Source organism: Oxyura jamaicensis (assembly GCF_011077185.1).
Source record: "Oxyura jamaicensis isolate SHBP4307 breed ruddy duck chromosome 1 unlocalized genomic scaffold, BPBGC_Ojam_1.0 oxy1_random_OJ106547, whole genome shotgun sequence".
Classification (NCBI taxonomy): domain Eukaryota; kingdom Metazoa; phylum Chordata; class Aves; order Anseriformes; family Anatidae; genus Oxyura; species Oxyura jamaicensis.
In genome coordinates this window covers 1-136,432 of record NW_023303230.1, presented here as the reverse complement: position 1 = coordinate 136,432, position 136,432 = coordinate 1, and the positions used below count along the sequence as shown (strand labels likewise).

Below are 136,432 nucleotides of genomic sequence, written 5' to 3'. Positions count from 1 at the left end.
CAATTACCACAGGAATGCAGATTAAAAGGAAGCTTATTTCTTATGAGTGAGACTACCGAACCTAGGGCAATGAGGCTGAAGTGCAGAAGGAAACGTGGTGCCCTTCTCACAAACAGAAACAGTTTGGAGAAGAAGCAAACCCCATCTGGTCTTCCCCAGAGTGTGTGATGTGTTGCCAAATGGGAAATGATTAATTAAGCTGGGGGAGGTGGGAATTTCTGCTGGGGCTGTGACAGCTAGGGGAGTTGAAAGGGCAAGTGCCAGGCTGCAAGGCAGTAACTCCTGGAATTTCTTGAGGACTGCCTCAGAAGACATCTTATTTCCATTAATAGCCTAGCCACAAAAACGATGTGTGGGATAACTAAACGCACTAGCAACACAAAGCCAGGAGGAGCTGTCAGTACAGAGGAAGATGTATGTACGTTTGCGGCATAAAGAGCAGCATTTAGGGAATAACACCAAGAATTTCTGCTCTGACTTCTGAGCTTATGCACAAGCAAAGACTGAAGGAGGGGAAGGACCCCATGTGCCAGCCAGTCACAAGATGACCACGAGTCACCAGTGTGATGTGGTTGTTTAGAGAGGATGTGGTCCAGTTCCGATCTCGGAAGAGACAGGGAAGCATCGGGTACCACCTGCACCAGTGCTAGAAAATCAAATCAAACCAGAGCAGGCACAGAAAACAGCAACTAGGAGCAGACTGCTGAGGAATGGGAAGCTCAGTCAAAGTTTATCTCATTTAGCTGACCAGAAGAAGGCCAACTGAGGATAAGATTGTTCTCTACAAATGCCTGAGTGGTGCACGGGGCCACTAGGCAGAAGTGCTTGAGCCAGCGTTGGCACAAGAACACGGATATAGTCTTGGATATAACTTGGCCATGAACAAACACAGGCTTGAAATTAGATGGTTTTTAACTCTCTGAGGTGGGAGGGATGGGACAGGCCTTCCTACAGGGGCTGGCATGGCAGAGCACTGGACTGATTTTCAAGTAGAGTCTGGTCAGTGGATGAGAGGGCTCACAGGCTGTTTTTCTGGGACAGAGGCTGGCCATCAGCCACACAGCAGGCCAATTTGTCCTTAACAGAGGCCAAACGGAGTACTCACTAAGAGGAAGAGAGATGCAGCCCTTCCTCACTCAGCCTTCGTAGCACCCTGTGACAATGACAGGGACAAACGAGGACAGGTGAACGACCATCCCCTATGTCCATTGCATCTTTCATGTGAGGACCATGAAGCACTTAAAACCTCCCAATGACACTTGTTTTACACTCGTTAAATCTGACCAGCCCTCATCCCCCCTTCCCCTCCCACAATAAAATGTTTCCTACCCTGATTTTGTCGTTCTCTGTTTTATCCTCCAAGTCCTCATCAAATTCTTTCTGGGGGTAAAACTCGATTCCGTTTACTTCGAGCTCTTTGCGCACCTGGGCAGAGACATTTTGGAGCACAAGCAACACAAGCCTGAAGGGAAGGCAGGCAGGATGGCTGGGCAAACACATCTGGGAGATCCTTCCAGCGGGGAAGGGCTGGAGGGACTGTCCCCAGGGAAGTGTGCAGCAAAGCGAGGACACATGGCAGCAGTGACAAGTCATCTTTCTCCAACCCTGGTTACTTGTCTGGTTCTGCAGTTCCCATGGCAGAGCTTATGATGGGATGTCACAGGGATACACACCTTTCTGCCCCCCTCTAGCAGGTGCCCTCAGAGCTATGGGCAGCTGTATCTTCAGGACAGTGGCATGGCTTACCCACCAACCCCGTGCTGGACTCTGTGGGACTGCATCCCTGGGGACTGTGCTGCAGTCCAGCAGGAAGGATACAGCCATTTCTCCCATCTCCCAGCCGGGGCAGGGAGGGATCCCATGCAGGAGCAGAGATACTCACTCTCTGTTTGAATTCGATCTTCTCCTCCAAGGTCATGGTGTCAGCCTTGGCGATTACCGGGATGATGTTCACTACCTTGCTGAGATGTTTCATGAACTCCAGGTCCAAAGGCCGCAGGCTGCAGCCCAGGAAGGAACAACACGGAAGGCGTCACTTTTACCCTCCTCGCCCTTCATCCTAGTGACTCTCCCAGCATCGGGGCATCAGCAAAACCTCCCTTGTACATAACCCACTCGCTGCCACTGTGATTGCGGCTCCTCCTTCCCATCCATCCTGCCCACTCCCATAAAACGATGTTTCTCCTGCCTTTGTTATCCCAGACTCTGCAGCACCCTACGTTAAGCCCCATGGGCAGGACCCCTGGCTGTGTGGCTGAGACAGAGCAGTGCAGGGCGCATGCCTGCCACAGAGGCACAGAGGGGGTGAGGAAGGACAGAGGACTTTGTACGTACGAGTGGCCTGTGGGGGAGATGAAGTAGAGGCAGCAGTGCACTCGTGTGTCTGGAATTCGCTTCTTCCTTGCGATATTCACTTCCTCTTTCAGAAATTTTTCGTATTGCTCGTTGATGTATTTCTCGATAGGCTCCCAGCTGTTAAGGTGGGAGAGAGAGATGAAAAGACAGGTACAAATCTCCTCATGTTCCTGCCTACAGTGTTCCCAGCTCTGACAGCAGCAAAGCAAGCTCTGGCATAAAAAATATCCACCACGAGCACCTCACCATCAGCATGTTTAAGACTTTCTCGGGGGGGGGGAGGCTTTTGCAAACCACAATGGAAATCAGCAGTTAAATCAGTGGAAGGAGGACGGAAAAACATGTTGGTGCTATGGCAGGGGGCTGCTGAAGGTTGCTCTTTGGGAGAAATCTGGGGAAAAAAAAATGGATTGGCTGAGTCGGGGCAGAACATTTCAATTTTCAGCTATATGTAGAATTTGGGGGGATTACATTTTTTTTGCCTGGTTTCTTGTCAGTGATTTGGATCATGCACACAAACCCATGGTGCTCACAATTTCACATCCCCACTACTGACCCCCTGAGCACAACAGAATCCCAGATACATTCCAGTCCAAGCAGATGAGCATCACTCCAGGTATCAATTGACTGCAGCCCTTTTTTGGGGTTGCGAGGTCTTGCAACTGGGTAAAACTCACCAGTTCTCGTTGTTGATCTGGTCTCCGAATCCTGGGGTGTCGATCACTGTCAGCTTCATTTTGACACCACCTTCTTCAATAACTGGGGAAGAAATTGCAAACAATTATATGCCTCCCTGGGGACCTGTTCCAGCATGAAACATGTCTCTGTGCCCTACAGTGGAACAAGAGCTCTCTGCCCTCATCTTTGCCCACCACGTAAGACCAGGCCAGCTTGGGTCATGCCTCAGCAGCTGTGACCCCACCTGAGCTCCTGACTCCAAATTTTGGCAACCCCTGCACAAAAGCTACCTTATACAGCTCTGCTGCAGGAAAACGGATTTGTGCTCAATCTGTGTCCCACAGGTAGTGCCTACCTTATACAACTTGTCCTCCCCTCCACATATCATCCTGAGTCTGAGCTGACATTATTTTGCATTGTTTTAGCAGCTGTGCTGATGTCTTTCCACGACGATACGTGCTCTACTAGGTTTGGGATGGGGCCCATCAGTGCAGTTGGCATAGGGCAGTAAGTGTCTGCAGGTGGGAATGGCTTATTGCAAGGTTAATCCACACATGCAGAGTCATGTCTTGGCAGGGGAAATACCTGTAGCACTTTTTCTATCTCTTGCTTTTGGCTATGGCATCAGTGGCATGCATCCCTGGTTAAGAAAAGCCTTGGCTGGGTCTGAGGTCACCTAAAACTGGCATTTCTCCTTCAGCTTCCCATGGAGAAAGGGCTGCCTTACAGCAACGTGCTGCTCGCATAGGACACTGGGGTCTTCTGCTGGACTGCACCCCAGCAGACTGGCTCTTACCGTGCCCGATGGCTTTGATCTCCACTGTCTTGGGGATCTTCTCCTCCCGGTTCCAGCCCGAAGATTTACGGCTCACCTGGGATTTGAAGAGGGTGTTCACCAGCGTCGACTTTCCCAGTCCGCTCTGACCTGAGGATTGCAAAGAAAAAGCTCGTGGCTTATGCATTGACAGCAGGCCCAGGGGATGCAGCCAGGCAGGCAGGAGGAAAGGCTGTAGGTATCTCCTTGTCTTGTGAGAGCTTGTCCTTTCCCCTAGAGCAAGCACCGTCCGCTCCCTCCTGCCCTCCCTTCCTGGCCTCACGGGAGAGCACCCAGCCATGGCTCCCGGCACCTCCACTGGTATCTGCCTACCTACAACCATGATGTTGAAGTCGAAACCTGTCTTCATGGTCTTCTTGCGCATCTGCTCAATGATGGTGTCGATACCGATGTAGCCCAGCAAGTTGGCATTAATGCCCATGGGTTTCATCGGCACTACTGGTTTTTGTCGCGGCTCTGGGACTAGCTCAGACATGGCTGCTTCGTTTTTGCTCTCCACTGGTCCTGCACAGGGAGAGAGATTGAAAAAATATTACTCAGGTGTAATAGGGACCTCCCTGCTGCCCTGTCTCAGGGGTGATGGTCAACTTTGCGTGTCCTTTTTTAGGGCTGCTGTGCATGATTGAACGGCAAGATTTTAGCAGTAAGGCTCTTCTTGGAGGAACATCCACCTGAGTTTCCAGCATACTCTTGTACCTATCATCCTCGGTTTGATTTGATTTTCCTCCCAGTTCTCATCAGGATCACTAGAGGCTTGGTCCTCCAACTTCAGCATGAAATTTGTAATGGAACAGACTTTCAAAAATTATCATATGTCAAGTTCTGGCATCAAAACGGAGTTGGGGATTTAATGTGAGGACTTGCAAGCTTGGCCGCTGCCAGGAGAGGCTGCACGACCCTCTGTGCTGAGCTCCACAGAATAAGGCAATGGTGGAGATGGAAAGCATGGCAGCAACCTCCATGCTTGCCTCCTTCCCACAGACCGGTGCGTTGTGTCATGCCCACCAAGAAGCTAATCAGCGGCACCTTTCTCTCCTCCCTCCTGTCCTTGCTCCTTCCATGCAAAACAAACTGACAGAGAGAAAGGCCCTTCAGGCTTTCCAGCCGTTCCAACTCTTTTTTGGATGACAGCACACGCAGCTTGGGGCGGGCTTCAGCCATTCATCTCCATCTCTTGCCTCGTTAGTGAGCAGCTCCCACCCACCGCAGGAGGAACCCAAGGGTGGGAGAGGACGGGGCATGGAGGAGAAGCTGTAATTGGTGGGGACGGGAAGTGTGAGGGCTGGCTCTGGGAAGGAAGATGAAGGGGCCGGGAACCAAATACCCTTCACATACAACCCAGCTGCAAGCTGGAGCCTCTCCCACTCTAATTACTCAGCTCCCCCATTCTTTGTCTCATTAGATGGTTATTTTTCCAGGACAGAGACAGCACGCGTTTTTGCTTGCTAAGCACTCCTCTTGCTCTGTATGCCGCTCCCATTCAAGTACCTCACACTAAATTACCCATTTCCATTATTTTGGTGGTGGTTTTTTGCTCCTCTCAGCAGATCCCTCAGGCGACTGCCCTTTGACGAGGGACAGACGCCTCCTGGGGAGGAAGACAACTCAGGGGTCAGGGGGCTGGGGACGCTGACAGCACCAGCCTGGGGTCCCGGATAGCTCGGCCAGGTCAGGCCAGGGGCTGGGGAGAGGGCAGGGAGCTTGTGTTCCTGGACAGGGTTAGGCTGCAACCTGCTGCGGGGGTGGCTGGCGACCCTGCTGCTGTATCAAAGCGTCTGTGCAGACACAAAGGGCTGCTCTACACAGGGAAAAAAAAAAAACACTTTTTATATAAGCTTTACGCTGCTTGGAAGGTGAACAGCCTGTGAACAGCCCTGAGGTAATGTCCTTAGGGTCGGGGCTTCGTGCCACCTCCGCCTCACCCTGCCTGCAGGGAGAGGCCTGCAGGAGGATGCCTTCCTGCCCTTCCCCACGGAGCAGGGGCTCTCCGAGCCATCACCACCCTCTTCTGCAGCAGCGAGCAGCACCCCCAGGGACCGGGGCAGAAGACGAAGCGTTGGCCAAGCCGGGCTGGCAGCTGGGAGCTCCTGATGCTGCCGGCGGAGGCAGCCTGCCTAGCCGAGTGCTTCTCAGCTGCAATCCATTCCTACAGCCGTCACAGCCGGTCTGCTCCCCTCCTGCTGACACAGCCTCCCCCGAGGCTCCCCGTGTCCTTTTCCAGCTTTCTCAAAGCTGCTGCCAGCCAGGAAAGCCCATCGCTCTGGCGCAGCACGGAGGGCCCTGCCCTTCGCTCGTCCTCTCCTGGGCCGCCCCGCGCCACCTGTACCAGGGACGGAAGGAAGGAGCAGGCAGTCAGCCTCTAGGCTCACCAAAAGGTTGATAACTCATCTCCCGATCTCTCTGTGCTGAGGAACAATCTGCCCAGAGCTGCCAGGTGTTGCTAACCCTGCTGTGGACATGGCAACACTTGGCCATTTCTTGGCAGGCTTCACTGTTGGAGCCAGGAGCTTGTTGTGGCTGAAGAAAATATTTTGGAGTCAGGTTCCTAAAAGCCCCAAGATCAGGAAAAAAGACCTCCAGAGGTCTCCTTAAATACTCCCTGAATTGTTTATCAGTGATGCAGCTCTGGGAGTTTTGATTTTGGACATTCAAGGTCTCAGGGTAGATGACACCCTCCAAACCACAAAGAGTCCTCTCCACGTGGGGTGCCTTCCCATTCAGCTGATGAAAAGGAGCGCCCATTTTGCGAGGAGGCACCTGAGGGCTCAGCTTCGTGCAGGCGATTTTCCACCCCTTGGCTGCCACGGAGGAATCCAAGGAGCCAGCTGAGGGCCGGCCAGCCGGTGGGTCAGGGCGTGCAGGGCCAGAGCCAGAGCTGTGAGAGGCACTCCAAGACGTGAAACGTGCCTGCCTGCTCTCCTGGGAACGGCTCTGCTGTAGGGGACGTAATGCTAGCACTGCTCTGAAGCCTCATTAAAGCTCTGACCGAATGGTCAAGAGGCAGCATTACACATCCTAGGCACACCCCGTAGCCCCCCTGGCTGCTCCCCGTAATGAATCCATGACAGACCGCTACGGTCAGTGCTGCTGATAATGAAAAGGGGGTTAACCAAGGTTAACCACTCGCATCCGCTCTTGGCGTTCCCACCCGTTTCCCTGCTGCTTTGTTCTGCCTGCTGAGAGGAGCTGATTTAAGAGGGCGGCTGCTGGTGATCCCTCTGCTCCCGGGCGCTGCAGGGAGAGCCGCAGTGCCTGGGGCTGGGAGCAGCAGCGGGTGCCCGGCGGGGTCCGGCTCTGGCCTCCAGCACCCAGCAATCCACCCCAAAACCTCTCCAGAAAGGCCGATGCTACTGCACCGCATCCATCCGCCCCTGGCGTCCGCAGCAGCTTGCTGGCGATGGAGGCAGCCCTGCGGGTCGGCCGCGGGCTCAGACTTCCACCCCCTGTGTCCTGGGGCAGGCCAGACCCGATAACCTAGATACGGTCTTATCCCCTCCCCCTGCCTTCCGTCCTTTGTCTGAGTGGCAAGAGGGAGGGAGGGCTGGAAGCGGCCGGTCAGCACCACGAATCCATCTCCCAGAGCACGGAGAGGCTGCTCAGCCCCCCGTAACACATCCACGGCCTCGCTGCAGCTCTCCTCCCGTGCGGCACAAGGCCCTCTGGGGACACCGGCCCACCCGTGCATCTTAATCAAGCCCCCGCCACCCGTGTGGCCCCAGCCCCATGTCCCACTCCACAGCCTGAGCATCACCGGGCATTTTGAGTAGGGCAGGGAAACTTATCCCAGCCTTCTGGGCTGCCGCAGCCGTGCTGGCAGCACCCTTCCTCCACGTGCCCTCAGCGCTCTGCAGAGGGCTCGGGCTCTGCCGGGGCTGCAGCAATTCCACCCAGGGCAGCGTGTGCCGAAGCCTCTGGAGATGCAGGAGCTGGAGGTGAAGGGGCCGTACCCTCGGCACCTGGCCCAGCCTGGGCTGCACCCCGAGGCGAGAGGATGCTGAGCACCCCAGGACCAGGGCGTCCATCCCTCCGGAGCTGCCTGTCCCCTGCCTGCCTGCTGGCTCCTGCGCAGATGCCCAGGGAGCAGCGCAGGGCGTCCCCACTGCCCCGGCAGCGGCTGCCTGTCAGTGGCAAGGGACAAGCCAGTGGCAGAGCAGCTCGTGGGCTTTCCCCAGCCCTGGACCAGCTGGGATTATATCTTTCTTTCAGAGCAGCCCCTGGCGACAGCTACTCTGCATCAGCACCACAACCGCCACCCCTGCTCCTTCTCCTTCAATGCCAGCCCGCTACCACGGAGAGATGAGAAGAAAGCCCACAAAGCCAGCACCCATTTCCCCCGCTGCCCTTCAGAGGCATTCAGCCCCGAGCAGCCGGGGCTCGGCGGCGTGCGGAGGCTGCGTGCACAAAAAGCCCGAGCGTCCCTCCGGCATCGCCCAGCCCTGCCGAGCCCGGAGCATCCTACCTTTGAACATGAAGCTCCCTTTGTCTCCCAGCGCTCTCCCAAAGGGGTGGCTCTCCCCCCACTTTCCTAGCCTGACGCTGGCGCAGCGCGGTGGGCTACGAAGCTCCGCTTTTACCTCTCTCTTTCTTTCTTCCCTGTCCTCTTCTCCCCCCTCTCCTTTTCCCCTCCTTCTCCAGCGGCTATTTCAGCTGAGCGGGGATGCTGGTGCTGCTCCTGCTGCCATCGTCATGTGACCTGAATATTAAACATCGCTGCAAAATCTCCCCCCGCGCACCCTCCCCGGATCCAGCCCCAGCTTTGGGAGCCAGGGGCCACCACGGGTGGGCTCCACGCGCCCCGGAGGGGCCCCCTCGGGTGCACAAGGCGCAGCCTCCCCCCTCCCCACACCGCACTGGCTCTTCTTGCCCTCTGCCTCCCTGCTCCCCCGCGGCCGCAGAGCATCCCTGGATGCTGCTGTTGTTTACGGGGAGATATTTAACCCTTCATGGCTGAGAAACCACTCAGCCCCACGGGTATTTTGGGGGTTGGGGGATGGCAAGGTCTCCCGGAGGGAGGGAATTTGGGAACGGTTTGTTGAGACCGGTTTGCCCTTCAGCTCTGCTTGCGGAGGCGTGAGAAACCTCTCCTCCCCTGGCACCGCAATTGCTGGCGGCCGGCCCCGGGTGCAGAGGCCCGGCCACCCCCTGTGTGTGCACAGGCGTGTGCGGGGAGCGGGGCGAGGTGCTGCCAGTGGTGTCTGGGGAGCCATGCAGGTCACCTGGCTGCCCTCCTGCCTGGGTTGGCTGCTTCGGAGGGAGATGTCCCTTCCCTTCTCCGACAATCCCCACCAGGTGCCATGGCCACACCGTGCTGGGGCACCAAACTTCCGCTGCTCCTGGTACATTGCCAGCTCTGAGACCTTGCTGGACAGACAGACACATTTCCCCTCCAGATGCCACTCTCCCCCAGCTCCTCCACTGTCCCTCAGCACCATTGGGGAAGAGGGGACTCCCCAGTGCCCCCCATCCTGCCCCACACTGAGCCCCCGGGTGCCCCTGTCCCGACCCGCAGCGCAGACCCACCGGTGCGTGGGTCCCCGGTGCCCGGCATCTTCTCCGCTGGGGCGGCCTCGGCCCCGCCAGGCCCCGGAGCATGCCGGGGGCGCGGGGGGGACGGGGGTGATGGGGGCCGGGTCCCGCAGCCGCTGCCAGGGGTCCCCCCCCGTGCCGCAGGGTGACCCAGAGGCAGCTCCGCTGGGTGGGGGTCCCGGAGGGGCCGTACCGCCGCGGCGGGGGGCCCGGGATGCGGCTGGGGCCGGCTGGGCGAGGGCCCGGGGCGACGTCCTCCTCCATGGCGGGCTGCAAGCAGAGGCGCGAGGGCAGGGATCAGGCTGGGCTGAGCAGGGCCAACATGGCTGCAGGGGCCAGGCCTTGCCCGCCACCGGGCTGGGGGCTGCCGGGGTGCCCCAGGAGCCGCTGCCCTCTGTGCCGAGTGGCTGCCGTCCTCCCGGGCGGCCCGAGCCGTGCCCGCCTCCGGCCGCCACAATGGGCCGCTTGTGGCCGGCCCGAGGTGCCCCCACGCTGGCTCCCTGGCCGCTCTCACCCCCGCCCCGGCGCATTCTTGGCCCCATGCCCCCCGCCAGGCCTGCCCCATGGCCGGGAGAGGGGAGGCTGTGCTGTGGGGCAGCCCCACGCCGCGGCCCCGTGTCCTGCTTGCGGTGCGTCAGTGCTTGCGGGCTTGCTGGTGGGAGCCTGGCTCTCAAAAAATGAGTGCAATTAAAAAAAAAAAATGAATTTTTGAAACATTTTCCCTTTCTCTTTCTCTTTTTCTTTCTTTCTTTTTTTTTTTTTTTTTTTTTTAGTGGCAGATTCCAGTTCAACAATTTCTGGGGCCACCGCTGTGTCACAAATTGCATGGGCAAGGGGCCCAGGTGGTACAATTTCTATGCACCATGCAGAAAAAGAGAAAAAGGAGGAAAAGACCATCCTGATGTTTCCAGCACTAAGTATCTTCTCTAGTGCTTCACGCAGTTTAATTCAGTATCTGAGACTGTTTCCCTCGAGGTCCCTACAGCTGCACAGGTCTCACAGAGGAGACACGGTCTCAGTTTTCAGCCAGAGTTTGCCTTCGGCGTAATTGTTCCCAGACACCCCGTCAGCATGCCCAGCACAGGAGGCTTGCCGACGGAGAGCTGCCCTGAGAAACAAAACCACAGCGTGCTCCTTGCTGGCTGCCCCGGGCTGGAGGCAGGCAGCTCGCAGGCGAACAGAATGGAAACCAAGCAGCGGACACGCGGTTGCACACACCTTTATCCACTGTGGAGGGCTGGGACACTACTGACAGTGAAAAACCTGGTAACTGTGGCAAATACCTGACTCAACACTGATTGCATCGGGGCCAAACAGCGTGAAACGTAAGCCAGGAGTGGTAAATAAATACTTGGTAGTGCAGCCTCTTCCTGTTTGGCTGCTGCTTTTTGCTTGGTTTCTACGGTGAGTCCTGGGCAGAGCAGAGATGAAATCGGGCAGCACACACAGGGGATGCCACGGAGGAGGGAAGAGGTGCTGAGGGGCCGAGCCCCGTCACCGCGTGGGCTGCTGGCTCCTGCCTGCCACCCAGAGCCACAGCTCCTCTCGTATTTACCAGAATGGTAGCTTTCGCTCTTCTCTTCTGAATCAGCAGTGAAAGTGGGTTTGGGGGTTGCCAAGGGAAGGGTTAGTCCATCCCCGACCTCTCCAAGCCCCTTTCCCTAGTGCAGAGGTTTTTATTGCTGCCCCGTTACTTCGTCTGGGGTCCGGTTACATTGCAGCCCTGGCTGCGAGCTCTGGCACGGTCAGGGCAAGGTGCTGGAGGCTGTGGCTGTGGCATGTGGGAGGGCAGGGGTGTGAGCAATGCAGCCGAGGGTGGCACCTGGAACCAAGCAGTGCAGTCCTTTTCACAGCCCCGAGTCACCAAGGCACAAAAATACGTGGGATTCACCTGTCTGAGGCTGCACCTGCACTTCAAGCCTTTGCTCGACAGGGCAAGTGCAACTTTTGGTGCAGGAGAAATCCCACTCGCTCCACTTTGCTGCTGAGTGAGACTCCCAAGTTAGGGTACTCACATCACGATCCCTGGGTTTCATCTGAACAGAAGGACTCTCGACTTCTCTGGCTTGAAACAGAGACAGAAAATTCCCATCAGCGTGCCTGGGTTTGGTGCGGAAAATAACGGTGGTGCTACTGCATTCTGCGGGGATGAGGTGTCCCAGAAAGACCCTGGGTATTTACAGGATGTCCTGACTCATGCTCTTCCGAGCCAAAGCCCTTAGAGCTAAACATTACCTCTCATCCCCGGAGTATTACCAAACAGCACATCCCTGATCAGCCCAGTGCCTTCTCCTCATCCCTTGGGGCCACAGGAGAAGGCAGGCATGAGGGAAAGGCAGGAGCATGACATGCGGGAGGGATGCGAATGCCCCACGAAGACCCAGCATCACACCTCTGTGCAGGGTTTGGTGGAAGTTCAGTCCCGGGGAAGCACGGAAAGTGCAAACAACACAAACGTGGGGCTTTGTGCAAGACCCACATCGTAGGGGTTGGGTCCAGGACGAGGGGCAGCACCGCTGGCCCACGTCACTGAACGGTGCAGTGTCCCTTGCCAGCCACGAGCAGGTGGAGAATGGTTCACAGCTGGCGGGGGGTGACAGCTAGGGGACAGTGGCAGCAGGCCTGGTGCCCATCCGCACCTCAGGGCTCTGGGTGCAGGGGACTGAAGAAGGCAGCTTGCAGAAAGGTGTCCTGCCGGGCAGATCAGAAGTTCTCATGACAAATCTGGCCTTGCCCCTTCGTGGAGAACCGCAGAACGGCCCCGTGTGATGCAGGGCTTGGATGAACCTCTTGAGCAAAGGTTCAGTGCGAACGCAGAGCACCTGGAAATGTCAGCCTGCGAGCGCTAAGCTCTGAAGTCTTCGTCTCCAACACCCACGCAGAGAAGCGGCGTGCCTGCCGCAGGGATAAAAGCTTTCGGTCTCGGGGGCTTGCTGGGCCCATGGTCAGCAGAGCTTCAGCCAGCTCACCAGCACGGAGATCGCTGTGATGAGCTCAGCAGAAGCAACGGACTGGCCTGAAAGCTGCCAAATTAATTTCCCCCCAGAATGCCCCTTGGACTTCAGCAGGTCGGGGTAGGTTTAACCAGCAACCAGGAGAGAAAGGCTCCCATAGCCCTGCAGAGACCACTTGCGGTCGTGTCAAGAAGCCGGCAGCCCCAGCTCAGGTGACGAACGTGGGACCCTTCATGTGAGGGGTCATCAGTCTCCTGGAGGAGACACCATCCATGGCGGGGAGTAGAAGTCCTTGGCTGGAGGACGGGCTACAAGCATGTGGAAAGCCCTGAGCCTGCAGCCTACACAAGGCTGGGGGACAGGGGACAGGCTGTCATCCCACCACCTCCAGCCTTCTGCCCGCCTGGAGGGGCTCTCCTGGTGGTGCCAAGAGCATGCCCCTCATGGGGGCATCAGACCTCGGGCACCCCAAAGGCCAGGTTGTCCCGAATCATCAGCGTCTTCCGAAGGTCTCGCTCCATGATTGGCCTCTGCGTCCGCCACTTGTGGGCTTCCTGGAGTCCGGGCTCGAAGTAGTAAATGCAGGCCCCAAAGCCCACCAGGATGAGGATGGAGATCATCAGGTACACGGGCACAAACCAGTCCAGGAAGTGGGGCATGGCTGCTGCAGAAAAGAGGAGAAAGCTCTCGTAGCACCCAAAAAGCAGCTCCGCCAGGCTCTGCCACCAACAGCACCCAGCCTCCCCGCACCCCTCCTCACCTCCTGATTCGTGTCCCATGCCAATCTGACACACCTGGACCCTGCTTCGGCTCCCCTGGGACCTTCACTGTGCCCCCCATGTCCCAACCCCACCTTGCACAGGCCATTTGACCATCGCCAGCACGTTCCCCGCTGCTCTTTCCCACAGCCGGAGCCCTCTGCCAGCAAACGCCTCAAACACAGGGGGCTGCTTTGCCCCACGGCCCCCGCTCGGGAAGGCAAATTCCCTGCCGCATCCCTGCTGGCACAGGGGAGGAAGAAGCAGGGCACTGCTTGCCAACTTACTCCTCACTGTGATTTCTGCGTCGGCGTGGGTACTGGTTAATTCGGTGCCACAGTAACTAATTTCATTCAGAGCTTGCTGGGCTTTTTTTTTTTTCTTTTTTTTTTTTCTTTTTTTGTTTACACCACAGCAATCAATCGATTCAAACGTGCCCAGAAGCGTTTGCCTGCTGAATGCCTCCTGCAGCACAGCCTCCATCCCTGCCTGCACAAAAGACCGCCAGCAGGAAGCGCGAGGACGAACATGACTTTTATTTCTGTCCTCTGAATAACGTTTATATTTTGGGGGGTTAGATGTGAAATGAGCTGCACTTCTTGCTAACATAAGCAAGAAACTGCCAGCATCAGAGGGAAAAAAAAAAAAATAGGTTTCCTCCCACTTACTGGCACAGATGCTGGATGTATATCTGTCCCGCCTGACAGGGGAGACCTCAGTGGGTTTTGGCTCTGTAAGGCAGCAGCCTGGGGAGGAAACCCCGGCTTGGACCCCCCGAGATGCAAGGGGTGACAGGACAAAAGCCAGCAAGCTCATTTCCTTCCCCAGTCGCCCGCTTTTCAAACAGCTGTCATCCCAAAAGCGCCGCAGTGAAAAGCAGCCCCACGGAGCCCCCGCTCCATCCTGCCTCCATCCTCCCCAGCTCCACTGCCTCGCGCCCCCGTAAGGGCCAAGCAGGACGAGGTGTGGGGGTACGGGGGGGTGGGGATGAGCAGATTTTGACCTCAAATGCCGAAAAGAGGGAGCTCCGTTCGGGAAGATGTCACCTTCCCGGAGCAGATATCTCTGCAGATACCAAAGGCGTGTTAACCCTTGCTGTGCTGGTCAATCTCAGCCCATCTTTACACCCCCCCCAAGGTTCAGAAGAGGCCCCAGCACCACGCACCTGCCCTGACGAGGGCAATTTGGGGACAAACAGCCCCCGGCCCGCAGCCCCCCGCCCCGGCCACCCCCCTACCTCCTTCCTCGGGCCCGGGCCGCGGGATGCGGCCGCTCCCCCCGGCATCCGCCGCCGCTGCCGGTGCCGATCGTCGCCGCTCCGGGAGAGCGGGGCGGCGGCGGCGAGCGGCGGCGGGAGGCGGGGATAACGGGCGGCCGCTTCCCCCCCCAGGGCTCGGGGGCTGCCCCCAGCGCAGGCCCGGGACCCCCCCCCAAAAAAAATCCTCCCGTCGCAGGGGGAGGGACTGCTCCGCCGCCAATGGCATCCCCGCGGCGGCCGGGCTGGGGAGGCAGCAGCCGTCGTTAGGGCAACGGGAACCGGGTACCGGGTACCGGGGGGATGCTCCCATGGCAGCGGGTACCGGGTACCGGGAGGGATGCTCCAGCTGCCCCAGTGGGCCCCAGCTGCTTGGTAGCATGGGAATGGGAGCAACCCAGCTGCTTTATTTATTCATTTATTATTTATTTATTCTTTTATCCATTCATTTATCTATTTATTTATTGCGTACACAAGGAAATCTTCACCGCGATCCAGAAACCTCACCCCAGAATTGACCGGACGCCCAGCCGTGGCCCGGCCTGCCCCCCTGCCCGGCCCCCTGCGGGGGGTTACGAGGGGCTGCGGGGCCGGCGGAGCCCCCCCCCTGCGCCACCCCAGGGCCGTGCGGGGAGGGGGGCACAGCCCGCACGGCCCCGCGCCCGCCGCACGTGCGTGACCGCCCACGCCACGCCCCCGAACGAAGCCACGCCCCCGGAGAGACCACGCCCCCACACGTGACGTCACCGGGGGGCGGGCCGCGCGGCCTCTTTCGAACGGCGGCGCGGGATGGCGGCGGTGCGGCCCTTCGACAAGCTGCCGGCGCTCAACTCCGCCACCTTGCTGGTAGGGCTGCCCCGGCCCCGCCTCCCCCCAGCCCCCCGCCCCCCCCCCCCACAGCGCCAACGGTCGCGCTGGCCCCGCCCCTATCCCCGATGGCCACGCCCACCACCCTCTGGCCACACCCCCCGAGCCGCGATAGGCCGCGCCGCGGCAGTATGCAAATGAGGCCACGCCCCCCTTGGCGGGACGGTGGGCGGGGCCGCCCCTGAGCGCGCCGCCTGCCGCCCGCAGCTGGTGGGCGCGGACGGGAGCGCGCAGCAGCGGCTGGCGGAGGCCATCCTGCGGGAGCAGAAGGAGTTCAAGATCAGCATGTGAGTGCTCGTAGCCTTAATTAACTAACCACACGCTTCTGTCCGCTTGTCCCCCAGCCTCTGCTGAGCCACGGAGTGCCCTAACTGGCTGGCTGCCCCTGGGAGCTTCAGGGGCACAGGAGCCGGTACATACAAGCTGGTGTAACGCAGCAGGAGATGCGGCCCTGCCCGGTTTTTGGGGTGCTTTGGGGTTATGCACATCACAAAGGAACGTGTCTCGTCTGGCAGGCCTGCCTGGGAGAAGAATCGCAGGTTTATATGTCTCTTCCTGCTGGGGAAGCAAAAAAAAAAAGCCTTCACATGTCTGGAGACGTCACCTAGTGATGTTGGTTTAAATACAGAAATCCAAACCGTGCAGCTTTTTTTGTTTTTCAGACAATGAAACCTGGTACTTTCGCCTTGCCACAGCTTCTCCTTAAATTTCTAAGCATGTTGGTGTTAGAGCATATCTTGCTCGTGGCTTCCATTAGTTTCAGAAGGTTTCTGTCCGCTGGTACCTTCCTCACTCCCCCGAAACAAAGCACCTTTATTCGTAAACTGGCAGACCAAACTACAAGCCACACAGAAAGAAGCGTTCACTTCTGATTCATATTTTGGGTGGTCTTCCAAAAACATGATATTGACAGCATTCTTCCCCATGGAAAGCCCAGACACGTGCTACAGATGCCTTTCGCCCTCCCAGTGGAAGAGACACCAAACCCCATAGTTCTTGCCACAGCTGCATGGTGGTGGCATTGCTGTGTAGGAGGGCACCTAAGCTGGCTGTGCACGTGCAAGCGTTGACACACTTTAACTGAAACTGTCTAGCAAAATACACAGGTAAAGCACTGGGGCTCACTTTGTTTGAAAGGTCTGTTAACAACAAAATGTGCTGACTGTCACGTGCCTCTGTGGGGAGACTTTTTTTGAGTTTTGTTACGCTCTATTAAGCCTCCCATTATAAATATCTGAGATTAGCAAGTCCACGGCTGCCAGAAGCTATGAATAGGGTTAAGAGGTGAGAATCTAACTTGAAGAATCTCTGTGTCTCCTTGGTGCCTAGGAACTTCACGTCAGCAGGAAGCCAGCTAGTTATGCTATATGGTGAACAGCAGCGGCAACGTGGTTGTGGTTATGTGGATGCTCCCTTGCCAAGCTATTTGGTTGACCTGGCAAATTTTGTTATCTTTCAGCCACCTTGCAACATCCCTCCCCTTACCTGCAGAGAGGGATCACCTTCGGCCCAGGATAGATCTGATTGTATTTATTATCGACATCCAGAGTAAATACAGGTAAAAGGAGGGCAAAGAATTGAGAGGGGAAGCTGATAGTCCTTCTTGGATTGATGCCTAAACCTACTTTTTTTTGTGTGTGTGTCAGAATCATGGGATTTTAAACCCAAGACTTGTTGTGGTAGAAGAGCTTGGTGATGCATGTAGTGTTTTGTTTTTTTTCCTCTAGCAGTGGACTAGGATTGAACTGCTCTGCCCAGTGATGTGCATCTTGTGCTGTAGCAGAGCAGCCAGAATTCCTTCCAGGACAGGGGGCGATCTGAACTGAGCTTTGGAAAGATGCTGTCTCTACATCCCTGCCATCATTTCTAATTTTAAAGTTCTGTAGTATGCTGGCAGCTAAAACATACTGGGCAGTGCCACCTAATAACCAGCCCATGCTGTGCCTGTGTTCCCACTGCACTGGCCAAGTGGCAGCAGCACTGCACAAGTCCCCAGGCAGAAGAGAAAGGTCTGCATGGATTGATCTCTCTCTCATCTCATGCTCATCTTTGTAGAAATGATTTTGTGTTCCCAGGCCGTAAGTAAAGACTTGCTTGGGCACAGAAGTCAGCATTTTCTTACTTACTTAACTTTTGACTGATGATCCTGGACTCTCATTTACCAAAATGACAGGCCCAGCTGCATCCTTACAGCACAGATGGTGCTGCAGAAATGTGTGGGTTGCCTTTGCTGAAAGAGCCTAAGTAGTACTGAAGTCTCGTTGGATGCTAATGAGTTTGGATGCTTAGTGCCCACAAACCTTGGAGGGCACTGTTCGAACCAAAGTCTTACTGTTGAGTCTCGGGTAGAAAAGATATTTTATGGATTATTTAACAGCTGCGGGTATTTCAGAGGTCTCTGATGCCATGCTTTTAACATAAAGCGTGGTTCTGCCGGCTCTCAGATGGGCAGGTGTTAACATCGTTGGTTTTCCAGCTGCGCTTCTGAACGTTATTCCCTTTGTCCTTGTGCTGTGCTGGTTTTACCTCCCTGTCCAACTGGATTGTCTGTGCTTTTCTGACAGCTTGAAGAACGTTGAAGCTTCGCTAGCTTATGTAGATGCCAGCTTCTTCCTGGGCAAAGTATGCTTCCTTGTCACCGGGGGTACGTATGGCATCTGCCCTCTCCCTTCTCTGAGCAGCACAGCTCACTATTGCTTTCCTTAAAATAAGGCAGTGGCTAAATATGAAACAAAACAACGGTGGCCAGTGGCTTTATCAAAGCTTTGTTTAAATCAAATCTGAGCTCATCTACCTGTTCTTGTTTTCTTAGCTAAAATATGGCTCTATCCTCTCGTGCTCACTTGACCTCCACATTTTGATTTTCCAATCAGAACTCTCTTGTCTGTCCCTCACTCCCGAATATGAATCCTGTTATTATTTTTTTCTGTGCCACTGCAGAAGTCTGTTCTGCCTGCTCTTGCAGATCAGTCTTAATGGTAGTCTCAAAGTAGCAGTGAGGAGCATATGATCCTGTGGCAATAAAATGATTCTAAATGGATGAGCTACTAAACTATTAAGTATAGTTTTAATACAAGACTGGTATCCCTGCTGTGTGCTGTCTGGCCCCATTGTGTCTCTAATATTTCTCTCTGTCTCCTGAGGGAAGAGGATGCTTTCCTGCATCACTTCCCTGCTTCAGCGTGGGGGAGCTGGAGGGGCCATCCCATCCTGCTCGGTGTCGGAACAGAGGTGCTGTGTCCCTGGAATTTGGGGGTCAGGAGGCCTAAATTGGGGGTGGGGAAGAACCTCGGTGTTGTCTTGTGCTATGGCTCTCCTGACAGAGGGAAGTCCTTGGAGAAATGAACACCCTGCGATACCCCAGGAGGGCTTCTGATTAACGAGTGGAAGGTTCTGCTCCTGCTGATCGTGTGCTGATGGGTCCCTTATCCCAAATGCTAACAGTACAGCACCCAGTAATGTGGCGATACTATTCCTGCTGTCGGTGTTATGAAAGACTTCTGTGCTAATTCCACCGCACATCTTGTACCATTCTGTTTGTACTGCTCACTGGTGCCTTACCTTCTACGATGCTCTCAAAATGAGCTGGGGATCATTTTGCAGATGCAGAATATCTTGGTACTTCTCTTCACTGAATGATGATTATGTGGCTAGTAATGCAGAAAAACTTTTTCCGTAGTTGGCAGGGTGAATAACTGCAGCATAGAGATGAATGCCATCTGGAAACTGAGAGACATCTACTGCAGTCCTGTGCTGTTATGCGAGCTGGAGGTGAGATGCCTGTTTGGTGTCGGAAGGGATTTGGGAATTCCACTGCTCTCTGCTCTTTAGTAACACCGTTACATCGGCAATAAATACATCTAGGTATGCTGTTGTCACACGGAGGTAGCATCAGAGACCAGACTCTTTTTACAAGAACAGGTTCAAAAGGTACAGGAGGCCGACTGTCCTTGATGTGGGTCTTCTAGATTTTCTGCACCTTCCCATGCCACTTCAAAGCCTCAGAAAACCAGGTCTAAGTTTATGAGAAACTTATCTGATACGCAAAGCCTTGGTACACTTGTTCCTTGAAGCGTTTTCTCTTCCTGGGAGCCCCTGAGCTGTTTGCTCTGTGATTTTTATTTTATTTTTTTACTTTCCTGCACAATGCTTCTGTTAGCGGGGCTTTGTTGCTTCCAGGCTGTTTTGCAGTCTGATATGCTACTCTTCAGACCAAGCAGGTAACCAGAAAAAGCTGGCAGGAGAGTTTGGCATTGAGCAGAGGCACATCTTACTTTTCCATTTAAGCATCATTCCATCCTCAGGGACCGCTTCCCTATCAGCAGATAATATTTGTGCCTTTGGCAGTTTCTCTGCTTGCCCCCCCCCCCCCTTTCTCAGCCAATCAGAACTAGTGAGTTTGGGCACTTGAAACTTTCTTAGGGTTTTCAGCTGGCAGAACACTGCACCTCTTCTAACGTTTGGGGAGTAAATTGATCTCATGGGTGTCCTCTTTATACAGAGCTCTGAACCAGACTTAGCTCTGGTTACAGTTCTTTATCACAGCTAAGCAGTGCTTTTCTTTTTCTGACATTGATTAAATAATTTCTCCATTTTGTTTCCAGTTGGAAACGATACGAGCTACCACTGCTCAACGGCTTCTCCGGATGTTACAGATCTGTGCTGGTCACGTACCAGGAGTTTCTGCCCTGACTTTTGGCTCGCTGATGAGGAGCTCTGCTGATGACTAGTGTCTTGTTGTGAGAATTTGTACAGGTTCATCACTTTTCTTTACTTCCAGGCATTCAAGCTGCTGCTGTTGTTGGAATCACATTAGGAAGCTTTCTTGCCTGACTTATTACACCCTTGCAGAGCTGTTTGTAGTTGCTAGCCTGTCAAAAAAGTTTGATTCCTGTTGAGTGGATAAGGTATAGGTGGGGAGGGAAGATAGTTTGAATTGGGGATCTCTAACTGTTACTACATCTGAGTCCCATTTCACGTTGAAGTTTAAATTTCACCCATTAGCCAGTGGCCAGGAGCTACACGTTTTAGTGAGAGAATATCAAAAATAACAGCCCACTATCCCAAATGCTCTGTGTCATGGCTGAATATCTTAGTTCCAGTAGACCAGAAGTACTAGAGGTGAGGCAGCAGGCTTCTGCTTCCTTGCAATTGGAATACAGTACTTGGGAGTGATGCAAAACCTCAGTGCCAGATTTTGTTTCCCCACCAAGAGAATAAAAGGGTGAGGAAGGCTGTCCTGCAGCTTCTAGATACTGCAGTTGGCAGTTAATGATCCAGCTGTGTGAGCATCTGCCCAGTGAAGGGCTCAGCATTTCCGTGCCTGGTACATAATTGGGGAGGAAGGGACTAAAGAAGATAATCTAGCACTTTAGCTTTCTTTTATATCTTTAGAGAAAAAAGGCTCTGTCTCTTAAGCCCAGGATAACGTGATTTGGACAGCTGTGGACTGTTCTGCTGCAAGTCAGTCCCTGCAAACCGAGGAGCAGTTCTCCAGAGAGGTCTAACCTCCGAGTCAACAAATGAGGAGGGTTGTAACTCAGAGTATAGCAGTACTTTGTGTTACAGCCCTGACAGGCGTGCCACTGAAGGAGAAACGTACAGCTTCCAGTGGAAATCAGATCTTTCTCCCGAGGTAAAGAGCTCCAGAGAGCTGCAGGACTGCACTTGTCCCTCCAGCATCCCTAGGGCTGAGGCTCTGCACTCTGGGGCTGGCCAGAGATGAAACACAGCAAACTGGACTATAGCAACATCCTGAAAACATACGGTGTTGGCTTGGAAACTGGGCTTATACCGTGTATAGTCCCTTAACGAATAGGTTCCCATCAGCAGTGACTCATGCCTTATTCTTACTGTCAGTCCATAGTGATTGTTTAAGTTCTAAGTTAATAAAATGTGTAATATTTAAAAGCTCTTAGTATGTTTTTTGTTTAGGTGTGTGGTATGTGCTCTAAAACCTACGAACGTGTTCTCCCAGCCTGCCCTGGCAGTGAAACTGGCCCCTGCTGGCATTTTGCATGTTGTTTAGTTGTTACTTGCTGGGCTGCAGTCACCGTTCTGGCCACGTGGTGGTGGCAAAAGCTTTCCAAATTTGATCCTTCCCGTGAACTGAATTGAACTACCTGCCAGAATACCGTGTTTCTTGAAATACTGGGATGTTGTTTACCCAAAATTGCATGCCAGGTAGAAATGAAGTCTTGAGAGAATCTGCTAAGCTCCCCTTTGGTATCATTTATTGAATCCCTGCTAGTCTGCTTTAATGTCCCTAGGTGCAGAGCTCTGACTGCGTGTGCTGTTCTGCTGAGCCTGTTTCTGACATCTGCCCGTGAGCAGAAAGCAGCACTGCGGGCTTTGTCAGCTGTGAGTGTTGGCAGTCCTTGCGAAGACAGCCCAGCAAGGCACAGAGCCTGTCTCCTTGCTCAGAGGACACGCAACGTTGGTTGTCGGCTGGAACAAAGGAGCCGAACCAGTCAGCTGTGTTACAGAGTCCAAAAGGGACGGACTCTGGCTGAAACCCAGCGGAGAAAGATGTGCAAACACTCATGGCCACGTAGGAAGGACGGGGCCTAGCACTGCGCTGCTGCTCGCCAGGACCTCGCCCCCGGAGGGGCAATGGCGCCGGCAGACCGGTTTCTCCGTTGGCTGTGCCGGCTCGGCCTCGCTCTCACTTTGGGTCCCTGAAAATAAAATGAGACCGTGGTTCAGAATAGACTGGTTTCGATTCGCTCTCGACGTGCAGGTGCAGCCTGGGGGAGGGGAGGGAGGCCTGCGGCACAGAACGAAAAGTGAACGAGTCCTTGGTGTCCTCTGCAACCGCTGTAGGGCAGGGAGACTTCCGCCACCTAGGCCGCGCTCCGGTTGCCTCTGATAACTGCTGGGCTCAGCCTCAGGAGTAATTTCTCTGGCTGTGCTTTCTGAACTGGTGAAAATGAAACTTTCTTTGGTTCGCCCAGAACACAACCCCCGTGCGCTACTGTCCAGCACCTTCAAACGTAGTGGGTTGTTTTCCATCGCTGTGTTAGATACAGAATTTTTCTCCTTCTACCTCTTCTAAAGGAGAAAGATGCTGTTTGTGCTGCCCACAGGTGGCTGAATCCTAGCTGGTACAAAATAAAAGCTAGTTCCTTAAGAGCAACATCTCGCTTCACCTTGGGGCAAATATTTTTCCTACTCTTAGGAGAAAGTCTTTAATAGAACTGGCAGGGGAAGCGGAGCGTATCTAAGAATATGACACTGTGTCTCAGGTCCATCATGTTTTACAACCGAAAGTAGTTGGGACACATCTAAAGCTACAGCTACAACTGTGTAAATACCTCTAGGAACTGTCAGCTATTAGTTTAGACAGGACATAACAAAGCAGAGCAGATGAGGCAGCTGAGGATACCTTTGATCTAGATGGGGTAGCCAGCATTAATGTTTGATAAAGGTCTTGTGAAAGTGTGTTTGGACCGTGATCAGGCACATAGAGGGCCTGAAGTTGAATTAAGGCTAGTCACTTGGGTTCTGTTGTGTTTGAACAGCACGAAAGACCTTGTCCAGCTGGCTAAAATCTAAACTAACAGAAATATTTTGGAGTTTTTTTCTCTTCATCTCTCTGTGCCTCAGTTCCCAATCTGTTTGGAGATGTACTAAAAGAAATCCCCCTCTCTCTGTGGCAAAAGTACTCAGCTTTGCTGGTTTGACTACTTCAATTTGTGGATGTTTTTGTTTGTCAGCTGTGCATCAGCAAAATTAGTGTGAAAGCGGTTTAATTAGTACAGTAGGACTTATACCAGTAGCACTGAAGGAAGCTTTGGTGAGGCAGTGCTTCTGAGCTGGTGGAGCTGAGTGAAACTAACGGGGGCTCTCCTGATACAGCAGCACGACCCACAGGAGGAAGATTTTGTGTCCCTACCATGCTAGCCAAGCTGCTTATGGAGGTGCTAAGAGATTTCAGCACAACTCAGCATGGTTAGCATTATCTGTCTGGATTATAGCTCTCTGTTAGCCCAGGTTTTCCAAGAGAAGCTTTTCTTGCCAGCTTTGCAGTTAAATCAGCAGTTAAATCAGACCAACTTGTAGGTGCAGCAGGACACGTGCTGTGCCCGGTCTGTACTACTGGGGAGAGCCCATGTGCTGATACGGGGCCTGGAGTAAATTATCTCTGTCCTGCAACAGCGATCAGAGATAAACCCAGCCCTGGTGATTTGCCCGCCCTCCAAACCTTGGAACTGGTGGTAGAGATCTAGACTCAAGGCCACCCCTAATATTTGCTCTGGCTGAACCTGAGTGTCCCCGCTCTTCTGTCTCCCTGGGCAGGCCCATGCCCCCGGCCATGTCCCCTGCAGGGCGGGTGGTCTCCGTTTCCTCCCTGTTTGGTGACCAGCTGTCCTTCACTGCTGGGGAGTGATTTGTACGCAACAGAAAGCAAGGGCTGGCACAGCCCAGAGCCGGAGCAGAAACGCCGGGCTCGCTTTGTCTCCGTGGTTGTGATTTCTTGCATGGCTCTGGGCACGTGTGTTAAAAATCACTGTGCCTTGCTGGCGCTGCCCGTAAAGCAGGAGCTGTGCCCTCCACGATGGCAGAGAGTTGACATTGGCACCGTGTTTTGGTGTCCTTGGGGTTACAAATCCAGATCAGGGCTCTCCTGATAAGCTGAGGTTGGTGTTTGCCGCAGCTCTGGGGGAAGGCAGAGGGGGGCTTGGTGGGACCCTGCTGAGCTCGGCTGTGTCTGTGCCGCTTGCCACCTGCCTCTGCAGCAGAGAGGCTGACACCGGGCTCCCTTTCTTCTCGCAGGGCCTTGCAACAGGGTTGAGTTTTGTTGCGAACTGGGGCAAACCCACCTTCTGAAGCACTGAAATTCCCCGCGCAGCCGAGTTGTCCTTGAGCTGGCTGGGGGAGAAATCAAAGTCTCTGGCTCTCTCTCACCGTTAAATATTAATACGGCGCGGAGATGCTAAGCAGGACGGATCCCCTCGGGCCAGCTTGGATGTGATGAGCCGGAGCGATGGGATGCAGGGATTTAGGGGGCTCGTGGCACGCGGGCTGCAGGAGGAGCTGCCACATGCCACGGTGCTGTGGTCCCCCTCAGGCTCACTGCATCACGAGGGGCTTGTGTGACACGTCTAGCCCTGCAAGCAGCCCTGGAAGGAGCTGTGGATGTCCCCCTGCCTCGCCGTGTCCTTGGCAGGGGGAAGTCAGCGGTGTGTGAAAGAGCCCATGCTTTACATACGTGCGCCTCCCCACCGCCGGCCCAGGTGCAGCTGCGAGCTGGGCACAAGAGCCCCGGGGGCTCTGCACGTCACAGGAAGGAGCACTGAGGTGGGGTGAGGACGAAAACAAAGCGAGAAGCCACCTCCCCTTGGGAAACGGGGCCCCTGCTCTGGTGCGGGGGCTGCTGTGTCCTCTGTCCTCCGCATCCTCCCACTGTCACCTCTGTGCCGCAGCGAGCTGTGCCTGGGGAGCTGAAGCACCGCGTTGTGCGCAGGAGCCAGGCAGAAGCGTTGTGGTGAGCACTGGCAGTGCCTAAAAAGCCCAGATTGCTGAACGCACCGCAGAGGTTCCCCCCGATTTCTGGCAGTTTGGTGTATTTTCCTTTCCCTTCCATGCCCTCAGGTGCTGACCGAGGCTGGGGGACCTGTGAGATGCCATCATTACTGGCAGCGGCCGGCTCACAGCTCTCTCCACCCTTTGTGCTGGCCGCTTGCCCCGATGTCACAGCAGTGTTGGCATCGCCCCAGCACGAACACACACGGTTGTTTTCCCCTGCCTTGTTCCCATTTCTAACTCGCGCAGAGCTGACAGATGTGGAGCCTGCGCTGCGTTCAGCTGGGCTCCGACTGTAACTACCTGTGGCTCTTGCCGCAGCCGAGGACCTCTCTTTGCAGCCGTGTGCCAGCGTTGCCTAACTGATCCTCGCCCGTCCCACGACTCGGGGCCTCTTGCTGCTGCACTGAACAGCGGATCAAAGGCTTCAGAGCTGGGGAAGCTCTGGGAACAGCGTGGTGTTCCCCTGGATGAGCGTACTGGCAGCCTTCGCCTCGCTTTGCAGGGAGCATTTTTACTACCTGGTGCTCTGTCTTAATCTTTTCCATCCCCTGGCTCCCGTGTTGTAACCTGACGTGCCCACCCTGAGCAGTTCTCCCTCCTGTTTCCTGCTCCCGGGGAAACGGAGCGGAGCTGCTTGTGTGCAGCTGTTGCGTAATGCTGACCTACTTTGGAGACGGGTTGGTGGGCTGCGCAGCGTTACTCCTGGTCGGGGTGACCCCTCCGGGGCGTCACGGCCCCTGCTCTGGGCTGCGCGTGAGGCTCGCGCTTCCCCCGGCCCCGCTGCACGTGGGCTCTCACCTGCGCCAGGCTGCTCCCCGTGCGGGTTGGCTTAGCTCAGCCTCTGCATGGGGCTAATGCATAGTGATGGTGTCCTATAAATTATGGAGTCGGTGCGTTCGCCATCTGCTCTGCGCTGAAAGCTGAGCGTGATTGAGACCTTCCCCCCTTCCCAAAGCTCGGCTCGATTGCCGGGCTGAGCGCGCGGCTCTCCTCTGAGTGCTCCTGATCTAATCAGGTACGGAGGGAGGTTCGTAAGCGGGCTGCGATGTTCCTGCGCCCAAAGTGGGAGCCGAGGCACTGGCCAGCATCGTAGCGCCAGGAGGATGTGAGTAAAAAGTGAATCTGATTTCATGCTAATTAGGTTCCAAACAGAGTGAATGCTGATTGCGGTGGTCATATCAAAGAATCAAAACAGTAATGCAAAGAGCAAAGGAAACCCCAGCGTGATTCATATGAGAAGGGGAAATGAAGAGAGCCATGGGGGAAGAAGGAGTTTGAGGGGGACTAAATTGCTCTGCTTACCCAAAAGCAGAGGGGATTTGAATCAGATTATCCTCATTAGATGTCTCTTTAAAGCATCATCAAGCGAAATGAATGGTCCGGGGGAGAGCTTGCAGGCATGGTGTCTGCGATTATCACCGGGGATTTACAGTCCTGGTTATCTAGCTCAGAGACAAGATGATTAGAGGGCTAAAAAGCTGTATCTGTCCTCATCCTCTGCATTTTAGGGAGGGATGCTGTATGGCTGCATGGTTCCTATAAGCCTGCACCCTGTGGCAATAGATCCCTCTCTTGCTGGGGGTACTGGCTCGGCTGGGGAGCACAAGATACGAGCGCAGAACCATGAAAGGCAGCCGGGTGCTTGTGCTGCTATCTGGAGAGGGAGGACAGGGGATGCTGTCAGCCACAGCCTCACGGCCGGTCGTGCAGCGGCGACGAGCTCGCTGCTGCGGGGCCCGTTTTGGTGTGGCAGCCACTCGCTTCCCTGCCTCTCATCCCGGGCTCATGCCCCAACACGTGCGGCTCGCTCCTCTCACAGCGCAGCAGCCCGTGGCAGTGCTGTGGGGCTGAAACCAGCTTGAGTTTGGCATGCGACCGTCCCGCAGCCCGCAGCCAACGCCGCCGTGCTGCACCGGCTCGGCAGCTCACGGGTTATGGGGCAGCAGCCAAAAGCAAAGATGCTGGCAGGGGTCTGGGAGGCCATCCTGGCAGGTACCCAAAGGTAAGTGTCCGTGTGTGGCAGGACCCTGATGCGCCCTGCCAGCAAATCAGTTCCCTGGGCAAACATCATTTCTTCTGGTTTGGAATCATTTGTGAGAGCACGCTTCTTTTCCCAGGGTGATCTGCTAGTCAAATGCATTCACCGAACTCTTCCCGTGCGTGAGCTTGCAGCTCCCGCAAGTAGCTGGCCACAAGTAAGTGCTATGCAAAATTCAATCTGGGCTGCTCAGCTCAGCTTTGGCTTCCAGACCAGCTCCGTGCCCCTTGCTGCTGGGCCAAGGATGCAGGGCAGACGTGACCCTCAGTGGGTCTGGCTCTTGGGCCCCCTCCCCTGCTGTTCAGAGCTGCTGCGGGGTCAGCTCCAGCCCAAACCTCCCCGCAGCACAGTTTTCATTGCCAAGGGTTGCCTGGTGCATCGTGCTAGAGGCTCATCCCGAAGTGGGCAGGTCTGCCAGATAAACACCTTGCAACCTCTGCGATCAACACGTCTCTGGGTTTCCGGCACACAGAAGCACAAGGTGAACTTTCGGTGGATATTTTCTGATGCAGCCAGCGCTGCTCGCACGTGTGAGTCACTTCACCCACCGTGAGGCTGGAGGAACCGCTCACGTGGGACCTGTTCCCCCCGTGTGGGACAAGGGCCTGCCTTTGCTTCCCGGGCTGTGCGTGCTGCCCGTGCTGCCCGTGCTGCCCGTGGGCTCTCCGTGGGGCTGGCGGGACGATCCCAGCCATGGGCAGCCCCCCTCCTGCGTGTCTGGGGCAGGTGGTGGCAAGGACTGAGCATTCTCTGGCTCCGGTATTGAGGCATAACTCTTAAATCGCTCTTTTGATGTTTTTTGCTGTTTTATTTGTTTAATAAAACCACTTGGTTAGCTAGGCTCCCAAGCTCCTGGGGCTTTCGTTTGCAGAGAAGATAAGAAAAGCGCATTTCCTTATCCAGTGAGTCATTTTTCCTGCTCTTTAATTATGCATTTGTGCTATTATCAAGCGTATTCAGCCTTTAGATGTGAGCACTCCATAACACTAACCAGCCGCTGAGCCTCAACTCTTCCTGCTCCAAAAGCGATGCTGCTACGGGGGGCAGAGAGGCGGAGGCGCGGGAGGCAGCGGGGGCCGGTGCGGGGAGCCCTGGGCGCGCTGGTCACACGTGAGCGCTGCCGGGAAAGTCAGCGGTGATTTTCTCCATGAGTAAGCCCTGCTATGTGTGAGCTCAAACATCATTTCCCTGGCCCGGGTGGGAGCAGACGGGGCGGGAAGGGAGCAGGAAGGAGCTGCGAAGAGCTCCCCACGCCACCAAGCCGCCTCTCGGGTGCCGGCCCTAAATGCCCACAGGTCTGCCAGACACCAGTGGGGAATCAGCCGTGTGCTCTGAACACCCTCAGCCCCCTGGAAACCAGAAGGGCACAGCCAATTTTACCACTTCACGGGAAAAATACCCCACAGGAGGCACAGGCCCTGGCGGTTCATGCGGCGAGGCAGCGAAGCAGCACCTGTGGGTGCCTGCAGCAGCGGCGAGGCAGAGGGTGCCGAGTTCACCGCTGTGCCTGCCACTTGCGGCCTCGAAGCAAGAGAGAAGGAAGTGCTCGGCATGCTCGGGGAGTTTTCATTTGAGTAAGGCTGGGGTGGAAGAACTGAGTCACCGCGGCTGGGGCCATGCTCCTCGGAGGAGAACGGAGCAGCAAGGAGCGGAGCAGCACGGCCGTGCACGCACACGTGCGCGCGTGGAAGGGCGAGCGAGGCAGTGGCCGGGCCCGGCAGTGCCGTAAGGGGAAGTGAAATCGCTGTGCTGGTGGGCAGCGACCGGTTTTGGTCACGACTTTCACTCGCCCCGATGAGATGCCCTGAGTGCCATGGCCACGCTGGGAGGAGCCCGCAGGCTGCAGCGAGGCGAGGGGCTTGCCAGGGCAGGCGGCTGCGGCGCTTCCTTCAGTGGGAGCGGGCCTGCAGAGGGGCCACAGGGGTCCCTTTCCTTCCCGTGGGGTGAAGGAAAAGGGGACGTGGTGCTTGTTTAGTAAGGGTGGAACAGAGCCACCTGCAGTGCTGAAATCCATCGCTTATCTGCTTCAGATCTCAGCCGCCAGGATTTGACATACAAGTGGTGGCAGGAAACCTCTCCTGCCCAGGATTAGGAACACCCAAGGCCCTTCACAGCACGTTTAGTGCCCTCCGCGGGTATGGGACATGGCCTGCCTGGTGGGACTGGCTTTGTCCATGCCCTGGGCAGTCACTCAGAGCAGGACCAGCTCTGAACCCCTGAGGAACGTGGTGCCAAGGGGCTTGGAGGCTCCATGCCAAGGGCCTGGCATGGGACGCACAGAGCAAGTTCAGCCTTTTTGTGTCAGTCAGAGCCGCACCACCTGAGCCCATGACTTCTGCCCACAGCCACGTGGACACAGGGCCCACCACGGATATAACCACTGCAGGCTTCACTGGGGCAGACCAGCAAATACCCCGAAGCCGGAGGCCGGGGTAGATTTCGGAGAGGCGCAGCCCACCCCGTGAGGGGCTCTTCTCTGGCAGGCGAGGGAGGTGCGGGCTGGGGGCTGCAGGGCTGCACGGGGAGGTGCACCGGAGGCCGTGGGGATTTTGGCAGCGTGTTTTGGAGGAGAGGGCTTCTTGGACAGCGCGTTGCACGGGCAGCCAGGGGTAGGGCTTCGGTGTGCACCCTCCTCCTCCCCAGCGAAGATCCGCCCCGGGGGAAGCGCAGCGACCGGAGCCCCAAGGGAGCCGAGGCGGCTCGACAGACTGCATCTCCCTCTGCCACCCGCCCCGGGGCTCGGCGATTTCACACTCGGGCGGCCGCTCTGCGCTGCGCCATGCGGGAGCACTTGGCCATGTCCTCCTCGGGAAAAGCAGACGCCGTCGCCTCCTGCCTCCCCTCGCATTGCTTTGACCCCCTGACCAGGTTCTGCGTGAGGTGCTCCGACCTCTTCAAGGACAACGCAAGTAAGGGCGGCGGGGGCCAGGCGGTGGCGGGCGAAGGGGCTAGAGGGCACCCCCGGGGTTGGGCTGGAGGGAACCTTCTCCTGTGGGTGGTGGTGGTGATGGGGCTAGGAGGTGGACAGCGATGAAGGTCCCTCTCCTTCTCTCTCCACCGCCAAATCCGGAGGCCGGGAGGCCTGTTGGGTAACACCACCGCCCTCTGCCCCTTGCCCCAGCTCTTCCCCTCCTGACCCCGCCGGCGTTTCGCACCACAGCAGAGCCCATCCACGTGGCGTCCACCACGGCCCCCCCCCCCCCCCAGCCCACCAGGGACCAGCCCCGCAACCACCCTTTGGTCGGGGTCTCTGTCTTGCTGGTGCTCCTCCTGTTTCTGGCCGCCCTCTGCGGCCTCTTGGCCTTCAAGGCAAGGAAGCAGAGGAGGAAGAGGAGGAAGACAGAGCAGGAGGCCAAAGGTAGGAAACCTCGTGCTCACCCTGTCCCAGTTCCCAGCTCCCCAAGGCAGGTCGCTGCTGGCTCTGTGTCACCTCAGATGACACTGTCCCACTCATGTCCCACCTCGTCAGTGGGGTGCACCACCATCTGGTCCCCTGCCCTCGGCCAGAGGGCAATGGGCAAAGGACTCCGCACATGGCAGGAGCCACACGGATGGGGTCCCACGCTGAGCACCCCGCTCGGAGTTCCCAGCACCCTCCTACACGTGCGTGGCGCCGCCGTCCCAAAGGGGTCACGGAGTTGGAGCCAGCCCCCATCAGTGGGACCCCAGGGTGCTGAGTATCTCGCAGGGGCGTCCCCAGAGGCACCGGAGATGGGGCGAAGGACCGGGTCGTGCCTCTCCCCACAGGGCATTTCCAGGGGGCGAGGCCATGGTGCCCCACGGGGGACGCCTGGGAACGATGTCAAAAATGAAAGGGGAGGGAGAAATCCAGCGTGGGGCAGCGCAGGGCCGCGTGCTGCTGTAAACAAGTCTATTTTTAAGAGGGAAGCGGCCGGGCTGGCTGCTCACCGCCAGCACAGGCTCACGGGAGACTCAAGGTGCAAGTGCGCAGCTGCGCTTCCCCAGTTACGCTCTGGGGGGAAAAAGCACTACGAAGCGGCGTTCAAGGAGAAATGGGGAGGAGATCTCTGTCCTGGGACCTGCTTCGCAGCCCCTAACCCCTTCTCTTGTCCTTCTCTCAGAAAGCCTGGGTGAAACCGGCCCCCTGCCCAGCCCCGGTTACCCAGACCCCGCTGCTCCGGAGGGGGAGGCCGACCCGGCGCGGGGCCCCTGCCCGCACCTCAATGGAGGCCTGAAGGCGCCAGGACCGCCCGGGAGGGACAGCGTGAAGCGGCGGCCGTGCTGCCAGGGCGATGTCGAGCGCGACGTGGTGCTGCTGGCCGCCACCTGGCCCCACCACGAGGAGCACGGCCACGGCTTCCCGCTGCCGGCCACCGAGCTGGGCGCCACCGCCTTGGTCACCACCAAAACCACCCAGGACTGCGTGGGCGAGGAGAGACCGTGACGGATGGGGAACGGGGCTGGGGCTCTCCGGCTGTCCCCTGCAGCCAGCCAGAGCCCTTCCCCAGGCATGCAAGGCCTCGTGTGGACCTGAGCTGCAACAGAACTGGGCTTTGCCACTTGTCACTTTTGCCACTTGGCCATTTTTGTGGATTGTGTTCCTGTAATCGCCAGAGGAAGCCTAAGGATTCACATCTGGAAGAGGCAGGAATGGGGCCGGTGAGAAGGGAGCATCACGGGGACTGCTCTGCCTTCTGCCAGGCTGCCATAGTGCAGGCGTGGGTGAACTCGGGAGCCCGGATGGGTCTGCTCCTGGAGGGGGGACTTGTAGGGACATGGGGCTGGACGGCCAGAAAGGGGGGAAGCAGGGGGTACGTTAAGATGAAACCCATCGCCATTATCTCAAATTTTTGCTCCTGACTTCAATAAAATGAGTCTTGGGGCCAAAGGGAGCAAAGCTCATCCAGCATCTTCTCCATGCACAGTCCTGCCTCCCCATCTCCTTCTCGCTGTGACACCCAGGTCCCCATTCCCTCGGGGTGCTCTCGTGCGGCGGCAGGCACCCGCGGGCAGTGGTGGGACCCCCCCCTCTGCACACGGGTGCCCTGGGGATGGGAAGCGAGTTCGCCTTTCCAAGCAGGCAGCGAGGGAAGGAGGATGGGGAAATTTGTCTTTGCTCCAAGCTACGGTGACTGAAGTCAGCGAGGACCAGGGGCAGGCAGTGGAGACTGCTGGTCGAGAGGAGCGCTGGCCGCAGGAGCTTGTCATGATGGCCCCAGACAACCATCGCTTCAGCTCACAGTGGCTGCAAAAATACCGTGTGTCACTCGTGGTGACAGGACTCACAGTGATGGATGTTTCCGTGCTGCACAGAAGCAGGCAGGGAGTGATGTGAGCGTAGGAGGGATGACTTAATTTATGTGCGTGTCTCCAGGGGGTTGCTGCGTGTGAGAATTGACCAGCAGCGCCGGTCCAAGGCAGCTCCCTGTCGATGGCCTTGTTCACACACATGCAGGTGGCTCGCCTGTACAAGAAGATTTGGAAATGAAGTCGTTAGTGCGGGAGGAGCCTCATTGAACGTTTCCAGCTTTGTTCCCAATCCACCACCAGTTCTGGTACCCGATGTCACCATCGATGGATGGCCGGTCATCAGGGCTGGAGTCAGCATCACGCCCCACATAGAGTGCTCTCCTCACTTCCGTGGTCTTCAGATGTTGGAGGACATTGCCATGCTCACCCAATGGACCACGCAGGTCTGCAGATCGTGGTGGGATTGACCAGTGGCTGCCGGGTGATGTTGTCTCTTCTGGGGCTGCAGGACCACGTACTGTTAGAGGGCGATGCCCCCTTCTCTCCCGGCCGTGGATGCTTCAGCTGGTTTCACTGCCTTCACCCCACCAGGGGAATGACATGAGCTGCCACAGGGCACGAGGGAGCAAATTTTTCACCATCAGTCCTCTTCCAAACCTAAAAGCACTGGCTGGGCTGAGCCTTGATCCAGCTAATGCCCAACGCATTTCAAGGCACGATGCGTCCCCGTCACTGGGGGATGCAACCTTTGCACGCCTGGTCTGGGGAATAAACACACCCAAGCGCTTTGGGAACCAGCCCGTGCCTGGCTGGGGACATTTTGGCACTGGCAGAGGGCGTGCTCGTGGGAGGCAGAGCTACCTGCGTCATGGAGGACGGGATGGGAGGCGGCAGGAGTGGGACCATCGCGCTGCCCGTTCTAATTTCCACAGCTGAGCCCTGCACATGCAGCACTCACCGCACACCGGTGTGGTAGGTGGGAAAAGGAAATCATGTAAAAATCCTGCAGAAAAAGACCCTCTTCCTGCTCAGGTGGGGGCTCCTGCTCTTTCTTCTTCAGGTGTCTCACCACACGTCTTCTTCACGGGACAGCCCAGGGAAAGGAGAGAAACAACGAGAAACAACAGTGTAAAGCGGAGCTCCCCTCCTGGGAGCCCTCCCGCAGCCCCCGGTGCCTTCCCATGGCAGTTTCTTGCTTCCCCCATGGGGCAGGGGCTGGGTTTCCTCCCTGGCCTCCCGGCCTCCAGCCTTGGTTCCTTGAAAGGCTGCCAAGACCGGGTCTCACCTGCCGGGGGGGGGGACCCAGGATTTCAGGGCGAGAGGTGTGGGGGGAAAGTCTGGGGAAAGCCCCAGCAGGTTTCGTCTCCCGCTCGTTCACCCGTGGGTGCAGCTGCGGCAGCCCGACGTACCCCTGCCCTCAGCTCCCCGAAATTCCCGTGGGCTGGGTGCTCGGTGGTTGCGCTCCCACCAGCAGCGGGGCGGCATGGGGAGCCCCAGAGGACACACATGGGTGCCCGAAAGGCCAGCGGTGTCACCTCGGGGTGACAGCCACCTGGTGGCACTGTCACCCCACGGGGGAGTTCTGCGGTCTCCCACCCGCCTCAGAGGTGGTTGCTGGCTGCCCTCCTGCCCCCTGGCCTCCCCCTGCCCCCGCTGGACAACAAAAGGCCCCTTCCAACCAAACGCGAAGGTCCCCAGCTGGAAAAGGCCCCCGTCTGCTTTCCGCTCTTCCCCGAAGTGGCTGAGGAGGAGAGGCTGCCCGGCTCCGTGGGCCGAGTCTGTCGGGGGACGCGGCCTTCCTGACGCCGCTCGTCAGCATCCGTCCCTAATCACTACCCCACTGCGTAATGACAGTAATTAGGGAGAGCGAAGCCGCCTCGGGACTGGAAGCGCTGACGGAGTTCGGGGAGCCAGATGGTGTTCGCACTTAAGGAAAGAAAAAAAAAAAAAAAAAAAAAAAACAGCCAACACACAAAAAACCACTCAACTTAAATCAGCCTCCATTTCCCTTACGCGGTGTCGGGATCGCTTTGGTCCCACGTGGCTTCCAGAAGGGCACCCGGGGAGATGCTGAAACGGGGTACCCACTGCGCAGGGTGGGTCACCCCCTGCATCCAGCCCCTCCAAACCCTTCACCCCAGCTCCTCCCTCACTGGTTCTGGGGCTCCCCTGGGCAAAGCCGCCCACCCCCAGTGCCACAGGGTGCAGCCATGGGAAACACACGGGGGGGTGTGCAAGAATCGCATCTCATCTCCGAAGGCTTGTGTCTTCCAGGGCTGTGCCAGTGGGCACAGGGCATGGGTCAGGTCCTCAGATGCTGCTCCAGAGAAGCTCTGGTTCTCCGCATGCACCCCCAAGGCTGCGCCCAGGGAAAGAAAAAAAATGAAAGGAAAAAGCCCCCAGCTACCTCTTTTCAGTCCACCCCCCAGCACGCTGTTCCCAGCAGGAGAAAACTGTGCAGAAGTGCCCCCAGCAGCGTGGGGAGTTCTTCCCTGCAGGAAAAGCAGCCCAGAGAAAAGCCACCTCAGGCTGGGAGAGAGGGGTGTGCACGGGGGGGCAGATCCTGGCTCCTTGGTGCACAGCGGCGGGGCTGGGTGGGACAGGGGGAGACAAAGTGATGCTGCAGGCCCAGCACGTCTGGGGGGGTCTCAGGGGATAGTGGGAGTGGATGGAAATGGAATGGGAATGGGAATGGAAGTGAAAATAGAAGTGGAAATGGAAATACAAGTGGAGTGGAAATGGAAATGAGACTGGAAATGGAGTAGGAGTAGAAGTGGAGTGGCAGTGGGAACAGAAATCGAAATGGAAGCAGGGCAGAAGTGGCGCGGAGCAGACGAGGATGTGCCTCCAGCAGCTGCCCAAAGTGCTTCAGCCCTGCCGGTGGGGCGGCCGGTGCCAGCAGCACCTCGCACAGCCCCTCCCTTACATCCTCCCCCTTCCACCCGCGTTACCCTATTTCCCTTCTCCCTCACCTCCAGCACGCCCAGCGCCGCCGCCAGCCACGGGGGGCTGCGGGGCGAGGAGGGGGACATCGGCCGTGCCCTTCCCGTGGTGGCTGCGGCGTCGGCCGGCTGCTGGCGGGAGCTATTCTGGGCCCGGATCGATGGCAGGCGGCGGCACCGGCGCAGGAGGGAGCGGGGACAGAGCACAGCTGGGCTGCGGGGCCGGGAACCCCGGGGAAAAACCCCACGGGCCACCGGGAGCCAAGGCATGATGCTCTCAGCCCGTACCCCATGCACTGTGCAAGCAGGGGATGGGGAAGAAGAGCGCGTGGGATTTTTTGTGAGGTTCCCCCATCCTTTCCTGACCCCCTCCCCGCTCCCCCGGCGGGTGAAGCTCCAGGATGAAGGCACCTGCAAGCAAAAGCTGCGGCCGAGACCGAGCCGGGTTTAGCAATTCAAATAGGAGCTCACAGCGGCGGCGGCGACACGTAGAGGGACGCCTCCCTCCTCCGCCAGAAATTTGTAATTCTTATTCTTTGACAATAACGGTACCGGCGGAGGGCATTAGCAGGCTGTGCACTGCTCCGTGAAGTCAGGGAAATTTTATAGCAGGTGCTTTAAATGCGGCTCTGCTGATAAACTCGGGTAACTTTCCATTTTTTTAGCGCTGTTTTCCCTAGCTGGGAGGCTCGGCTTCTGCGGCCGGTGAGCTGCGAGGAGCATCCCCGGGGGTGTCCGCAGGGGGGTCGTTGTCACCAGTCCCCTGTCACCACCACCGGTCGCCCGGGACCATCAGTGGTGGTGGCAATGGAGGAGACGCTGCGGGTGCTTCCCTCCCAAGTGTGCTGGGATGGGGGAAGGTGAGGCACGCTGCTCGCCTGGGGACGTCCTCCGTGGGCTTGTTGTTCGCTCTCCAGCTTATTTATCTCTGCCAAGAAGCAGGGAAACAAACTCAGTGAAGCAAACTTCGTGCCCTGTAGTGACACCGCCAGTTATTAAAAAAAAAATAATAATTAAAAATTCCCCAATGAGTCATTTAAGATGTATTAAATCAGCTCTAACCACAGCCACGATATTCACGAGTAGCTGCGCGCTGCCGGGGAGGACAGGGCTGGGTCCGGATCCCCCCACTGCATTTCCCAATATGAATAAGTGGGGGGGCTCCTGCCGGGGGAGGGCAGACCCTGAATGTCCTCCTTTACAGCTTAGGGTGGCTGCAAGGGTAACAGCAAGCTCCCCGTAACACCACACGCACACCTTGGGGGTCGGGAATCACCCCCAGCCCAGACAGAGTGAGGGCAGCCCCCCGGATGTGGGACACGTACCAAGGGTCCCCACGGAGGTGCAGGGCATGGGGGCAGCCAGTACCCACCGGGCACCTCCCTGTCCTGCTCCAGGCGGCGTTGGCAATGCGGGAGGGGACTGCAGGTGCTGCAGGGTCTGTGTGCAAGCAGCGGTGGGCTCCAGGAGAGCCCACCCGGCCAGGGCTCAGCCCCGCTCTGCTGCCCGCGCAGCGGCGAGCCGCGCTCCTCGCATGCCGCCGGCACGCCGGGCCCCGCTTCGTCTCCAGCACCGGGAAAGCAAAGGGCATAATTTTAGGAGAAGCGTGTGAAATCCGTTCTGGCAGATCATCCACGGAGCTCTCCAGCGAAAGGAAAGCATTAACATTTGCAAAAGGTCCTTGCAACACAGCGAGCGGCTCCCAGCAGGCAAAGCCGGCGGTGACCAGGAGGGCTGCTCGCGTGTTGTGGGCTGGGAGCAGTCGGGGTGCAGAGGTACCAGAACCCCAGGGTGCAAACAGCCACGGGGCAGGGGCACGGCAGCGGCACTGCGGGGATGCTCCCGGAGTCCCTTGGGATTGAAATGTTGCTGTGGCACGCCAAAATACTGGTGGAAATGGGAGCGTGAGGGGACTCGGCTCCTGGACGCGATGGACACGCCTGGGGGAGGTTGGAGCTGGCCTGGGACAGTGTCCCCTCCGTGTCCCCTCCGTGTCCCCTCTGTGTCCCAGCCCCTGCCCCCACCAGCCCCGCTCCCCCCCCCAGGACGGATTCGCAGCAAAGGGGGGGCAAAACCTGCAGCCCGCAGCCTGTGATTCATCCCCACTGTATTCGCACTTATTATTAGAAAGACGAAAATACAGCCGGCGCTGGAATTGCAGATTTAGTAGGCAGGACTGCCAGTTTCGGCGCACGCTGCTCTCCCCACAACGCTGCCCCCGGCAGCTGAGTTACAGCCCGGCAGGCATCCAGGCATTACCCCGCGGAGTCCAGGTGGATATTTGGGTCCCCCGGGGACAGCAGTGTTGGGGTGCCCGGGGGTGAGCTCCCCACACACCCTGCAAGCAGCAGGCACCCGACGTGCTCCCAAAAACCTCCGCCTCTAAATGCAGCCTCCTACCGGCACCTGCCCAGCTTTCACCCCTTTCTTCTCCAAAGCGAGTGAAAACTGAGAGATTTGGGTCTGTGGGCAGGAGAGGCTCCCTTCCTCACTGCTTTGTAAACCTCCTCCAGCCCTGGAAATGGGGCTTGGCTGGGCGGGATGGGGCCGGAGACCCCAGCCCCATGGGTTTGTTGCTGCGGGGAGCCAGGAGCAGTTGCAGGATGCCAGCACAGTGCTTGCAAAGTGTCGGTGACCTGAGCCCGCCAGCACGGGCTCGATCTTTGGGACTGCAAAACAATGACCCCAGGCAGTCCCCGGAGAGGTGACGGCACCCCTATTTCCATCTCCGGCCTCACAGGGAGCATGTGGGAGGTATTTTTATCCTCCCGCCAGCTCCCTTAGTCACCAATGCTTGCTTAAAATGGGTCAAGAGGGAATAAAGGCGCTGCAGCCCCTGTCTCGGAGCACATTTACCCGCAGCTCTCACTGTCCCTCCCCTCACACCTCATGGTCCCGCAGACCCAGGAGAGCCGTGCCGGTCAGGCAGCCTCAGCTCCAATTAACTTCACATTAAAAGCCCGGCGGTGCTACGGAGGTGCCGCACATCAGGACTGCACGGCGGGGAGGGACAGGGGAGAGGGGCAGGAGGACGACCACGTCTATCCGAGTGCCCTCAGCGGGGCGTTTTGCGGAAGGGACGAGGTTTGCATCTGCTGCCAGCACGGCCACGGAGCAGGCGTAACACAGCACGACAGCCACCCCAAAACTGAGGCACCCAAGCCTGCAGCCCACCCTGCTTTGGAGGGCACCCTGCATGAGGGGGGGACGAGCCCACCCCCGTCCCCTCGTGCCCGGGGACGAGGAGGGGCACGGCTGTGCGCGGGGGCATCCCGCCGCGCTGGCTGCCGGCCGGGGCCGCTTGGCACGGCCGCCCTTGCCGAGGAGCTGGATGCTCTGCCGGGCTGCCGCGGGGACGGCACGCCGCTGTTCCCGGCCATATGGCCTCCTCCTGCTGGCCGAGCCTCGAAACCAGTCCCCCAGAAAATGTGAGCTCTGCTGCTGCCGGCCCCAAAATGCGGGGAAGTTGCGTTACGGGGGAAAGCGGAGGGGTTCCCGCTGGGACAGATGTGGGGACTGGTGCTGGCAGGGAGGGCCGGGGCTGCTTCCAGCCCATTCACCGAGGTAGGCACCACCAGCAAGGCATCCGGGGTTAGTCCTGCAGGCAGAGTCCCTCTGCAGCGAGCACCACATCAGTTTAACAACAACAACAGGGCTCTCATTTGAACACATTTTCTCTGGATGTCGTTTGGGTTCGACTGCAGCCGCCTTTGGGAAGCTGGGAGCTTGCAAATCTCAACTTTTGAATGTTTGCAATTATAATCTTAATGGTAAGCGCACATATGCTTCTGTGTTTTATATAGGCCGTTACGGTGCACGGCTCCTCTGGCAGGCCATTTTCCAGCCACAGCACTGAGCACAGGCAGGGGAATAAAACCTCTGTGCGTGCCGGGCTGGGAATGGGTCGGCCGGGGGCTCTGCCACCACGCCCCTGTGTCCCCCGGCGCATCTGACATCCCCTGATGTGTCCCCAGCTCTGTCCCCAGATGGGGGCCGCTTGACAGCACGTGCCGTGGGATCTTTCCGACAGCTTCCCAGCCCCAGAGGGCAGCGGGCTTCAGCCACCGAGCTCCAGGTGCCAAAAGCCACCGGTGGTGCGTGGCACCGCGTCCCACTGAGGGCAGTCCCCAGGCTGTGGACAAGGGTGCTTCCTTGGCTTTGACAGGGCTGGTGAAAACAGCACACTCCCTCCTTCTCCTCCTCCTCTTCCTCTTCTTCCTCCTCGGCCTAGGTTCTGCCTCGGCGGCACCCCTGTGGCCGGCCGGGATTTGGGGCCATGATGGAGAGGCAATGTCTCCCCCGGATCGCCGTGCCCTGCCAGAAACAATCTGCTTATCGTGCCGGCGCTCGGCGCACCCCTCCCCACTCGGTGTTTATCCGCCGTATCGCATCTCTGCAGGCGAGCAGACGCTGCTCTGTGGTCCGGGTGGCGTTGTCACCGGGGGCACCGTTTCCACCACAGCCTCCGAGGCTCGTGGCCAGAGCCTGCAGGAGCTCCTCTCCCAGACCCGCATCCCCACAAGTGCCGGCGGACACCGCGAGCACATCCTTTGGGTTTTCCCTCGAGGTCCCGCCGACCTGAATTTCCTGCGGCTCCTGCCCGCACGCTGCCCTCCCGCTCCAAGCCTGGCTGCACAGGCACCAAGCTACCCTTCAAGCACCAGTTCCACACTCTCTGAGCATTCCTCCTCCCCTCCCAAGAAATACTCCCTTTCTCCCAGGTCATTCCAGGCAACCATTTCCCTACAAAATCCCCAATTTTGGCCAGTTTCTCGCTCAGCCTGCTACCAGCCTGATAAGCCTGCCGGCCCCTGGGGGGGGCTCTGCTCGCATGCACGTCGCGAGCAATCGCCCAGAAGCGATTTCTGCCATTACCTGGGCAGCCAGCAGACGTTGCTTGCACAGCTTCTGGCCAGGCAGGCACGGCCGTTCGCGCTAACAGCCCCCAGGCCTGCAACTTCCCACCGCTGGTGCCTCCAACCGGAGACCCCCCGAGGGTTGGTGGGCTCGGCGATGCGCGGCTTTCTGCCGCCTCGCTGGCTTTGTATCTCTTCGGGAAGCTCTGGAGGCTCAGAGCTACCTTGCACAATGGGTCCCTCTCGTTCGCTCGCGGCACTCGGGACCCATCAGAGGCAGCCCAAGCTCTGGCTGCATCTTTCCAGCGATGTTTCCAAACCTCCTCCCAGCTCTGGGCCATGCGGGCGGTTTGCCCGAGGAGACAGCGGCAATGCTGGGGGGGCACGGGGAGCCCCAGGGCAGGATGCTGGAGGGGATGAGGGGCCTGTGCATGCCCCTCACCCTGGCCACCCTCCCTCCCGTGGGGGTCTCAGCTCCCTAAGGGCGACGCTCACCAGGACTGGGGACCCCCTCTCCCCTTTCCCCACACCTCTCCCCCGGGACCCCCGTCTGCGGGGCTCGCCCCTTCCCCCCGACGCCCCCTTTCCCGCACCCAGCCCGACAGCCGCGGCCCCGCAGCTCCCTCCCGGGGGGCTGTGTTTTATTTTGGGGGGACGCCCCCCGGCAATGCCCGGGGCGGGAGGAGCGCGGGGGCCGGCGGGCGGCGTGGGGCGGCTGCCACGCGTGGTCCCCGCCCGACGGGGCGGGCCGCTCGGTGCCTGCCGCCCGGTGGCGGCGGGCCAGGGCCCGGGGCGGGCGGCAGAGGACTGGTGAAGGAGCTTCTCCGGTTTCCTCGGCGAGCCGCCACCCAGCCCCGAGCCCTGCCCGCTCCGCCGCCCCCCTTCCCTCCTCCTCCCCCCCTCCTTTCCTTCTCCTCCTCCTCCCCTCCTTTCCCGGTGCCGCGGCTTTTTGCTGCTTTTCCGATTTTTTTTTTATTTTTATTTTTTTTGCCTGTCTTCGCCCTCCCCTCTCTCCTCGCCGGAGCTCGGTGCCGGCAGCAAGGGGCAGAGGCGGGGATGGGGTCGCCCGGAGCCCCCAGCCCGCCCGGCCGCCTCGCTCCGCATCCCCGCCCCGGCCGGGGGCACCCGGGGGCTCTGCCCCGCCGCCAGCCTCGGCTCCTGCCCTGAACCCCCTTGGCCCGTTTTTTCGGGGGACGAGAAGCGGGGTCCGTCCCCTCGCACTTTGCTTCCCCTCCCCTTTTTCCTTTTTTTTTTTTTTCCCCCCTTTTTTTCCTTCCCCCTCCCCAGCCCTCTCGTCTTCTCCTCGGGGGCATCTCCGCAGCCATGGGGCTGCTCCGGGGGGGGCCCTCGCGGGGCGGGCGAGCGGCTGTAACCCCCGGGGGGGGGGACACACGGAGAAGGGCTCGGGCAGGGGGTGGGAGATGGCCCCCCGGAGCCGCGGGCGGCTGGAGCGGAGCTACGTGGTGGGCATCTGCTGCCTGGTGCTGCTGGAGCCCGGCCGGGCGTGGGGCGCTGAGCCCAGCCCGGGGGGGGCCCGGGGAAAGAGGCAGCAACGGGAGCCAGGCACCGGCGGTGGAGGACGTGGCCCCCGCGCCCACCGAGCCCAGCCCGGGAGGGGACCGCTGCCGGGGCTACTACGACGTGATGGGGCAGTGGGACCCGCCGTTCAACTGCAACGCCGGCATCTACCAGTACTGCTGCGGGACCTGCGGGTACCGCTTCTGCTGCCAGTTCAAGCCCGGGCGGCTGGACCAGAGCGGCTGCTCCAACTACGACACCCCCAACTGGGTGAACACGGGCCAGCCCCCCGCACGGGTGGACGAGCCCCCCCGAGGACCCCGCGCGGGACAGGACCAACATGATCGTCTACATCATCTGCGGCGTGGTGGCCGTCATGGTGCTGGTGGGCATCTTCACCAAGCTGGGCCTGGAGAAGGCGCAGGGCCCCCAGACGGAGATGACCGTCTCCAGGTAACGGGGCACGGCCCCCCCCGCTCGGTGTCACCCCCAAAATCTCCCCTAATCACCGTGGCTCCTGGCATGTCCCTGCACCCCCTCGGGGTGCGTGTGTGCATGGGTGTGTGTGTGCGTGGCACCGCGGTGGGACGTCACCCCCACCATGGGGACACGGGCTGCTCACCCAGGGGACACCAATGGGACGTTGGGCAGCAGCCCCTCGCCCCCTGGCTCCAGCCCCTCGCTTTTCATCTCCTTTCGGGCTCCCCTGAGAGCTGTGGCTCCAGGCAAATGCTGCTGGTCCCGTTTCTGCCCCAAATCCTGGTGTGTGGGGCAGCGTGGCTGGCTTGGTGGGGAGGGACAGGGACAGTGGCTGCGGCTCCTCTGCCCTGCTTCCCCCTCGGTGTTACGTTCCCGCAGCTCCTCTTAGGAAGCTGTTTCTCTCCCTCCTTTTCTTTTATTTTTTTCCCTTTCACTTCTTTTCCCCCTAACGATCACACTAAATGAGTTTAACACTTCTCAGCGGCTGACGGCAGCTCCAGCCTCCCGGGCGCAGCCCTGCCCCTGCGGCTCTGACTCAGAGCTGTCCCTCCTCGTCCTCCCCCCAGCACACGCGATGCACACGCGTTTGGGGACACGGACACACGGACACGGACACACGGACACGGACACACGGACACACAGAGGGGCTGGGCTCTGTGCTGGCAGGGGCAGGGCAAGGGGCCGGGGCGTCGAGCCGCAGCCCCGCGCCTTGCTGATCGGCAAGGTCTTCCCAGCGAGGACATCGAGCCTGGCAATAAACCCGTTTCTGTGCCATTTTCTTCAGGGATCTCAGCTTAAAATTAATAATAATAGGAGCAGGCAGGGCCCGGGGAAATAATTTTACCAGGACGATGTGGGAGCTGCTCTGGCTGCATCCCCCCTCTCCGGGACCTTCCCATGGGGTGCCCATGTGGGGCTGGGTGCCGCATCCCCTGCTGCGCCCCGTCCCCAGGCTGTGCTGAGCAGTGTCTGCACCCCGTGCTTGGAGGAGGCTGGCCATGGGACAGAATGGGAATGGGGCTCCCTGGGCCTTCCTGCAGTTTTTTGGGGGGATGCATGCAGTGCCCCCCCACGCACTTGGCAGGGAGCCCAGCCCAGCGTCTCTGTGTGCCCATGTCCCCCTCCCGCGTCATCTGAGGAAGCGCTGGCACCCTGACAGGATCGATACGGCCTCCGCCAGCCTCCCTGCTCCTCCCCTCCCTGGGAAGGGGGTGCTGTGCTTGGGGACGGGCAGCCCCAGGGTGCCCAGACCTGACCCCAGCTCTGTCTCCTGCCCCTCTCACCCCACCGGCCGCCGAGGGGATTTGTTTTCTGCTGGTGGCCTCGGCACCATGCTACCAAGGCCGCACATCTCCGTGTTCCCCTCCTCTTTCTCTCCTGCACGGCTGAGCCTTCCCAAGGAGCAGGGCAGCGATTCACCCCGCTCCCCATGAGCACACTTCGCCTTCACGTGGGCCCGCGCTTCCAAATGCGCAGCTCATTGCCCAGCACATCCCTTTTTCCCTGAAGCTGCTTTTTGGGACACTACCATATGGAGCAGGAGAAGGCAAGCTTCCCTCAGGTGCCTTTTTGGGACAAAACCAGGAGCCTGCCACTGCCAGAAGCCCCCAGCTGGGTGGCCCAGGGCAGGGCAGTGCCGTGGGGGCACCGACCCCTCTGTCGCGGTGTGCGCAGCCGGGCCGTGCACCACGCCGTGTCCCAGCCCCAGCTATTTCCATCCGCCTCACCCCGGCGCATGGGCAGTGCGACCTCGCGTCCTGCCCGGTGCCGCAGGTTGGAGCTTCTCATTTGCTCCTCGGGAGCTGCAGCGTGGCCTCGGGCCAGCTCCCTGTTGCACAGCCGCTCTGGTTTCCGTTCCCATCCGTCCTGCCATCCCGCCCATGGTTTACCGCTCCCAGAGGGCACTCCCCGGTGCCCCAGGATGGCTCTGGCTCAACACGGTCTGCCTTGAGCACGGCGTCTCCTCCTGCTTTCATGGCCGGTCCAGCAAGAGGTTCAGGCACCCAAAACGCTGCGGCCACCTCATCCCCCCGTCCCCGCGCCTCCCGCAGGTCCGTATGGCGGCTCCCACCAGGCGTGCTCCTTCCTGCTCGGCTCTCGCTTGGCAGCCGTCCCCATGCTCGCGCAGCGTGCCCAGGCCCTGTCTGAGTCAGGAACACCTGCCCGTGTTTTTCTTCAGGCCCCCGATCTCCAAGGATGTGGGGTCCTTTCAGGGCAGGGGGATCTGTTTGTATCCACCACAGGAGGACATCCCCCCTACATCTACGGGCGAGAGGTCTGGGGACCCTGCAGGGGAAGGAGAGGAAGCAGCTGGGTGTCCCCTTCCTTTCAGGGTCCCAAATTCCAGTCCTTGTTCTGCACCTGACCCCGATGGGTGTTCCTCTCTGGGTGATGCCCACGGCAGCAGGCACAGCGAAGACCCAGAAAAGGTGTTTGCAGGCAGCCGGTGAGCTGCCACCTGCCGCCCCAGCGCTGCGGGGGACGAGAGCAAAGCGACCCCGTCCCCACCCCCACCCACGTGTGACCTGCCCATGCACGGCACACGTGCGGCCAGGGCCACGTCCAGATGGGGGCAATGCCACTGCACTGTCACTCTGTCACCACTCCACCGCTGGCTGTGCTGCTGCTTCCTCTGGCATCTCATGGTCCCCCTGCCCAGGGCTTGCAGCCACAGCCCCATTGCGCTTTCCAGGTGTGGGGCTTGGACCCCTGGCTCCTGTTTGCGGGGGTCCAAGAGCTGCTCATCCCCCGTGCTGAGGGTTGGGGACCACCTCTGTTTCCTGCTCTGGTGGCTTCCCGCGGTGCTCGGGGGCACTGAGCGCAGTCTGCTGGCTCCTGCCGGGGAGCTGTTGCTGCCTCCTCATCTTCCCCACGGCTCCAGGACTTTCCTCATTGCTTGCTCCTGGGGCTCACACCGGGCTGGTTTTGGGATGTTGGTGGTGCCCGTTGGCCAGGTCCTCTCGGAGAGGCTGGGTTCCTGCAAGCCGGGCTGCCTGGGGCTGTCCAAAACCAACCCACCCGTGTGGCCTCGTGTGCCCAGCATCCATGGCCACGGTGGGGGATGGAGACCTCACCGGTCTGGGCGAGGGGCACGGCTCCTTGACGTTTTATTGCAGATATACAGCGCAGGTTTAAAGCTGATCCGCTGATGTCCCCCACGTTCCCCACCTTGCTCCGCACCCCGGAGCCATCTCACAGCCACAGACCTTTGGATAAGCTAAGTTAATGCAACCTGACCTTCCCCAGCCCTCCCCAAGAGCTTGCACCCCCCCAAAAAACACATCTGGTGAGCCAGAGGCACCTTGGCACCCATCCTCCCCCAGGGGCACCTCGCGTGCATGGCTTGGGGACAGGGACAGAGCCGCTCTCGCCGTTATTGTCCGGGTGACTGCGGCCGGGGGCAGGCGTGTGGAAAAGAGCACTGATGGATTTATCTGGAGAGGAAAAGTCGCAGCTAAAGCACTGCTCGAGCTTGGTAAATAGACCCGAGGAAAAAAAAAAAAAAAAAAGAAAAAAAGAAATAGGTCAAATCGCATCGGACCTCCTGGTGAAACAAGCCCGGCGAGCGGCGGCCTCCGGGGACACGTGGGGGAAGGGGGCGGTGAGCGGGCACCAGGGAGGCAGCGGCTGACAGCGCGGCAGCTCCCGCCCGTGACAGCCTTTGCCCCCGGCCCCACGGGAGCTGCTGGCCCCGTGCCCTGCCCAGCACGAGCCCCGGGCTCCCAGAGCTGCTCCGGGATGGCCCCGTGGGCAGGGGAGCAGGGCTGGGGCAGGGCTGGGGGCCAGGAGCTCCAGCAGGTCTCTGGAAGATGTGTGGGGCCATGGTGGTTTGGCTCAGTTAAAGCACTGCTTGTGATGTGGGGGCATGTGGAGAGCGGGGTGGATTGCAGTTGGGGCTTTAGGAAGAGGTGAGTTATGGGGTAGAGACGTCTCTGTGCAAAGACCAGCACTGACATAGGCTCAGGTCCCAGCTGAGGTGGGCAGGCATTGCTGGAGGCCCCCTGCTCCAGCAGGGCCACCCGGAGCAGGCTGCCCAGGACCATGTCCCGGTGGCTTTTGGAGATCCCCAAGCAGGGAGAGTCCCCAGCCTCTCTGGGTTGGCCACCCACACAGTGAAGAAGTGCTTCCAGATGTTCAGAGGGAACCTCCTGTGTTCCAGCTTGTGCCCAGTGCCTCTTGTCCTGCCGCTGACAAGAGCCCAGCTCTGTCCTCTTTGCACCCTCCCTTCAGGTACCTGTAGACATGGATAAATCCCCCCTGAGCCTCCTCTTCCTCAGGCTGAACAGTCCCAGCTCTCAGCCACTCCTCACAGGAGAGGTGCCCCAGTCCCTTCCTCAGCCTGGTGGCCCTCTGTTGGGCTCTTCCCAGCACGTATGCATCTCTGTACTGGGAGCCCAGAGCTGGGCCCAGTGCTCCCCTGGGGCTTGGGCCACCGGGGGCAGGAGGAGGCACGGGGCGGCAGCCTGGGACAGGCGTGGACGGGGTTTTGCTCAAGGTTGGGCCCGGGGACCCCCCCCCACCGATGCAGCACCAGGCGGGGGGGTTCTCCCGCACACACAGGAGCGTGGTTTCCTACCCTACGCTGCGTGTGCCCTGTTCTGGGACGGCCGGCGTGCCACGGCGTCACTGCAGCGTCCCTGGGCGCGAATGCTGAACAGGAGAGCGCTGCACCTTATGCAATGGCGTTCAATGTTTAATGCTATCGCGTACCAGGAGGGCGTTGCGAATGGCAGCACGTGCGCCGAAGCCACCTGTCCAGCCTCCTCCCCACAGCAGCACGAGCATCCCTCCCACCCCTTCCTCGGGGTCTTCCCCGCTTTGAAATGACCCCGGTGCAGGGCCCGCCACCTGTCCCTGCTGCACGCGGTGTGGGACAGGCAGAGGGGACACCGGGACGGGAGGGAGGACACAGACAGCAGGGCATCGCCTGACGTCCCTCTGCCCCTTCCCAGGACGCTCACCGACCTGCTGAAGCAGCCGGGCCACGGCCCCTCCGAGTACATCGACGGCCTCATGGGCAGCGTGCAGGTGCAGCTGGGCGAGGGGCTCACCCGGGGGTCCCCCAGGAGCAGCGCAGGTAAGGCCCCGCCACCCCCGGCCCCTTCCCCGAACATCCCCCCGGTGCTGAGGTGCCGCTGGGCGGGTGGGTGCCTGCTCCCCACTGGGGAAACGGGCACTGGGGGGGGCAGCATGAGGGGCTCTGAGTGCCCCTGAGCCCCCCACCTTGGCTCTGCCCCCAGACAAGCTGCCCCTGAACAACGCGGTGGCCAGTGCCAGCGTCCCCCCGCTGGGGCGGCCCCACAGCCACGGCAAGCACCTGCCGCTGGCGGGCAGCCTGCCCCCCACGGCTCCCGGCTACAGCGCCTACGCCACGCTCACGGCTGGAGGTGAGTGGGGACGGGGGTGTGGGGGCATGGACAGAAGGGGACAGCACCCAGGAAAACCCCCCCCCATGCCACAGGAGGGGGTGTCACCTACGTCCCTGTCCCCACAGAGAGCATCCCCGAGGATTTCTACAGGCATTTCGGGGGGCCGGAGGTGCCTCCCCCCCAGCACCCTGCCCTTCCCACACGCCGAGGGGCCGGTGCTGCCCGAGGGCTGCCCCCCGCTGGGGGCCACGAAGACCAAGGGCCCCCCTAAGCCATCGGGGGGGCTGGGAGGGGGGCCCTCAGCGTGGCCCCCGCCGGCCGGGCCCCGCCACCCCGCTGTATGGGCAGACCTCACGGCACCTCGCCACCAACAGCAAGACCGAGGTCACCGTCTGACAGCAGCCCGCGAGGAGGTGATGAGTTGCAGCCGGTCTCAGCCCACCACGAGGACGGGCAATGGACTTCACGCAGCGGCACGGTGCTGCCCACGGACACCGAGCAGCCTCGCGTCCTCCCCTTCCCCACGGCCCCAGCCTCCCCCTTGGTAATAAACACGTTGAGGTGTACGGCTTCTGCGTGGCTCAGCGGCGGCGGACAGGAGCGGGGCACAGGGGACCAGGTGGTGACACTTGACTTTATTCAGGGGGCCCAGAGCTGGGAGCCCGCCCGCCGCACCTCTCGCCGCTCTGGGCTCCAGGTGGAGGAACAGGCTTCCTTTGCATCCCTCCCGCCTGCAAACACCGAGCTACAGTATATACACACACATATAAAAAACCGTAGGGACAGACGGGCAGCGAGTTTGGAAAGAGTAGAAAAACAGGGCAAAAAGGCCCCCGGAGCGGGGGGAAAGTGCTGGGCAGCCCCCTGGCCCCACTCATGCGTAAGGGACAAGAGGAAGGCCGAGGACATCTCTTTTCCTCAGCTTCTCTGTGCCGGTTACCGAAGTACAAAACCACCCCAGGTGAAGGGAGACCCGGGGCACGAGGAAATAAGGGGGGGAGGTCGCTACAGGTGAAGAGCTGCTGTGTTTTAGTTAAAATAATAATAATAATAAAAAAAGACCAGGAAGATGAAGAGGAGCAGGAGGACACAATCCTCCCCTCAGCAGGAGCACGGAGAGGGAAACCACAGGCTGGGTTTCACAGGGACAAAGCGGGGTGCCCTAGGTGAATGGGGAGGGAGGGCAGCGCTGCACGCTCCCCCCACTTGGGGGGCACACTGCAGCATGCCCTGGGGGGAAATATTCCTCGAGCAGGGACGCGCAGGGGGAAAGGGTGCTGCACGCCTGCCGAAGGCAGATTTCCTATTCGCAGGTGGGAAAATGGCTTCAGCCACCCAGCCCCAGCCGTGGGTCCCAGGCTGCTGGGTAGGGGGCGGGGGGAAGGAGCCACAGGGGATGGGGAATTGAATAAAATAAACCATTTCTAAAAGTTCAATCCGCATCAACAAAAAGGCACGCAGACACCTCGGGGGGTGAGCAGAGCTCATTTCATCGGCCCCCATCCAGCTCCAGGCCCCAGGGGGCCCTAAGCAGCGCACTGCTTGTCACAGCTGGCCGCAGACCCAGCCCCTGCCAAAAATGGGGACTGCTGCTGCATCGTTCCCTACATTTGGTAAAATCACAAACACTCCTATAAAAAAAAGAAAAAAGCGATATAAAAACAGTACAGAAATCCGCCAGGCAGCGCTGGCCCCAGGCGATGCTCCTGGAGCACACCAGCGGGGTTGGGGCCAGGGGGCTCAGCTGGGTGCCAGGTCCCCACGCACACAGCACGAGGAGGGGGACACGACCCCGGCACAGCCCCCAGCACCGCCACCAAGCTGCTGCCAGCCCCAGCCCTGCTGTGGCACCCCAGGCAAGCGCAAATGCGAATAAAGCTGCACCTGGGGCAAGATTAAAAAAAAAAAAATGCCCTCCTGCTCCCACCCCAGCTTGATCCCACTGGCACTGCCCTAACCTAGCACTGCTTTTTTTTTTTCTGCCCCCCCTCCCTTTTTTTCCCCGCTCTTTATCCCCCAATTCATTCTTCAACTCAGAGAAGTCCGGGCTGGGGGCTGGCAAGGTGTTAGGAGGCGGCGATGGCCGTGCCCCCGCTGAGCTTGACGATCATCTGCTGGCAGTCGTTGCACGAGCGCTTGTCCCCCACCTTCTCCAGGGTGCGCGCGGCCTCGGCCAGCAGCACGGCGCGCTGGCCAGGCGACGAGAGGAAGGAGAGCGGGAGGTGGCGGCAGGCCAGCAGGATGGCCGTGGCGCGCTCCCTCTGCCCCGGCAGCGCGTCCAGCTCACCTAAGCACAAAGAGGAGACAAAAAGCTAGCAGAGGCGCTGCCGCGACACCTGGCCCTGCCGGCCATGGCTGACATGAGCAGCCCTGCAGCTCCCAGCCCCGGGGCTGACCTTGCTTGCTGCTCTGGGGCGTGCGGCGCCTGAGGCTGTGCTCCAGCAGCTGGTGGGTGCGCGTGGGGCTGGCCCCCGCCATCAGGCGCACGGTGGCCTCGTGGAGGAAGACCTGGAGGAAAGGGGAAGGTGGTGAGGGGCAGGATGCTGCGGAACCCCCTGGCTGAAAGCAGGGGCGAGGGACGAAGCCTCACCTTGCGGTACGCGGGCCTGAAGCCGTGGGCCAGCTTGCGCAGGCTGCCGAGGTCCCGCTGGAAGCCAGTGAGCTCGGAGGCCGAGGCGTGGTAGGTCTCGCCCAGAGCCTGGCTGCTGCTCGCCTGCTTCTGCCACAGGCTGGTGCGGAGGGACAGCAGCAGGTCGCAGGCCAGCAGCTGGATCACCTGCGAGAGCCAGGGGGCAGACACACGGCTTAGCGCAGCCCACGGAGGACAGCAGTGCCTCCCACCCACCCAAATCCCTTTTCCCCAGCTGTTGCTGCCCCCTAGCACCGCTCGCTATTCTGGTTGCCCTTGGGAGACTCTACCTGTGCCGTGGAAGTGGAGAGTGCCTCTGTACTGCACTGCAGAAACATTGCACAGTTACTGCCGTCACATGCAATGCAACTACAATGCACTACAGCTGCCACCCAGGAGCGACAGAAGGGACCAGAACCGTCCCCCGTATGCCGCACAGGAAGGCTCCAGCTTTCGGTAACCCTGGGGAGAAAATGAAACAAGCAACACACACGCTCAGGAATAGCACAGCACAGTCCCACTTCTGCGGGAGAGGGTTCAAGCGCTCTTGAAACAGAGCGGGTTTGACATAATGAGGTCCTTGTCTCACAGGTGTCAGCATCTTCCCCTCGGAGGACAGAGACGGAGGTTTTCCATGGGCCAATTTCAAAGTGGCCAAAAAAACAAACAAACAGAAGGGGTGACAGGTATTGGCAGCATAACGATGCAGTACTTGCAGCACTGCCCCTCCGTGCAGCGGGGAGGGAAAGCATTCAATGCCCTTGGGATGGAAAGGGAGAAAGCATTCCCCTTATTCCTATCAGACACAGGATGAGCAGAGAATGCAGACACACAGGGAAGCCTCACAGCCGCGACAGAGCACACATGGTGCCGCAGCTCCTGGCCCTTACGTTGCTGAGGGTGGTGCTGGAGGCGCCGCTGCTCATGTTCAGGCTGTTCCACAGGTGGCTGCTGGCCCTCTCGCAGTGACCCAGCGAGCTCTGCTGCCCGTCCGCCTTCCCCGACAGCGAGGCCTGCATGGCTTTGCACAGGTGGAAGGTGGCTTTCACCAGGGCGTTCCTGGAAGAGAAAGAGCGCTGCTTCCGAGCGGTGCCGTGCCGTGGTGCCATGGGGCAGCCCCAGGGGCTGAGCTCAAGCAACAGCCAGCATCAGCTGCCAGCCTCCCACCTCCAGGAGCTGAGAGATCACAGCTTCTTAGGGAGGAAGAAAAAAGATGGAAGTTGTTCCTCACCTACTCAAGCTATGCAGAGAAATGGAAGGGAACTGTCTAAGCAGCTTTCATGCGATCTGAATCAAGAAGGTGGAACTGTCTTTTCCATCAGTATGCAAGCTTTGATTTTCACAGACTCACAGAATGCTTTGGGTTGGAAGGGACCTTAAAGCCCACCCAGTTCCAACCCCCTGGCATGGGCAGGGACACCTCCCACCAGCCCAGGCTGCCCAAAGCCCCATCCAGCCCAGCCTTGAACACCTCCAGATGGGGAACCCACAGCTTCTCTGGGCAACCTGTGCCAGGGCCTCACCATCCTTTGGATGAATTCTTCCTTGTATCTCATCTAAATCTACCCTCTTTTATTAAATCATTACCCCATCCTGACACTACACACCCTGACAGGGTCCCTCCCCAGCTTTCCTGTCACCCCCTTAAGTATCGCAAGGCTGCAGTACAGCCTCCCAGAGCCTTCTGTTCTCCGCGGTCAGCAACCCCAGCTCTCTCAGCCTCTCTTCATAGCAGAGGTGTTCCAGCCCTCTGATCATCTTGGTGGTGACAGTGAGGTGTAATTAGAGCAAAACCAAAACGCCTCTAACGAAGCAATTCTGCCCCCTTCCAGTCATTCCCAGCACACAGCTGCGGTGCCAGCGGGTGGTTAGGGAAGAAGGAGCGGGATTTTGAAGTGGTACGAAGCCCACGCACTCAGACATCTCCAGGGATTTCGGCACGCGCTCCACTTCTGTGAAATGTGACCTCACAGCTGCGTCGTCCCCTCTGAGCCAGCCGATTGACATGGCAACTGCTGCCGACCACCACCTGCACACCACGTCCGGGCCTACAAAAGCAGAGTCACAGGTTGGAGGAACGGGGTGGCACCCCGTGACCCCACCACCAGGGCAGCACCACGGAGCCAGAGGGAGCCTGCAGACCAAGCCCACCTCACAGGGATGCAGCTGCTGTGCTGGGGGAGCATGGAGCCCCTGGGCAGCAAGCAAACACCCCACATCTGACCATGGGAGGAGGTTGGGATGCTGAGACTGCACCTGGTCAGCAAGGACTTGGCCAGAACTCCCCCTGCCTGCTTATCTAGAAACCCCCCAACTTCCCTCCCGACAAGGATATGCACTCGCCACCCCCAACCATCATTTCCTGCATTTATGGAGCATCCCCTCAAAACCCCCACTCCGCCCCAGACTGCGTTTCTGCCGCGCCTGGAGCTTGGGAGGTGGTGGGGACGGAGGGGACGGGTATCAGCAGCAGTTCCTGCAGCAGGCAGGGCTTCGGTTTGGGCAGACCTACCCAGGGCTGACTTGAGCACAGAGTTGCTGGCAAAGGGTGGTGCTCCACTTCCCATCGAGTCCAGGAAAGAGTTGAGCAATTTCAGGTACTCCATCGCGCTGGAGAACTCGCTGAAACAAGAAGCAAGGCAGAGCTTCGCTGTGACATCAAGGAGGAGACACCAAAGCCTGAAGGTGTTTGTGAGCAGTCGGTGAGCTTTTTAAACAAGCCCGGCAGGCGGAGGCCGAAATTTCAAGCTCTGCAGGTAACACAACGCTGTTGGACCTGAAGAGAGCTCCCAGGGAGGGGAAGTGCACAGACCAGTTCAAGGAGCACCACCAGCAGATCATCCTGGCGAGGCGCCTGCAGGGATCTCACCGCAGCTACAGAGCTGCTGCCGCTCTGGGCACGCTCTGGACTTTTGCTCCCCAGTTAGGGCACAGCCTGCTCCCCCGTCCCTAAGTCCTTGAAAACGGTGGCACCACTGTCATGGGGGGGACTAGTCTGAGCCCACCGAGAAGATTAAAGCATGTAATACACTTTTCAAGTGAAAGATGATCCACGTTAGCACTTTGCACCCCACGTTCTACAAACACTGAAGAGAAGCTGCCAGCATCCCCTCCAGTGCCTCGCATCTGCTGACGGACATGACATATGTTATGAGTTGATTACAGGCTCCCTTTCAATCACTGCCTCCACGAGGCTGAACGACGCTCCTGCTAGTGACTATTTGCATATATGCAAATGTATGTGAATGCAAGTGACAATGCATTCACAGTGCTGGTCAGAGAAAGTGGCGTATGTGGCAACGATCTGATTTCCTTGGACATGCTACAGAGGAGGAGCTTGAGCTCCTGCCCCTAGAGGGAGAAGAACGGCTCGCTGTGTTAGGTAAAGACAGTCCTTGCAGGGACAAGACAGGACTTCCACAAGTATACTGACAACCCACGTCAATCATCCGAGTCCTCCTACCTTTTCTCACCACCCGCAGCATGTGATCACAAGCAATTGTACTGTGCAAGCAATTAGACTGAACTGCTGCTCACTGTCTGCAACTACGCTAGAAAACAGATGCAAGATTGAAAATAAAGCTAAATGCACACAGTTTTCTTACACGTACAGAGAAGATAAGTAACCTTCCCACCTAAGGCGTTTGCCCCCGCTCTTCTGGGAGACGTGGCGCAGCACAAAGGGCTGCTCCGATCCCTGCAAATTTTCATTTTTCCCATCGGGCGAGATCGCTTGGCAGAAGCCAACGACAATTTCAGCCAGCATCTGCTCTCCCACTCCTGCCAGCGGTTAGTCTGATTTTTCACTGCTGGTAAACGCGGCACTTCGTTCAGTTACGAAAACACTCTCATGCGTAACGCGGGGAGCCAGCTGGGTCACTCTCTAACATGCCAAGCTTTTATTTCTCTACAGCCTTGGACACATGCTCTGGTCAACCCAAGTGATAGGGGCATGCTAATTTTAGTGTCTCTGAACATTGTGCTCTCGGCAGAGAAAGTGCCGCCCGGTACAAGAATCGATCAGGACTACACCAGCCAGCAGCAGAAATCCCCACTACAGCTGGTAACGAGTCAGAACTGCACCTGTGAGTTCAGAGGTTTTCATACCAAGAGGCAGAGCTCACCCTGCTGATAAGCTGTGGTGGTCAGGTTCAGCTTGCCATGTCAAGCCCTGGTTAAAGACTAACCACTCCGCTTGCCTCAGAGCACTCAGTTCACAATCATCTGCTCGGTTTTCAGAGTCTACAGCTCCCATAGCAGTCCCCAGCACAGGCGCTTACCACTGCTCCTCCTCCTCTTGGCCCACCACCTCTTTCCTAGTCTGAGGTTTCACAAGTGAATCCACAGCTCTCTCCAGCAGGTTCTCACAGAACGCCTGATGAACTTGTGCAATGGGATCCGCTACAGAGAAAGAAAACAAACCGTTTTTCTTATCTGCAGTGACAGCCACACCTCCTGATACACACAAGGGCAGCTATAAAGAAGAACCGCATTTTAGGAGCGAGAGGAAGAGCGGTAGAGGGAAATTCCTGAGGGAATTACTGCAAAGACTTCTGAAGACTGAGTTCTGAAGGCCTTTTTAATGACAGGTTTTACTAATTATCAGCTAGTTACAGGCACAGCCCTTGGCCGAACACCCCTGCGCCACTTCAGCCACCCGGTATAAGAGCGATGATGCTGCCCTAGGTGAGCTGCACCTCCACCACCCCCAGTTAACCCGCCTGGGTTCTGCTCCAGCAGACACAAGCACCCAGGAATGACACGTCCAGTAACACGCACAGGGACGAGCCAGCTCCTGCGGTCCCAGACACCTTCCAGCTCCACAGCCCCTCCTGCCCACACGCAGGAGAACGCCCTCAAGCGAGACACCTGCTTGGGTGCCAGAGAGCACAGAAGCAGAGGCTCCCAGGGCAAACAAAGCGCAGGTCACACAGCCAGAGCACGAGCGGCTCTCACCAGGGTTCCTCTGGGTGCAGTACAGGCTCTCCTTGGCAGCAGACTTCACCGTCCAGCTTCGCTCCACAAAAAACTTCTGTCCCAGGGGGTGGCACAGCCAACGCAGCGAGTCGGGGATGGCGCTGCGCTCCGAGCTGCACAGGCTCTGAGCCTGGCTCAGGAAGTAGCTCTAGGGAAGGGAGAGACGAGGGCTGAGAACAGCACCCAGGGAAAGACGTGCCACCAGGGACCAGGGCTGCAGGCTGCGGAACGGCGGCGCTAATGGAGGCGCTGTGCCTGCAGCAGAGCCAGCTCGCAGCCCTTCCTGGAGCTCTGCCTGGAGGCAAAGAGCACACACGGCCACTCACCGCCAGGAAGCCCAGCTTGCCCCCGCAGCGGGTCTTCAAGCCAACCGCGGCCGTCAGGTGGATTTCGGCCATGGTGCTGGGGGGGATCTTTTCTTCCGCACACTCGGCCAGATTCACGGCGCACAGGGCCATGTGCAAGCCAGAGTAAGCGGAGCTGGAGGGAAGTTTACCTGCACCAGAAGAGAGAGGAGAATGGTTAAACTGAGGCACGCGAGCACCAGCTACTTGATAACAACGCAGCTGATACCAGAAGTCCCACACCTGTCTGCATTCCCACAGAGTGGCTATAATCTTCCCTCCACAGATACCAAGGGTGACATTCACAGCTTTGCTTCTGCAAGAACGCCCTGCAGAGCTAAAAACTTCCCCCCAGAACAACACAGTAAGTTTTGTCTCACTACATTCACCACCATCGCAGAACTGCACTCCTTTGCAGTCCACACCCCTGCAGAGATCTACACAGACACTCTTAAATACAAGAGTGTTTCATTGTGGTCCATGGTGGCATAACTACAACTTACACAGCAAGATTAGGAAGTTCGGAAGTTTAACCTGGATTTCTGACGGGCTTGTAGCCTATTATAATTACAAATCAGTTTGCCAAGGAAGCAGCAAAAACAACTGTTCTCAAGGAACATTCAAGCACTTCCTCAGTACATGTGCACATGCCCAGGTTTTCGGAGCGCATCAACACCAACTGGCCATCTGCGCCTTGCACAGCTTCAGAAATTTGACTTTTTTCCAAACAATTAACCCCAGTTCCTGCTTCCACATCACATTCCCAAGTGACAGGACTGAAACAAGCGGCAGAAAATGAGTGGATTCAATCGACTGCTGCTTGGGACGGACCCTAAGCCACCTCTGCAGACTGGTGAAGATGTCACTGGACACTGCTGTTGCTTCAGCCACTCCTGCAGAGCCTTTTCTTTGCGGGAGCAGCCCTGAGCTTCCTCATTTAGTTCAACGAGGCTGGTGTCTCTGTCCTCTCAGTCCCTACCTGTTATGTGGAGCTGGTGGAGCTTGTGATAGGCTAGAGCTGCATCCCGAGCGCTGGTCTTGGCCTCGTCCTCAGAGCCCGCCGTGGCCTCCCTGGCCCGCCACTGATGAGAGGTCCTCTTCAGCAGCCACCGCACCAGCGCCAGCTTCTGCAGGCTGTAGCGGATCACGTTCCACGACAGGCTGCACGCCAGGTCCAGGCGGGAAGCCGGCAGCGCCCGGCCCAGGACCGACAGGCAGGTCTGCAGGTTTGATGCTGCCGCAGCGAAATCCCCCTGCAAACATCACAGCCAAAGGTGAGGCAACAAAAAGCACCACCACAGGCACACTCTGGGACCTCCTCAGCACTGGGAGCAAGGCAAACTGATGTGCAAGCTAGGGAAACGTCTTCAGATGAGGAAAGTCACCATAATCCCAGTAAGCACGAGGGCAGCTTACACCAGCTTCAGATCTAGCCCAGCTGGTAGCTTCCGCTGAGCTACCGTCAAAACACGCCCGCGTTACAAAAAAGACACTCTCCAGCACCGACTGTTTGCCAGAATCGGGACAGGAACCAAAACCCTGCTTCCAAAGACTGCCACAAGACGCAGCAGCAAGGCGCAAGGACAGAACCCAGGCGGCTCTAACCACCCCGATGCCCGTGCCTCACTATTTCAGGCCGAGGGAGAGCAGCAACCTGCTCAAGACCAACAAGTTCCACTGACTTCCCAGAAAATCGGGCCGGCTACCATCCAGAAATGCCACATTCTTGCGAGTATCAGGCACTGCCCCCTTAGGTCACATTTGCCCATGCCCCCTCCTGCAGGACTCGTTTGATGCGGAACGAGGAGTCAGCCCTACCCGTGCCAAATCCAGGTCTGCCTGCTTGCGGTGCCTCCAGAACGTGACCGACGATCTCGAGTGCAGCCGGGTCACCGGCTCTCCGTGCACGAGGAGCTTCACGAACACGCTCAGGACAATCACACCGTTCACGAGCCACAGGATCAGCGTGGGCATCATCCAGCCAAACCACCCGCCGGCATCTGCAACGGGCATCCCAAAAGGAGAGTGAGAAGTTGATCTGCACACCAAAAGCCTTGCAACAGGAGGAGCGCAGGCTCACCCAGACCAACAAGGATGTATTGCTCTGTTTGCAAAACCTGATGCTACAGGTGGAATGTTAATCAGAAAACACCTGCATCGACACCTCCTCATCAACTCCAAGCCCCGACATTCCTAACCAAATCACAACTGTTACTTTTACAAGACTGTTTTACAAAAACTGAGTCAGCACTTCTAAAATTACCTTAACGTGAGACATTCTAGGAAAGCTATCAGATCCACCCATGGGTATTCAATACCTCAGCGTCATTTTCCAGGCTTAATTAAGTTTACAAAGCACCACTGAAGCACGTTGACCAGCTGGGGAAGTGACAAGATGCCTACAGGATCTCCCACGCGCACCTAAGCTCCTCTAAATTGCAAATGGTCTGGAGTAAGCACATGAAACAAGCCAATTTCAACACCTTACAGCAGCACGTTTCTGAAGTAATTCTTCAGGCAATCCTTATTAAGTTATAAGAATCAGTTAGTTGCCTTAAAAACAAACTAAAGGTGAAGATGCCTCAGAGAGATCCCAGCTCATAGCACCCTAACTCGTTACCTGAATCAATGGTCAGCATGCTCCTGCCAGAGCCATGGCGCACGAGGCTGTCAGACTCTGGGCTTCCTCGGGCATCCAGGAGGGAGGTTAGAGGATTGAAGGAGAGGCACAGGAACGTGAGGGCACAGAGGAGGATTCGAGAGCGGTCCACCATACCAAGGGCCACAGGAGGAGAGTCCGGCTCATCTTTAACCTTCAAAGAGTTTGTAGTAGAGAGAAAAAAGGAAGAAAAACTGCTTAGTATTATTTAAAACAAAAAAAATGCTTATGCAAAGGGAGGGGTAGGGAAGAAGGAAAGAGAACAAGTTTTAACATTTGTTTAAGACCAAGATCAGTAAGAACTCTGGCAGAGCTTGCCCTAGCTTAGTAAGATAAGGCTGAAGTACCAGAGTGCCTTCACATTCCTTCTGCTCCCAGTCATTCCAGTTACATTAACTGGATCCCTGCTTTAGGCCAGGACTCATTTTCTCTTCTGAGGGTCTCCCTCAGGACCCAGTTCTTCTGTGATATCCACAAAATGAGCCCATCAGCTGAAGGTAGCTAACAGATTCCTGTAACTGTGGTTATTCACAGTCCCATTACCCACAGCTGAGGCCATCATTCTTTTTCAAGTTCTCCTGCTGTAATCACAGGACATCTCTTGAGAGCCGTGGGCCGTTTTGGGTCATGAGTCTGGGACTCATTCACCATGAGTCCACAGAGAATCTTCAGGAGCTAAAGTCCAATCTAAGCTCTTGTGGCAGCTACAGTATGGTTCAGACAATAAAGCTCAGGAAATAGTCTCAATCATTAAAAAAATAAAACACATCCATACACCTTCCTCATCCTTCCAATGCATCTCTGACACCTACAGCTCTGCTTGGCAGATGTCTGCTGGCTCCATTCTTGAGAATTAGGAGAATTCAAACCCTGGCCCTTATGTATCCCTGAAGCAGACACCTTGAATTTGATGAATCTAGTCACAAGTACCTTCGCATCATCAAGCAGTGGGCTTCCCGGCTCTGAATCGATGGAATAGGGAGAGAAGCCAGCCTGGGATCCCGAGTCAGAGGCCGGAGGAGACATCAGGAGAACGTTCTGGTTGAAGTCATCTATCTTCAGGTCTGCATCATTATCAACCAGACTGCTTAGGTCAATGCCCTTCAACAGCTCTGCAAGAATCAGAGCGCATTATGCACATGTTTCTCGATCCTGCGTCCTGCCAGCCTCGCTCAGACTGGCTCTGCCCTTGCAGGAATACTGGCCACCATCACCACGGTTTGCACCCGTCTACTTTTGCCAATGACAAGAAACTGCAAGAGGCAGCCTACATCCCTGCTGACCGCCTCCCCCCTGCACAGCCCCCACAACTTACTGTTTTTCTGGTTAGCCAGCTTCAGAACCATGTTCTCCTGCCTCAGTTTATGGTTGGCCTGTTGCAGATATTTAATGTAATCAATGGCTTTTCGCAGGACACCAGACTTGTGCATCTGCAAGGAATTCAGACAAGCAGAACGCAGTTCATCCTCTGAGCTTCCAAAGGCTCACTCGTGCTCAAAAGGGTACCACAGCCCTTCACACCATGAGTACAAACAAAAAGGTGTTGAGAACCTCTTGGCAGCAGCAAAATAAATAAATAAAACAAAATAATGGCAAGGTATCTTACTTTGAAAGGCACACCAAGGACTGGACAACAGGACTCACGTCGTCATACCTGGGATCTCTCTAAGTTTTTATTTAAATTCTCTCTGAGAAGAGAGAGCTTTATTTAGGACCCAAGTTGTCAGGTTTTTTTTTTGTTTGTTTGTTTTTAAGACAGAGTGGAAACAGATAATCATTCAAATTATGAGAGTTCATGTCTTGACTTCCAACAGAAATATCACAGCTTTGAAATGAATGAGTGTCTCTCTTCTGGGGCGGAGCAAGCTGCTGCCAGTTAACCATGGTTAATTGAGATAGCATGGTTTAACTGAGATAACCAGTTCTCTCTCCGCCTCTGTCCTTTGTCCATCCCCATGAAAATACACACTTCCAGAAAAGGCTGACAAGTCTAGCTTGGAAACACAGCCCTAAAGTACTTTGAAGCCACTTTACATAACCAATGTCAAACCTAAAGCTTCCACCCAGCAGCAGAAGGTGACTTCACCAATGCACATGCTTGTGGAGGCCATGCGAGCACGTGGGTGTCAGGAACACCACGGTTCTGCCAAGATGGGAAACGTGAAGAGCACAGCCCTGAACACAGGTCACAGGTGGTGCAAGAAAGTTTCTATTGTTTGAGTGAAAAGGAGCTTTTACAACTCCATATCTACTGGAATCCAGTTGGAAAGCTCTGTGCAAGACACTGGTATAGATTTTATAGCAGCATTCAACCTTTCTTTTTTTTTTTTAAACCGTAGCAAACAGCAACAGAAGCCAAACAGCAACAGAAGCAAAAAATCCTCATCCCTGCTTCCCTACTGCAGTTACAAGGAAAATGAAATGTAAACCATGCAAGTTCTGGTTTAGCAGAATTATCAAGACATTCACTTTGATATTCTGCATAGAGGACCTATTTAAGCTAGGCCTAACGTAAGCTGTACTTTATGTGTTTGTTCGTTCTGGTTTCCAAGAAACAGTACTGCTAGCACAACATTTTACAGGTGACCTTTCCTGAATACAATTATCAGGCTTTCCGTTGCACAAGTATTCCACAAGAGTCTTATCCCAATATCCACACGCACACCACTATCAGCAGTACGCACCCAACTGCTCCATTGGGAAGAGCAACAAGCACCTGAGGACACAAGTATTCATGACACCAGGTTCCACATCTTTACCTTGGCATCCGTCCCCATAATGAGGTCCTTCAGCTCAATGATCTTATCGTTTATAGATGACCGATAACGCTTCTCAATGATGTTGTGAGTTGTTCTCCTCTCTCCTTCTTTAGGTGGATCTGGTTGCTTGACACCCCCAGGAACTTGTTTGATAGGCACCTTTTCTTGTCCCATCATCACCGGCATCGTGGTCAGAATGGTCCCATTGCTCCCGACGAGGGTCTACAGGGACAAGTGTCAATAGCAGTTAGCTGATATACATGAGATTTACGATGGTCAGAGCAAAATGAGTAAAAAGAATCAGGAAGAGTTCACAGAGCTCAAAAACAAAGAGGCAGACCAGTGTCTCCCTATGTTCTTTAGCTGACATGAGCACTCATATGGCAGCACCAGAAAAACCACCCACATTGCCTCCCATGGTAAAAGGATCTCTTCTTCTCCAAGGATATCATCACCCCAACACCCTTTCATCAATACCATGCTCTTTTCATCCACTAACTAAACAGAGAAATGGACCAAGGTTTTCCTGCTGCTCGAATCCTTCTGCCCCACCTCTCCAAATCCACCTCTTCCGTGGACAAAGGAAGTTGTTAGACCTTCAACAAGCAACGCCACCTCTGAACCAATACTGTTAGAAAGGTTCTGACTGCAGAAAGACAATTCGAGTTAGATTAAATGAGGAAAAAGTAGATCCCTAACGACCTTAAGCTACAAAAATGCCTTAAGATGAGAAATCAAGGCAACGAGCGTTACACACTGGTGTGAAGAGTTTGGACGTGGTCACCTAAGTGTAGACAGAGCATCTCCACCAAACCGAAGCAGCATGTGCTCCACAATAAATGAATCCCACCAGAACGCTTGCACAGCGGTGCTTCTAGGACTGTCAGAGTAAAGAAAATAATTTAGACTAAAACTAGCAAAACAAGATCGGGAAGGGTACAACTGGCCTCTAAAGTACACCCAGGATCAGAGAAGCTGTTAGGGAGAGGAAGAGTTATTTACACTAAAAGTCAGACGGACAGAAACGAGAATAAAGTAGCCACAGGGAAATTTAGGAACAATTTTGACTCTGAAATAGTCTTCCACCTGGGATAGTAGAAATTAATTCAGTTTCATTTCACTTATTTGTCAAGTTTCAGCTTAAAGTCTTCCACCTCTCCTTGGATAATCTCCAGGAAATTTCAGTGTGTTCAGAGCGCTTTGTGGATTGCGTGTCTGTCAGGCACAGTCACATAAACCTCACCTCCCCGTGGAAGTGCCGCCTAAGAGCGAGCAAATTGACCATTTTAGCCTGGCTGCCAACAAGTACACAACAAGCCTACTGTGTTACGTGGAAGTCTTCAGTCCGGACTTGCAAGATTATCTGTCTCCAGCAGTAAATATTTGAACAGAAGGATCTCTGCAGAACGCACAGGACCGTGATAAAAGCATCTTAGGGGGCACAAGTTTCTCCGAGTGAATAACAAGTTATGGCCCTGAAGCACAGGAGCCATCTTGAATGACACCGAATCCTCGGTGCAAATGCCCTTTGAGGAGTAGTTTAATTAGTTTTTATGTTCAACACACTGCTATTAGTTGCTACTGAGGGAGAAAAGAAGGTCCACAGCTATTCCAAGCCAGTTACCTTTCAGCGTCTCCCACAGAGGTTAAAAACCGCATGGAATTCTTGGGTCATACTCTTCTCCTTGTAATTCCACAAAAAGGTAAACAGAAATGTGCCCTTGGTCTGTGCTTACTGGCCATGGGAGGCTGCCAAAAAATGTACAATCTGTGTATTTAGCCTTGGCAGAAGCAGGGTATTACTCACTTTGGACACGACCAGAGCAGCGCTTGGAAACCCTCCCATCCGCATCACTGATGAACGCTAAAACCCAGCCCTCCTCCTCCAACCAGAGGGAGTAACGCCAGGAAGGGGAAGAGGAGAAAACACGTTCAGGGTGGTACCTGCAGAGCTGTGGTCTGAATAGGAGTGGTGAGCGCTGTGAGCGCTGGATTCTGCACCGCAGCCATAACGGGATTGCCATCCGCCTTCAGGGTGGTCAAGACGAGGGAGTCCGTCTTTATGATCTGGGGCTGGACCAGAACCTAGGCGGAAACAGCCGCGGATGAAGGGACGAGTAGGCACACGTCCCTCTGCTGAGCTTGGTACTCAGAGGCAGGTGATGGCAGAGTTGTAATACCGCATCTCAGAGGGGGAGCAAGGAGCAGGAGCGCTCTGCATTTCTTTCACCTCGCTCCCTGCATCGCCGGGATGGGTTTAGGACGTGCCAGAACCTGGTGCAAACCCTCAGAACGAGAGGGTCTGAGCAGGATGTCAAGCAGATCGAAAACGACAGTTATTTTGCCAAAACCCAACTTGCACTTCCTTTTTCGAGTACCTTGTCGGTGCTCACATATAAAGAACGTTACAGACAGCCTAATATGGTTCAACCAGAGTAATTTTTCCATGTGGAGCATCCCCTGGCCAAAACCACTTTTATCTGACACAGAAACACGAGGCTTTGGCCCTCACACGTGTTTTAAAACAAAATCATATGAGGGCGTAACACCAAAAAGGTGAAATAAACCGCGGTGGAAGAACCGAAACAAAGCATTCCTTTACTGTCAGTCTCTTAAAAAGCGGCACTGGACTTGAAAAAGAAGCAGCAGGACAAAAGGAAGCAGGGAAAACTCAAAGGAAGCTCATTTAAATGAGGTTTCTCCCCGCAGGGCCGTCCCGGCCGTGCCCACAGAAGCACCCCGCTCACCCCTGCACTTACCGGGACCTGCTGGACCTGCGGCGCAGCCACCGTCTGAACCGTGGCCGGCGCCAGCGTCTGGATGGTGCCGCCGGCAGCCTGCGTCAGCACACGCTGCGCCTGCACCGCCTGCACCTGCTGCTGGATGGCGACCGGCTGCACCTGTGAGGACGTCACCAGGCTCTGCACCTGAGGCTGGAGGACTGCAAAGCAGGGGAGAGGTCAGGAACGGCCCGCGAACGCCCAGGTCCCGATTTTGGAGGGTGTAAATGCTCCCTGATTCACTCCTCCTCTTCCCAGAGCTTCTCCACAGGCAGTGCCCGTCTAACGCTTCCCACAGGCTGGTCAGAACCCAGCTCCTGCGAGAGGATGCTGCACCTGGAACAGCAGCTTCCCAGGACGCACAGAGCATCAGCTGAGAGAAAACGAAGCCAAAGCCCTGCGGGTCTGGCAGCTCAGGGCCCATCACCTCTGTTATGTTGCACAGCACGCCTAACCAGCACCTCCCTGCTTGGGTCTTGGTGGGTCCAACCCAGCCACAGGAGATGGCCACAACACAGGACACCAAGAGGTGGCACAAGACGATTTACAATCTCCTTTACGAAAGCTGCTCATGCTCACTCAGTCAAAGCCACATATGCAGGGGAAGAAACACCCCCCAGACCCTGCAGGAGACAGATCTTCAGGCTCACCCCGGCCAAGGATACCTGTGGGGCTCTCTAAGCCTTTTGCTGCAGACACAAGAGCCGTGCACGTGCTGCGAGCACTGCCCTGCCCCAAACCCTACCTTGGAAGCTGGTGGCTGTGTTCTGGTAAATGACGGGCTGCTGGATGATCCTGGTCTGGGGCGCGGAGCTGAACGTGGGGGCGATCATCACCGTCTGCTGCTGGAGCTGCGGCTGGAGCTGGGGCCGGGGCTGGAGCAGCGGCGCCGGGCGCTGCGGGGGCACCTTCACCTGGACGCTCTGCAGCTGCGGGGAGGCGGCGGGCGGTGGGAAGGGCTGCAGGGGCGCCTGGCTGTACGGGCGCGGAGGGTCCAGGGTCCCGCTGCCGCTACTGCTGCTGGTGGTGGTGGTGCTGCCGCCGCCGCCCTGGAAGGTGCCGCACAAGGGATCCGAAAACAGGTCCGGGAAGTCCCCCGCCTGGTTGCTGACAAACTGCAGCATCTCTGCAAGGAGGGAAACGCTCGGTGCATTTTTATTGCATGAATCACTGGGGCAGGACTCACACAGAAGTGCCCGCACAGAAGGGAGCCGCGGGTGCTTCCGAAGCTCCAGAGACAGCACAACGCCAGCCTAACACCACCAGGCAGGAGCCAAGAGGCGGCCAGCGACTCAGAACAAAAGGCAGAACGCTCCGACAACATTTTCCAGGACTTCAGGATCCTGGCAGGGACTAGAACGTAAAGCCACCTCTCGTATATTGAGAGGGTCACCACCTAGTCCAACCCCTGTTCCAGTCCAGCGCTATGGAAGGAAGAAAACGAGCAGCTCCATGTAGGAGCCGTTCTCCCACCCAGCCTCCTTCAGGGTGCTTTCACGTCACCCATCTCTCCTTCCCTACTGAGCCCCAGCTGGGAAACAGAGAGGTGTGGATAAAGGTTCATCTTCACTTTGTTTCACTTTCAAGTTTATGGGAAAGGAGGGGGGAAACACGCTGAAGAAAACAATGCTTCACAGAACTTTAGCAGAGAAATGTGTGCATATGTCTAAGCCATCAGAAAAAAAAACACTTATTTTTTTATTTTTAAATATATCGCCTGTTCACCCCTGGGCTGTAACAACTGCACAGCAGTTTCTCCCCATCCCACCTTCCCCAGCACGTTACCAGGCCGACTCCGAGAGGCTTCCACCACCTCGCTGTAACTGCCCCACGGGGGAAGGAGATCATCGTTTGAGACCGAAGCCTCCTCTTCCCCGTTTAATCCGGTGTAAGGGGATTATGCCCCGTAAGCCACCTGAGCGCTTCCTTTATCCTTCCCCACCCCAGGATCCGGCCACGAACCACGGCCCCTCCGTGGCTTCTCTGGACACAAGGACGCGATGGGGGGCTCACAGCCGAGCGCTCGGCCGCGGGTAGGGAGGGGAAAGCAGATTGTGGTTACTCTGAACGGCCTTCACACGACGCCTTGGTAAACTCGGACACGGCGCTGCCACAGCGATGGGGCTGCCTTTGGATGGATGCGGGGTGGGTATCGCACAGCGGGTCTTCACCCCAGACCGGGAGCAGCTGGGACCACCCGAAACAACCCTCGCCGTGATAAACTTGCCAATTCCCCCAGCGCCGTGCTTTGCCGGCCCCTCACTTGATGGCACTGCTATTTCGCGATCAGGTGGCGCTACCGCCAGCAGGAAACAAACAGAAATCAGGCGAGATCTGCCCTGGAAGAGACTCGGCCCGTGCTCCGGAGCCTGGCAGCTGCAGTGTTACAGAGCCCAGGGAATCCACCAGCTCTGCCCCCACGCGCGGGATCGCATCTTCAGGGGCTGCTAGCTGCACGGTGGGGCTGAGCCCACGCTCTGCGGGGTACGAGAGCTCTCTCGGCAGCAACACAAGGAAGGCAAACCCCCAGCTCCCGGACTCTCCGTTTAAAGCCTGCGTTTGGCGCACGGGAGCTGCGCAGCTTCGCAGGGCGGCTGCTGGGGGCTGGCTGGGGACACACCGGGCTGACGGTGCACGGGGGTCCCGCCCCCGACCGGAGCCGAGGCAGGGCCGCGGAGCGCAGCCCCAGCCGGGCCCGAGGCCGCACGGCGCCCGGAGGGGCCGCGCCTCTCTGCCCGCCGCCGGTTTCCTTGGCCCGGCCCGGCCCGAGGTGAGGGCCCTGCGCCAGCCCCCGCCGCCCCTCCCGGGGGCTGCCGCACCCGGAGGCCGCTTCCGCGGGGCTCCGGGCCCGGCGGTGCCGCCCGGGAGGGGACCCCCGGGGGAGGCGACCCCGCTGCCCGTCCCCGGGGTGGGGACGGGGCGGGGACGCGGCGGCTCCCCTCAGCCCCCCGCCCTCAGCCCTCCTGCGGCCGGGCACGGCACCGAGCCGCCCTCCCCCCGCGGCACGGGGCTGCGGCAGCCCCCGGCCGTTACCGTCGATGTCGCCCAGCGTGAGCTCGTCGCCCAGCTCCGTCAGCGTGTCCATGCCGTCGGCGCCCAGCTCGGGGCCCTCCATGGCCGCGGCCGCCCCCCGCCGCCGGTGCCGGCCCGTGCCCGTCAGGCGGAGGCTGCCGGCTCGCGCCGCCGTCCCGCCGCCATCTTGGCGCGCCCCCGGCCGCCCCCCACGCGTTGTCAGTGAGACCAGGGCGCCGCCGGCCAATGGGCGCGCGCGGCGGCGCGTGGCGTGAGGGCGCGTCACCGATCAGCAGCTGCGATTAGCATGCGGGGCCACGCCCCCCTCGTGAATATTCAAAACGGAGGGGGCGTGGCCCCGCGCGGCAGGGCGCGCCACCCCGCGCCGGGCAGGACACGCGTGGGGCGCCCGCGGGGCTGGCCCCCGCCCCCTGCCGGCCCCGCCGGGTGGGAGGCAGGGGGGAGCCGGACCCGGTTCGCACGGAAACAGCGGCAGGAGACGGGCTCGGCTTCGTTAAAAAAAATCAATAACAATAATTGGGGTTTATTCGGGAGACACGAGGCACGCCCCGCTCCAGCGCGCGTCCCCGCCGCCCCCCCGCACGGAGAGCTGCGGGACGTTTCCCCTTCCCTGAAGGCAGCGCGGCACGGCCCCCGCCCCGGCACCATCCCGGCGGTGGTCCCGCTGCCGCTTTGGGTCCCGGAGGGAGTCTCGGTGGGGAGCCGCGCGCGCCGATGTCCCCGCCAGGCACCACCAACCGGGCTGGGAGCCGGCCTTCCAAGCGTGGGGCCGCAGCTGGAACGCCGGCCGTGTGGGAAAACAGCCCCCCCGGACACGGGGTCGGGCAGAGGTAGCGACCGGGCAGAGGCCAGGTATAACCGGGGCAAACAAAACACAAAATAACCACCCCAAGACTCACAAGCAGCAGCACTGCGGGCTCCCCGGCCCACCCGCGGGCAGAGGCGGCACGGCCCCACGGGTGGGAGCAGCCCTGTGGGCACAGGATCCAGGCTCCCGCCCCGAAGCCGGCCCTGTGGAGGTGCAGCCTGGTGCTTACAGCTCCGACTGCGAGCGCGAGATGCGCGGGCCCTTGCGGATCTCCTTGCGCTTCTCCTCCTTCTTCCTCCGCTTCTCCTCCTCGCGCAGCGCCTTCTGGAAGGTGTCAGCGCTGGGGAAGAACTGGGGGGGGACAGCATGGTCAGCTGGGGGGGCTGCTAACGAACCCACCACTCCTACACCGGGATAATTTGGCTCCAGGGAGGTGCCAGGACAACAAAACATGGATGCAGAGAGCATTTTGCCTGCCCGGTAAAGGAAGGGATGTGGACAGGCATTATGAAAGGTACTAAAACCTCCTCATTTTGTAGGAGAGGAGAGTTGGAGCCCGCCATCCCCCCACAGAGCACAACCCATCAAAATCCCACTGGAGTCGCTGCCACCCGCGGGGGTTGAGGGGTCCCACGCGGCTCGGCTGCCTTACCTCGGAGTGGTCGGCTTTGAAGGGATTGCGGTAATCGGGGGACTTCTCGCTGATGCCCAGCTCCTGAGCCATCTGCAGAGCAAAGCAGAGACCGCTGCCACCAGCTCCTGCCCCCTCCCCTCCGCTCTCCCCCGTCCCCCAGCCCAAGATGTGAGACCCCCTCAGACGCGGGGTGTGCTCAGCAGCCCCCCAGCAGCTCCTCTTTCCCTCCTTTCTGCCCCCTCCCTCCCTCCCTTTCTCCCCACAGCCCCCCAGGCAGCAGGGAGGGGCCGCAGCGGCAGTGGGGGGCTTGGGGCCGTACCAGCCCCAGGAGCTGGGAGTGGGGCCCCCGCTCGAAGACGCCCGTCAGGTTGCAGAAGCCGATGCCCCAGCGGATGAGGTTGTTCCAGTTGGAGTTGCGGTCGAAGTAGTGGTGCACGATCTTGGGGAAGCGCAGGACAACGTCCCCGAAGAAGGCCGTATTCTCCACCACGTGGGAGTAGGCTGGGGACGAGAGGCCCTGTCGGCAGCCCGTCCTGCACACCGCCGCACCCCCAAACCCCAGAACGCTGGGCCCAGCCCCGGGCATTGCCAGCAGACGCTGGCTATGGGACGCTGAGGATGGAGGTGGGGTGAGGGAGAGGTGATGCGGGCTGTGAGATCCTAGATCCGCGTGGTGTCACCCAGGAAAGGGGATCACGAGCAAGAGCTGTATGGGGGGCTTTGTGGGATGACCCACCCCCGTGGTCCACCCATGAAGGACAGGGTCCTGAGCATGTCTGTGGTGAGATGGGGAGGTTGGAGGCAAAGGGGTGGCACGCCCAGTGCAAACCAGCCAGGGAGACAGCAGTAGGGTCCCAGAAACGAGGGGACCAGGGGATGCCTGGTGTCTGCACAGGGGAATTTCATCCCTACCTGGCACCGATCCCACAAGAAAAGGGAGGTGCACCAGAGCAGCGGGGGCTGAGGACCAGGGAGGACCTACCGTCCTTCAGCTTCTCATCCTGAGGGAAAGGCCCGTCCGGGGGCACGTCCGCAGCTATGAGCACTGCCCGCGAGTCCTCCAGCACCTGCAAGAGCCCTCGGTCACTGCCCCATCCCATGTCCTCCCTGTCCCGCTGTCCTCCCCCAGCCCCTGCACCCCCAGGGGGTGCCCCGCTGCGTCCTCCCTTCTCCTCCCAGCTCGACTCTTTGACCCCTGCTGTCACCTCATTCCCTGCCCGCCCTCCCCACTGCCACCATGGCCCAAACGCATCCCCTGCCCCACGCTCACTTTGAAGAGTCCCTTGAGCATGATGTCGATGATTTTGTACTGCTGGTTCACGTCGTTGAGCTCGATCAGGTTCTTCAGGGCATTCATCTGGTCCTTGCGCTTCACCTCAAACAGTTTCTTATCTGCAGCGCAGTCAAGGGCCCCACGCGGCCAGCGCCACAGCTCGCTCCTGCTCCTCAGGGCACACAGTGCCAGCCCAGCCCCGCCACATCTCCCCACCCAGAGACCGGGCCCTCAGAGCTTGTTTTCATCTCGTCAGCAATAATCACAGCCTGCAGACCCTTCCCTCCTCTCCCCTCCATCCCCACGTTCCCCTTGGTGCCATCTCTGACCCTCCTCACGCGTGCGAGCGCTCTCTGGCCCCGCCAGATACGAGCACGATGGAGGCGAGGGCCTGAGGAGAAGGATACAGATTTCCAAGCCGGAGTCCACCCTCTGCTTCTCCAGGTCTGCCAGGCTGCCCCCGGGCAGCACCAGCACCAGCAGAAAGGGGCAGAACACGAGGAAATCCATGTCGGACACCGCCGCCTGGAACCGAACAGGTAAACCCATCGGTGAGCCAGGAGACGTGCGGAGCAGGAGTCCCGCGAGGCTCCCTGCGAGCCCCAGGGACACCAGCCCCTGTCCCTTAACCACCCCAGGGCCGGGGGCTCCACCGGCAGCCTGGTGGGCTGCCAGAAGCAGCTCGGTGCCTTTCTGCGACAGCTGAGCCCGGTCAACCTGCTCTGAAATCAGCTGAATCCTCCCCAATTTAGGTAACCTTAACACCTGCTGGGGCCCCACCACGAGGTTGTGAGGTGACCCAAACAACTTTTACTTGCCCTCTGCCCTCGCCAAGTTTCACCTCCTGGCCCACACACCAGCTTAAACTCCACCCAACCCCCTCTCACAGCTCTCCTGCCTGTTTTACCCCATTTTAACAGCAGGATCTCAGCTCTGGGCCGGCCTGCCCAGGCGCGGGGATGCAATAGCCCCGTGGGGATGTTCCTCCCCGCTCTGAGAGCTCTCCTCGTGTCTTCACCCCGTGAGGGACGAGACGAGGCACAAACACCGCAGGGCTGCTGCTCCGCTCCTCCCTGAGCCCACCCGTGCCAAGGCAAGCTCTGCCGGCCAGCGGCTGCCTGGGCTGGAAGCCCACCAGCCTGCCTCGCTGCCTCCCGTCCCCGTAATGTAGACGTGTTTCTCCAAAGCCGTGACAGCAGACGCCGCTTAGCAGCTCCCATTAAGGCGTGTGTAACGACTTTATAAATTCTCCTGCGGGAGCCGCAGCTGATCCGAGCATCCCGGGGAGGCTCCGGCAGGGCTCGAGGCGGCGGGGAGCAGCCGGGACAGCTCGCCCCGCTGCACCCGGGGGGCACCGAGGTGCTCGGGCTGCTGCCGCCCGTAGGCTGCTGCCACGCGAGGCGTATAGCAGCGGCACGGCCACAGCCGCTCCTCCAGGACGGGGGCAGCCCCACGGGGGTGGCGCCCGCTGCCGGGAGCCCGGAGCAGGCCATGCCGTGCCGAAGCCCCGCCGGTGAGCGGGGCCCTCCGGCGAGCCCCCGCCCGGCCCTCCCGGAGCCGCAGCCGCAGCCGCCGCCACGCGGCCCCGGCCCCGCGTCCTCCCCCCGGCCCCACGCCCCTCGCCCCCCACCTGCGGGCCGGTGCCGGGCCCGGTGCCGGTGTCGCCGCCCGCTCGCTCACGCCCGCCGCGCTGCCATGCCCGCTGCCGCCGCTTCCCCGCCCCGCCGTGTCACTTCCTGAGCTCCCGCCCCGCCCCGGGCATCCCGGGCCCCGGCATCGCCCCTCCGGGACCGGCGGCGGGGGCCGGGGGCGGGGCCCCCCCGATCCCCCCCCCCCCCGGGGCCCGGACGCGGCGGGGCCCGCCGAGGGCGCTGGCCCGCGGGGGCTCGGCCCCGGCCCCGGAGGACGGGAGAGGAGGCACCGGGACCCGCTTCGCTGCGGGGCGAGCGGCGCTGCTGCCGCCCTCGGGTCCCCCCCGGAGCCCCCCGGCCGCCCAGCACCGCTCCCGCGGCATGTGCCACCCACATCCAAAGTTGTTGTCACCAGGCAGGTCTGTGTTTGCCAAGTGAAGGGCACCAGCTCAGCATCATCCCGCACAGAAATCAGAAAGAGGCCCCATTTTGGAAACCAGGCTTTATGAACAATTTTCAACACTTTTTGTTTTGAAAGTGAGCTGCAAATGACTTCCTTCATCCATCTTCTTCTCTACAACTCGCTGGAGATACACGTGGTTTCCTGTTCCATCCTTCCCTCATCGTCCCATTGCGCGTACTCTTCTTGTTTCAGTCTCCAATGTGTGCAAGGGACACTGCCACACCTCCCAGACATCTGTCATGGACGGCATGAGTGGAAACCAAAGGGAAAGCCTGGCTGAAACTCCAGTACGACACCACAGTTCCCACATTTGACACACTGCTGACAGTAGGCATTCATTACTCAACCACCCACCTCCCTCCCAAACCACGGAAATCCCACCAACACATGAGAAACATTCATGTGGGTGAGCCCAAAGAAAGTTCTTTGCTGATAAAACTGTCATCAAAGCTTGCTGTTGAGCAGAGGATTTTGTCTTCTGTGTCCACGACTATCCCACTGAGGTAGCCACCTCTGCAGCACTGCGAGCATAACCAGACCAGGCGGGCAATGTAACAACATCCACCTTCCCTCACTGCCATACAGACCAGCAGGACAGCAGAGAGGAACTTCATGGGGCTGGTGCAGTCTTCACCAGGAGAACCTGAGCTCTGGGACAACCCTGTGCTTCCCACCACAGAGCAGGGGCATGACGTGGGGGTTACGCATGAAGACAAGCTGTTCCTCAGCAGAAACAGTCACCTCACCCTCCGTACGCCCTGCCCATGGCTGATGACAGTGTCATCCCACCGACACGATGGAGGAAGTCCCCCACCCTGTAGGAAACCATTGCTGGGGCCAGCTCCATGTCTACTACCTGTCTGAGGCAACGCAGCATGATGAAAACAAGAAGGCAAAAGCTGACATTTTCAGAAATAAATACCGAATCTGGCACGTACATCAGGCTCTCCCTTTCTCCAAAGTAACCTGGGAGTGACCCCTCCCTCCTGTCCATGGAGAAAAGGAGGAGCTCTGCTGCTAGGGCCAAGCAGAAAGCAATGGGCAACTCCACTGGGCAGCTTCTGAACACTTGCTGTACTTTGAAAGTGCACGAGTTATCTTTGGGTTGCCATGACTCTATAGGCATATTGGTGCTAGTTAGCACATGGAGGTTAAGTGGCTGCTTATCCTCCAGGGAAATCAACACAGGAACTGCTGCTGCTTTGAAGTCATGGCTGCCCCAGCCTGTTCCCCTTTCATTGCATCATCTCTACCTTACAGATGAATGCAATCCCTGTACAGAGACCAGTCTTTCATCCCAAATGACTCCTTGTTTCCCAAATGTCTTCTCAAATTTGGGGATGATAAAGTATTTCATCCCCAGATTAGCCAGCTGTAGCAGCCACCACCAGTTTTTGCACTCTTGTTCACCTTTGAAAAACAGTCAGGAACAGCAGATTAAGTGCCCCTTCTACCTCTATTACACCAACCACCCTCACATCTCCTATCAAAGGCTTCTGCCCAGCAAAAGGATACACAATGTCCTGATGTTTTGCACAGGTGCTCCTCTGTCCCGAAAGGTGCTCCAGCAAGGTCTGAATGGTCCCTGCCTCCACTGCCTCCATCTGACAGTGACTGCTCTGAACCTGTGCAGTCAGAAGGAGGAATGATTTCCAGACCAACAGCAAACTACTGTCCTTGTTCTTTCATCCCTCCCCCCCTCCCTCCCGAGCAATGAGACCTTCAAACTTCAATCTTTGATCAAGTGGCCCACGACAACACTGATGACACAGTTTAGGCAGCTGCTGGCATCGCTCACTTCCCCATTTCACTACTCATCCCTCAAGGCAGCAGGCCAAGCTAGCAGCTGCAGGATTCCTCATCATCTTACTATCACCTCCTCAAAGGAAGCTTATGGCTCCCCATCAAAGGCTGAAGCAATCCCTTAGGGAACTCCCTTCTCATTTTCCTAAGCAGTCATTGCTTTCTTACCTGACGAAGGAAGAGGTGAAGTGCCCGAGATGTGGCCTCCGGCAGCTCTGGTAAGTTGGCTTCTGCTGCCTCCCGAAGAATCAGGCTAATTTCTTTTTGAGAAATAACATTGCTGCTCTGGTACCTCACAAACTTGAACAAGGGAAACGAGAGAGGCATTAGTGAGCAACCCATAGACTCCAACAGTGACGCATCACCTGGAAAGACCTCTTCCAGGCAAAGGGATGTTGCAGCACCCTAACCACAGGCCTGATTTTTATACCAATTCTAACAGAACCAGTGCAAATATCCTTGTTGGTGGTGCTCTAGCTAGATGTAGTTTAGGTCAAGAAGAAATTGAAATAATCCAGGTAACCTTTTAAAAGTGAAATAATAATGAAGATTCACAGACCCATCATGTATTTGGAGGTGGAAGGTTCACATTAATAACCCCTTCCTCTCATCTACTGCCATGAGGACTTCAGTATCCTCGGTATTTCTGCTGGGTAGGATCACACTTTCTCTCATGCTCATAGGCCCCACATACAGCAGGGTCACAGACTGTGGTAATTCCCTGACCTGAAAATTCAGGTCTGTAAGGCCAAAGACTGGAAGAGGAGCTGTGATGCCAAGCAGAACTCTGCTCCCCAGCCAGCCACAACATGCTCCCAGACTGGCAACAGCAGTTGCATGTTTGCTGTAGGCTTCCCCTCTCCTCCCCAGGGGCTCTAGGTGATCTAAAGCAATGCTACAAAAACACCAGAAGAACAGGATGCGCTCAGTTAGAGCGGTCGGTTTCTGCACAGCGTGGAAGGGAAGTTCACTTGAAAGTACAATTATTATAGGACACAAATACAGTGACGGACAAAACCACAGTAGTATCTGAGACTGTGTATGTGCAGGAGGTGAGTTCCAGTAAACAACCCAGATGCGCTGTACCAACATACGAGAACAAAACAGAGAACAGCCTACCCCTCCCCTGCTCACCAAAGTCACGAGTCTGAGAATTTCTGGCTGCAGAACAGATTTCTGGCCCCCATTGAGCAGTGTCAAGAGCAGGAATCGGTGCCAGGGCTGTGAAGCAACGTGTAGTGCTGAGAGAGAAGAAGCCAAAGAGTGCTTTAAAATCTGCCAAGTGACAGGCTGGGCCTGGAAAAGGAGTCTTCCAATTCTGAACCCATGTTTTCTCTTCTAGACCCCGAGCTGTGAAACACCAAGGGGGCATTTTGCTCTGTTCTTACTTGCTTTTAAAGCTGTCACTCTTTGGGCAAGAGTTTAGTCATGAGGACAAAAGCTTAATAGTTTTTTAAAACAGAAAATACATTTTGTCCAACGCTGTGCTTGTGCAGGAAGAGAAACCTTCTCCTGGGGTGCATGTCATAAAATACTAAGGGGATATCTTTAGCCCAAGGTTTTAAAAATATACCCTCTGGTTTCAATATGAGGACACGTTTCCTGACCAAGGGTTTTATTTAGCTGCAGAATACTCTTCGGGGAACGAAGAAAGCCCTATAACATAAGCTGCACAAACTGAGCCAGGATCTGCATCAGAGAGCGTACTACAGGGACCAGCCAGGCTGATGGCAGCAGTGCAAACAATCAGCAGAGAAAATGTTCTTAATTAAAAGCTTGTAAGATAAGCAGAGGTAAGGCTCAAGGTCACTGGCTGTGACAGTGTGAAATCTCTCACTAAAGTTAAGTTGTATTGCCTTGGACTCACTGCTGTTTGAGAACAGGGGATGGACAACTACAACAGGTCAGCGGATACAACTTGTTACAGCTTGGCCACCAGGTCTGAACCCTTTCAGAAAGGTCCCTTTTCCACTGGCAGCTGCATAACCTCCCTATTGCCACTACAACAATCTTTCTGCAGTAAAGCAACACCAAAAAAAATCACGTAAAGTGTTTGGGAAGGGGGGGGTATCTTTTCCCTGACAGAAATGAGAAAATACCAGTGCTGTGCTCTGCACATCTGCAAGAATCTCTGGACCAAGAGAGGGTTTTAGAAAGCCTCAAACGAGGAAACTTCTACAGGCAGAGTCCAGGCCACAGCCTTTGCAATGTTCTCGCTTCTTTCAGCCAAACAAACTAAAAACCCTCATTCCACGTGGGAGACTCTCGTTAGCACAGTTGTGAACTTCTGCACCACTGCAAGAATTCAGACAGCCGAAGTGAAGGGTTCAGCTGTTACTGAAACATTTTGTTACCATAATCCCAGATCAGTGTAAGGTCCCCATAACATGCCTTTTAACAGACTCCCTTCAGCTACTGGCTGTCATTCATCGTCAGGATTACATTTTTATTCAACAGCTTCCTCTCTCCCAACAATGTCCCTTTTGTCTGGTGTTCTTTCACTCCGTTCCCTTCTCCCTCAGTGTTTACGTGACTGATTTGAACAGGTCAGGGTACAGAAAACTAATTTTCTGTTTTAAGATCAGAGACAACATCTGTACTTTGTAGGCTGACAATGAGCAGAAGGGTCTACACTTCCCCTGACTGTACGATGCTGTCATATTTTGTTATACAGCTAGCATGGTATACATTCAGTCTGACACAGACTCCTGAAAGCAAGGTCTGCATTTGCCCCTGGAAATCTAGAATTTCCAGCTTCCGTTTCCTAAATCTGTTTACTACCCTCTTCTCCCTTCCTATCCCTAAGGGCCAAACCATGGCCAACGTCTCTGTGTGGAAGACAAATCATATTCATATCTTTCCTCCCTCCCTTCCTACCCTCCCCCCCCCAGTCTTTATGGTCCAAAGGTTTGCTAAATTGGGCTGGAAGTGAAAGACTATTCCTATATTACTTCGGTCCCTAAATCCTTCATTTTTCCCACATTAGGGTGTGGGGTGGTTGTGACCTTTTTTCCTTCTGGAAAATGTTTTGGTGCTCAGAGCCCAAGTGAAGGCTCACTCCTAAAGGGGAGCAAGGCACTGTGATTTCACCCCACAAAGCACATAAGATTACCCTTGAGCATATAAATAATTTTTCTTATTGGGCATAAGCTCATTAAACATCTGCTCCAGGGTGTTACTGGGTGGAGATCAAAGAGCCCAAAATCACTGCAGGAGGGGAACCGAGGAGAAGGAAGGGCAGGAAGACTTTACCAACATCCTGGTTCTTCACATACAGGTATTCCAGCAAAGTTTCCAGGCAGGCAACCACAGCTTGAGAAAGCAGCAAGTCTTTCTGGAATCCCAAGGATGGAGTGGGGGGGGGAGGAGGAAGGGAAGGAACAACAAAGAAGAAAATACAGTCAACAGCTATTGCAAGAGGAAAATTCATGAAGTGGCAGGCTCTGAAGAACAGGCAGCATAGGAAAATAACAGCTTTCATCTCCTTCACAGGATGCAGTGCGCTGAAAATTAGCTGTCACGTCAAGGAGCCAGACAAAGGCACAGGTACTTACTCAGAGATGAAAAAAATTAAGTAACAGTCTCCAAAGAATACAGGCAGGAGCGCAACATTGCTCGAGGGTGTTAAATGTAAACCGATGTACTGTCTCCTGGAGCCCAACATCACTTGTGTGAGTAAATGCAAACTAAGGTACTTTACCCCCAAAGCACCTTGCCAGCTCCATACGAAAGGGGCTGGGATTTGATACATTTTTCCCACCTCACAGTCCCAATGACTGTGGGGGCCCTGCAGAGCAGGAGATAGGTTACAGAGACTGTCATCAGCACATAGAATTTAAGCTGTCTAGTTCAGCAGCAGGAAGCACCACATAGCTTGATTTACCTTCTTTCGCACTGCACCATGCTGCACAAAATGCAGCAAGAGCATTTTCCCTCCTCCTCCTTACAGGTCTGTAAGGGGTGGAAAATGCAGGCAGAAGCGAAGGAAAGGCAGACCCGTTTCCTTCTGCAACGGGGTTCTCTTCAGGTTAGTTTATGGGTGTTGTCCCAAAGCTGGTGTTCTATATACCTGCAAGTAGACGTGCACCAAAAGGTTCTGCAGGCTGACGAGAAGCGAGAAGACCTGCTGCGTGGCAAGGGGGTGCAAGGCAGCATCCTCCAGCGACGATGGCTGCGGTTGTGTAGCACCATGGGCTGTGTTCTGGATGACAATCACCAGCAGGGAAGAGGAGAAGTTCTGTCGCAGGACAGCTCTCAGGAACTGCATGATGCTCACTAGACAGGGAGCCGCTCATTAGGATGCATCAGTGTTTTTCTCTCCCCTGCCCTGCGTGTTGGTGCCTGTGCAAACACAATGCACTCCCAAAGCTTTCGGATTACCACCAGCACCTGCACCGTCCCATCCCACAGTCATCAGTTCTCCCTTGCTGCCTGTAACATGGTATTAGCAACCGCTTCCACTCAAATCCCCACAGAAGGCACAAAATACCTAACAGCAGGATTGGCTTCTTCTTCCTGAAGATGATTGCATTCAGAACTTCTGTTAGGTCTAGAGTGAGTGTCTGGTGAACCTAGAGGAGAATGAAATACAAGAAAAAATGGTTTGACCAGGTAAAAAACTCCCTTTCATATTTTCAGTCCTTAGACATTACCCCATGATAACCATTGAAAAACAGGGAACAGCAATAGGGTTTCAGGAGTCTGATCCAGAAAGGAATGTCACATCATTGTGACATCCAGACTGTCTTTCTGAAGAGAGGAACATTCAATAGGAACGCTAGGAGTACCTCCTGTAACAGGGTGGCACTGGTTACTTGTCTAAGTACTGGCAAGCCAAAGGCTTCAGTAGCCTTCCACCCATGCCCCGTGTTTATCCAATGGCTTCTGCTAAAGCCACCAGCAGGAACACTAACAGTTATGACACTGGCTGGGAGGGCCAGTCAAGCCCTCATTATTAACATCCACCTGAGCTGAATGTGGGTGATTCACATTTTCCAGAGCCATTGTTGCCCTCTACAAAACTGCAAGCTCAGGAACACAGCCTGGCATCACCCCATGTTCATAATCACAACGACCAAAGGCTCCCTGCTAGGGCCTCCAGGATGCTTTGGGCAGCTTTAGCAATACCGAGCAGCAGAAAACAGCAGAAGTGACTCTTCCTCCTACCCTCTCTCCTTCCCTTCAGCCGAAGATTAGAAACACTGAAGCTTAGAAATGTTGAAGGTTAGAAGGACTGAAGCATCCTTCAACCACTGCCATTTGCCACCTGTATCTGCAGTTTTTTTCCACATCTCTGGTGCAAGAAGGATTCTGGATTGCACACCATAGCACATCAAGCCAGTAAGGTACTGATGAAGCCAAATAACAAGTTTATAAACCACTGAATGATTGCACTTTAAGGACCCATATGAGCTGAGAGAGTGACTTCCAAAAGATGCAACTTGACATCAGCCACTTCAACCAAGTCCCTTCTGGAACTGGCACAACACTGACCACTCAAACACTGCCCTGATTTGAAAGCTAAGAAGAAAAGTTGTGCACAGCAGTTAACAGAGCAGGGGCAGCCAGGTTTGCCCATGCATTCACACAGCTGACAGCCCATGCAAGTCCAATGCTGTAAGACTTAACCAGAGGCAGCACATCGGTGAAGTAACAGGTACAGACTTGTTCTGGTTTGGTCTTTTGGAAGAAATCTTCCCTCAGCATTAGAAAAACAATTTTTGCATATCTGTGCAGATGCACACATGTGCTTGAAGTGGCTTTATCATCCATGAGTAGGTGCACCAAAAAACATACTCTGCTGGACATAACTGCAGAAGCACAGCTCAAAACTCATGACGTGCTGTTTAACTCCATGTCAAGAGAGGGGAGACAGGCCTGGGTAGATACTCCAAAAGGCAACGCTTTCCCCTTGTGCTGGCATTAGGAAGTGCTCCATTCCCTCTAACCTGTCCTTCTAATAGCGGCTGTCAGCTCCAGCTCTGCTCTGTTGTTGGACTCCAAAGCATCAAACACAAAGACAGCTTCCCACGTTCATAGAAGCTTGCTAATATTAAACATTTATTTGCCAATAATAGGCTTGGATATTGGCTGTTCTACTACCGATTGTTTTAGTACCAAATTAGCAGTTTATAACATGGGAGCTGTGCATCACACCCCCAGGTTTCCCTTAAGAAAAGCCATAAAATTTATTTTGCGCTGTCCGGAAGAGTAAAGCGATTTGGACCAGGCGAGTTGGGTATGCATTCTTTTCCTCAAGATTTCTGCCCTTTATAACTCTGCAACGATTTGTGTCTCATCCTCCAGCAACATTCTAGCTTCCAGTCCTGCTGGAGAGGTGCAGTAAGGAATAACGTGTAGGCACTAACAATAAAGCAACAAAGACAAACAGATTCCAGGCCAAAGCAAACCACTTTCCTCTGCTAATGAAGTATTTGTGTTTGTTTTTTTTTTTTAAGGTTTAGCCAGTCCCTGGATCTGAACACGAGAATGGTTCTAACCTCAGTGTTGTAATGATGCTGATAAATTAAGAGGGAAGCAGCCAAGAGCCATCCGGAACACAGCACGGCATCCTCAGGCGACAGGTAGGCAGGTTCAGAGGGTAAGGACCTCGTCCAGGTGCACTCCAACACCTTCTGGAGGAGCTCTAGCAAGGACACGTTGGAGAGCAGCACAGCCACTGCTGTGTAGGAGAGACAGCATCAGAGAGGTTGGTGGGATGGCACAGGTTAAGGCAGCCTGACAAGCAGAAGAGGAGTGCAGAGCACACCCCTGCTGCGGTGAGGCAGCCTCAGCTGCCATGGCTCATCAACCTAAGGCTGTCCAGCTACACCCGTATTCATCTCCCACAGCATGAGCAACCGCTAGGCCAGCTAATAAAACGACCAGCCTTCAGCTGATGCTGCTAGGAGGTTGGTTATAGCTGTCTCTATTATTGTTTAATTTTTTGAACCATGGCAATACCGGGATATTTCAGCCAGGCACCGAAGCCCCACCGCTGTGTTTTCTGAATAAGAAAAATACGGTGGTTCTGTCTCCCAGCAGCCAATTCCTGAATTGTCAGAAGGCAGCAAAACCAAAACAAAACCCTCGCTCTGAAAATAAATAAATAAATAATCCCAAACACAAAGTGCTGTTTGTTAACTGCGATGCTAAACTGGAAGAATCCACCTCACCTGCTGAGACAGTCAGTATACAATCTCTCATGACCAAGCTACAGCCTCGCGGAGATTAACTCAGCAATCAATACAATCTTGCCTCACCTCTCTGTTGACTACAAGGTGTTGTCTGATGAAGGCTCCAGTACAGAAAATTCAGGGATGGCTGCAGGAGGTCGGTGTCTCTGGGCCTGCATTTCCCGCAGAGGTTACTGACTGGAAACAAAAGAACACGTGTAACACAGACACCAACACAACGCAGCACCTCAGCACAAGAAAGGAGTCAGCCAGTGGGGAGGGAATTCGTGCAAGAGCAACACAACCTGAAGCAAAATTAAACAGAGCAGGGTGCAGACAAAGCCGAGTGTCTGCTTTAGACCAAGACAATGCAGTGGAGGATGATAATGGGGAGGAAAGAAAATAACAACAAAAGACAACAGAAAAGAGTATATTAAAAGGCATATACATTGGGCAGTAACGAATCCAAGAGCTACAGACTCTTAGCTATGTCACCTGTTTCCACAAAACCCGTTTGTTCCTAATACTGGGTTGACCATAAGCAGCCATGTGCCCGTCTCACACGGTGACAGACAACCCGACCAGGGGATGGCAGGGAGAGCTGCGCTCCTCCATGCTCACAGCCACTGCTCACACAAGTAATAGATGTGCCACGCTTGTTGTAAGCACCAGGCATTTAGGAACAGTGTTTAGCAAGAGTCTGGGAGAGAATCCAGGACTGCAGGGCTCAGCAGAACTGTCACAGGAGATCTTTTGAAGAGCTTACACTCTGAATAAGCAATTCTCAAAAAGCACACATCAACGTGTCTCTGTACAACCCTTCCACCAACGCGCTGGTTTGCAGGCTGCATCAGAGTACCCTCCCCTCACGAACACAGCCTGGGGAGGAAAGCAGGGAATGAAAGGGGTGATGGGGCAGAGACGGAGTTGTGTTAGGGGGGAAAAAAAGTGCAGAAAGCAAGAGGAAAAGGAGCTTGTGACTTCTGGGAGCAGCTAAGCTGTGCTCTGAAGTCTCAGAGGCTAAGAAGGGCTGGTATAAAGATGACATGCTTCTTCCATGCCCCAAGTTCCCTTTACTAATGAGAAACACTGCTTCTTTACAAGGACAGCACAGACAGCCCTGCAACATGGAACATTTCAAACTGAAAGGGATAGTCCTTCACCGTCTGCTGTAGAAATCAATTTGACAGAGCAGAAAGAGATGAGATGAGAGGAAAGAGATGAGAGGACGGATCAGCTGAATACCCCTCTAGTATCTATTCTTCATTCATGACCTGCCTTACTCTCCAATTGCCAAGTAAGAAGGGAGAAGTCATCAACTAAGGATCAGCAGATGAGCAAGCCAGAGTACGTGCAGTAAGCAAACATACTCCTCTCTTCTGTCTCAGGGGTGGGGTGGGCAAGTCCTGCAGCTGGTTGGGACCAACATAATCTGGATTCATGCTGCAGGGAAAGTCTGGGTTCACTGGGCTGCTGGTTCCTGGCGGTTGGTTTAGAGGATACCTCTGTGGGCTGAACCCCTCAGTACTGTGTTAGCAAGAGTGGCCAGGGAAGGATGATTCAGGAAAAACATCAGCAATGCCATCACATGCCAAGCCAGTACCACTCACAGACTTTGACATCATGTCATGGCTATGAGAACACTTTGGCCACCGTGTGGGGTTTTCAAACAACAAATGTGCTGCAAAAGCAAGAGGCAGAAAAAATGTTCTGTTGCCTAAACTGGTGGCCAGGGCTCTTTGCAACACTCTGGCTATGAACGTATCTTAAAACAATGGTAAGTGTAATGCAAGGCACAGCTCCTTTCAAAAGATGAAGAGCCAGCCCCTAATCATCTTATGAAACAACCAGCCAACAAAGGTCAAATCCTCCTGGAAGAAGAGGGATGCACAGACTCACCTTGGTGAAGCAGCTTGAAGTCTGTGCTGTCCAGCTCCCTCATGCCCTTGCTCCGCAGCTGCACCAGGAATAGCAGGCTCAGCAAAATGGGCAGGTTCCTGTTAGCTAAGGAGGGTACTGGCAGGTTAGCTTGTCAGTGAACTCTAAACTGTTCTACCTTACAGTGTGCCAAGAATTGCAGCTTAGGAATGAGGGTGAGTTAGGGGAGAAAGCATTCCCCCTTCCCACACGGACACACCTATACCCTCCTAACATCATTCTCATCTCTACAGCCTCTTTGGAGCAGGCAGGTCTGTATGCAAGAAACCCCCTGGAGATATTTGCCCCAGACCTCACAGAGAACTGCCCATGTGCTAGGAAGAAAGTCTTGTCTCCAGGGTGCATCTGGTGTTTGGCTCTCTGGAGGACGCTGCCAGTATCCTCGCTAATGAGTTCAAGATGCGGTATGAAGAGCCGTGAATATCAGATGCAGCAGAAGGGATCTAATCTTGCAAAAATCCCCTCTAGCCCACTGTCCTGTCTCTATCACAAGTGGCTTGGAGGAAGAGGTCTGATTCCTGCAGCAAGAAATGGACAAACTGCCTCCCGCCAGACCCCGGCACTCCTAAATTAGCAACAGAGGGACACCACAACTCCAGATGTGCACAATTCCAAACACAACAGATCTAGCAAAAACCAGCATGGCCTTCTTTATCCATAATCTCGTCTACCTCATGCTCTATCACATCTGCCTTCAATGCCCCCTCTTCTCCAGCCTACCTGACTTTGCTGGAGGTAAGACAAAACCACTGTCCCTCTCATGCTTCCATCCCAGCTGCTGGACAGTCAAACTTCCAAACAGAGCAAGGCAGTTGGAAGTGTCAGCGTCCCCCTCAAGAACAAGCAAAAGCTGTGGCGGACCCCTGTCCCAAGGGAGCCAAGGACATCCTAGCACTGCTTCCCTCTTCCAGTTCAGCCTCACAGGCTGCTTTGCACAGCACCATTTGCGACTGGGTGACTGTCCCCGCTCTACAGCCAGGGTTAGGAAGGAAAACAGATTTCCCCCAGTCACAACCCTGCTCTATGTTTGAGAGATTTAACAGAATTATGAAATCTGGTATTATCACAGATCCTGTGTGGGGAACAATGTCATGAATGATTCAAATGATCTCTGATCCCAGCCTCTGTGCCCTGGGAAGCATCTGCACGCAGGCACACCCAGCTGTCCAGCACAGAGAGAGGCAAAAGGGATACTTTATCCCAGACTGTATAGCTTCAGACATCTACCCTGCTAGTTGATTGTACAAAAAGAGCCAAATCCAAGAGGGGAGTCACCTTGTAAGGAAGCTGAGCTACTCTCTACCAATAGCTGCTGCAGAATCTGCAGGAACCGGCTCCGGAGGAGGTCACAGACAAGGACATCCTCACTTCTTTCCAGGAAGGTCCTCAGAGTCATCAACACCTTCTGAGCCACCTCCACAGAGCTTGAGCAGACCAGGTCCTGGGAGGGAAGCAGCACACACGGTACAATTCTGCCCTGATTAGGCAAAAGTCACTGCTATTTCATACCACTATGCTAATCTGGAGTCATGGGAAACATCCGAATAAAGCATTGTTCAGACTAAGTACGTCCTGATTAAATGGAGCACTGAATAAAGCAGACGGGTGCTTTTCTGATAGGCATCTCTGAATGACACCCTGTTTAAGAATGGCTATGTAATCCCCATCCAGCACACAAGGGCAGGGGAGAGATATGTTTAGGGTCAAGGCTTTAGAAAAATGAGTACATAAAGCCAGGGCCCTGTTTCCAAGAATGTGGAGCCCCTGGCACTGCTGCTGTCCTTGTTGTTTTGAAAAATCAGGCTGCGTATTAACATGCTTACCTAAAATCAAGCTTTGAGTCAGTCCGTAATTACTCATTTTCAGGAGTCTCAGGCTGGCAGCCTACTATCTGCAGTAGCAATATAACAGCTAAACTGTATGAAACGTACATAAACCCGACAAGCAATCACTCAGTCCCTGAAAATGGAAGAGTCACGTACAGAGCATCCAGCCCACAAGCCTTCTTCTTGAATACAGAGCTCTGTCTGGAGTCTCGGAGCTAAATCCCACAGCCAGTAGCCTAAATTTGGGCATACTTTGTTGCTAAGGTGCTTAACATGAAATTCACCTGCACGGCATGTATAGATGCAGTTCCATAAAGGCAAGGCATGAAACAGCCCGTAGTGCCGACATACTGTGATAGTCTCAACATAAATTACATCAGCGCTACCATTCCTCTCCTCTCCCAGTAGTCCTGACTACTGCATTGCAAACGGCACAGCAGAAAGAGGTAAACAGAAAAGAAAACTGATCTGAGCAATGTTACCAAGCCCATAGCCTGCCCAGAGCCTTATCCAGCTCCCTTCCCCTGCCACACAATAGCCATGCATCCAGACCAGGATGATGGAGAGGAAAGGGCTTTGGGACCCCCTACCTGAGAAAAGCAGTTAAGGTAAGAACAGGCTCTGTGCCAGGAAAAAAAAAAAAAAAAAAAAAAAAAGGCAAACAAAAAACCACACCTCTCTAGCTCTGAGCCTAATTCCCGCCCACATTTGAGACCTCCAGGAATAAGGGGCAGGGAGTTGTGTGCACAATCTGCCCCACTGACATATATCTATTTCATATGATGCTCAGGAACATAATCTCATGTCAGTCAGCCTATCTCCATTCCCTGAGAGATCAGCTCAGATATGGAGCATGGAGAAGACAAGTGGGCCAATGTGTGATCACTGCCACATTCATTCCCAGGTAAACATACACAGCACAAAACAGCGCTAACCAAGGGCCACAGCTATACGCATCACTGTGCTGACATTCTCCTTCCTACTCAGGAGCTCAAGGTCTCAGATGAAGCCACCAACCATCTGTTCCATCTAATCCAGGCATTTATTAAAAGCAGATAAGCAAATATATCATCCTTGGAAGGACATAAATTTTTGTTTCACTCTACCATGCAGAGGCTTTTCCATGTTACTAGTGGATTCTCAGGCTGAGGTTATTCACCTCATAAGTTTTGTTTATATCTGACAGTATATTTATTTCAGGATATTGCACTGGTTTATTAGGCCATCTAAATTCAGATTGATTATGCCCTTCCCCAGCTGAGAGGTAAACTGTCAAAGCCTGTGATTTATTACGACTCACTTTAAAGAGTAGGACAGAGCTAAATTAATTTATTTCTGCAAGAGTAGATGGCAGGACAGAAAAGGGGACAGTGGGAATGCTGTACCATTGAGAGGAGGAGTCACCGTTTCCCTTTTGTGCAGGGATAGACCTGCGATGTGCACATTTGCTTTAGGTTGTGGAGTGACAGTTCCAGAACTATTGCCAAAGGTAATAGGGCAGAGACATTTCCTGGGACACTTCTGAATTCATTGGCACTCTGTGAATGCATTGTTCACCTTTACTGCTGCTCTGGCAATGGCATCAAATGCTTGGATACTGTCACCTACTCTGTAATATTGCCCGAATTGCTAAAGAACTGTCCCACACGAAGGCCCTCCTGTCAACCAGTTCCGTAACCCAGGATATGAAAACGTGCTTCATAGCGTCTTAGATCAGAACAAACACCTGCCAGTCTGAAAAGCCTCACAGGTGCCCACTCAGCATCAAACCTGGCTTCTTCACTGTTTGCTGACATGGGTTTCTGTTCTCAATGATACACAGGAACATACACAGAAACTACGAAGTTCCTGCTGTAACAGGCTGCAGAAGAAACATCACAGCTGTTAGCTTTCCCCTTAAAGGTAAATATGATGTTCTTGTGTGGAAATACTAACAAGTATTTGCTTATCAGACTGGCTAAACAATCGTGGGACAAGTGGCCGCCGATGGGGAGGGTGACAGGGCAGGTGGACGTCAGAGAAGACCTCTGAGCAGCCATCGGCACCTGGATTCTGTCGTGACTGTATAGATCACGAGACACACATATGGAGCTCATTACACCAGCTAATGGCAAAACACTAGTGCTACCACTGCAAGGCTTCTTTTCCCCCTATACTTGTTAATTCTCCCTGTCCTATGTTTTGTATTTTATCATTTAAGAGCAATACAACGTGCTATTTGCAGTCCTAAAAGCTCAGAGTACTGCAAAGATATCTGACAAGACTCTCCAGTTAAAAACAAACAAAATTTAAAAAAAAAGGCAAACAGAAACCCACGCCCTTGAGACCTGCTCTCTTCCTGCTTCTTTTTGTAAATTCTTTGCTCCTCGCATCCTTCTCATCTACTAGTGGTACACCATTGCTCCCAGATTAGCAAAGCAGCTTCTTGAAAGGCTACCACAGAAGGCTCTAGAATGTCCATCTGTGTATCGGAATGGAGAAAGGAAAAAGCCCATGATTTTATTTCATGGAATACATCAGCAGCACCCTTCATGTCCCTTCCTAGCCAACTCCCAGAAGTTCCCTTTCCATCACAGTAGATGGATAACCAAAGAGCCATCACAGATTCACAATCCCGTTTATACATCAGGCTTCTCTGCGAGTTGGAAGCCCCTGTATGCAGACATGGGCCTCAGAACAGCACTAAGTGCTTTAATAACCAAAAAGCCCTAAGTGCTCCCCCTATATTAAAGCCAGGATGACAGCCTGTCCTTGTCAAAGTCACGTACCAGTAAAATAAGCAAAATGCTGGAATTGCTCCTCAGAATGGGAAGTAAAGGGTTAGGACTGTTCAGCTGATCAGACATGCCAAAACCAGCTCCTTCAGTCTCAGTTTGATTGCAGTCTTCCCAGGAAAACCAGAGGTGCAGAACCTGGTGTCCAAATCTCCCCATAAGTTCAGGGTAGCGCAGGAAGAATTCAAGCAAGATAGGACAGTGAACGTAGACCAAGCCCAGATCTGGGAGATTATCCAGGATCCTCCTTATGGTACACAGGGACCTCTGTTAAGCATGTGGGAGGGAAAGGGAGAGGGGGAGAGAGAACAAAATAACCACTAGGGAGGGAATATCCAACAGCTGAAGCGATGAGAGTTTATTGTTAAAAACAGTCACACAGCCCTTTTAGTAGACAATCAAATATATCAGTTAAACATCATTTTGTGAAGCCCATTTGCATCACAAAGGCTAGGAAACTTGTAGGCTTTATACAGCGCTCAAAGCTGTGCAGCAGCAAAGAGCCATATGGGAACACTAGGAAGCCTGCTGCAGAGACTGTGGATGTGTTCAGGAGAGCCGAGCAACAAAATTTATAATATTCTGTATGTGAATTTACAGCCTATCCAACACATTTACACTTCCCACACAGACACGAGTTTATTCAATCAAATCCCTATCCCCCAGTGGCTTTTCACAGTTAACTTTCCAGAGTGTATATGCATTGCACACTCTCCACTCATTCACTACTCACCACACATACCAAAATACTTTCTGCAGGAGGGTTGACAGGAGTACGGGGGAACCTCAGTTTCAGTAAAATGGGTCCAACAGGTAGGAATTAAATCTTTTACCGAGTCCAGGCCTTTGCCTTTGTCCTGACAAGCGGCAAGGAGGTAAAGCACAGCTCTGAGTATGTATGGAGGGGGACAGTCTCCACGGTCCTGTGCTGATAGGAGGAAATTTCTTATGGCTAAAAACAGTTCTGCTTCTGGGACAAACCTGAAGGCAAGGAGATTGGAGTGGAAACAATTAAATTAGGCATGTTTTACCTACTGATACATGGGCTGTAATGGCCACATAACTACTTGCCTTGCATGCTCGTGGCTCACCTGTCCCCAAGGGTGTAGGCAAAGTATGAGAGGAGTATGAAGCAGTGCTGGTGGCTGCAAAGGGACTGATCCAAGGAGAAAGCCTCAGGGTTTTCGGCCAGGAGGAGAAGGCTTTCAGCAACTGTGTAGTTTAATTGAGGCAAACCCTTCTGCAGGAGCTCAGACATCTCTTGCTCTAAATATAAAACTAATATGAGCAGGCAGGCAATGATGGGGAATGTCTATGCATAAGCAGAGAGGAATTGGGGGGGGGAAGGAGAGGGAATTGAAGCACCTGTCTGCCTTTAACTCATTCATATTAAATTAGTGAAGCTCCTGATGTAAGAAATACCAAAGGTGACTTACTACCCCGGTGTGCATACAGTACATGAAGCAGCAAGAGCATGTCCATGATTTGGAATGAATAGAGGTGTGAGACCTGATCTAACAGAGCTGGCTTTGAGGATAAAAAGAGACTTCTGTCTGAGGTTCCCAGCTCTTTGCTGATGCTGCCACTACAGTGACCAACCACTGCTAGGGGAAAAAGTGGCTTTTGTGATGTGGAAACTTTCATCTTATTTATCTGGGACTTACCAAAAATGGAAAGTTGCAGTACAGCCAGGAAAAATAGAGTATGCCAGAGGAAAAAAAAAAAAAAAAAGGACCTTAATCTCCAGATAAGGGTGACTCTGGCAATTAATATCATTGTAATTAAGCTCTGCACAGTTGTGCTAATAAATGTCATCAAGTAATAAACAAAATGCACATGAAACATTCATTCAAGTAGGGTCAAACTCTTCAAAAGGCATTCTCTTGACTGTTATCTACTCAGTGGATCAGCTTTAAAAGAGCTAGAAAAAAAATTCTAAATAGAGCTTATATGTGTTGCCTCCCACTTCCCTCCTCCTTTCTTTGCCCCCTTTTTTTTTCCTTTGCTTAAATAGAGGCTTGCAGGGCCTCAACCTAAATGAAGCAATGTGTCTCCTTCCCTGAACTTGCCTTCCTGAGCAGAAATTCTCTCCTTCTCTGTGGCAGAGTAAAGGCTCAGGCACAAGTTGAAGAGGAATCTGGAACAGGCCTGATTCAAGGCAGGATTACTGTGAAGAACAGAAAATGAACAAGGCTAGAAACATCCTCTTCACACTTCCACTATCACACACTGCCTGCCAAAACTTCAGTTTACTGACTGGTCATATTCAAGCACCTGCCGTCGTAACAGGACTCCGGGAACCAACCCAGGCTTCCAGGAAAATCAAGAGCTCCCAAAGAACAGCCAGCTCACAGATGCGACAGATGCAGCAGTGGTGACAACAGTGAGCAATTCCAGATGCCTTGGGATGATATGAATAGTGGGGTACTCTCACAATCATCGTATCATGTATCCACATGAAGTCTTGCAAGGGCAGAACCCCTAACTTTACAGAGAATGCTGTACAAGGGTGGATCCTGATATCTAATTTCACTGGCAAACACTGGTAAGGAGTTTGCCAGTGTGAAATATAGTAGCACAATGGTGTTTCCAGGGATGAACCATGAAGAATGTCAATAGAATGTTACCTAAAAGGGTGAGAACAGCTCTATTTCCAAGTACTTCTCTCTCCAATTATTTTGTTGCAGAATAGGATGTAACCAAATATCTTTGCACTGTACCACAGCATCCTTGGTGCCACACACTACTGTATTTAGAGACCTCGGTCACCCCACACACCACTCACAGGCACAAACATCCCCACTTTAATTTCCACGGTGTTAAGCTGGATGAGGGTGCTGTGTATTTTGTTTACTCTTTTAATGAGATACAGTCATAGGGAAGAGGAGGTAAGACATCTCTGCAGAGCAGAAGGGAGACTCCCCCAGTGTTACTCAACCTAGAAATCATAATCTCTGCTACAGAAGACCCTTTGCAAGGCCTCCTGTTGAAGTCTTCCTCCCCCCTCCCACATCTTACGCATTACCACACCCCAGGGAACAAAGGTAGTGGTGATATGTGCCTTGGAAGCCAGAGCTCAGATGGAACTGATGCTACTGTTACTCCTTTACAAAGCACCCACCAACCTCACTCTTCCAAAGTCAGACTGCTTCATCTCTGCACAGCTCACAATGGAGCACAGAATTCTCACAGAGCTGTGAAAATTCACCCTCCCCCTAGCTAACTGCTTCTCCGTTCTCACAGATCCAGCTTTTCCAAAGGCAGCGTTTACAATTTGCCGCAAGATACAACCACTCTTGTGATTCTTAACCTCCCTTCTTGCTTAAATCGGGTGCATTAGATAAGGCCTGATCTGCTTTGCCCTCCGGAAACTTTTGACTCACTCACAATTCACATCGCACAATACCTTTGTACAGAGCAAAATCTGGCCTTCAGCTCCAGCGTCAGTTGGATGAAGGAGGAGGATGCTAGACAGAAAGCAAGACAGAAGTGTCAAAGGAGCACAGAATATTTATGGTAAAAGAAAATAGTAGCCTGGCCCCATAATTATCTCCATGCAAGCCTGCTGAACAAGGCAGGCCATACCCATACGAATACATGTTAGGCCGTCTCTCCCACAATTAACTATTCCAGGTTCGGTTTGTAGGAGAGCACCTGAGCTTTCTTTGTCTTCTCAGAAGGAAAAGGGAAGATTTGACAGCTCTGTATGTTAAGAAGAGGGGAATTCTATGTGTCACCGCTCTGGTGTGCAAAGAGCAAGGAATACAGAGTACATAGGAGTTCTAATCAGCACAGAGAACGTGATCCCACGCTACCACCATACCCAGCTTTTTGGAGAACTTAATCCGCATGTTTGGCACCACGGTAAAGAGGGTATTTAGTGCTGAGATGAAAACCTCCATCACTGTTGAGCTGACAGCCCTTTCCAGGTAGTTCTGTGGAAGGAAGAAAGGATCAGAGGCATGATATGCAATACACACTGAAAGCAGCAGCTTTCTTCCTGCCTCCTGCCCTCTCAGGAAGTTTCCTAAATCCAAGCAGATAGAGTAACAGTTCTACCAAAGTGCCTGGTAGCACTTTGAAAGCAGCTAACGTTCCCCTCAGCCAATGTTACGAGCTACGCTGCTAACGCTGCAAGACATTACAGCAAACATGAAACATTTTCTGGTTCCAGCTGGCCACCAGCCAGGCCCCATTACTGCCCACATTACCCTGGCCATAACTGCTCTTGCAGGTCCGACGGCCAATTCTGCAGCACGGCATACAACACGGGACATATACTTAAGCACAGCTGACTTCAGCAACACTTAATGTAGAGTTTTATAGAGCAGTGGCAAACAGGCATTTAAGTTCTCCACAGAGTCCAGCACTAAAACATTTGGAAGAGAACAACTCAGCTCACTCTTGCAGAAGGTCACTGGACAATTTTACCACAGTCCATTAATTTTTACCCAAATCCAATGCGCAATAAACAGCACTCTGTTTCCAGCTTTGCCAAACTGGACACGCGCTGCGCCTTCCCTTTAGGGCTGACAACAGCAGTGGCCCTGCAGCTGCCTACCAGCAGACTGGTTATAAAACCAAAACATCTCCAAGCCCCCACAGCAACAGCAAGGATCCATACACCTGAAGCTGTGGCAAAGCACCAGTAAAATTTACTCAACGTTTGCAACAGGGCCGCCATGGATTAGATAACATGGCAGGTATGCTATGAGGACTGCACGGTCTGAGGAAAGACACTGCCACCTACATGGAAACTTTATGAATTTCTCCACCCTCTGAGACTAAATGCTCCCATTTTGCATGAACTATATAATACCACATTTGGCTCTGAAGAAGTGGTAAATGTCAGAGCTATTCTGGGTTTACTCTCTTACCTGTACCACCTACTGTTGGTGCTTGAGGGCACCTTTCATAAGGAATAGACCAAGTTTAAAGGAATAGATCAAGTCCAAAAGAAGCCCTACCATGACCATGGGGATGCAGAGACTGTCACAAATCCTCAGCAGGAACTCAGAGAAGTTGCTCAGTGTCTCCTTGCTCTCCGAGCCAGGGGCAGTGAAAGCATTCTCCTGGGCCATGGGGTCACTCTGGAATTCCACTGCTAACCTACAAACACACAGTGGATACCAGAGGAGAGAGGAATCCTCCTCACTAAAGGAAGCCAGGAGACACTGCATTTCCACCAAAACTTTCACCACGAAGGACCCCACAGACACTTGATGGGCTGCAAACATAGGAACCTGGCAATAACACAGAGCTACCTCTTGAGTGAAGCTATTAAAAGTCAGCAGTGTTGCACAAGATGACCACACTTTGGGAAAGGAAGACTTAGCTTCTCTGAACATCTGCTGTGGGAGGTCCTGTTACACGAGTGAAGTTATGCAGCCAGGCCACAGTGCCTAGAGCACAATATAGCAAACCTCAGGAAAATCAGACTGAGGGCCACTCAGCTCATCCAAAAACCATGACAACCTTCAGCACCATCCCAAGACACTGGGTCAGCACAGACAGGCACATCTTCTTCTGACTGAATTCTCTCAGCCAAGCCAAACATAAGCGATGCAAGGCAAAATAACCATGGCGACCAGACTCGCCTAACAGCAGATGTGGTTTCAGACCCAAACTCATCTGTCACCTTTTCCTCTGCAGCTTGGGGTTGAGAGAGAGCTCTCACACAGCAAAACGGGAAAAGTCAGTGACTATAAACCCACGTGCAGTAACAGGTTACAGACATGAGCAACTAACAAGGTCATCATCTGGAGCAGATACGTATCTGTTAAATGGTTAGCCCCTCCAGCAGTGAGACCACGTACCCCAGGGCACAGGAATACAGCTGCACACATACCTTCCCACCGTTCTTGTATCACCACCAGTTTGGGCTAATTTCCAAGCAGTTCTTCACTGGCCAAAACATGAAACTGATAGGTTTGAGTGCAATTTCTTAGCAGACACATACAGGTGTCACAAAATATTCACTGTTACTACATATTCTTGTTGTTTCACTGACAAGTGCCATGCATTGAACCCACCTGTGGTATTTAAGTGGTGGGTTTGGTAAAGGAATTCAGTCACAAGGACAGATGGAGAGACAGACACACACTACCCACCCGCATCCCTCCCTTGTCCTCACCTGCAAGCACTTCTGAAACTTTCCAGGGTGTTGAGCAAGAGCTGGCCCTGTCTCTGAGAAACTCTGCTAAGACTCTGAGACACTGAGAAGAGGAGATCACCCTGTTAAAGGACAGAATTCTTCAAAATCTTGTGTTCACTGTCAGACAAAATGGCTTTCTTCCCTGATAACAGCAGGAGGAGAAGAACATTCTTCATTTCAATCACTTCTTTTACATAGATGCTTCTTTACTATTCTCCTGTCCCCAGGGCAGGCAGAGTTAGAGATTTACTGTGCTCTTCCTAGGGAAGGCAGAATTACAGGGCTACTGATTCTGCACTGCCTTGTCCCTTGGGCAGTATAGTCTGTATTGCCACAGTTTGGTCTAATCTGAGTTTTAATCAGCTCAGCTTCAAACCCTTCTGGGAATACTTGGGTGGTTGGGTTTTTTATTGCGTTTCTTCCAATTACTATTGACTCAGTGCTGAGCAGTTTCTCTCCCTCTTCAGAAATCCTGTAAGTTCTCCACTATGGCTTAGATTTGTAAGCAACTATGCATGTATTGGCCCTTGTTCCCACACAGCATCCTACTGAGTTTAGCCAGAAGCCACCTGCAGTGTCAGAGTTCATCATCTGCCCAAGCTGGGAACCACTTGGAGCTCAAAATTTACCTTTACACCGTAACCTGTTGCAGTGCTCTGCTCTGAATACTGCCGGAGGATGACTTGGCAATGCATTGGGCCTGGCAGTTCAGAACTCTTTACCTTTCCTCAATTGATACTGCAGCACGTTATTACAGTTACAATCACTTCTCCTTTTTCCCCATTAAGGACAGCCTGAATGTCTTTGCTATCTGCCTAATTTCCTTCCGGTAAAGCTTTTTATCCTGACACAAAACCGTGTGTGCAAATAGACGCACCAACATCTACCCATGGGGCAGAAAGCTCTTCTGTCTTCTCCAGGCAGATAAGACAGACGTTTGGTACCAAACAACTTAGGCCTAAAGATAGCTCAGCAGGCATTTGGGGTTCTGGCACCCCCTCAAGATGCTCTTGTCACTCCAAAAATGCAGTCTAAACCTACATGACCCTGAGCCTAGAGTAAGAAGGCTCAGCCCTTGCCTTGTCACTAGTCATCAGTGATGGGAGCTCCCCTCACAGGTGCACAGGTCCCAGCAGCACATCACATTAACTGCGTATTCCAGGAACATATTCCAGGAACATATTCCAGGAACAGGAAGGGATTGGCAGTTCAAATAGCGGCTAGCAACTCCCTTGCTAAGGAATCACTGTGCATACAACGTGACTCTTGGTCTGAAGGCACAGCAAGAGACGTTCATTGCCAAAAAAATAGATTGCGTGATGCAGCCTACAAGCGGGGGCCCAAAGAAGGGGAGGTTCAAATGAACCTAGCAGCACTGAATATATAACGAGAGCAGCATGCTCACTTGGTGCCCCACCAATTTTCACTGATTTAGAAAGAGCACTCACCAGCATCCATCTTCAGCTCCTTCAGAGACAAAGATTGTTAACTTGTCAAGGCATGACGATCAAAAGAAACACCAGAGACCCCAACAGTCACAGGTAAGGGTACAGAACATATGAACAACATCCACGTGCTAGGAGGGTCATCCCTAACCTGCTTGGTCCTACCAACGAGCACAACTCTTGACTTACTGCATGATTCTTGCTACTCTGTGGTGGGGAAAGGTCAGCACATCTCTTCAGCACTGCCTCCAGCAGTTTCTGCAGCTTTTCATACGGGACTGGAGGAGAGCTCAGATGGTCCTTCCTGAACAAGAAGAAAGAAAGACAGCATGCACAGTCCCTGGGGACATTCCATGTGGGAAGGCGACACCAGCAGAAATAACACCCCTTTGGACAGCAGTGTGCCACTGCCATTTCTCTCCAGCACAGCATACTAAGGTCACAAGGTCTGAGTAGTGCCTTCTTGCAGATGTGAGCCCAAACACACCCTCACTACATTTAGTGTCTGCTCCCACTACAATCAGGAAGCCTGTCATTGTTCACAGTCTTATCTGTTTGGATAGGCCAGAGCGTGACACAGCCACAGCAGCTGCAGTTACAGGCCTGCCTGGGATGCTAGGTCCTTGCTGCAGCATCTTGCTGCCTACCACAGCTTCAGTACCCCGGCAGGTGGGTGGGAAGCTAGCTCTGCTATACCCATCCTGCCTCAGCCAGAATTCCCACTGCAGCGCACACTCACCCACACAGACACAAGGGAGTCACAGAGACCAACACTTCTTCAGATCTATCTGAAGAAAAGCCTGTAAATGCATTCCTGCCTACCTCAGAAAAGCTGCCACAGCTTTCACAGCCTCCACTACCACCTCCAGCACTGGGCAGTCCACTGTCTTCATCAAAACATCAATGGCATCTAGACACACACCTCGGTTTGTGAATAACGTGATTTCCACTGGTTGCCTGCAAAGAGGAAATAGAGTAAGCAAGAAGAATATTGTCAGAGTAAGCAACAGTATCACCCTCTCCTTATTTGACCAAATGGACAGCTGAGCTGCGTGGTTCCAACCATGCTTTTCAGTATTCAGAGCCAGCTGCTCTCAAGGATGTAGCCTCAAATTTGATCAGTTGGAGGGTTTGCTACAAAGAGTGAACTTCAGCAGGTCTGGAGCCCTACTATGATGAAAAAAAAATGCAGCCTGGATAACTCTGTGAGTGTACCAGCAAATAGTGACATGAAAAGCACATGAAAAACAGGCTCTGCAAAACAAAGAGATCTCTCTACCTAGGACTTAATTCCGAGACCATCTGCTCTGGCATTTGCAGGTTAATCTGGCAATCCATATTTCTGAGTAAACAAGTAAACACTACCATCCTAGAACAAGGACAAGGCCATGGGAATAATTTCTCTAACAGTCCTGTAGTAATTCTAATGCCAGATGCTGCCAGAAGGGCTGGAACTTTCAAGAACTTAAAAAGTAAACAGGAAAACAAAAACAAAGAAACAAAGAAAAAACAATGGGTTTGACTTTTTTTCTTGATAGTGATCACTTTGGTCATCTGATCACCTTGTGGCCCAACACCTTTGTGCATTCAACATGAGAGCATGGAGGGATGACAAGTCATTAATCCCATTACTGGGCAGAGATGTGCAAATGGCGGACTGTGCTCACGTGGCTCCTGGCAAGTCAGGTACAATCGTTTAAGAAGAGAGAAGACAGGCAGCTACATGTGGAAGAGAGGCACTGATGGCCTGCAGAAGGGCCTATCCAAAGCAAAGCAAGAAAAGGACAGCATGACAGCATCCAGACTGGGAAGCCAGAGTATTCCCTGTTACTCAGTTTTCACAGACATGCCAGACTAAGGCAAGCCAGGAGCACAAGCTCCCATGCACAAATGTAAGAGAAAAGGAAACTTCAGTAGAAATTAAATTTGCAGCTCAGCTTCAGGGCAAAAAGTGAGCAGAGGCAGAACCACTCTTTAGTTACTCAACAGGACCAAATCCAGTTTGACAGTCACTTCACGTTCTGCTGTGAGAAAAGGCTGAGAGGTGGGCAAGGCAGGGAAAAGGCCAGAGAGCTCAGGCACCAGGATCAGCCTCTGGCCCAAGCCATAAGTAATGTGCTGAACTTGAAGTTGTTTCTACTTATACTGTGTTCCTATTAATCCCCTCTATTTCCTTCCTTTAATCACTGACCCTCTGAAGTAAAACACATCGGGGAAAAAAAGTCCTCGCTGACTCATGCAGGGAGGAAGGGATGGAGGAGTGCTGCTGACTCACTCGAGAGGCACAAACCCACTTGCAATATGGTGCACTAGGATGTCTGCAGGGCCTGGAAAAAAATGCATTAAGGACAGCACTCCTGCACCTTCCTGCAGCCTCCTGTCTCCAGAGAGAGACTGTGCCTGCCACTCTGGTTGTGCTGGGAGAGGCAAGGAGCACTCCAGGGAGAGCTACCCACCATTCCTGACACTTCTAACAGTGCAAACAGAGGCAGCACATCCTGTCTGGGTAACACCAGAGCGTGGTGGTCACTTACAGAGCAAGGGAATCCAGCTGCAAGGAAAAACAAGAGAGGTTCCAGGATGAGACCCTTCTCTCCATATGATATAGTTTTAAATAAAGTGACATTTCAAATGTAAGCCTGAGAGAAACAGAATGTGTGCGCTACAAAATTGGAGTAATTGCACAGAGCGTTCCCTTTGTTTTACAAGCATAAATGCTGTAATTAGTGTTTCCCACATTCTGGTTTCTCTTTCTGACAGATCCCACACTAGCATCCTCACGCTGTTCTAATGCAGCTGCTATTCCTTCTCCTTTTTAACCTACCACTTGCTATAAAATTGACTGACATTTCCAAAATTCAGCTCCAGGACTCTCCTGGGGGAGCTAAGTGGTAAAAACAAGACTCTGTCACTACCATGACAGGACAGGAACAAGATCACACAGGCAGGAACAGGAAGCACAGAAGATAAACAAGCCAGGGTATGTTATTCCTTAGCAGAAAACAAGGAAAAAACTGACAGAACACATTAATATTTCAGCCTGGAATTTGTTTTTGCAATTTGAATTTAGCTCAGCTGATGACAGAGGACTAGAAGCCATGGAATGTACATGCTCTGTTTTGTCACTATTTGAGCAGGAGCCAGCCTGCTCAAATACACCTGGACCTTCCTAGTCTTCCCCTCCTGTTCTGTCTACAGCTGAAAGAAGAATTCACCTCCCAGGTTGCCAAGGAAGCAGGGAGATGCCGATATACTGGTGGTTGTATGCACAGAGAGGACAACGTGCTTCAAACACAAAAGCTCTAGCAGTGTAGGTATTTGTCCTTAGACAAAAACCTTAAAAAGCAAAAGCACAACAGTTTCCATTTTGAGGCACCAAACACTGCCTGTGCAAGCCAGATAGAGGGCACTTACTCACCGTTTCAGTATTTCAGTGAAGAGCAGGAGCCCTTGCTTGTGTAACTCCACGTTGTTCAGCAGAAGGACATCTTGGAGACTCCTCACCAGAGATTCAATGCCTGCAATGTTCAAGAGAAGTCACAGAGGGGGGCTTTAATACCCCAAATTCCAGGATGGAAGCAAAATGAACTTTTGAAAGGAAGGAAGATTTAAACAATCATTTTTCTGAGCGACTGGCAGAAACGACTCTCTAAAACACTGTGTTCACTCAGCTCACTGATAACAGACCTTAATCTCCACTGCTGAAGGAAAGTTTGTAAGAATGGAAGGAATTTGGCCTTCCTAAATCCACCCCTGGCATCTCCACAGCAACAGCTAGTAGTAACTGCTGATACTTGGTTACTAGTAACAGTCAGGTTGTACTAACAGTCATCATAACTGGTTATTATAACGGATGCATGCTCATCAGCAACTCATTAGGACAGTGGCACTGTAAATTCAAGCTGCGGCAGACCTCACAAATATATCTGGTGAGTACTCATTTTCAGTCCTTTATAAATCCTGACTGGAAACTGTGATTGTGTGTGAAGTGCTGAAATTCAGCTCGAGGCACAACCAATGCTGGCAGCATTACTTGTGGTCGCTCTGTCGGAAAGGCTGATGACTCACCATAGACTGTGTGACACTTTGAGAAGAAAAGGCGCTCTTCAGTTAGCAGAAGCAGGCAGCAGTACACTGACCAGATGAGAATCTCGCTGTTGCACAAGAGACACTCGAACAGGAATTCTGTGAACACAGGCACACACAAATAAGGGCACCCTGGTAAAAGGCGGTCTGTTCACAGCCTGCACAGCTGCTCCTAGAATGGAGCAGAGGGAGGAGGAGGAAAGCGGGAAGCATAGCAACAGCCATAGGGAAAACTGTTTTATTATGAAATGGCAGGAATGGAGTGGACTCTTGGAGGTATGGCAGTCTTCAAAACAGTGACTGGAGAGCAGAGACCCACAGGCAGGCTTCTTCCCAGCACAAACTTATCCAGCAGGAGCTGAATTGTGGCTCTAACTTTTGGCACAAATGAAGAGCCAAAAGCAAGCTATAACAGACAAAGTGATCTCTTTTTCCTCAGAACTTTTCTATCTCACAAAGAATTTGCAAAAAAACAGCATTTCTGTGTTTTGGGAGTAGAGTGAACCAATGAACCATCTCCCACAGATGGATCCTAAAGCTAGACCTCCTAGACCAAATTCTGTGCACACTTACAGTATTTAGTGGGATAACATGGGAACCCAGACTATTTAGGCCTTGTATCATCTATACTGCATGATGAGCCTTGGCCTCAAGGAATGCCCAAATGCAGAGGAAACTCCATTCTGCCTGTTGACAGCTGCTATTATACTTTCAACTGAAAACTCACTTCTGTTTCTAAGATCGCATTAGACATTTTCACTGATACAAAAAGGTCATTGCATAGATTATGCCAACAGTGGGTCTCATGGAGCCAGGCTGATTCCTAAAACAAACAGACAGGGAGACAAAAAATATGATGCTATTGCACTTCTTTACCTGGGACATCTGCATGGATAAAGGCAGGAGCATATCTGCTGGGGGAGTGAACCAGCACTGCAGCCACACAGTGAGAACTCGCTGCCTGTAACATCTCATCCCTGGTCAACAAAAGCTGATGGGAAGCAAAAGCCAGAAAGAAAAGAGGAAGTCAACCGTGCAGATATGAGTAGGGAACAGTTCCCTATAAATTTTAAAAATTAAAATAACTAAATAAAATCTCTCTCTTTTGGCATGTATTTCACTAATTAAACTTGGTATGGTAAGACAAGGTTACTAGGTTAAATGCACTAAAAAATGCAACATGAGTACTACAATAGAGAATATAAGAATATGTATATACACACACACACACATATATATATACTTATAGAAGTAAAAATAGCTCTGCCCTGATGCTTAGTCTTACTGGCACTACAAGAGTTTCAAGCGATGGTGAGTAAAGCCAGCTGAGGCCACACAGAAAACTTCTCCCCTGCATGATTCAGGAATGACCAATGAGATCAATGGGGGTGTCCCCATTTTCCACTGCAGTCTCTACTGCTAGTCAGTGTTGGCAACAGCAGTTAATTGAATAAAGATTCAATAGAGGCTAGTAAATTTTTACTTCTACCAGCAATTCATCTCAGAACAAGGGATAACCTGTTAGAAAGTCATAGGCTGCATGCTCTAAGACTACTTTATCAATCACCTTTTTGAGAACAAGTGGAAGTGGATTTTCCCCTTCTAAGAAGTCAGAGTTTTCAGATTTCTCCTCTGTCCTTGAATTATTCATAAGAATGGATACAAAATGGTCAGACTTCAGCAGCTCCTTTAGCAAACCTGAAAAAGTGGGAGCAAGAGTGAGCATCATACTGCACATGGGACAGGCTCTTACAGAAATATCTGTATTTAGTTAAAGGACAGCCACACACACACACATATATATATAAAAGCACCCCCAGTATAAAATTATGGAGCACTGTTACAGGTATCGATGGAAATCATCAGTACACATCAGTACAAATTCACAAGGGGTAATGCCTGAGCTCAGCTTTCAAAGGAATCATCATCTTTCTGCAGTGGCTAAGTAGATGATCTAAGGAGCAATCCAATTCTTACTCACCTCCTACAAGAAAAAGGAATTCCCTGGATGGTTTGCAAACAAGTGCCAGGAAGGCTGAAATTATACTCTCCGGCATGTAAATGCAGTTGGAAGCATAAATGCACGAAAACACCGCTTCCACGTTACCTTTTTAACCTGAAGAACATGATGCCCCACACCTGAAGATGATATTTGTTAGACTCCATCCCACTGCCCTACAAAACCCACCTGTCTGTGCATAGCGTTTGCGTTAGAGACTTCTGGGCGTTCACTTATACACAGTGCACATATGCACTTCTCAGCAGCAGGTCTGGGTCATTTGATTACTGTGTGGTAACAGCAAGGGTCAACTGCTTCAAACGAGCAGAAAAACAGCTCTTCTAGGGACCAACCCACATCAGGGCATCTAAACCATCCAAGGATTTCTCCTTTGTTCTAAGCCTCCCCTTGCACCTTGCAGTTTCTCTCAGCAATGCCTTACCCAAACAATTAACCTGAAGCTCCTTTGTCTGAGCATGGCCCAGAGTATTCAAGAAGAGACCACACAGCTTTTCTTCAAAGTGTGCTGAGAGCCTTTCTGTGCCAACAGGAGAGGAGTACAGCTTGCCATACAAGTAGCAGACAGCAGCCTTTACACCTTCGTTTGGGTACATCAAGCCCAACGGTAGATGATCCACTAAAATACCTAGTGTGAGGAACAGCAATTGCAAGCGTTCACACCAATGAACTGACTTTGTTAAAGCAACCCAAGAGGTCTGAACACCACTCCAACTTCTGGGACAAGATTCTTGTGCGACCTTCACAAACTCACACATCGGGGGTGGGGCGGTGCATGCACGCTTACGTGTATTAGGGCTGTGACTACAACCCTTCGGTGGAGCATGGCAGGTTACTCACTGTGCTTTACCACCAGTATATCAGCAAAGACTGGGATGGCATCTGCCAGCTTGCCCAGGAGAGTGAATATGGGCAGGCTGCCTCTCATGGTAGTTGCTTTGCTCAGCTGTAGAGGGGACAGAAAGAAGAAAATGTTTTACGGCTAAGAACACAGCCCAAGGTAGAAATGCACACAGAGCAGCAAGCTCTCTGTGATGTATAATGCTCCAGAACAGGACTTTTCCTAAAGTGGGTCCTCTTCACCATTTAGGATAGATCAGAGGAAAACTCTGAACACACCTATTAAGTCTTCAAAACATAGCAGTGGTCTTTTAATGAATCCAAGAAATCTCTTGCTTATTGTCCCTTTTCTTCCCTTTCCTCCCCAGCTCCTTTATGAGCAGACAAGCCAGCTGAACTTCTCCCCACTTTTACTATTTCCTGATTTTTTGTATCCCGTAGGTCCACCACAAATTTAGGAATAAAGACAGCAAAAGCACGGGCTGGGAAAGCTCCTCGTACCGCTGTCATGGTAAGGGAGGAAAAGAAGAATCTGAGGAAGGCACACAGCTTCATGAGAGCATCATGAAGCCATACAGCTGCAACGCGTCATGGGGACAATAGAAAACTCCAGAGTAGACACCAACAACGCCAAAATCACAGCAGGGGAGCTGGCATTAGGACGCCATGCTACAGCAGAAGCTCCATCTGAGTGCAGTAGCTGCTGTGTTGGAGGGGCTCTCATTCCCATGTCTTCAACCTCTGAAAAACTGAAGGGAAGGGCAGGGAATTCATCTTCACTGACCTCTTTTTGGCTTTCATCCAAAATGCAGCGCAAGTACTGCTCGGACTTCAGCTCCACTACCAGCTGCACCAGAACTAGGCAGAAGAAACAGGATCAGTAACTCACATCGAAGAGCACTCACAATCCATCTTCCACAGGGCTTTAGCAGGCCAGTGAGCAAAGAGCTTAGACATTAAATGAGTGTGGGGTGCTGAGAGATCAGGGTAACGCCAGCAGTCCCAGCGCTATTACTGCTGATAGCCCAGCCGGGGCTCTCTGTGGCAATATTACAGCAATCCTTCTCTAGCAGCACCACAAACCATGCATGGAAATGAACTGCAAGTGACAAACAGAGCATCAGGACACCAAGTAAACATAAGGAACCAGGAAGGGGAGGAAACAAAGCCCTAGTCTGAAACTATTAAAAAAAAATCTGTTAATTGAATAGAGCAGGCTTCCTGCTGTATGAAAACTGGCCTTTGAAAACATCCTTCCGGAGAAGGCATCAGAGCTGTGAGTGTCCTTGGAAGCAGTCTGAGAGCTCCTCCTCCAGCTGCTACTGTCCCTGAGGTCTACCAGCCACTTCTACCGACTGCAGGTATCCCATGCACCTCTCCAGAAAGCAAGGCCCTACTCATCTTTGTTCCCCTTAACTGAGACACTGTGCCCAACGTTGTTCCGTATGACTTGATAAAGCTGGTTTGTATAGATCTTCTTGTCGTGGCATGACTCATTTGAAGCAGAGCACACTCTACAGTAACACATTCTTTTCATTAGTATTCCACGAAATCATCGTAAAAAAATACCAGAGACTTCTAGGTTCATTGTCTCTTGGTATACCCAGGGCAACAGTGCAGGTTTATCTAGGAGACCTACTTTAGCTAAAGAGCTACACCTCTCAGCAGAGGCATAGCTCGAGGCAGGTGATATATAGATGGTTTAATGGTCCTTGCTTGCCCAGAACTCTCAGAATTACAAAGAATTTTCAAGAATTGGGTGTCATTAAGTTAAAATTCCTCTGTTCGAGAGCATCTGTCTCTCAGCAGAACCATATCATGGCAGAATGACCTCTCACCTTTGGAACACCGTTTCAACCACATGACTGAAAACTTACACCCCTCTGAAAGGAGCTGGTCACATCTCCTTTCACCTCTCATAGCTGGACAGTAGGAAATCCTTGCTCTGCAGATAACCACTAGACTCAGCAGAGATACCCAAGGATAACTGGACTGCAGAGATCCCTTCTCAGACCTGCAGGCACTTCCTTCAGAACAGAAATGAAGGACTGCTCACAAAGAGGAACCTGGAGCCTGTACAGCTAAACCCCAGATACTATTCTGAGGAGAAAGCACTAGATCCAAAAGCTCACTGAAGCCAACGGGAAGATTTCCATTTGCTTTAATGAGACTTCAGTCTGGTCCAAAGATGGAGCTTTGTTTACCACTGTTAACAATCTGATACTAAATTCAAGGGGCATGCAGAACTTGTCAGAGAAATGCTAATGTTTAAATCTGCATGCACTTCTTCCCTACCCTCACCCTTCCTCCCCCCAAATACTGGCACAGCCTGCTTGTCACTCTTGCAGTTGAAAGAAAACAGATGCTCCCCCCAGTTCCAACCGTGCAGAAGCTGAACATCTCACTCACGCTACCAGGCAAGATGGACCCTTCTTCACAAACCGCCAGTGGCTGAGACATGACATCTGCTTCTCACCTTCTATGAATTGGTCCTGGGCATCGCTGTCTTCCACGGAATGGCACATCCCTAAAAGATAAACCACAATCAACTGCGGAACTCGTTCCTGCTTGTGATAAATAATGCTGTAAACGCTTTTTGTAAAAAGAGCTGCAAATTCTTTCAGTACTGCTTTGTTTCCCCCTACACGAGACCAACTTGACTTTGTCAGAGGAGGCTGGATACTCTCAAGGAGTATTTTGTAAAAGGGCCCCTTTAACCAGGACAAAGGGACCATGAGGCACTCGGTTCTCTTGTATTTTTTTTTACAAGATTGCTTTTACTCTTGTACTTTATAGCTGAAGTCAGTGGCTCCACCTATGTAGGTAAATATGAAACTGCAAATGTTACCCTGCACGTACCCAGCAGTATTCATCTGAATTACAGCACTCCAGAACAACACAAGTTAGAGCCCAGCTGTGAGATGTCCTATCTCTGAGAACAGCATTCTCCCTCCACGGTACTGAAAACGCTGAGACTACATTGAAACACTAGGTTTAAGGCATATGGAAACGATTCCAACACTAAATTGAAGCTGTTATTAGGCACCGTTTTCCAAGTTATTTGCACAATTAGGCAACAAATGAGAACAAACCGCTGACTCACTTTGCTGTTTCTTCTCGGGAAGAGCAGTCAGGCACTGGGACGGGTTGCCCAGGGAGGAGGTGGAGTCCCCATCCCTGGGGGTGTTCAAGGAAAGGTTGGACCTGATGCTTAGGGACATGGTTTAGTGGGTGACATTGGTGGAAGGGGGGTGGTTGGACCAGATGATCATGGAGGTCTTTTCCAACCTTAATGATTCTGTGATTCTAACCCTACCTCTCAGCTCCTTCCAACTTCAGGCATCTCCAGCACTGACCAGCCTGGTTCAGAACCTACTTCTGCCACACCACACCAGCTGAAAATTACCATCCACTCGTAAGTAATTCTCCACACTACACCTCTGTTCTCTGAGCCCTCTCTCTTCTGCCTGTGCTTAACCTAATATTCTCTCTCCTGCTTCCTCCACAGCATTGCTTAAACCTTTGGGGGTCCTTCTTACACTCTTGCATCAAATGTATCCTTGGTTCATTTAAGTTCAATCCGTAACATACGTATTGTTCTTTGCTGTACCCCAAGCCTAGACTGGGATTCCAACTGTTCCACGAGTTACACCAAGTACAGCAAAATCCCACAGCTGTCCCCCCCAAAATGTAATTGTATTCTCAGAGAGACTGATTACTTATAATTAGAAACGAACACTGAAATGCAAGTACAGCTCCCCATCTTCTGGGGCATTTAGCATTCGGATCATACAGTGTAGGACGGAATTGGCATAAGCACTGCCCCCTCCACACCTGCACAGGACCGTGTGTGCAGGCAGCACTCGGTAAAGCTGTGTGCAACTCAGAAAACCAAACCTGCACAAAGTAACAAAACCGTTTCCAGCACGCGCACAGCAGAGGTTGTGCTGGGAATCCAAGTGGGAAAATGCTGCTTGAATTATTCAGTGTGTCATGGGAGGGGAAGGGCGAAACAAGAAGTATCTGTGATGTGCAGCTGGGATCGTGGACTTAAAGGAATCCGCTATATTTGCTCTTTGAAGGCACCTGCATTCATACCTTGCACCTTTCTCTTCCTGCCTTCCTGTTTCCTCATTAACACCAGTATTTTTTCTCTGACAAGATTTAACACATTTCAAAAACCAACAGCACTGCTATGAAAAGAAAAACCAGTCGGAGATGTTCAAGATCTGAGAGGCTGTTACTGGAAAGGCCCTTTCTGACACCCCTCTGAACCCTGCATTCTGCTGCCAGGCTAACCCCCCAGAAAGCAGCAGGCACCACAGACCTACAGCTACCAGAATTTCTACAAATCTAAGATGATGGTGTGAAAAAATAAAACGACTGTATAGATTACTGCTTTGCATATTTGATATTGGATCCTGCAGCACCCTTCTAAGCTCACGCTTTCATTTCTGTGTGAACCTTCACGTAACGCCGAGTTCAGCAAGACGAGAAAGCAGCGAGGCGTGAGAGCACGGCGGAGGGCAGCCTGAGAAGGGCCATGAGCACTCTGTTCTCCAGGAAGACTACAAAGAAATGTCAGGAAAATTGCAGGAGCTTTATTAATGCGCCAGCTCTGCTCCTCGGGGAGCAGGGTAATTAATTAACCTCTTCCAAGCAGTTTTCCATGGGGAGCAACTACGCCTAGCAGTGCTGGTGGAAGCATGGAATGGGGTAACTTGTCTCCTAATGTTTCTTTTTCTAACCCGTTTGAAATGTGGAGAAACCTCACGTTTTCACGCCTATCCCCCCAAAAGGCACCTGCCTTCTCCCTGGCACGGCCCAAGGGAGCTCTTACCGAAGAGGGTTCCTACCAAAGAGGTGCAGACCCTCTCGTCCAGTGCCAACAGCTGGATGACGGGCAGCGCCTGCCAGGCCAGGGCATCGCGCAGCCGGGACAGCGCGTGCTTCTTCCGCACCAGCTGCGGGTGGGAGAGGACAAACCCGTCAGGGAGAGACAGGACAACCCGTCGGGGAAAGGACAAACCCGTCAGGGAGAGGACAACCCGTTAATGCTTTGGCCTGGGATAAAGCTCAGCACCACCCCAGGGCTGCCTGCCCCGAGCCCCCTCAGCCCATGACCGCAAACCCCAGGCTGTGAGGGGTGAATGCGGGGGAACAGGGGGAGGCAGTGGGGTCTGCGCTGCCCACCGAGGCCTCGCCATCGCCCAGGGTGCCCATGGCGCAGGCGAGGCAGAGCGGCGGGCGGAGGGGCAGCGCCCAGCCCGCAGTGTGGCGGCCGCACGCCCCCGCCGCCATCACGCGGCCGCCGCCGCCATCAGCTCGGCCCCGCCGGGCCGCGGCCGCATGCGCAGGGCGGCGGCGGTCGCGACATGGCGGCGGCGACATGGCGGCCGGGCCGGGCTCGGCGGAGCCGCCGCTCGTCCCGCAGCGGGGTCTGGGAGGGGAAGGGAGCTTCGTCCGGCCCCGCAGCCCCTCGGAGCGCAGCGGGAGGGCGCTACGGGGCTCGGTGACCGCCGCCGGGGCAGCGGGGGCGGCGTAAGGCGGCGCTGCGCCGGCACGGAAGGCGAGGAAGGAGGGGCGGCCCCGCGCTGCCCGCCCCTTCCCGCTGCCGTCCCCTCAGTTCCGGCGAGGCGAGGCGGGCCGGGCCGCTGCGCCGGGGCTCTGCGCCTCATCCTCGTCCTCCTCCTCCTCCTCGCTCCCTCACGCACCGGGCTGCCGCCGCCATGGTGAGCGGGGCCGGGGTGGGCGCGATGTGGGGGGGGGGGGCCGGGGCTGGGGGTCCCGGCCCCGCTTCCCTGCCCCGGGCCCGGCCCGGCGGCGGCGGGCGGGGAGCACGTGGAGGCCGGGCTGCGGGGCCGGCCGGTCCCGGCGGCCCCGGGGGGCTCTGGAGGCAGCGCGGCCGGGCCCCCGGCGCCGAAAGGGTTCCTTTTGTGTGGGGTTTGTGGTGCTGAACGCCTGGAGGCTGCCCGCTGGGTGGCTGCTGCTGGTTTGTGGGGAGTGTTTTTTTTTAAATTATAAATTCAGCGCAGAAACGTGAGGTGACCTCAGCAGCCAGTGTATGTGGTAGGCTATCTAGTGCTCTGAACATGCTCCTTTGCTCCTGATGTAACGCTCTGCACTTTCTCCTTCCTCTAGAGCGAGGCAGAAGTGAACCCCAAAGCCTACCCGCTGGCGGACGCACAGCTCACCAAAACGCTGCTGGATCTTGTGCAGCAGTCCTGCAACTATAAGCAGCTTCGCAAGGGAGCCAATGAAGGTGAGACCTCCCTCTTGAAAAGGGTGCTAGAAATGCTGGGTTTATTGCAAGGATTCTCTGAGAAGCTGTGGCTAGAGACTATTTTGTCTCCAGCTGTGGGCCAATGACTTCATATAAATCTGGCTGTTGTATCTTTCTCCTCCTTCCTCCTTAGAGCCTACTTAAGCAATATTCAGGCACAGAACAAAGCTTTCCAATGTTCACACACAGTTCTGGTAGAAGCTCAAACTGTATTGTTCATGTGTGTGCTGTGATCATACATGAGCAGCCCTGTGCTGGCCTCACTTGTTTGTGAATCTCTCCTGTGCTTGAGGGCAGAGCTGGGCACAGTACCCCAGGTGTGACCCTGTGAATAATCCCTTCCCTAGGATCTGTTACTTGTACTCCAAAGGCCAGCCTTCATCCTTGCATGAGTGCACTGCTGAGCACAGCTCTGTTCAGCCTGCACTTGAAGCTGCCTTGGTTCTGTTCCATGGTCCTATAGCTGCTGGTTTTCTTTGGCCTGTCCTCTTGTTAGATTTTCTTCTTGCTCATGCTAATTTCAGCATCTCCTAGTGTTATTTTTCATTAGATGTGCATTACAGAAGGACCTAGATTTACTCTTCAGTTTCTTTTATAGCCACGAAAACGCTGAACCGAGGAATAGCGGAGTTCATTGTGATGGCTGCTGACGCTGAGCCCTTGGAGATCATCCTGCACCTCCCTCTTCTCTGCGAGGACAAGAATGTGCCTTACGTGTTCGTGCGCTCCAAGCAGGCCCTGGGCCGGGCTTGCGGTGTTTCCCGGCCCGTCATCGCCTGTTCAATCACCATCAAGGAGGGATCACAGCTAAAGCCCCAGATCCAGTCTGTCCAGCAAGCTATAGAAAGACTGTTGGTCTAAATGCCTATGATTTCAAGTGTGTGTGGAATGGGTAAAAGATGAAGTCAGGGGGAATTATTGTCTAGCTTTAGTTGGTGATGATAGAGTTTTTATACCAGTGTTCCATTTCAAAACACCACCTTTTTGTTTAATAGCGGCTTAATTCTTAAAGTGTCTCTGCCTCTTCTTCCCCCTCTTTTCTCTTATTCCACTCCAACATCGTCCTTCTCATTGTAATACTTATTGAAAAGTGGTTGTACAATTGTATTTACTGTTGGATGTTCAAAAGAAAAAAAAAATCCCTCCCCCTATCTCCATGTCTGCCTGCTCAGGGCTTTTTTAACCTGTTAGTTTCCTTTGTGTTAGAGTATTTCTGCTAAGCTTCAGCCTCTAACAGGTGTGAGTGTCTTTGTGCTTCAGAAGGGTTTAGTCTACAGAGGACAAGGCGTGTTGGTTCCCCAGTACGATGCAGGTATTCGGGCTGCTGGAGTTGTTCTGAAGGAAGCAGCATGGACCCTGTATAAGGCAGTGGCTACTGTGTAGCAGCAGGTGGAGCCCAGATCAGTACCCATAGCACAACCACCTCTCTCCAGGCCAGACAACAGACTTCTGGAAAAGCTGTACGGGGAGCGGAAATCTTACAGCAGTGCACAAGGGGAAATGTCTTAATTTCACTTATTTTTAAATACTGTCTTTTTAAGAAAATAAAAGTGCTGACAAAGCTAAACACAGGAATGTCCATAATTGTCGTTCCCTTGGGGAAGCATTTGCCACTAACTGAAGCGTTCCTACTTGTAAAGCTAAATTGCTCGGAGATTGCCTAAAGGCTGCTGCAGTGTGGTAGTTCATCCTCTGGTTTCCTTTGCATGGATTGTATCGATGACCTGCAAAGCTTGGGCTTCCTAGGATTTTTAAGTACAAAATGTGGTAGAGAGCATCTTGCTGTGGCTGACAAGTACCATACATCTGGCAAATCATAAAAAGGATCCCATGCTTTGAGGGATGCTACTGCACTATGGTCATCTAAGTAAAGATCGATGCTTTAAGTCATGGCCGGAACAACAGAGCAAGTAATTTTTCAGATAATACAACTCGTGGCTCAAGAAGAGAATGATAGGTGACCTCCTGATCTGGAAAAGCGTGAAGCACCATCAGCGTTTTGGATTGGTGGTGGTTTTACAGTTAGCTGTATTTAAATTGTGTAATAAATCCAATTCCTTGTCTGAGCAGAAGAGTAAACCTCCGTGTTGGAGCAGATCACACCAAACACGTTTGCAGCATGCCTGGACTTCTAACGGTTGGAAGTTTATCCCCAGGCTTTTGGCTCCTTACGTGGCTACCTGGCTCAGTTGTGCTTCTCACCTTTCCAAAATGGAAAGGAAAGCTAGAGTAGAAAGACTGAGTGGTACAACAACAGAAGGGAAAATAAGTTCTGTAATGTTTCCACAGAGGTACCAACTACATACCTCTATCAAGTACATCCCAAGCAGATGAAACCATCTCACAAAGAGACTTAAATCATGTTTGTGTATTTTTATAAATGGCTGATAAATTCACCTCAGCAAGGACGTTACTGTTGAGTCAATACAAAGATTTTGGAGTCCTATTGTTTGTAGGAATTTTAGAAAAGCTGCTGTTCCCTGATGCTGATTGTTGAGCTAGTTGTGCTTAAAAGCACAACTTTGCAAAGGACTTGCCCTCTCTGTACTGTGCCAAAACACCTGATGTAAAACAAAGCACATAAGGAGCATAAATAAAGGATTCTTGAGCAAGCCGAACTGTCTTCATTTTCTGCTCAGAAGCTTTCTACCTCCATCCTTGTTAAACTTCTGCCTAATGTAATAGCCTGCTTTAAGAAAAAAAGGGAAATGTAATAACCCAGACAAAATGTGCCATAATCATCTAAAGCCTGGAACATATTGCGCTCGGGGGTTAGCAAGCCAAGACAGAAGTTAACAAGGGCAACCAGGAAAGGAAAATTCACAGAATTAAGGACAGAGTAGACTCACTATTACAAGTCTTGCTAAGACAAGCGTTTACACTAACTTCTCCTAAGGGCAAAAGGAATTTATTGCTTAGACAAATCCTTATTAAAAATACCCACTGTAATGCAAGGTGATTGAAAGTAAGGCCCTCTAGTTCCAATACAACAGAGCTCAATACATGTTAGCTCCTCTTTTGAGAGGTATTGTGCAAGTGGGCAGCGTGCTGGTAGAGCTAGGGTGGTCGCAGTGTCAACACAGTGCTTGAAGCTGGCTCCTAACAAGTGCCACACTCGCTACAGCACGGGCATGACTTTAATACATGACTTAATTCTTCAGCATGTTGCCTAATTGAGCGTGCCAAAAAAAAAAACAACGCAGAGCAAAATGAGCATCTCACGTATTCCCTGTTTGCATCCAGTGCTGAGTTACAGTTTAGGAACCATTAGCGTTGTTCCCTACAGCAACAAAAATTTAACTCACTTTGCACTGCAACACAGGTGGGACATCCTGGGGTGAGAGTCTGAAAACCAATATTTACACATCCCCAAATGCAGCCTCTAGAAGTATAATTAAAAAAAATAGTGGAAGTAACAAGCAAGGGCTACCTGCCACAACGAGCTATTTTTCAAGCACGGATTTTAGCACCAAAGCCTGTTCAATACTCGGACTCATACTCACTACAGAGGTGGAAAAGCTCTGTGCCATCTTAGTAATTTGTCATCAGTGATTGCAGCCCTCCAGGCAACATGACTTTCTCTTTTTTTTAAAACCAACTTTTGCAATTGCCATTTAAAAATGGAAGACCTGGCTGAGCAGCTTTACGAAGCGCTGGCATTTTGCCCCAGCGACTGGCTACTGACCACCACCCATGATTTTCTCCTTTGTGATCTGCTGGTGAGCTTTGTAACACTGATGGTAGAAAAGAATCCAATTTTGATTATAAGGACTAACGCTGGCAGTTTTGGAGAGTAGTGGAGTAACCCACTACGTTTGCATCCTGTGTTAGCACACAGACAGATGAATGCATGTGGTGCCACTAACATGGATCATTCTGCTTTCTTACGTTGAAGTGAGTTTTGCTGTCTTTTTGATGAAAAGGTGGTATATATAGCTGGTGTTGCAGAGAAGTCCAAAGTAACTTTTATTAAGAAACCAGGAAGGCACAACTGTGGTCACTTTCAGTGGGTGACCTGAATCAGCAGGAAGTTTAATTCTGCCTTTGGCTACTGTGAACAGAATCCAAGTTTGCAGAGATTTTTTGTAACGACGAGCAGTTTCTCCACTGCTAGATTCAGCAACAGTTTGCCTTCTCTTCCATAGCAAGACTGAACAGACTCAGCATACACTTAAGACAATCACATCTTTAAGCAGATGGAAGTCAAGCAGGGCTTTCTGTTCCTGCTTAGTGCTTATTAAAGTATTCAGTTAACGCATCTATGAGCTCCTGCTTCTTCCCCCCACTCCTCAGCCCATAAAGCCTGCACACGTCCTTCAGAGCAGGTACAGTGAGCTTGCCCAGAGTGCCAGCCTGCACATAACTCCTCAGTGAATCTTCTGAGATTTCTATCTTGGGCCTCTTGTCAGCTTGATCATCACAGGCTAAGAAAGACAAATTTTATACCACCAAGATTAAAAACAGTTTTAAAATAGAAAGACATCAGCATTTCTTGTACACACCACAGTTAGCGGCCATTAGCATGACACTTTAATGGCTATCTACACACTTTACATTTTTTTCTAAAGGCGTCACTCACTACGTAAATGATACAGATATGATACGTCACTCACTACGTAAATGAAATGATTTCATTGATAGGATCTCAAACTCAAGAGCAAAACTTTGTGTTCACAGAGGGAATTCAGCTGACACTCCTTTACGCAGTTTCACAGGTTCCCAAACTACATATGTACTTGGGCATTAATTAGACATGTAGTCCTAAAGATGCCCATCTTGGACTTGCAAAAATGTCCCGTGAATAAAAGTCTGTTTCCTCACCCAAAACACAGACTTAAAGTATTAATAATTTTAATTCTCTGTTGTAAAACCTGAAGTTATAAAAGATATTTGTATATATTACAATAATTTACCTATATTCCTTCTTATAACACTCTGGGTTTTCACTATGCAGTTTCTCATGCCAGCAGCTGTCTAGCTGGATCCCAAAATATCCTGTGCTCCCTAAGAACCACTGAAAACACAGAAGCCTCAACAAAAAAAAAAAAGAAAAAAGAACACAGACACCATGTTGTGTGTCTGCACTGTCATTACTTGCCTTGTTTTCTCTTTGCAGCCTTCCCATCAGGGTTGTAGTCAGGAGGATAAACCAGCTGCTTGAACTCCTCCACCAGGTTGCCCAGCCTGCGGCTCATCTCTTCAGACTTTGGCACTAGAAAGGAGAAAGATTTGCCCTCTTAAAAACAGAGCAAATACGGGAGTCTAAACAAGCACATCCCAAGACAGAATCTTGATTCTGTAAAAACTAGCATGCAAGCATCTTGCAAGCATGCAAAGAGCTATGTTGTGATAATCACAAATGGGAAATTCACAGTTAATTCACAGATAATAACAAGGATTTGTATTATACATGTGCAGTAGTGTCACACACATCCCTGAACAATAAATATAGACACAGAACAAAACTTACAGGGTAGAAGTGATACAGACCTTTACTTAGGTCTAACCTTGGACAATTACAGCAGCTTACTACCTAAGGTTCCAAGCAGTTTGTTGCAGAATAGGTTGTTTCTCATATTTGCACAGTACTTAGCACAGGGACCTAGGCATCACTTCAGAAGAAACAAATAGGTGCTCTAACACTACTCGTAGAGTACAACAAAAATTAAAACAACAAAACAAACAAACAAAAAACCCCTTCCCCTTCAAAAGTAGGTTTCTACCCCTTGAGATATTCTTAGATATAAATCGTCACAGCCGCAAGGTGGCACCACTGCCTCCTAGCAGAACAATTCTGTAAGAAATGCTGCCAATTTATCAGACCAAAATATTAATTAGATTCTTGAAGACAGGACAAATTATTGAAGAAGAATTCTTGAAGACACATCCAGAATTCCACATCTTGGAACAGCACATGACTAAAACATTCTTCTAGAAGACATTTGGTTTTGTAGCACCAGATCTCTGACTTCAAACAGACAACGTCAAGAGCCCTTTATCCTACTGCCCATCACATGCACCAGTAATTCTCACTTGTCAGATCCTTAGCTTCTTCTGGTTCCATCATATCCAACGCCAAAGCCTCCAGATTCCTGAAGTGCTGCTGCAAAACCGGGTTCTCAAAGCTGTCGGTCCTGTCAAGAATCCCCCAAAATTTCAGTTCATGCTGCTGAGAAGCCAGGTAAGACATGCAAGATCTTCAACCAACCTATTTCAAAGTAAAACCTCCCTCCTTCCCACACTTCAATCCATCTCACTGGTAGAACTGCTTTTCCTCTTTTCAATTTATGTGCCTGAATGACCATCCCTGTCACGTATCCACAATGTTTGAAGCTGTGTGAGATGAACAGACAGAGGCATCCTGCATTAATACCACCTGTGCTATTTTCTACCCACATAACAAAAAATGTCCCCTAAGAGCACTTTATTAAATTTGTCCTAGCTATGATGAAAAAGGCCTATTCTCTGACATACTCTCATCCAAATTTAATTTGTGATAGATTGGCACAACCACAATAAAATGTGGTACCTCTGTAACAAGTTAGAGAACCACAACAATACTATAAAGAATTCCAAAACATGCTACATACAGCACGTGATGCCTGGGCGTTTCAGAACAATTAAGAACAAAGTTTGTACAAGGCTATTGCAAAGGGAAGTAGATTGTTTATGCAAATCATCATCTCTTGAAAGTTTCCTCATTAAATGCATTTTATCCACGTGTCTGCAATGATGTGGGGCAAGAGACGCTTTTTTTGATGAACACAAGAAAACAGTTTATATTTGGAATTCAAGGTGCTCCCCAACCCCGAGGTACGTTGAGACCTTCTAAGTAAAAACTTGCATGTAATTTATATATGCAAGACACTGCATTATGAAATGGAGCTAGCAAGGCTTGCCAAGTTATCTAGACCTATAGTTGACGAATCCCTATAATACGTAAACAACAGCAACATTTGCACAGTGATGCTTGGCCATACCGTGGAACAAAATCCAGATCAAATCTAGAGAGCAGTTCAAAGTCTTGTCCAACTACTGTAACAACAACCTTTAAGGTGCCTGGCTTAACCACTGAGTTTGGACTACTAAGCTGTTGAATGTTTTACAGTCAATGTGTTTGTAACTATGTCTTTCTAAAACATTTACTGTAGACCTGTTAAAGAATGCCAGAGAGCGCTGGAACAGGCTGCCCAGAGAGGCTGTGGAGTCTCCTTCTCTGGAGATACTCAAAACCTGCCTGGATGCCACAACATGCTCTAGGTGATACTGCTCGGCAGGGGGGTTGGACTAGCTGATCTTCAGAGGTCCCTTCCAACCTCGGCCACTCTGTGATTAAATTAGTAGGTATGAGGAAACATCCCAATTATATCTATTTAGTCAACACACGCAGCAAAATCTCATCTTGCGGATACTGCAGCTGAAAAATGTGTACAACACAGCAAGCAGTAGTGTTGTGCATCCTTCCCAATGTGCACCACCCACACTATTTATCTCCATGTACCTGTATTTGAACCGGAGTTTTTGAATGATTTCCTTCATTTTGTTCACCTGTTCTTGACTGGCTGGCACCTTTTCTGTATAATCAACATTCCGTTTATCATCTGCATACGGTAGGAAAATGACGTGGAAACCTACACAGAAAACAGACAGCGAGAGAACAACTACTGAGAACCACATCCTCAAAACCATGATTTAAAGACCAAGATGTTTAATAGGTAGGTCTGATGACTCCCCAGACTTGCCAGATGTTTTGTTTTAAGTAGCAGCAATCAGTAATACCTCCTCATACCTAAAACATGACATTCAATCCCAATCCCAATGGAAAAACCTAACACCACTACTGGCTTTTTGAAAAAGAATCCTACTAAACGCACAGCTAAAAGCTGGAAACTTGTGACCTGTTTTTTTAAGTGGAACAGCACAATAACTTGTCCATCTTCCCCGTCTTTCACTAAATATGAGCTTGAAAAAGGCTTGCTGGAAAATTTGGTTAATGCTTAGATGTTATTTCTGAAATGCTTTACACTGTACACAAGCAATGTTATTCCCCTACTTTACATTCTCCCAGTAGAGGGTTTTCCAGTTAAAGAAGAGAGAAAATGCAAAAGAGCAAGAGTCTGCCTGTGGTCCCTGATCTCCACTCAGCTGATAAAGTGCAAGTATCAGTAAGTGAAACTTTTTAACACTGTACAACATAACCAAGGGTACAATAAAATTCAGGGAAATCCATGTCCATCTAGTCAACAAACAGACAAAAGGGCTTTTATCTTTTAGCTCAGTTACTTGAATCTGCTAAAAAGAGGTAGGAGGCAGGGAAAATACTGTAGCCATGTTATAACCAAGCAAGTGAAGATGCAACTGAGGCTTTAAGAACAGATGCAACATCAGATGCTTACAACGACAAAACTGAAGAAAAATCATGTTGGAAAGCACTCTGCCCAGCTGTAAGACAGCACCAAGAATATTTCCACACAGCACAGGAAGCTATTATCCATCCCATAGAGTAGAGAAAGAAAGCATCTCTTCCCATACCTGGAGGAGCTATCTGCACTTTCTGTTCATCCACCTCTTCCTCCTGCGGAACCAGGGCCACAAAGCGAGGGGGAGTGTTCCGGCGGATGGTGTATCTGCACAGCGCCATCACCTCTCTCTCCAAGCACTTTATCAGTAAGGCATTAAATAGAGTTGTACTCCCTGTAAAGCAAAGACTGTATAGGTCAGATTGACAGGTTTGCTCCTTTGTTCAGGAGTGTAATCCTAGGTATTACCGATTCAATATCTGTGACTTCTTTGAATGCTTGCAGTATTTCCAGGGGTAAAAGCAACTTTTGGAAGGAGGAAACCTCTAAAATGACATTCATACTGTCCCTCGTGACCAGAGCTGCCAGAGTTCTGGGCAAAGAACTGAAAACATTAACACCTGAGAAATGAAGTAAGGTTGAAATCTAGAAAGAGATGTCTATGAAGCCTAACTCTGGTCAGGTGGGACATACAAATAGCAGCACATCACAGGACTTTTTGCAGAAGTAACAAATTAAGAATTCAGACTGCAATATTCCCCCTTGAGGCCTAACCACGTATGTGTGCTTCGTATTTCACCAGATAGAGTGGTTACAAATAACCTGACAGACAAGTAACGTGTTTCATTCGGGCAACTGCTAAGCTGAAGAAGCTAGTGTTAAGGTTCTTCTTCAGTCAGACAATGCAAGGTTGTAACTCAGCCCTCCTTACCCACTGGTAGATGGAGGAGCTGGACCTTTTCCTTTACAAATGCATCTTGGGATGGATTAACTCTGTATTTCTAGATGAATTAACTTAAAAAGATAGATAAAAAAGGAGAAAACACGATCTTAAGCATCCTCTCCTTCGCTCTTCCCAAGCCAATAAAGTGTTAATTCAAACACACCTCCCAAGGATTGTGTTCACACACCTAGCTGACTTGAAAACTGCAGTGATCTTCACTGTTTTTGGTTTCTTTGTGTTTTTGTTTGTTTGTTTTAAATCACATTTGCCTTCTTGTCAGGTACCGGGATCCTTCACTTTCATGAATGATAAAACCAAATATTCTGGGGCTACATCTGCTTAGTTTGACTAGCTGCTTTTCCTGGACGAAACTTAGAGCCCAGTCAGCTCTTCTGCTACTGAAGAAAAAATTAACTGCAACTGAGAGGGGCAGTAGCAGTTATTTCTATATGTTTCAACATCAGCAAGTTTTTGAGTTAGACAAAGATTTTACATTCAGTGATCACCACCCAAACAGGCTACAAATCAGCTGATTACCCTAATGCAAGGTAATGAATCTTCTCTTGCCTTCCTTGCTTACCACTTATTAGGGACTCCTCAGGATAGATGAACTGGGCAGGTTTGATATGATGGTGCTGTTTTAGCATTGAAAGTGGTTTGAAGCCAATCAGAAACAAGCCTGGAGAATCGAATCGTTTTAGCTCTTCTGTTTCCTCTTTCTCCAGCACAATCTGGCGGTTTCCATACACCTAAATTAGAGGGAGTCAGAGAAAAACATGTAGTAATGATGACAGCAGAAGAAAACGTGGAGGAGAGAGGTGAAGAGGATGCAATTGCTGTCTTCCACTACTGAAAAGGGGGTTTTAGACAAGACAGAGCAAATTCTTCTCATTAGTGCACATTGAAATGGCAGGTCACAGTCTGCAACCATTGTCCCAAGGGAAATTTAGACTGGACATTAGCAAAATGCACTTTCCCAAGCCACTGGTTAAAACCTGGAACAGAAAGGCTGTCACAACTCATCCCTGCAGTTACTCGGAACAGGCCCCAAACAAGCCCAGAATAACCTGATGCAGTTTCCCGAGTCTTGCTCTGGGATTGCCCAGACACTTCCAGAGGTCCTCTCGGATCCCTGGCTCTAAACTTGCTTCAGCAGATGCCTGTCAGCCACTCCTGGCAGAACTGATGCTTTTGAAGCATCACTCATATGTCACAAAAGTGAAAATGTATTGCAGCACTCCTGCAGAAGGTAGACACGCAAAGGCTTGATGTTCAGCTTTCTGCTTATCTTCTGTATTTTATTTCAAGACACTCGTGTCCACTATAAATAAAACTAATAATTCATCTTAGAGAAAAACTTCTTGAGCTGTTGGTATGGAAGGAAACACGAAGTGCACTTGTGACAATACACCTCGCAACTGGCTATCCTGCTCTGAAGGAAGGCTGTGCAGAATGTGACAATCATTCAACCTACATCAGCCAAGCTATCAAGCAGGAAGACAAAGCAAAGAACAAATTAATAAATAGATAAACAAACTAAGTTAATATGCCTTTTTGCTTTGGAAAAGAGCTCCAAAACCCCTCTGTGATTCACACTCATATGTTTAATAAAGTGGTCAAAATAAGTTCCTAAAGAATCAAACGCTATCACCAGCAGTGACAGCACAAGGCCATACAAGGTCAGATTCTGCCAACCCAGCTCTGCCTTACAGAAGGAAATGACCTGTGCTCCTGAGCATGCTGCTACCAGCAGCTATGCTTTCCCTGAGAGTCATGCCAGAGAAACAACCCGCTCTCTCTCTGCATAACTTACAAAGTGACCGCACTATCCCCAGGGGCATACAGATGTAAATATTTCTGCATCTCATCTTGAAAGTGAAATACAAAACAAAAACAGCAAAAGGCTTAACATTTCCCCCCCACCTCTCCGTCTGACAATCACAGTGGCAGGAAGAAGCAGACACGTAATACGTTACCTGAGCCCTTTTTGTATCACTAGGCAGAAGCAAGCTGCCTGTTTTTCCATTAAATACCCTCGTTTTTGTTTTAACTGGTTCGTTAGTTTCCCGATACAGCTTCACTGGATATGGCTTGTAAGCTTTTTGAATAAGATTGTAAACACCAACAGAAAGAGACAGATCTTTGTTCAAATATAGATTTAACCTGTGTAAAAAGGCAGATACAGACTTGAGACTTCTGAACCATCAATTTTTAAAACAAACAAACAAACAAAAAACAGTAATTTCCTAGATTATTTATTTTCTCCAACCTCCTCCCCCCCCAAAAAAATCACATGTGTAACTGGAAGCATATTATTACTTCCTCCAAAATTTCACTCACATAAAAACATTCTTGTAATGCTGTCACTTCTGGTCATAAAAATTATTTAAACACAGTTCATTTACCAAATTTCTTCCACCTTTTATCGCTCGGAAGGGCAGCTACCCTCAGGTAGAGCACGGGACAAGTTCATGGGTGGGCAGCTTCACTTGTGCTTAATGCAAAATGACCTCTGAATTCATGCAACCGTTCAAGCAGAAAGCAAAATTCCCCAAAAGAAATCCATCAAGACAAAAAATACCATGATTTAAAATAAAGTTAAGAGAAAAATTCAGAAGGAAAAGTTTAAAATTGAAGGTAATCTTGAAGTTCTGAGCGTAGGACAGTGAATTACTGTGAATGTTATTTGATCTCCTCTCAAAGATATCACTGGTACAGGATTCTTCTTCCTCGGGTGTTAGAAAATTTGAGGTACATTCCCAGAACAGAAAAATAAAGTTTGCAAGCGGGATCAATAAAAAGCAGCTGAAGTTGGATTTTTTTTAAATATGTTTTTAAAAAACATCAGGCTATAACGTTAATTCACTTACTGGGCACCCACATCATTCTGCTATGAATTCACTCAGTAAAATCAACTGTTATGAAGTAGGTGGTTCCAAAAATACTTTCCATCTGCTTTGTCAAGATCCCTTTAATCTCTCTGTATCTCTAAGTATCTCTAATCTTTCAGTAGGAGATCAGGAATATCAAGGCTGTGTGAAGCCATACCAAGAGCCTAGACGCACTGGCCACATATAACTATCTAATTACAGACCAAAATACCTTTCAGTCACATTGAGATTAATTTTTTCTAAGTTAACACTAGTAAGCAAAGCTTTGTTTCAATCTGATTGCACTATAACCTGAACATTTTAGACCACAAGCTGATGATTTTGGGGTAGATATTTTACTTGGGCACTTTTGCTCTTCACTCTTGTTATCCACCAAGGATAAATATCCTTGGAAGCCAAGGAAGAAACACCAATCTCATACTTAGGAATTAAGGCTGAGGAATCTAAGTACTGATGCCTTTACAGACCAATCATTCCAGAAGAGGTAGTTGAGACGCAGTCTGAAAATAAAATGCAGTTGCTTCCAGTGAATGGCATACCGTAACTACACACACACACCTGACTAAAGTCCTTTTCCTCGCCTCCTTTGCTCGTACTTTCTTCATGAGATGTTCCAATTTCCCTGATTCGTCAGGCTGGATCCCAAGGTCCTCATCCTCTGCTACATTTATAATGTCCCTATAGAACAAAGAGATATCGAACCCTCCTGGCTTCTTCAAGTGCAGCAAGTCCAGGATAATACCTAGAAAGAAAGTAAAAGACAGGAGGACGACAGAAACTGCTTTTTTCTTACACTGGCATGTTCCACAACACACTCAGATTTCTCTGTCATTGACAGAGAAAGATCCAAATTGCCACATCTGCACCAGATGTGAAAGAAAAACGCAAAAGACTTTCTTCATCTTCAGTCAAAGCAATGTCGCGTGCAGAAGGTTCCTTCCTTAATTAAGAATCGCATCAACATTGTGCGTGGAACAGCTCTGGTAAGCTCCTTTAAAACCTAATCTTCCTTCAGACATAGACGGAAGCAATCAGTTCACGAATTCCCCTTTCCCAGTTATAAGAGCTGATGGATTAGGGATGCCTCAGAGCTTCTAGACCTAGCATGTATGCTGAACTCAAAAAAACAAGGCTTATCTGAGCTGCATAGCTGAAGTAACGAAACATTTGCTCTCCAGTCTCTGAGCCCAATTTGCTGTTCTTCTGCTAATTCAGAATGCAATAATTAATCTTCCTTTTGTGTTGACTTAGTGCTATTTTTCCCTTCCTAGTGTTCCTTCCTGGAAAAAGGCAGAACAATGGTTTGTTTTCCATGGCCCTCTCTAATTCTGATTTACAGTATGAGGATAGATAGAGAGACCCTAGAAAGTAAGTGTTCGTTATCGGATACCATGGATTTTCTAATTCAGATTGAATATCAAATTTTCTAACTTAGAAAGCACCAGAAAGATTCCTTAGTTCTGATGATTTTACATTCTTTTTCCATCAGGAACCAGCAATGCATTTAACATCTGCTGCAAGGACACATCACATCACTTTTATCGTCTCAAATTCCAGGCCGACGTTAAAGGGGAGAATACTGACCTGTGTCTCTCAGATCACCAGCTCTGGTCCTCGCCAGCTTGGCTTTAGCACTGTCGTTGGCGTGAGGGTTATCCTCATTGGTGAAAAGCATGATCCTTTTGTGGCTCAGTCTGACTCGGACGTCGCTGAACAGATTAGAGCAGGCCCAGAGTGCTTCACCCAGGGAATAGTCAGCATTGTGGCCAAAGGTCTCGCGGAAAAGCGCCTGTCCTTCTTCTCCCCTGTATTGGTCCAGCTCTAGAACACGCTTTGCCCCTAAGGGAAGTAAGTGTTTACACGTATTAGAAATACTGAAACAAGTACCACAAACTCTTCCAAATAAGCGCTGACGGTTCCTTGCAGATGATATCTGAGTAACACCCCCTAACAGCTCTGTAGCTGTGCCCTTCCAGCACCTATCTGAGAAAACTCTTGGAGATGGCCTAACTTTTTCAATTTTGTAAGCTGGTTATCAGCTCAAAGAACCTGCTTGGGCCAAGAGGAGATGAAGTGCTTTGGCACCTTCTGTTGGGGGAAACATGCAGCGATCAAAGCATCACACACCCTCTGCATTGAAAGGACAAGTTCTCATCAGGGAATGCACCAATTGCACCCACTTCAGAGGAATGGCAGGCTTCTATGCCACCAGCAAACGGAGCGGAGACTGAAATACATCCTGTCTCCACTTTGGGAAGGTTGAGGATTCCTCCTGCTCCTTTGCCCCACATGCCTGACAGCATCAGTCTAGAGGTGAGATTCAGCCCACAGATCACCACATGGTGCAGAGTACCGCTCCAGTCAGGTACTGACCACCTTTTTAAAGACCTGTGGATTACTCCAGCCCAAGTATGACTCCTTTCTCCAGCCATCTAAAAGAAGTTCCTCTGTCTTCTCCCACAACTTCTCCTAAAAAGGGAGACAAGCTTCAATTTTTCACCTACTGCACTCTGCAGAGCTTCTTCCTTTGTCCTTCACTCAAATTCCATACCACTCTTGAAATGTCATCTAAAAATGTCCTTTTTTCCCCATTTTTATTTTCATCCTCAGCTTTCATTTAATTAATACCGTAAGTTTTCATAACAACTACATAACAATAACAGCGTGTCTTTTCCATGTGGCTCTCCAGTGGCAGCAAACGTATGGTTCTCTTCCTTTTTAACAACATCCACCTTTCACCCGCACTCCTTATCAGCATGATGAAGCTACTGCCTCTAATGAAGGCAAAAAGGGCAAGCAGGGAAGAAGGACTAAAAAGGATGAGCTAGAATTCTAAGGCACTTTCTTCTAAAGAAAGGAGAAGAACCTTGGGCAGTCTTGTCAGGTCCCACTTGTAATTAATTCTGAAGGTAGGACAAGGCACGGTTCTTACAGGAAAACCCATGCGTTATTAAAGCATGATAGCAAAAGCACTAACCTGCATCTCCTAGTTAAGAAAATGAAATAAAACCTCCCCGGAGATAAAGGCAGTTATTAGAAGCTAGTAGACAGAGCTCCCCTACAACACTCTCAGCCGTCAGATAATCTGTAGCCCCAAGCATGCATTCATTGCACTACTACTAGGTTTTCCAATTCAACAATTGGCACCCTTGTTAACAAGTGCATGCAAGGCAATCCTAACAAAACGTAAGAACTAAAATCAAGAACTGCAAGACTTACTATGAAAATTAGGGACGAAATACCCCAAACAGCTAACACATCGGACAACGTGTTCTAGCTGACCCTGGTTGAGCAGGCAGGTTGGACAAGATTACCTCCAGAGGTCCCTTCCAACCTCAGCCATTCTGTGATATTCTCCACCAGCTGTAACCTGTAGCTCCTTACAATGTCCACATATTATTCTGAAGTGTGGCCAGCACATGGTGGGCTTTCAAGAGTTCTTTTGAGATCCTCTTAGCTTTAACAGATGCAAGTGAATTACCACAGTAAAATTGAAAAAAGACACAGGAAGAAGATCTGAACAAACTATAACAGAAAAGGCTAATCTCTCATGAAGTTTCTAAGCTTTCACTAGATTTCTAAATCCACCCTCCCAAAATGCATCTCACTAACAAGAACCTTTTTGTCTACCTGATACCTCTGTTTTCAGAGAGGCCAGTTACTGACACTACCACACTTTATTTTTTATCTCTGCCCTCTCCATAAACCTTCCTATCTCTTTATTGCCTTTACCTGGATTGTCCAGATCCTGAAGAACATAGATGTGCTTGAAGTCGGCGGAGTTCTTGTTCGTTTGTGTGCCATAGAACACGACACTCAGCAGGTCCCTGTCGCTGCTAATAATTTTGCTGGTATACACGTTCCGGATGCACTGAAAAGAATGCACACAGGTCAGAACGTCAACATTCGTGGCAGCAATGGTGCAAAAGTTTTCTGTCTTTGGCAGCTGGCAGTTTCTACGCGTTGATTCTGGCAGACGGCAGAACCGCAACGAACGCTTTAAGCTACGTTTCGCCAGGAGAAAGAGTTCAAGATGTTGCTTTTCAAGACGTTTTTTGTAGTGCACAGCCTTATTTACTTATTTTTCATTAGCATTCTCTTTCTACCGGGGATATCAAGGAAATAAACCTTGTGTATGCCGCTCAGGGCCCGCCTCACCTGCATGGTCATGTCAAAGGGCGTCGCTGCCTCCTCGTCCTGGTAGGGCTGGAACATGGCCTGGGAGGCATCGACCAAGAAGATGAGGCTGTCCCGGCCCGAGAACCTGTACTCCCCTGTGGGAAGATGGGGGGGAAACCGTTTGCAGAAGGGCCCCCCGCCGGCCGGGGCCTCGATCTGCCCCCGGGGGGGGCGGCGGGGAGCCTCACCGGCCGGCTCCGTGCCCTCCTCATGGCCGTCGCCTTCCTCCCGCTCCTCATCGTCGTCGCCCGGCCGCTCGGCGCGGTAGTAGGACACCCAGTCCGACATGGCCGGCGGGAGGGGACAACGGGGAGGCGGCGCCCCCGGCGCCTGCCACTCGCCGCGCCTCTGCCCAATGAGAAGAGGGAATACCCCTCAAGCCCCGCCCACCCTCCCGTGGCCCCGCCCCGGGGCGGAACGGCCGCGCCGCCTAACGGCGCAGTGCCGCCGCCGGTCCCTGCGTGCCGCACATGCGCACCGCGCAGCGCCCCGCCGCCGCCGCCGCCGCCGCCGCCTCCCGTGCCCCCGCCACCGGTTCGCGCCCGCCCCCCTCCAGCCCCGGCGCGGCGGGCGGCTGCCGGCACCGCGCGTCCCCATGGAGGAGCCGCCGGCGCTGCACCCGGTGCAGCTCTACGTGTACGACCTGTCCAAGGGCATGGCCCGCCGCCTCAGCCCGCTGATGCTCGGTAAGCTCGGCGCCGGCGGGGAGGGGAAGGGGGAGCGGAGGAGGGGCCGGGGGGCGAGGACCGGCTCCCGGTTCCGGGAGATCCGCGGCTGTCCGGCTGCGGCTGGCCTGGGGACGGGGGGAGCAGCACCGGGAGCCTTTAACAGCACCGGCTCCGGGGGGGGCCGGGCACGGACCCGTACCGGAATGGGGCGGCCCTGGCCGCGCCGTGCTGCGGCTCCCTCGCCACCCGCCGTGAGTGCCGGGCTCCTGCAGCTTTCCGCCTATAAACACACACGCGGTGACTGCTCGCGGGCCGGCCGCTCTCCGTGCCACCCGAGGTGCTTCGGTGCCGCGTTTCTGGGAGCCCCGGTACCGGGAGGCGACGCTTCCCAGGCCCGGCGGGTCGCTGCCGGGGCCGCGGGACGCAGCTGGGCGGCGGTGGCACGGGGCCAGCGAGGCCTGCTTGGTCACAGTGACAAGGCAGCGGCAGGGCGCAAGGCTTTGCGTGGGTCCGGCCGGGGTACCCGCGGGACAAAGCCCCTGCAGTCCCTCCCTCCGGCTTTTCCCCCCTTCTTGCTGTGCGTCTTCACGCGGGTCTGTCGTACCTCCAGGCTGCTTTCAGAAACCGCCCGGAGAGCAAAGCGGTGGAGACAACGCTCGTCTTGCCGCCTGCACCCTGCTGCTTTATTTCTGTTCGGCTTCTAAAGCCGCTGCTCCTTCCCTGCGCGTTAACTTCCAGGCGCTCAGTAGCTGTTTTCCCCCTTCTTCCATCAGTTCACAAGCTGTGTGTTATCAGGGAAAACCCGACGCTGAAGAGGAAACGATTTGTTGGGTTACTTGGCGCTAAATGTTTGTCAAGTCTACTCACGGTATTCTGTGTCAGTTCTGTGACGTTGCCTATATTGAAATACCCGTGCTTTAACAAGAAACAAGTGTGATCTGGAGAAGAAAAGGCTCTGGGGAGACCTTACAGCAGCCTTCCTGTACCTAAAGGGGCCTACGGAAAGCTGGGGAGGGGCTCTGCCAGGGAGTGTAGGGATAGGGCAAGGGGAATGGCTTTAAACTAAAGGAGAATAGGTTTAGGTTAGGTGTAAGGAAGAAATTCTTCACTATAAGGGCAGTGAGGCCCTGGCACAGGCTGCCCAGAGCAGCTGTGGCTGCCCCATCCCTGGAGGTGCCCAAGGCCAGGCTGGATGGGGCTTTGGGCAGCCTGGGCTGGTGGGGGGTGTCCCTGCCCATGGCAGGGGGCTGGAACTGGGTGGGCTTTGAGGTCCCTCCCAGCCCAAACCAGCCCGTGGCTCTGTGATAGCTGATCCCTCTGCCAAACCGGGGTGAATCCCTCCTCGTGGGGCTGGCTGCTGTGAGAGCATCACCGCGTGGTGCCCTTAGCTGTGCTAATAGGATCCAGAGGTATTAGGTATTATGTCCGTGCAGCATTCAAGGATCAGTTTATCCTGCCTTGTTCAAGATCAGTTCTCTCCGTTGTGGCCGAATGATGAACCTGAACAGCAGAGCCACACAGCATTGTTCCTTGCAGGTTTTGGGGTGACTTAGTCATGCCCCTTGGGCACATCTTCACCAGTCTTGGCAAGTCTATTCATTTTTACCCAGACTGCTTCTGTTCTTGTTACTTTTTTATGAGATTCCTGTAACTTTTTGGTGAATATTTCTATTCTAAGGTGTAAGTGACCAACCACTGAAGTTCGGTTGGCTTTGATATCAGGTGTGGCATGTTTACACATGTAATGAGATCTCTGTTTGCAGAACAGAAAATGGAATCCACCTGATTCTGTGGGAGGTGGATAACAGGGAGGATAACAGCACTGCAAGCTCAATTGTTCAGGTTTTGAAGATGATATTGAGAGAAGTCTTTAAGGACGATTAAAATCCCATTGCATCGTGGGCTTAAAGAAAAATGCCTTGCAGCTCTTTAAGTTCTCCTGTCCTGTAACTGAGGTTATTGCCCACGTGACTCACAGGATGGGCAGGACCTTAGTTTACTGCAGCAGCTTTGGCTCGCTGCGGTCGAATTAAGGGTGGGTTGACTGGCAGCAGTGCGTTTAGCTGTAAGGCCCTCACAGCCCCGAAAGAGTTGGAGCAAAAGATAACTGTCAAAAGAAAGTACCTTCTGCTTTGTTCCTTTTTCCTAACCGCAGCACACTACCTCACCTCCTCGCTTTCCAAAAAGCGTTAAATTGCTCTGCTGTGAGATCCCATCAGCTCTGCTCCAAAACGCTTGCTAGGGATTTCATGAAAATCAAGTGCAATTCCCTCCCACAGTGTTCCCTGCTTGGTCTCTCCAGGCACCTCGAGGGGAAGGGAAATGAAGCACCCTCCGCCCTCTCTTAGTCTTTTCCTTCAGTTGAATACCCTGGATATCGTGTAGGAGAAAGTGTTTGACTAATTAGGATAACTTTCCATTTTAAAAAGCTGTTCCTGAGTTGAGGGATGAACAACAAGCTCTAAGTGGGATAAACATCCATCTCCTTATATGATTCCTTCAAGTCTCAGCTCTTCTGCCCTTCAGTCTAATAATTTGGATTAATATGCAAACTCTGTTTTTGCGTGATATTTAAAATGCACAGGAATAAATGACATCACAAGATTAACAAATTGACTCTGCCCATAAAATCGACGGGTGAGCATCTAATCTTCCTTTTGCTTGGCCTTCCAGATAAACCCAAGCATGGAAGTAATCTGATGTGATTGTTATTCTAAAATTATTCAGGTTTGTTTTCTTTCAAAACACCCTCATGCTCATGATGGCAGTCTCCTGCAGCAGCACAACAAACAAATCCATTCCATTCTCCCTGTTCCTGTAGCTAAGCTGAGGCTCCTGCCATTTTTTAACGCGTTTGAGTGTTGTTGTTTTTCTCATATTTCTATGGTATGTACTTGAGCAAGAAAGCTATTTGCAGCATGAATGGTATAAACAAAAATAACAGCCACCAACCACAAAAAAACGCATGTTTAATTGCCAGATGAAACTTGGCCTCATTCAACAATTTAAATCTCTGAGATGCTTAAGTGCACGGATCTATGCGTAATTGACATCCCTTCCCGAGCTCTGCTGAGTATCTTCAGGAAATACCCATATGAGCACCTCAGCAAGTGAAAGAAAGACTTAAGAGGCCCGATATTGATCGGGTTTCCAAAGCTTAAGGAGCTATCATCCTAAAATCTCACAGCTATGGCACGGTAACTTCCATGCCCGTGTTCTTCATCTGTGACAAACGAGTAATCTGCCTTACAGCAGCGTGTAATGGCAGCAGCTGAAATTAAACTGAATTACCCCACGTTTACTGCAGGCTGAGCTTGCCCACAGGTAACTACAGTGGGACAGCTGATACCTGGTAACTTGGCCATATGCACTACTTGCTGTTTGATTAAGTGCCTTCAGCTAAATTTGCAATACCCCTTCCTTCTCAACAGCCAGAAGTCCCTTGGAATATTTAAACTCCCTATGCATCGTACTGTTACCTTGTTTTACCTGGATCAACAGCAGATGCCCAACAATAGCATCCCATGTGGACACTCCTGTTCTAGGATTATTTGGGGCGGCTCCCTGCCAAGCTTGACCTTTTACTTGTGAAGCTGGGCAATGCTGCCAGCAGCAGGTTGGTTGGAAGCATCACTGCCAGGCCTGGATACAACTGGCTGTGGGGACAGAGCAGTGCAGACCCTTCCTTGGTCATAGGGTTAGGGCTGGCGTGCGTCGTACCTTCAGAGGCTGCGAGCAGGGGATTTTGTGCCTGCTGCTGGATATTGTCTGTGATACAAGACACAACTCATTTTTCAGGCTGTCCTAACTGCTTTACTTCTCCTTCTTAGGAGGGTGGCAGTGGAACTGCATCAGCATGCCAGCAGCTTTTGGTCTTGGATACCTCTGGGTGATGCAGCCGTGGTTAGTAAGAGCAGCTTTCTCAGCGGTGGGACTGCCCAGCTGCGCTGGCACTGGGGAGGCTTGCACTGCATTCCTAAGTGGTATCTCTAGCCAGGCACAGCCCACCAGTGGCAGAAAGGGATTTTGTTTTGTCTGCGACAGGCCGGGGAGCTACCATGGGTGCCTTGTTGTCATCAGCACTGCGGATCTGGCGCGTGTTTTCCACGGTGCCAGCCTGGTTGGTGTCTTAGAGGGGCTGAGCAGAAACAGCAGCTCCATTCAAAGCAGCGCCTGGCAGAAGCTGGCCTCAGACACACCTGCCTTGTGGAGCTGTGCTAGCCCAGAGCTGCTCTGCTGTTGTTGACTGTGGGCTTGGGGTGTGTTGAAGCCAGAGAGGAGCCCCTTTGGCTAGAGTACAGATTAATGTAAAGTTCATTTCCTGAATTGTTTGCTCTTTTTTGCCTTCAAGCAATCAGGGAGCCACAGTGGTGGAGAAGGATCTCTGGAGGTCCTGTTCAAGGTAGATCCGGTGAGAACAGGTTCCTTGGGGCCTTGTGCGGTTGAGTTCTGAGCATCTCCAGAACCGAGGCTCCCTTTTCTCTCTAGCCATTAGGTAACTGTAGACAGCAATAACAATTCATGGCCCTCTCTTTTTGAGGCTGAGCAGACCCAGTTTTCTCACCCGCTCCTTGATTGAGCGAGTTGTCCATCCCAGTACATCAACCCAGTATCTTTTGTATCGTGGGGTTCAAAACCGAGCATGAAAAGGTCTCAAGTGTTGAACAGAGGGGCAGAATCGCCTGCCTTAACCTGCTGCCTGCAGTCTTGCCGGAGCAGCCCCGTGTGCAGCCTTTGCTGCAGTGATATTTTAAGGTGGGTGTTGTAGCCAGATAAGCAGGCTCCCAGTAGCACCTGTGACATTGTCGGTGTCTGCAGTGACTTTCACCTGTGTGCAGAATCTAGGTGCAAACTGACAGCTCTGTAGAAGGCCTTACCTTACTGCTTGCTGGAGAAGTGCTTGTACATGTGAAAGTAAATACTCGGATGTTCTTTTTGCTTTTAGCATTCAAGGATGCAGGTACAATTCTAGCCTATGCTGCCTTTGAAACAGTTTCTTCTTGGAAAAAGGTGATTTATTGTGAATACAAATGTGCATTAATGTATTAAGATAAACAGAACACGAACTATGCAAAGCCAAGGTGGTAGGCCAGCTGCTGAAGGCAGTGCCCTGTACCCTACCTAGCTGCTGTTGCTGATGAGCTGTGCTGTCACGGGTTTCTGGCAGCTCCAGGATGCGGGGCAAAAGCTCTGATGGGCAAGGTGTGGGACGAGGGCCAGAGGATCCAGTTCAGTGGGGTGGGACATGCTCAAGAGGCAGCAGATCCTCCTGAGATGTTGCGACACGCTGCTCCACTTCTCTCATCGCTGCTGCTATCTTTTGGCCTCCATCCTGCTCCGTGCCCACATTTCTGTGCAACAGGATGACAGAATACGCTTGCTGCCTGGCTGTGGGCCACGGTAGTGACAGATCAGTCCACCTACAACGAGGCTGTGTATGCTCACTTTGTTGTGACAGTACAGGCGTCAGTCAGGCTTTTCCTTGCCTCCACTTGTGTGTGACCCTCATCTGAAGCAGGTACCCATTTCCGTGCCTATTTTGCATCAAACTTAAGTGAGAAAATTACAGTGGTGACAGTTCTTTCCTTACCTGGACACGTAGGCATCCCGTTCTTGGAAGTCCTGAAGGATTATCCTCATGGGAGGATTGGCAAGGCAGTGGCTCTTAAGATAGCCAAGAAAAGTTTTATTGTCACAAGCGTTTGAATAGAACTGGCTTTAATTATTATGTCTTTATTTTAAAAAGACCAAAGCTCTGAAGCTTCACTGAAAGGAGGAAAAAATGAAAGGAAGAGAAAAATATCTGGACGTGGTGGCCTAGAATTCAGGAATTGAGGTCTGCAGCAGGCTTTGGGAGGCCTGATGCCCATCTGATGCAAACAGATGGTGTCCAAACCACAGCAAAGGCTGTTGGCCCAAAGTTAGCCCAGCAGCACTTTCTTAACAAATTCTTACTGGCACAATGCCTCTCATGTTCAGCTAGCTTTTTTTTTATTATTTGTCATCAGTCTACGGTGTTCTTAGTCTAGTTCTAGGAAACCTGCAGGTGATCAAGTCACATTCTGGCATTTAAAAGCGAGGCTGTGACAACAAAAGTTCTCGGGAGAGGTGCTGCCTGGATGTAGAGGACAGTGGTGTGTGAACTGGCCTGCTGAGGACACTTGAAAAAAAAACGTGTCAGGGAACTGGAAAAGAATTTCAGAAGAGACTACCTCTAAGACACAACCATGCTATCAGTTTAGCTGTGCTCAGAGCGTATCGTTGCTGCTGCAGTGTTCTACGAAACAGAGTTTGATTTTATAACTTGTATAAGCTACAACACTAATTCCCCTCCACGCATGCACTTAGTTTTTAAGAGGTGGGGAGGCCGTAGGACAGCTGATCGTAGAGACCATCACCACAGATAATTGGTTCAAGTCAGATCAGTCACTGAAAAAGAAAACTCAGTGCTTTATGCTGGCGGACTGCTTGCGACTGTGAAATCAGTGCAAAACCCAACTATTCTGGTCCTGACTGAAGACTCTAACTGTAGGATAAGGTTTCCCTCCTTTGTCTGTAGGCAAAAGCCCAAGGAAAGTAAAGCACTGGCAGGGTAGGGTGGCACTGCCAGCTCTGCATGCAGGCGCTGGTGTGGACAGAGAAAAAGACATACCACTTTTGGGGAAAAAAAGACATACCACTTCTTTAGAAGTGACTCTGGGATGAAAGGTGGGTCTTTGGGGATGCTGTCATGGTGAAATAATAGGCAAGGTTCCTTTGTGATTGACAGAAGGTAGGCTGCAATCTGGAGAATACGTTGCTAATAACTATCTTCTTTTTTCTGCATACAGGGAAACAGCTGGAAGGCATCTGGTAAGTGACTAGATTTAACTTGCATAATGTGTGTTAACTCCTGTGGCGTAGGAAGTATTATCAACATGAGGTTATATATGCTGCAGATCTTAAAAACACTAGTGCTGAAGAGAGACCAAGGCACTTTCTGTTCCTGAATACAGATTGACAGTAAAATTACGTACAGTCAGGTGCTGGTTAAACCTCTAGAATCAAAGCTAGGATCTCATGAGAACAGTTTCTAGTCATTGTTGTGTTTAGTGCTCACTTGTACCCGTTTTCAAGGGTTCAGGATGTTGTCCTTGTCCCAGACGCTGTCTTCTAATTGCAGGACTAAATGTGAGAGTAAAAGAGTAGGTGGGAAGAAGGTATTCTAGAATCCAGCCTCCTGGTTTGTAAGAACCGTGGCTACATTCAGTTGCAAATAATTTCCCAGTTTGCTGTAGGTCAAGTTCAGAAAGCTTTTTTTGTTTTTGTTTTTTAAATAAATGCTACCTTCTGTGTATCTCTCAAGCCCTCTCTAGTCCTTGCCCAGCCTTATTCTCAGTGGGTTGCTATCAGTCAGACACTTCTGTCAGCAGAGTGAGACAGAGCTAGCTCTGCGGCTATCTCTGCAACTTCACCCTCAACCCTTGAGCGGAAGGAGGCTGCTGGAGATCTCATGCTGGTGTGGAAGTCCCTATCTTCCTGTGTTCATTCATGCTTAGGCGCCTAGCTGAGCCCTTCTTCCCCAACCTCCTACAGTGTTACAGTAGGGTTGATAATCATTTCCATTTGTTTTCCTGTCCCAGCAGATACTGTTCCTCCTCACAGAAATGCGTTGACTTTTCCCTTCAGTTACTGACTTTGCGATGACCTTGACCACATACTGGTGATTAACGTGCTAGGTTAAATGTTTCCTTTGTTTCACCTGTTTGTTATTCTCTGTGGCAGGCACACCTCCATAATAGTCCATAAGGATGAGTTCTTCTTTGACAGTGGGGGAATTTCCAGCTGCGCACCTGTAAGTTACCCTTAGTTTTCTGATGAGATGATTTTGTGATAGGTTACAGATCAGATTTGCTTGTGTCATTTAGAAAAGCAGCAAGTGAAGAGAGTTCTGAATTCACCAGGTGTGGCTGCTTGCCATGGTTGCCCTGGGCATCTGAGGAGAAGAACACGGACAGTAGATTCAAGCCCAGCTAAATACAGGTTGGGGGATTGCTTCCACTAATGATGCCCTGAATAGACAGATGCTGCAGATGCACTCCCAGAGTGACACTGTCAGATTTTGTGTGGATAGTCTTTGCATGCAGACTTGGCAACTCAAGGAACTCTTTTTAAGACTAAAGAAACAAAAACTCCATGATGCTTTGACAGACCTTTCTGCCATTGGAGAAGTGAAACTGAGGGGCTGTTCTTCTAAAGCAGAATTTTTCTATATTTTAGAGCTTTCAGTACATAACCTCTCATTCTCTGGGTGGAGAATGGGGAAGGCCAGTAGGGCTCCTTGCTTGATAAACTAAAAGTTCCTCCTTCTGTGCCTAGAGAAACCATAGCTCGATTCAGCGATAATTCAACAGATAATTCAGTCTGTTAATTTTAACATTGTCTTCTGGGTGTTAATCGTTCCAGGGAGGAACGCTGCTTGGCCCCCCAGACTTGGTTGTTGACCTGGGGAACACTGAAGTCACAGAAGAAATTTTTCTGGAATATCTGTCGTCTTTGGGGGAATCTATGTTCCGGTAAGTAGGAGCTTTTGCTATAAAATCTGCGTGCCAAAAAAAAAAAAGGCTTTTAGGGAAAGAGGGAGAAAGGTCTTATGAAACCCATCCCATTCACAACACTTTGTCTGCCTAGTGTATTAGTACTCTCCAGACACGAGACTGGAACTGATACGTACAGCTAGGCAACCCCCTCGTGTGCCAGCCCTGAGCTAGGCTGGGAGGACATTCTACCAGGAAGTCTTTCGCGTTTGTTTTGTTGTTGTATTTTTGTGTTTTTTTGTTGTTGTTTTCAAAATGGAATAACGCCTAAAATGCTTTTAAGAAGATCACCAGGGAAAACGAAGGCACTGTATGAAATATTTCAGTAAATAGTGCTTTGCCCCATGAGTCATGGGTGAAGCGTTGTAGTAAAGCTGCCAACTTTCAGATAAGTAAAAGCAAGGTCTTGGTTGTTAAAGAGTCTTGTCAGCTTCTCAAGAGGATAGGAAATGGTAGCATTTAGTGTTCTGGCTACATTTCAATGTCAATAATTCCTGTGACTTTTTTTTCCTTATTCCTTCTGTGGTTTTACTCGAAGAAACCTGACCTCACTTACCCTTCAAAAACATTGTATAGAGTCAGTGATGCAGAGAGATGTCGTTTTCCACCCTGATTCAATTGAATTTGAAGGTGAATTGGTGTCTGTGTTTTATGTACTTGACTTAGCAGCCTTTGTTGGAAGGGGAGAAAAGTGCTGATGTAAGGAGATGTTCCTCATTAGTGGTCTAAGTTTTTCTTGTTAGATTTATTGCTGAGTCTCTCCTTTCGTGTTTCAATTCCTTTCCTGTGGCACAGAAGTGAGTCTTACAACATCTTTGAACATAACTGCAACACCTTCAGTAATGAAGTGGCACAGTTCCTGACAGGAAGAAAAATCCCTTCCTACATCACCGACCTTCCATCTGAAGTTCTTGCCACGTGAGTATGCATTCTGCTTCTCTCTGTAGCGTATTGCTTCATGCTAACGCTTAAATATCTGACAGAGGCAGCAGTACCAGTTTCTGCTGGCTTTGTGAGAACCAGCATGAGATTAGGGAAAGGATGCTGTTTGCTTTCTTTAACGCTTACAACACCGTACGACAGATGCTAACTGGCACTGGCATTACTGAGAAGGTGTGAAAGAAAGTTGTTCTTCTGTCTTTATCTTAAGTTAGCTACTTTGTGAGGGCCTCTCTTTTGTGACCAGACACGTAAAGGGACTTTCTGGAAGTGATGCAAGTGTGTATTTTGTTTGGTAGCTTTTTGGTTTTGTCTTTTTTTGTCTTGAGAAACCAGTATATCTCAAAGGTCACGTCTAATACTCTAAGCACCAGTGGAGATGTCAGTTTTGCTTGTGAAGAGGCAAGGGAGATGTAATTTTAAAGTTATTGGTGCAGCTTTAAAGCTAGAACTGAATGGAAAAAATATGAAAGAGAGGAAATTAAGGTAGGTCAGCTCGACCTCTTCTGTTGTACTCTGAACTACTGAGGATCCCAGCAGGGTGATTTAACTCCATTGTTTAGGTCTTACTTCTTGTGGCAGTGGCATACCACATCATTTGAGAGACACATCTGCTGCTGTGGGCTCTTATTTCCTCAGATCTCTCAGTCAGTCTGTAACAGAGTGAGTCACACCAAAAGACAAACTTGGTGCTACAGGATTGCAACAGACATTATTCTCTGTGTGTTGAATCACTGTCTTACAAGGGGACTAGGGGCTATTCTTCTAGTCTTTAACACTGATGTGGTGCTTAATGAAGAACTGCAGTTGCATAACAGGGATTTCATTCGCATGCTTAAGTAGAATGAATTACTGAAAGCCAGTTTCAGACACGCTAATACCACATTAGCAGCATGGGTGTGTTAGGACTCGGAATCACCTTTATATATAAAATCAGATTTAAGATCCTTAGCTATTGAACAGTAAATTCTGTATGATAAGTTAAATCTAGTTTGCTTGTAGTGAAAAGTGAAAGTCTGTTCATCAACTTTACTTCTGTTTATGGTGATTTGATTCCAGTCTAGGAAGTAAGCCCATTTCAGTAGTAAATGGGAAAAATTGTTCAAGCAAGATATTTGATATGTTTATTTCTTTGCCTTCTCAGACCTTTTGGACAAGCTTTAAGGCCCCTCCTGGACACCATCCAGATCCAGACACCTGGAGGAAATGCCTTCAGCAGACATAATGGACAGAGCTAACAGGAGTGACCCATTGTGCCCAGCCTCACCAAGCCTCTTCCTTTTTAAACGTGAATCTACCAGATTTCTATTTTATAATTTCCCATCAGAATTAACTCTATGGAAATTACAGGACCAGTTTTAAAATTTCCTAGGGAGAGGGTTATCAGGGTGCATGTAAGACAATGCTACCAAAAAGATTGCCATAATTTCTAATAGTGTTGTACTAATTTATAAAGGCTGTCTTGTCTGAGTTAGGCTGACACTTTCTAAGTAACTCCCATGCTGGTAAGTGGGAATTCATTCCATGAATATTCAAGCACCCGTTACGCGTTTTGATGTAAAGGGCATGTCCTAGCCATCCCTTGCAGGCTCAGATCTCTTTCTCTTGTCACTGCCTGTATTCTGGGGGTATTTGCTGAAGTCTGTAGCAAGAAGACAAAGGAAGTATTTGAAGCCCAGGAAGTGAAGGTGTCCCTGTACTAGTCTAACGCGTATTTCGTTAACGCTGTGTTATTTGCTCAGGGGACAAGCTCAACTCATCTGATTAGACTATTTGCAATGGCACAGCTGAGTGGGAAGGGTGGCCTAGCTGAGCTAGTCAGCATCACTTTCGGAGCTGAAACTTTCAATGGGATTAGCTCTGTGTGGGTGGGAGGCTGCAAATGAAAATTACCAGGAGCCTCATATGGCAAGATGCAGGTGTTAAGGGACAGAGCCAGTTGAAAGAACAGAACCTCATGAGCAAATTTCAGGTGAAAGTAAGCTTGCTTTTCTCTCAAGCAAGCTTGTCAGCAGATGAACAGAACCCTGTTAACTCTTACCTTTGCTCAGGAGCTGTTTTTTCTCACTAATCAGAGTTACAGTACAGTGAGGCAGGAATAGCATGGCAGCTGCACAATAATGAGAGGCAGGCCAATTCTACCTTCAGTATCTAGTTGCAGACACAGTAGGAGTTCCAACCTTTTCTGATATTGCTGCCCTTTCCAAAGCAGTCAAGTACATCACAGAGAGCACTCTGCTTAAGTGAGAGAAATAAGTGGTAGGTCTCCCCAGATTTAAAGAAAATGGGGAATAGTAAAGTTAAGCTTTTCTGTGGAACAGTTGAGTTGATTGGGATGCATGGAGAAGCAGTCCTGTCCTTAGACTGACGTTAGATTGTATCAATACTACATCTTCTGACTTAAGGTTCTTACAGCTTTGCAATTATTTGCGGGG

General features: G+C 52.6%; 10 protein-coding genes across 19 annotated transcripts in view; 5 read left to right on the top strand and 5 right to left on the bottom strand.

Annotated features, from left to right (window-relative positions):
• LOC118156906 (neuronal-specific septin-3-like) overlaps positions 1-9,765 on the bottom strand; it is a 12,579-nt gene extending 2,814 nt beyond the window's left edge. Inside the window, 9 exon segments of the mRNA XM_035311124.1 lie at positions 1,330-1,425; positions 1,883-2,000; positions 2,335-2,472; positions 3,033-3,114; positions 3,830-3,958; positions 4,181-4,372; positions 9,389-9,446; positions 9,448-9,520; positions 9,522-9,765. Of these exon segments, the coding sequence (XP_035167015.1) occupies positions 1,330-1,425; positions 1,883-2,000; positions 2,335-2,472; positions 3,033-3,114; positions 3,830-3,958; positions 4,181-4,372; positions 9,389-9,446; positions 9,448-9,520; positions 9,522-9,658 (1,023 nt within the window). The 5' untranslated portion in view covers positions 9,659-9,765.
• Positions 9,766-15,084: 5,319 nt separating this feature from the next.
• LOC118156910 (centromere protein M-like) lies at positions 15,085-21,141 on the top strand. 6 transcript variants are annotated; one of them, XM_035311135.1, is made up of 7 exons: positions 15,085-15,207; positions 15,436-15,515; positions 16,688-16,786; positions 17,793-17,872; positions 18,908-18,999; positions 19,833-19,964; positions 20,671-21,141. In XM_035311135.1, the coding sequence occupies exons 1-6, from the start codon at positions 15,151-15,153 to the stop codon at positions 19,956-19,958; spliced, it is 534 nt and encodes a 177-aa protein (XP_035167026.1). In that variant the 5' UTR covers positions 15,085-15,150; the 3' UTR covers positions 19,959-19,964; positions 20,671-21,141. The 6 variants fall into 6 exon arrangements, with proteins under 6 accessions (XP_035167026.1, XP_035167024.1, XP_035167025.1 ...); XM_035311133.1 differs by having other exon boundaries at positions 20,623-21,141; XM_035311134.1 differs by having other exon boundaries at positions 19,833-19,983; positions 20,671-21,138.
• An 8,148-nt stretch (positions 21,142-29,289) lies between these two features.
• Positions 29,290-31,775, top strand: LOC118156913 (tumor necrosis factor receptor superfamily member 13C-like). The gene is made up of 3 exons (XM_035311139.1): positions 29,290-29,703; positions 29,955-30,152; positions 30,877-31,775. Exons 1-3 carry the CDS (start codon positions 29,574-29,576, stop codon positions 31,197-31,199), a joined length of 651 nt encoding a protein of 216 aa, XP_035167030.1. The 5' UTR covers positions 29,290-29,573; the 3' UTR covers positions 31,200-31,775.
• A 9,375-nt stretch (positions 31,776-41,150) lies between these two features.
• On the top strand, positions 41,151-47,663 carry LOC118156909 (protein shisa-8-like). The gene is given in 8 exon segments (XM_035311128.1): positions 41,151-41,347; positions 41,349-41,639; positions 41,641-41,774; positions 46,754-46,878; positions 47,042-47,188; positions 47,296-47,345; positions 47,347-47,447; positions 47,449-47,663. Coding segments are annotated over 8 exon segments (1,089 nt in total). The 5' UTR covers positions 41,151-41,224; the 3' UTR covers positions 47,567-47,663.
• A 407-nt stretch (positions 47,664-48,070) lies between these two features.
• LOC118156908 (sterol regulatory element-binding protein 2-like) lies at positions 48,071-66,554 on the bottom strand. 2 transcript variants are annotated; one of them, XM_035311127.1, is made up of 19 exons: positions 66,352-66,554; positions 64,064-64,444; positions 63,298-63,479; positions 62,483-62,623; positions 60,539-60,760; positions 59,095-59,209; positions 58,710-58,843; positions 57,741-57,933; positions 56,939-57,120; positions 56,100-56,373; positions 55,103-55,272; positions 54,756-54,924; positions 54,080-54,200; positions 52,312-52,421; positions 51,715-51,847; positions 50,690-50,858; positions 49,761-49,946; positions 49,567-49,678; positions 48,071-49,457 (listed from the first exon to the last, which is right to left on the bottom strand). In XM_035311127.1, the coding sequence occupies exons 1-19, from the start codon at positions 66,431-66,433 to the stop codon at positions 49,237-49,239; spliced, it is 3,297 nt and encodes a 1,098-aa protein (XP_035167018.1). In that variant the 5' UTR covers positions 66,434-66,554; the 3' UTR covers positions 48,071-49,236. The 2 variants fall into 2 exon arrangements, with proteins under 2 accessions (XP_035167018.1, XP_035167017.1); XM_035311126.1 differs by having other exon boundaries at positions 58,710-58,891; positions 66,352-66,553.
• Positions 66,555-67,217: 663 nt separating this feature from the next.
• On the bottom strand, positions 67,218-70,778 carry LOC118156912 (coiled-coil domain-containing protein 134-like). 2 transcript variants are annotated; one of them, XM_035311138.1, is made up of 7 exons: positions 70,697-70,778; positions 69,474-69,591; positions 69,064-69,185; positions 68,776-68,860; positions 68,113-68,294; positions 67,812-67,883; positions 67,218-67,510 (listed from the first exon to the last, which is right to left on the bottom strand). In XM_035311138.1, the coding sequence occupies exons 2-7, from the start codon at positions 69,574-69,576 to the stop codon at positions 67,385-67,387; spliced, it is 690 nt and encodes a 229-aa protein (XP_035167029.1). In that variant the 5' UTR covers positions 69,577-69,591; positions 70,697-70,778; the 3' UTR covers positions 67,218-67,384. The 2 variants fall into 2 exon arrangements, with proteins under 2 accessions (XP_035167029.1, XP_035167028.1); XM_035311137.1 differs by lacking the exon at positions 70,697-70,778 and having other exon boundaries at positions 69,474-69,624.
• Positions 70,779-71,156: 378 nt separating this feature from the next.
• On the bottom strand, positions 71,157-106,519 carry LOC118156902 (meiosis inhibitor protein 1-like). Of its 3 annotated transcripts, XM_035311117.1 has the most exons (31): positions 106,412-106,519; positions 106,059-106,182; positions 103,695-103,745; positions 102,003-102,076; positions 101,219-101,324; positions 100,803-101,006; positions 99,929-100,059; positions 99,238-99,352; positions 98,344-98,460; positions 97,694-97,793; positions 95,098-95,232; positions 94,465-94,579; positions 92,810-92,910; positions 91,644-91,785; positions 90,500-90,611; positions 90,083-90,143; positions 88,746-88,843; positions 87,768-87,942; positions 87,510-87,657; positions 86,671-86,943; positions 83,352-83,517; positions 82,038-82,142; positions 80,226-80,336; positions 79,464-79,645; positions 77,453-77,534; positions 77,033-77,238; positions 76,216-76,297; positions 74,098-74,204; positions 73,132-73,263; positions 72,676-72,785; positions 71,157-71,394 (listed from the first exon to the last, which is right to left on the bottom strand). In XM_035311117.1, the coding sequence occupies exons 1-31, from the start codon at positions 106,517-106,519 to the stop codon at positions 71,349-71,351; spliced, it is 3,819 nt and encodes a 1,272-aa protein (XP_035167008.1). In that variant the 3' UTR covers positions 71,157-71,348. The 3 variants fall into 3 exon arrangements, with proteins under 3 accessions (XP_035167008.1, XP_035167009.1, XP_035167010.1); XM_035311118.1 differs by lacking the exons at positions 71,157-71,394; positions 106,059-106,182; positions 106,412-106,519 and adding an exon at positions 103,846-103,969 and having other exon boundaries at positions 71,874-72,785; XM_035311119.1 differs by lacking the exons at positions 71,157-71,394; positions 102,003-102,076; positions 103,695-103,745; positions 106,059-106,182; positions 106,412-106,519 and adding an exon at positions 102,108-102,322 and having other exon boundaries at positions 71,874-72,785.
• Positions 106,520-106,793: 274 nt separating this feature from the next.
• LOC118156905 (NHP2-like protein 1) lies at positions 106,794-110,116 on the top strand. Its single transcript, XM_035311122.1, has 3 exons — positions 106,794-106,950; positions 107,360-107,480; positions 108,100-110,116. The coding sequence occupies exons 1-3, from the start codon at positions 106,948-106,950 to the stop codon at positions 108,360-108,362; spliced, it is 387 nt and encodes a 128-aa protein (XP_035167013.1). The 5' UTR covers positions 106,794-106,947; the 3' UTR covers positions 108,363-110,116.
• LOC118156904 (desumoylating isopeptidase 1) lies at positions 107,011-135,491 on the top strand. Its single transcript, XM_035311121.1, has 7 exons — positions 107,011-107,034; positions 124,406-124,500; positions 131,313-131,334; positions 132,247-132,316; positions 132,928-133,037; positions 133,854-133,976; positions 135,142-135,491. The coding sequence occupies exons 2-7, from the start codon at positions 124,410-124,412 to the stop codon at positions 135,233-135,235; spliced, it is 510 nt and encodes a 169-aa protein (XP_035167012.1). The 5' UTR covers positions 107,011-107,034; positions 124,406-124,409; the 3' UTR covers positions 135,236-135,491.
• Positions 110,712-124,115, bottom strand: LOC118156903 (X-ray repair cross-complementing protein 5). The gene is made up of 12 exons (XM_035311120.1): positions 124,003-124,115; positions 123,794-123,909; positions 123,368-123,506; positions 121,220-121,474; positions 120,194-120,377; positions 118,721-118,907; positions 117,325-117,493; positions 116,034-116,195; positions 115,003-115,132; positions 113,535-113,635; positions 112,600-112,713; positions 110,712-111,925 (listed from the first exon to the last, which is right to left on the bottom strand). The coding sequence occupies exons 1-12, from the start codon at positions 124,100-124,102 to the stop codon at positions 111,729-111,731; spliced, it is 1,854 nt and encodes a 617-aa protein (XP_035167011.1). The 5' UTR covers positions 124,103-124,115; the 3' UTR covers positions 110,712-111,728.
• Positions 135,492-136,432: the final 941 nt, after the last annotated feature.

Coding starts and splice junctions, on each gene's coding strand:
- LOC118156910 (XM_035311135.1), top strand. CDS start 15,151: ATGGCGGCGGTGCGGCCCTTCGACAAGCTGCCGGCGCTCAACTCCGCC. Junction 16,787..17,792: donor GACATCCAGAGTAAATACAG/GTAAAAGGAGGG, acceptor CTTTTCTGACAG/CTTGAAGAACGTTGAAGCTT. Junction 17,873..18,907: donor ATGCTTCCTTGTCACCGGGG/GTACGTATGGCA, acceptor CTTTTTCCGTAG/TTGGCAGGGTGAATAACTGC.
- LOC118156913 (XM_035311139.1), top strand. CDS start 29,574: ATGCGGGAGCACTTGGCCATGTCCTCCTCGGGAAAAGCAGACGCCGTC. Junction 29,704..29,954: donor CCTCTTCAAGGACAACGCAA/GTAAGGGCGGCG, acceptor TTCGCACCACAG/CAGAGCCCATCCACGTGGCG. Junction 30,153..30,876: donor GACAGAGCAGGAGGCCAAAG/GTAGGAAACCTC, acceptor TCCTTCTCTCAG/AAAGCCTGGGTGAAACCGGC.
- LOC118156908 (XM_035311126.1), bottom strand. CDS start 66,433: ATGGAGGGCCCCGAGCTGGGCGCCGACGGCATGGACACGCTGACGGAG. Junction 60,761..62,482: donor TTCAGACCACAGCTCTGCAG/GTACCACCCTGA, acceptor TTGTCCCTGTAG/ACCCTCGTCGGGAGCAATGG. Junction 57,121..57,740: donor CATGCTGACCATTGATTCAG/GTAACGAGTTAG, acceptor TGCCCGTTGCAG/ATGCCGGCGGGTGGTTTGGC.
- LOC118156912 (XM_035311137.1), bottom strand. CDS start 69,615: ATGGGTTTACCTGTTCGGTTCCAGGCGGCGGTGTCCGACATGGATTTC. Junction 69,186..69,473: donor GGACTCCGGCTTGGAAATCT/GTATCCTTCTCC, acceptor ACTGCGCTGCAG/ATAAGAAACTGTTTGAGGTG. Junction 68,861..69,063: donor TGCTCAAGGGACTCTTCAAA/GTGAGCGTGGGG, acceptor GGGCTCTTGCAG/GTGCTGGAGGACTCGCGGGC.
- LOC118156902 (XM_035311117.1), bottom strand. CDS start 106,519: ATGGCGGCGGGGGCGTGCGGCCGCCACACTGCGGGCTGGGCGCTGCCC. Junction 100,060..100,802: donor GCTTCAGGTTAATTGTTTGG/GTAAGGCATTGC, acceptor CCACTTTTTCAG/GTTTGCTAAAGGAGCTGCTG. Junction 74,205..76,215: donor TGTGAAGAACCAGGATGTTG/GTAAAGTCTTCC, acceptor CTTCTCTCTCAG/CACTACACGTTGCTTCACAG.
- LOC118156905 (XM_035311122.1), top strand. Junction 107,481..108,099: donor TCGCAAGGGAGCCAATGAAG/GTGAGACCTCCC, acceptor TTTCTTTTATAG/CCACGAAAACGCTGAACCGA.
- LOC118156903 (XM_035311120.1), bottom strand. CDS start 124,102: ATGTCGGACTGGGTGTCCTACTACCGCGCCGAGCGGCCGGGCGACGAC. Junction 123,910..124,002: donor GGAGGGCACGGAGCCGGCCG/GTGAGGCTCCCC, acceptor ATCTTCCCACAG/GGGAGTACAGGTTCTCGGGC. Junction 115,133..116,033: donor AGTGCAGATAGCTCCTCCAG/GTATGGGAAGAG, acceptor TTTTCTGTGTAG/GTTTCCACGTCATTTTCCTA.
- LOC118156904 (XM_035311121.1), top strand. CDS start 124,410: ATGGAGGAGCCGCCGGCGCTGCACCCGGTGCAGCTCTACGTGTACGAC. Junction 133,038..133,853: donor TTGGGGGAATCTATGTTCCG/GTAAGTAGGAGC, acceptor CCTGTGGCACAG/AAGTGAGTCTTACAACATCT. Junction 133,977..135,141: donor CCATCTGAAGTTCTTGCCAC/GTGAGTATGCAT, acceptor TTGCCTTCTCAG/ACCTTTTGGACAAGCTTTAA.